The 144179-nt window shown below is 47.3% G+C and overlaps 1 protein-coding gene and 1 pseudogene across 1 annotated transcript; both read right to left on the bottom strand.

Moving 5' to 3' along the window:
- Nucleotides 1-65963: 65963 nt before the first annotated feature.
- Nucleotides 65964-112053, bottom strand: LOC144326340 (mitochondrial import inner membrane translocase subunit Tim8 A-like; annotated as a pseudogene).
- Nucleotides 112054-115976: 3923 nt separating this feature from the next.
- Nucleotides 115977-118000, bottom strand: LOC144326339 (uncharacterized). Its single transcript, XM_077922875.1, has 3 exons — nucleotides 117989-118000; nucleotides 116572-117701; nucleotides 115977-116193 (listed from the first exon to the last, which is right to left on the bottom strand). The coding sequence occupies exons 1-3, from the start codon at nucleotides 117998-118000 to the stop codon at nucleotides 115977-115979; spliced, it is 1359 nt and encodes a 452-aa protein (XP_077779001.1).
- Nucleotides 118001-144179: the final 26179 nt, after the last annotated feature.

Genomic DNA, 144179 nt, shown 5'->3' with positions numbered 1-144179 from the left:
GGATCCGGAGCGAAGTGGGGTGAGCGGCGCGGTGCTTCGAATCATCTGCTTCTTCCACGGAGCGAAGCCGCATAGCTGTTGCCGGAGAGCACTGACTTTTTCCTGTGGACAATTTGACTTCAAAGTAATTACCCGTGAGTAGAGCTGAAGCGGGAGAATTGGACTTTAAACGTTTAATTTGGCATCGAAACGGGGAGGTTCAACACAGGAAGTCCGCCTTCCCCATTTGTAAATAGACTGAAGCAATAAGGCTGCAAGCTGAAGTCTTGGGAAGCCTTTTGTAAAAGACTAAATTTCCATCGGTAAAGAGTATAAAACCCCCCCTTGGTGGCAGGAGAAGAGGGGGGGGAGCTGTGGACTGAGTATGCCTGCAGGAGAGAGTGAAGAGAGTTAAAATACCACCGCTCTGACCCTGGAAACGGGCTGCTAGCAGGACTGACGTTTTGGAATGTTCATTGACAGCGCTTAGAACGTTCTTTGACAGCTAGTAAAATAAGAGAAATACATTGTTTCCACTGTCTCCGGCTGTTTCTAAAAAGGAGTAAGAGTAACTGAAAAATTGAAACTAACTTCGGATTTGTGTTTGAAAGAGGATACTAATTGACTATTATAAATAGAAACTGTTTCCCCCTAGTGGAAGTCTTTGAAATTGGTTGCTTTACAAGAGCTGGGCTAGGGGAATTTCCAGTCACAGGATAAAAAACTGTGAGACTCTGGGACTGACCTTGAATTTATTAAGTGTTATGGCAAATGAAAAGGGAAAAACAGACCAGCCAACAGCTGGGGGAACATTGAGGTCTGGTAAGACTTGCAGCAACCCATGAGAGCTTCAACATCAGGCCCCCCTGCTTCTTCTGCGGCTGCTGTTCCTGCATCAGTACATTCAAAACCAAGAGGACAGAAGAGGCTCTAGCGGTTGCATTAAGTAAGATAAATAATTCACTGGAACAGCTTAACAAGAAAGTGGATGCTGCAACTAATAAAATTGTTTTAAATACAGAAAGTATAAATAACTTGGGGCAAAAGGTGAACACCAATACAGAATCCATCCAGAAATTGATACAGGAATCTCCTTTGACACGGCAGACTGCGGAGGAAGCCAGGGAGAAAGCAGCTGCAGCTGAATGCAAAGTAACTCAATTGGAGAAAGAGATAGTTCCAACCCTACAGAGGCAACTTGACGAACATAAGTTGACGCTTGCTATGATTGAACTTAAAGAAAAACAGACAAATTTGAGGATTAGAGCCATACCTGAATTGGAGAAGGAAAGCTTGATAGATTTTCTTACACAGGAATTTGCTGACTTTTGGGACTTGGACTTGGATCAAGAAGAGTTTAGAATTGTGAGGGCATTTAGACTTGGAAGAGGAGGGGGAAAAGAGAAGAATAGAATAAGAGACTGCTTGATTTCCCTCCGGACCAAAGAAGAGAGAGACAAAATCTTGGGTTGGCGCTACCAGAAGAACCTAGAAATACAACAATCAAGAGTGGAAATTTTTAAAGACGTTCCGAAATACCTTTTGGATCTTAGACCTAACTACGGAGATATTCAAAACAAAAACATTTCCTTCCAGTAGCACCTTAAAGACCAACTGTCAGAGACTGCCTCCAGGTCCCAGCTCACAGAGGACCAACGCTAGCCAGCGGTAATATACAAAAGTCTTTATTAAAGTACATTATCCATTTTCAAACCCTAGCGTGCGTCTCTACGTCTAGACCCTAGACCGGTGAAGCTCCGTCTGAGTCTCCGCCCCCTGTACACCAGCTTAAGACTCTAGCCTTACTCCACCTTTTCCGTCTCTCCTTCCGCCTCTGGGTCCTACCACCCCCCGGGGTCCCTTCCTTCCTGGACGCTTCGGAGGCGGACCCTTCGGACTCTTCCCCCTCCCTTCGGCGGGCTTTAGGACCTGGCTCCCTATCCGGGCTGCTCATTGCGCCACCCTCTTGTACATTTGAACTTGGCGCGCGCGCGCTGCCTCCGACCTTCCTCTTGACCGTTTCCTCGCTCTCTGATGCAGGCGTGGCTAACCCTGACTCATGTCCTTCCGCTGACGGAAAGCTGCCTGCTGCCGATGCCTGGGACTCCTCCCCTCTACTGCTCTCCGGTGGGGAAGCTGGTCCCGATTTCCAGCTGCTGCTCTCGGAGTCCCCTCTGTCACCTCCTTCCTGAGGTGTTCCCTCTGGCAACCCCCTAGCTCTGACCACGGGAGCCCCTTTCTGTGAATCCTCCGATTCGCTGGAGAGACTTAGAGACCTCGGGCGGCTCTCATCGCTCACTTCCCCCTCGGATTCCTCCCCCTCGGTCTCTAATTCCTCCCTTTCCGGTCCCTCTGCTCCTGAGCCCCTGACATCCATCCCCCCCTCGAAGCCCCCCCTTCCCCCCTCCCCTCCTTCCGGTGTGGGTACTGGGTGCTCCGTCGTAGCGGGGGTGAGTGCCGGATACAGTTCGGCCCCCGTGTCGTACATCAAACCGGCTAGGTCCGGCTCGTTCTCCGTGCACTCGTTGACGTCGATCTCCTCTGCTTCCATGTCTCTGCCTCCGTGTTCGAACCCCACGTCCTCCCCCCACACGTCCATGTCCGTCTCGCCCCCGTTCCCCTCTGAGGGTGATGTCTGCCAAGGACCCCCCAGCCACTTCCTGCGCCACTGCTCCTCTGGTCGATCGTCCCACCAATAAGAGCGGTCTGAGGCAGACCCCGAGGGTGAGCCCTCCGGGGAGCGTGTGTCTGGTGCCGGTTCCTCGTCCGAGGCGAACCCCTGGAACGTGCTGGCTGAAAGTGTGGGTGTGAAGAGCCAGTCGTCGAAATACTCGGCTGGCATGGGCCTGTGTGGGAAGAGGGCATGAAATTCTTCCTTGAGCAGAGGCTCCTCCAAGGCATAGTCCGGCACCCAACTGTTGGCACTGGCCGGGGTACCCTCTCTGGCTAGGAGATATTCTACTCCCTCTTCCCCCCATCTCGAGTCTAAAATCTCTGTGACCTCGTTGATGTGCCCCCCTCTTGGCGACCCTCCCTTTCTGGGCCCTTCTCTGAGCGGGTCTGGCGCTGTGCCTGGCTCCTGAAATCTATGAGGTGCTTTGTAGGGCGTGAGCACCGATCTATGGAACACCGGATGCATTCTGGAACCCTCCGGAAGTGCTAACCGGAAGGCCACTGGATTGACCTGTGCCTGGACTTGGTAAGGCCCTAGCTGCTTATGCCCTAGCTTCTTCTTCGCTAACGATCTGGTCGGCACTGCTTGCACTGCTAACCAGACCCAGTCTCCCACCTGTATGTCTTCCCCAACTCTTCTGTGTCTGTCAGCCTGCAGTTTGTATGCGTGCTTTGCTAGTTCTAACTGCCTCCTGAGCTGTTCGTGGACTTCCTGCAACTCCGACGCTAAGGCTTCCGCTGCCTGTGGCTCCCCCTCCCCCACTCTCTCTAAACCCGGGAAGGTTCTTGGATGCCTCCCGTTGTTGGCGAAGAACGGCGTCACCCCTGTCGACACGTGCTTCGTATTGTTGTAAGCGAACTCTGCGAGGGGCAGGTAGTCTACCCATGTCGTATGCTGCTGATTGGCGTAGCATCTCAGGTACTGCTGCATGATGGCGTTGACCCTCTCCACTTGCCCGTTGGTCTGCGGGTGTCTCGCCGACGCTAGGTTGACCTTGACGTTCAGGATGCCCATCAGCTTCTGCCAGAAGTTCGAGATGAACTGTCGCCCCCGGTCGGAGAGAATAGACCGTGGCAGACCGTGGACTTTAAACACGTGGTCTATGAACAGTTTGGCGGTCTGTTCCGCCGTGGCCACCTTCGCACACGGAATGAAGTGTGCCATTTTGGTAAACAGGTCCACCACCACTAGCACTGCTGTCTTTCCCCTCGAACTGGGCAGGTCCGTGACAAAGTCCAGGGCCACCCTCTCCCACGGTTCCGATGGTGTCTGCAGCGGTTCCAGCAGTCCCGCCGGCGGCTTGTGAACTGACTTGGCCCTCTGGCAGGTGTCGCATCTCGAGACGTAATCCGCTACTTCCCCCCGCATCTTGGGCCACCAAAAGTCTCTGGCCACTAATTCTACCGTCTTTTCTTTGCCAAAGTGCCCGGCGGTGGGAGCGTCGTGTAGCTGCTGCAGTACCCTTGCGCGGAGGTCGTCTCCCGGCACGTAGAGCGCTCCCTTGCGGATGAGTAACCCATCTCTTATCTGGAACTCGTCGTCCTTCGCCGTGCCCTTGTGCACCTCCTCCATCTTGGCTCGTGCGAAGGGGTCCTCCTGCAGCGCTTGACGTACGGCGTCCAGGTCCACGGTTGCCGAAGCGCATGCCCACGCTTCCGGTGCGAAAATGTGCTTGGCCGCCGACGGTGCCGCCTCCTCGAGGTATTGCGGCTTTCTGGACAATGCATCCGCCATTACGTTGTTGTCGCCCGGGATGTACTCTATCTTGAAGTCGAAGTCCGCGAAGAACTCCGCCCATCTAATGTGCCTCTGGTTTAGGAACCTCGCCGTGCGCCAGTACTCTAGATTCTTGTGGTCCGTGCGGACCTGCACTGTGTGTCTGGCTCCGATAAGGAAGTGCCGCCATGCCTTGAACGCTGCATGGATGGCTAGCAACTCCCTGTCCCAGATGGTGTAATTCTGCTCCGACTTGCTGAGCTTCCTCGAGTAGAAGGCGCACGGCCTCCAGTCCCCCTGCTGGTCTTGTTGCAACAGGACGGCTCCCACGGCTCTGTCTGAGGCGTCTGTCTCCACCCTCATCGGTCTGCTGGGATTCACATGCAGCAGCTGCTCTTCGGACGCGAAGAGGCGCTTGAGTTTCTGAAAGGACTGCTCCGCTTGCTCCGTCCAGATGAATTTCTTCTTCTTGGAGCTGAGCGTGTCGGTGATGGCCGCCGTCTGCATAGTGAACCCCTTGATGAACTTGCGGTAAAAGTTGGCAAAGCCGACAAACCGCTGGACTTCCGTCCGATTGCGCGGGCTTTTCCAGTCCAATACTGAGCGAACCTTGGCGCTGTCCATGGCGAGCCCCTTGTCCGACAGTTTGTAGCCCAGGAAATCCACCTCCGTCATGTCGAACTGGCACTTCTCCAGCTTGGCGTACAGCCTGTGCTCCTTCAGTCTCTGCAGAACTTCCCTGACATCCCTCTCGTGCGCTTCTCGCGACTCAGAAAATATCAGGATGTCGTCCAGGAAGCATACACACTTCTTGTAAAGGAGTCCCGCCAACACGTGATGCATGAAGGCTTGAAAACAGTGAGAGCCATTTTGTAATCCGAAGGGCATAACTCTGTATTCGTAGGTGCCCAGTGGCGTGAACATGGCCGTCTTCCACTCGTCGCCCTCCCGCATGCGAATCAGGTTGTACGCCCCTCGCAGATCCAACTTGGTAAAAACGCGTCCTTTCCTCACCGTCGCGAGCAGGTCGTCTATCTTGGGCATGGGGAAGGCCGAGGGCTTGGTTTTCGAGTTCAAAATTCTATAGTCCACCACCAGTCTTTTTTGGGGCGTATCCCGCTTCTTCACAAAGAATACTGGGCTGCCTCCCACCGCTTTCGACTCCCGGATGAACCCGCGCTTCAAATTGTGATCTATGAACTCCCTGAGTTCCTGCAGTTCATCCTCAGACATGGAATACAGTTTCCCGGTTGGCAGCGTCGCCCCCGGCAGGAGGTCAATCTTGCAGTCATAGGGTCTGTGCGGAGGTAGCTTGTCCGCCTCCTTCTCACAGAATACCTCCAAAAATTCCGCATACTTGAGAGGCACTGCTTGGAGCGTGCCCAAATGTAGCTGCGGGTCATCCTCTTCCCCTTCTGGGCTAGGTAGGATGCAATGTTCCGCACAGTAGGAGGAGCCAAAAGTCAGTTGGCGTTGGTACCAAGCCAATGCTGGGCTGTGCCTGTGCAGCCAACTCATGCCCAAAACTACGGGTGTGTCCGACAATTGGGTGACATTGAAGCTGATGACTTCCCGGTGATTCCCAATTTGCATCACCATAGGTGGTGTCTGCTGTACCACCTGCCCCCCCCAGCAGTTCCCTGCCATCTACTGTGACCACCTTCAGGGGCAGCGTGGCTGGCAGTAGCGCTATGTTGTGTTGCTGAATAAACTCCAGTCCTATAAAGTCCGCATTACTGCCAGAGTCAATCGTAATAGGCACTTCTAAGGTGAGTCCATTGGGCAGCTGGAGCGATGCGGTGAGCTGCACCACTGGTTTGGGCGGGAGGGGGTCTGTGGGCTGCAAAATCTCTGGGGACTTCTTCACTGACTCGTCTGGCTGGGCCCCAGTGCCTCCGTTTCCAGCCAGACTCCGTCGTTTCCCTGCTGTGGTCCTCTCTGCTGAGTTGCTTCCATTACTGTCAAGGAAGCTGCAGTGTGCTTGTGGAGCCTCTGGGGACACTCTTTCGCCATGTGCTGTCCACTTTCACAGATATAGCACTTCCTGTTCCCTCTAGGCGGCTTCGTTTTGACTGCTCCCGGTGTTAAGGCTCTGGTTGCTGAGTGAGCCCTAGCACCGCCAATCTCCATCGGCTCTTCGCCCCCTCCCTGTGGAGGCGTGGATTGCACACGCGCGACATCCCTGGGCAAGAGGGGGGGCCCTCTCGCTGGTGTGCGTCCCCAACGCCCTTCTTCTTTGCTCCATGGGCGTTCTTCCAGCCGCACCCCCACCGTTAGCGCTCTTTCAACCACTTGCTGAGTGGTTTTGGGTCTCTCCCCCCTTGCGATCTCATCCTTGACCTGCGGGTTCAATCCCTCCCAAAAGAGGTCTCTAACAGGCGGAGAATCCTTATCCCAACCCAGGACGTTGACTAATGCAAAAAAGCGGGAATGAAACTGCCTTACGCTGGCTTTCCCTTGTCTTAGTCCAAATATGTCCTTCCGGGCAATGTCAATGTCAATGTTTGATAAAAAGCAGGAATCCATTGCTTTAATGAATGCATCTGCGCTTCGGAGCGCTGGATCCTTATCTCTCCACAGAATGCGCAGCCATGCTTTCGCGTCCCCTTGCAAATGGGACAAGATAAACCCCACCTTCTCTTGCTCATCTCTAAAGTCTTTTTCCAGCAGTTTCAGCGCAAACTGCACGTCTGCTCGGAAATTGGGGTACTGCTGTAAATTCCCATCGAACTGAGATACAAGGCTGCCTCCTCTCTTCCCCAACCCAATCCCCTCGGATCTGGGTCCCGGTTGCCCCTGCTTCGCAAGCACTTCCAACCTGGCTTGGAGATCTCTGCAGGCAGCAGCCGCTTCGTCTTCTCTCTTCCTGGATGCGATTACCTCCGCGTTGAGTTGTGTCACCGCATTTTGCAAGGCAGCTATTTGCTGTTCGGTAGTCATTTCGCCTGACTCTTGTGAGCTCGCGAGGCACCAGTCTTCTTCCCACGCTGCGTATACTCACGCAGCGACTCCTTCGGTGAAGAAAACTGATGAAATTCGGAGACGGAGCTTACTGTCAGAGACTGCCTCCAGGTCCCAGCTCACAGAGGACCAACGCTAGCCAGCGGTAATATACAAAAGTCTTTATTAAAGTACATTATCCATTTTCAAACCCTAGCGTGCGTCTCTACGTCTGGACACTAGACCGGCGAAGCTCCGTCTGAGTCTCCGCCCCCTATACACCAGCTTAAGACTCTAGCCTTACTCCACCTTTTCCGTCTCTCCTTCCGCCTCTGGGTCCTACCACCCCCCGGGGTCCCTTCCTTCCTGGACGCTTCGGAGGCGGACCCCTCGGACTCTTCCCCCTCCCTTCGGCGGGCTTTAGGACCTGGCTCCCTATCCGGGCTGCTCATTGCGCCACCCTCTTGTACATTTGAACTTGGCGCGCGCGCGCTGCCTCCGACCTTCCTTTTGACCGTTTCCTCGCTCTCTGATGCAGGCGTGGCTAACCCTGACTCATGTCCTTCCTCTGACGGAAGGCTGCCTGATGCCGATGCCTGGGACTCCTCCCCCCTACTGCTCTCCGGTGGGGAAGCTGGTCCCGATTTCCAGCTGCTGCTCTCGGAGTCCCCTCTGGCCCCTCCTTCCTGAGGTGTTCCCTCTGGCAACCCCCTAGCTCTGACCACGGGAGCCCCTTTCTGTGAATCCTCCGATTCGCTGGAGAGACTTAGAGACCTCGGGCGGCTCTCATCGCTCACTTCCCCCTCGGATTCCTCCCCCTCGGTCTCTAATTCCTCCCTTTCCTGTCCCTCTGCTCCTGAGCCCCTGACACCAACTAAGTTAGTTCTTGGTATGAGCTTTCGTGTGCATGCACACTTCTTCAGATACACTGAAACAGAAGTTGCCAGATCCTTCTATATAGTGAGAAGGTGGGGAGGGGTATTACTCAGAAGGGTGGTGGGAATGGGTGGTTGGCAGATAGCTGTGATGAGCCTGTTGACGACTCTTAACGACTGCAATAGGTCTTACAGGAAAAAGCAAGGGGTGAGAAGGTGAAAAATGGCTTTGTCATGTATAATGAGATAAGAATCCAATGTCTTTGCTCAGACCAGGTCTCTCCATGGTTTTAAGTTTGGTAATGAGTTGCAATTCAGCAGCTTCTCTTTCCAGTCTATTTCTGAAATTCCTTTGTAGTAAAACAGCTACTTTGAGATCTTGTATAGAATGTCCTGGGAGATTGAAGTGTTCTCCTACTGGTTTCTCTGTCTTGTGATTCTTGATATCAGATTTATGTCCGTTTATTCTTTGCCGTAAGGTTTGGCCTGTTTGTCCAATATAGAGAGCTGAAGGACACTGTTGGCATTTGATGGCATACACAATGTTAGACGATGAGCAATTAAATAGTCCCGAGATGGTATGTGTGATGTTGTTGGGGCCAGAAATGGTGTTGTCCGGGTGTATGTGGCAGCAAAGTTGGCATCTGGGTTTATTGCAGGCTCTGGTGCCAGTGTCCGTGTTAAGTCTGGTTGTAGTATTATTGTGGGTTAGGAGTTGTTTAAGATTGGGTGGCTGTCTGTAGGCAATGAAAGGTCTTCCTCCCAGAGCTTGAGAAAGAGAACTGTCATTGTCCAGGAGAGGTTGTAGATCTCTGATGATGCGTTGTACTGTTTTAACTTGGGAGCTGTATGTGATGACTAGAGGTGTTCTGTTATTTTCTTTTTTGGGTCTGTCTTGCAGCAAGTTCTTTCTGGGTATCAGTCTGGCTCTGTTGATCTGTTGTCTAACTTCATCTGCTGGGTATTTTAGTTCTAAAAAGGTTTGCTGTAGATCTCTTAGGTGAGAGTCTCTGTCTGTAGAATTGGAATAGATACGGCTGTAACGTAGTGCCTGGCTATATACAATGGACTGTTTGGTATGTTTGGGATGGTAGCTAGAGGCATGTAGATATGTTTGTCGGTCAGTTGGTTTACGGTATAAGGTGGTGTCTATGCGCCCATCCTGTATTTTTATAGTAGTGTCCAAAAAATGTATTTCTTGCATAGATTGATTCATTGTTAGGTTGATTGTGGGGTGAAAATCATTGAATTTCTGGTGGAAGGTGTCCAGGGTCTGTTGACCATGTGTCCAGATGATAAAAATATCGTCAATGTATCGCAGGTACAAGAGAGGTTTGAGTGGGTAGGAGTTTAGGAAACGTTGTTCTAAATCTGCCATGAAGATGTTGGCATACTGTGGGGCCATGCGGGTGCCCATTGCTGTGCCGCTGATCTGAAGGAACAGGTCATCACCGAATTTGAAGTTGTTGTGGGTAAGGACAAATTGGCAGAGTTTGGTGGCAAAGTCCGCTGTGGTTTTATCTGAAATGGTGTTCCTTATAGCTTGTAAACCATCGTTGTGTGGGATGTTGGTATACAGAGATTCCACATCCATAGTAGCTAGTATAGTATTGTTGGGAAGATTATTTAAATATTGTATTTTCCTCAGAAAATCTGTGGTGTCACGTACATAGCTGGGAGCACTGATGGCATATGGTTTCAGAACAGTGTCCATATAACCGGAGACACCCACTGTAATAGTGCCAATACCTGAAATGATGGGGCGTCCTGGATTTCCTGGTTTGTGTATTTTAGGTAGAAGATAGAAAGTTCCTGGTCGAGGTTCTGTAGGTGTGTTGGTGAGGATCTGTTCCTGGATGTGTGGGGGTAGCTCCTTAACAATCTTGTTCAGTTCTTTTTTGTATTCTTGTGTGGGGTCTGAGTCCAATTTTATGTAAAAGGCGGTATTGGAAAGTTGTCTGTGAGCCTCCTGAATGTAGTCAGTTTTGTTCATGATGACGACAGCTCCACCTTTGTCTGCTTCTTTAATTATAATGTCTGGGTTGTTTCTGAGATTATCTATGGCTCTCCTTTCAGCATGGTTTAGATTTTGTTGTAAGCGATGGTGTTTTCTGGTCACATCTGTTTGGATTCTGTGGCGGAAGCAGTCAATGTACAAGTCCAGTGTGGTATTGCGTCCATCAGGACGGGTCCATGTGGAGTCTCTTTTTGTGTAACACTTTTTCGGTGGTAGTTGGTGGTCAGTGTTCTGTTGGGAGGGTGGTTGTTGTTCTCCAGTGGGTTGAGAGGTGTTGTGTTGTGAAGTTGTTGCTTGTTCTGCTTTGTCTTGTTGTTGTGTGTGTTGAAAATACTCCTTCAGGCGTAAACGGCGGAAAAATGCTTCCAAGTCCCCGCAGAACTGAAACATGTGTGGGGATTTGGCAGGGCAGAATGACAGTCCACGTGAAAGGACTGATTCCTCAGCTGGGCTGAGTGCTTGCTGTAATCTTGTTTTGATTAGTAGCCTGTAGGTTGGAAAGGTTAGAGAGTTTCTTGTTTTTCTGTTTTTTCAGTAGCTCCAGTTGAGAGTGGTAAATGTTTTGTTTTTCCTTTTGGAACTCTTGCCAAGCTTGGTGGTTCCTGATAGAGTTGTCCAGTACAAGGAGTTCCTCCTTTATTAGCTTCTGTTTAGAGTAGAGAACGCTGATCAGATGTTTGTGCAGCTTCTTAGAGAAAGTGTTGCATAGTTTTCTTGCATATTCAGTGGGATACGTGGATTGTAGAGGGTTCTTAATTCTAAGACCCTTGGGTATAATGTCCAGGTTCTTGCATTTAGTAAGAAAGAAGATATCAGTCTGTACCTGTGCAAGTTTCTTGGTGAGGTTGATGGACTTCCATTTCATGCGGCTCAATGTGGTGCCTTCCATAGTTCCAGTTACTCTGCTGATATTGTACTCTGTTGCTCTGCTGATATTGTACCTATCTGATATTGTTGCTCTGCTGAGAAGGAATAAAATCATCTTCAGGTGGGAGTTTCCCCAATGTCTATCTTTCAGTTTCAAAGGAAGGAAAATAAAAATAAGATCAGTAGAAGATAAAGTAAAGTTTTTGTTTAAATACGAAGAAGATCTGCAGAAGGGACTTGGAAAAGAGCCAACAGCATTGGATAGAAGATCACCAGATAGAGGACCAGAGCAAAGAGCAGCGGACAGAAGATCACCAAACAGGGGAATACTGGATATATCGGCATTATCCTTTGGATTGGATCTCCCAGTGAACGTGTCATCATCACCACCAACAGAAGAAGAGCAAGCATTGGGTGCAGTTGGGGGGATACCAGAGTAATTACATGATGGCGTTGCAGGTCTTGAGCTGGAATATTCTGGAACAAGATGAAGACAGAATAAAATTGCAGAGCTTTGAAAAATTGAAAAACAAAGTGCGAGATTGGCTCCATTATTACCAAATAATGGAGGCATACAAATTGGACAAAAAAGTGGGTTTCCAGGTGGGAAAAATCAAAATTGGAAACAGAATTGTTAGATCCAAAAACTAAGAATTTGTCAAGAATGTATAACTTGCTATTGAAATGGAACACTCAGGATGAAACGGTGAAATCAGCTATGATTAAATGGGCACAAGATGTTGGACATAACATAACGATGGCTGACTGGGAACAGTTATGGACCACAGGTATGAAATTCACGGCATGTAATGCCCTAAGAGAAAATTTAATGAAAATGATTTATAGGTGGTACATGACACCAGTCAAGCTTGAAAAAATTTACCATTTGCCCGACAATAAATGTTGGAAATGTAATGAGACTGAAGGTACATTATTTCACCTTTGGTGGACGTGCCCAAGGATTAAGGCTTTCTGGGAGATGATTTATAATGAAATGAAAAAGGTATTCAAATATACCTTCCTGAAGAAACCAGAGGCCTTTCTTCTGGGCATGGTCGGCCAATTGGTGTTAAAGTAGGATAGAACCTTTTTTATGTATGCAACAACAGCAGCAAGAATACTCATTGGGAAATATTGGAAGACACAAGATTTACCCACCTGGGAAGAATGGCAGATGAAGTTGATGGACTATATGGAACTGGCGGAAATGACTGGCAGAATCCGAGACCAGGGAGAAGAGTCGGTGGAAGAAGACTGGAAAAAGTTCAAAGACTATTTACAGAAACATTGTAAAATTAATGAATGATAGAAGAACGTTGGAATGAAGTTATATGGCTTTAGTAGAAATGTTATAAGGAATTAAGTATAAATAGATTAATAGAATATTAAAGGAAAAAATAAGGTTAAAATGTGTTAAGATAATTATAGGATAGAAAACAGGGGAAGATGGAAAGGAATTGCTGAAATAATTAATAGAAGTGGAATACAAAAAGGGAGGTGTGAGGAGGTCGTGGAAATATGTGAAAGAAAGATAAGATATTGGTTTTTTTTATGTGTTTTTAAATTGTTTTTGTTTTGTCTTGTTTTGTCTTTGTACTGTATTGTATTGTTGTTGTTTTTTGTTTTTTTTCTGTAGTGTTTAAATTGTCGTAAAAGTAATAAATATTATTAAAAAATAAAAAAGAGATTAAATCACAAAAGAATGAGATCCTCTCGGAAGGTAGCATATTACCGTGATTATCCTACCTTTGCCTCTTAAGATACGCTTCTGTTTTAAATTCTTTCTGCAGAATATTCACTGCAAAAGGGTGTTCTGTTGGGCTGCATTTGAAAGTTGATTGACCTTTTAAATAAACTGTAGGACAGTCCTTCCCAGTTTCCCCCTATTATTATTTATTATTTATCTGCAAATAATTTAATTTTGATATACATATTCATGTACTTAATTGACTTGGGACAGTGATTCAGTTATAATTAGGGCACAACAATAGCTACCTGCTGTATGGCTGAATTTTCTTATAAGAGAACATCTGATAACAGCTTGAAAGGGCGCAACTCAACTTTTAACACCATTTTTTTGTTTTGGCATATCTATTTAATTCAATCCTATATAGAGTAGATGGGGGGGGGGTTGAGAGAGCAGGTACCAAGACACCGTTTAGGGGAAAGGTTCCTGCTTGTTCCTCTTCATAATGTGAGACTAAATATCTGACCTAGAGCACTAGGAACATTTTAGGGAACACCACCATGTTGGAGAAGGCTACGACAGCATATGACATAAGCAGCCCTGATAAGAAGTGCCTGACAACTTCCATATCTGAAACCACAAAGAAAGGCACAAACCATAAACGAATACAGGCAGTGGGGCCTATGGACTTCACTAAACATCTCTCCCCAAAAGCTGAAAAGAAAAAGGGTTCTGGCCCAGGCCCCCCCACCCTCGTTCTTTATGATGTTAGGGTATGCTCAGCACACACAGGTGCACTGGACGCTCAAGGCATTTCCTGAAATGAAAAGGTCAGTCCTCCATTGTGTGGAGCTTCTTTTATTGATCTCAAATTTTCCACAACAAGAATCTGTAAGGCTGCAAGCACACTAATAAGCGAGTAAGTCCTATTGAGCTTACTGGAACAGCCTTCTGAGTAGACATTTACGGGATTGTGCTACAAGCCCAGCTTGTTTTTGTGTTTTTTTAAAATAATATTTATTACTTTTACAACAATTTAAACACTACAAAGAAAAACAAAAAAAACCCAATACATTACAATACAAAGACACTACATAACACTCAAACATTAAACTAACAAGACAAAACAAAAACAATTTAAAAACACATTAAAAAAAACAAAAAAAAGAAAAGAGAAAAAAATTCCAATATCTTATCTTTCTTTCACATATTTCCACGACCTCCTCACACTTCCCTTTTTGTATTCCACTTCTATTAATTATTTCAGAAATTCCTTTCCATCTTCCCCTGTTTTCTATCCTATAATTATCTTAACACATTTTAACCTTATTTTAACCTTATGGAGATTTGCCTAATTGCATATTCTGGATGGCCCCTTCCACCTCCTGATCATCTTGTAATTCAACATTAGCTGTTTTTCCTGAGAGATTTTACGTAGTCCATTTATTTTCAGAAATCGATCAATATCTATTTCTTTTTGCTTCTCCTGTGTATAAAGTTGTTTAAAGTATCTCTGAAAACACTTCCTGATCTCCACTGGGTTCTGTATATTCTTTCCTTCCACTTCCAAGTTTGTAATAGTATTGAGTTTTTGTCTTTTTTTCATCTGCCAGGCCAACAATTTTCCACACTTATTAGCCGATTCAAATGTCTTTTGCCTCATCTGTTTGATCTTCCATTCTATTTCCTGATTCGTAAGCTTCATATATTGTACTTGGTATAACTTTATCTCTTTCAGGATCTCCTGTGACTTTGGTTTTGCTCTCAGTTTTTTCTCTCCTTCCTTTATTTTCCCCAGGATTTTATCCTTTTTTCATTCTGAATTCTCTTCTTAATTACATTCTGTTGTATTAGGAATCCTCTCATAACCGCTTTGCTTGTGTCCCAAATTACTCTTTTTTCCACTGTAGTATTCATATTTATCTCAAAATAATCTCTTAGAGTTTTTTGGGCCTTCTTGGTCACCTCTTCATTCCTGAACAAAGTATCATTCATCCTCCATCTAAAGGAACCAATTGGCGTCAATTTCATTTCCATCTTCACAGCATTATGGTCCAAACAGGTTTTGGGGCAAATCTCCGTTTTGCAGATCTTCGGGACCAGTCCCCTGGTTACCCAGATTTGGTCAATTCTTGTCCAAGTCATTTTAGCCTCAGAGAAGAAAGTTCCCTCTCTTCCTAGAGGGTTCTTCATTCTCCAAATGTCAACTAAGTCCATACTTTCAGTCATGTCAAAAAAAGGTTTTGGTAGTCTACCATCTTTGGTGACTACCTGTCTCTGTGCCTTACCCATATTTGTGGACACCACTCCATTCATGTCTCCCATCAAGATCATATTATAGTCCATATAGTCCATCAGAGTCTCGTGTAGCTTCTTAAAGAACTCCGATTTTCCTTCATTTGGTGCATAAATACCTACAATCAGGAATTTCTCTCCTTGTAATTGAATTTCAATTGCAATAAATCTTCCTTGATCATCTTTAAATATGAATTTTGGTGATAAGCTCTCCTTTGCATAAAGGACCACTCCTCTTTTTTTAACTTTATCTGATGAAATAAATTCTTGGCCCAGTCTTTTATTACTCAATATCTTCCTGTGTAGCCTTATCACATGTGTTTCTTGTAAGCAGATCAAATCCAAATGTTCTTTTTTCAATAAATGAAATACTCTCCGCCTTTTTTCGGGGGAGTTAAGTCCATTCACATTCCAGCTCAAGACCTGCAACGCCATCATGTAATTACTCTGGTATCCCCCCAACTGCACCCAATGCTTGCTCTTCTTCTGTTGGTGGTGATGATGACACGTTCACTGGGAGATCCAATCCAAAGGATAATGCCGATATATCCAGTATTCCCCTGTTTGGTGATCTTCTGTCCGCTGCTCTTTGCTCTGGTCCTCTATCTGGTGATCTTCTATCCAATGCTGTTGGCTCTTTTTCCAAGTCCAGCTTGGGGTGAGTGGAGCAGAAAACCGGTGAGATATTTTCTCTCGGCTCCAGCATCAAATAGATAATACTTTTAATATTTTAATATTGGCAGTGTGCCAGATGGAGTACTTGGAAAGGGAGGCAGGATCACAGATATGCTACTGTGACCTATCCTTTGTCCCAGTTTCCCAATACACACATTTGCTATTCCACCCGAACACTCTTCCTACATGGATTCACACACACACAAACTTCTTATCAAGTAGTTACAGGAATATTACACTGGAGTGTGCCTGAATTTGCGTCAGTGTAACCATGTTTGCACATTTATGTAATTCATACAAATTATACTGCACTTTTGCATTCAGTTGGGCCAGTGTTCACAACATTCTGTTTTACTTAGCATTTTGGTTTGAAAACCCAAGTTCCACTTTCTGTGCACTTCCTGTAAGATTGTATAGTTGAAGGAAAGAGCCTCTAATAGAGCTTTTGCTTTGCTTTTGAAGCTGTAGACATTGTTGTTGTTGTTGTTTAGTCATTTAGTCGTGTCCGACTCTTCGTGAACCCATGGACCAGAGCACGCCAGGCAATTCTGTCTTCCACTGCCTCCCGCAGTTTGGTCAAACTCATGCTGGTAGCTTCGAGAACACTGTCCAACCATCTCGTCCTCTGTCGTCCCCTTCTCCTTCTCTTTCCCAACATCAGGGTCTTTTCCAGGGAGTCTTCTCTTCTCATGAGGTGGCCAAAGTCTTGGAGCCTCAGCTTCAGGATCTGTCCTTCCAGTGAGCACTCAGGGCTGATTTCCTTAAGAATGGATAGGTTTGATCTTCTTGCAGTCCATGGGACTCTCAAGAGTCTCCTCCAGCACCATAATTCAAAAGCATCAATTCTTCAGCGATCAGCCTTCTTTATAGTCCAGCTTTCACTTCCATACATCACTACTGGGAAAACCATAGCTTTTACTATATGGACCTTTGTTGGAAAGGTGATGTCTCTACTTTTTAAGATGCTGTCTAGGTTTGCCATTGCTTTTCTCCCAAGAAGCAGGCGTCTTTTAATTTCGTGGCTGCTGTCACCATCTGCAGTGATCATGGAGCCCAAGAAAGTAAAATCTCTCATTGCCTCCATTTCTTCCCTTTCTATTTGCCAGGAGGTGATGGGACCAGTGGCCATGATCTTCGTTTTTTTGATGTTGAGCTTCAGACCATATTTTGCGCTCTCCTCTTTCACCCTCCATAAAAGGTTCTTTAATTCCTCCTCACTTTCTGCCATCAAGGTTGTGTCATCTGCATACCTGAGGTTGTTGATATTTCTTCCGGTGATCTTAATTCCAGCTAGGGATTCATCCAGCCCAGCCTTTCGCATGATGAATTCTGCATATAAGTTAAATAAGCAACACACATAATCATGTGTCCGAATCCTGTGAGTCAGATTCTCGGAGTGACTTACGTCCGCCCCTTTTCCAGCAGAAGAGGCGAGGCATTCTCATTTGATGTCTCTGCCCCCTCCTCTTTAACACTCTCCTTTCCTGGGCAGATGGAACCGAAGCTGCCTCGCTATCTGTGCCAGAGCTTCCTGTGCGGTGTTGAGGCTCTGCTGCAACATCTGAGAGCCTTCCCTCCTCCTGAGTTTCCCTCCTTTCCTCCACTGTCACTTCCTGCCCCCTTCCTCTGCTTGTCTCCCCTCCTCCCCTACGTTCTCCATCAATACCATGACATCACCCCCCCTTCTAAGACCCCCCTCATCCGTGTCACTCTCGCTTTCTTCTGAGGATTGAAAACCGAAGAAGTCTTCTTCTTCCTCATCAGTTTCCTCAAATATTTCTCTTAATTGCCAATCGTGGGGTCTAGGTTTATGGGGGTATCGTGTATGGAAATCCCTTTGCAATTCCGGCGCGTGAACAGATTCTGCCAGTTCCCAGGAGTTCTCAGTTTCAGGACAACCCTCCCACGCCACCAGGTATTGCAACCTATTTTTATACCACCTAGAATCCAGAATTTCTTCAATCTCTTCCTCCACCCCATTCTCTACCACTGTTGGAGATGGAGGAGTTTCCCTTGCCTCCTGCTGATACCTGTGTGCAGGATTGTATGGCGATAGCAAAGATCTGTGAAACACAGGGTGTAGTTTCATGTTCTCTGGTAAGCGGAGTTGGAAGGACACTGGATTAATCTGCTCTATTACTTCGAATGGTCCCAACTTCCGAGGTTCCAGCTTTTTACACCTACCCTTAAAAGGTAACCCCTTGGACGATAACCAAACCTTATCTCCCACTTGTATCCTCTCTCCCTCTCTCCTTCTGGCATCCGCCATTCTCTTGTATTCTAATTTTGCTCTTTCTAAGTCCTCCTTCAGCATCCTATGTAGAAATTCCATTTCTTCTACAAACTCTTCTGCTGCAGGCACCAACAACCTTTCTCCCCTCCCAGGGAATGCCCGTGGATGCCTTCCATAGTTGGCCATGAATGGCGACACCCCTGTAGAGGTGTGCACCGCATTATTATATGCAAATTCAGCCAAACTTAATTTCTCTGCCCAGTCATTTTGCTGGTGACTCACGTAACACCTCAAGTATTGCTGTAATATAGCATTCACCCTCTCTGACTGTCCATTCGTTTGGGGATGTCTGGCTGAAGTGAAATTTACTTCCACCTCCAGTAACTGCATTAACTTCCTCCAGAAACGTGAAGTAAATTGACTTCCTCTATCTGTAATTAATCTAGAAACCATTCCATGCAACCTGAATACATGGTCTATAAACAGTTTGGCTGTTTCCTGTGCCGAGGGCATCTTGGCACAGGGTATGAAGTGCGCCATTTTTGTCAACATGTCCACTACTACTAGAATCACTGTCTTCCTCTGAGACACCGGCAAGTCTGTGATAAAATCCATAGATACCATCTCCCATGGTCTATCCGGTGTGGGCAAAGGTTGGAGCAAGCCTGCAGGTGCGGCCCTTTCTCCCTTTGCCCTTTGGCAAACCACACAGCCCCTGACGTACTCTGCTACGTCATCCTTGATTTTGGGCCACCAGAATTCCTTAGTAATCAAGTACATAGTCTTATTACGCCCAAAATGCCCCGCTGTCGGATTGTCATGGTGTTGTCTGAGAATTCTTGCCCTCAATTCCCCAGCTGGTACATACAACGCCCCTCTGTAATAAAGTAAACCCTCTCTCTCTTCAAAACACCCACCTCTGCCTTCGTTTTGCCTTACTTCTGACAGTTTTCTTTGTGCATACTCATCCCTTTCTGTGAGTGTTTGCAGTTCTTGCTCTCTTACTATGGTGCCATTGCCATTGTTCAGGTTTAAACACATACCTCTCCGTGGGAGCCTCTTGCCCTTCCATATATTCTGGCTTTCTGGAGAGCGCATCTGCCCTTGCGTTCTGCACCCCTGGCACATACCCTATCTTGAAGTTAAAGCCCGACAGGAATTCCGTTTTCGGATTTTTTATTAGCGTAAATAAATCCTGCGTCCAGTCACTCTTCCCTGCGCGGGCTCTGCTAGGGAGCTGACCTGGCAGGAGAGCAGAGTAGCAAACAGCGGTCCTGCGTCCGTGTGAGAAAAGGGATAAATCAAGTCCAAGAACAGTTCGGTTCTTATCTCTAGAAGCGTTTTATTTACAGAGCAATAAATCCATCGGAAACTTCAGCCATCCTGTGCTTTCCAAAAGCACACATTCGCAGCCTCAAGCTTAGCTGTGTCTCTCAGCAGAATCGAAAGCTGATCTGAGAGCAGACACAGACTGTGACGCACTTCTCTGTGTCAAGCTCCTCCCAGATACAGGACACCACGGAGTTTTAACCCTGTCAGTTCCAAACTCCACACCCCCTCTTGTCCTGCATCTGGGGACAATAGCCAACAATGCTTTCCCCATACACAGACCCTCACAGAACTCCTCATGCTTCTGGAAGGTTAATGGTTTTGTGAAACCATCAGCGAGGTTCTTGGTTGAGGGACAGTATTTCAGAGCAACTAGCCCCTCACGAACGCTCTGACATACATTCCGGAAACGTATGTCCAAATGTTTGGTCCTCGCCTTGAACTGCCCAGTCTCAGCCAATTTGAGGCATGGTTGATTGTCTTCATGCACCACAACGGGCAGACAATTCTCTCCACAGATTTCCTCGACCAAACACACATAGAACTCCAGCTCTCTGCAAACCTCTGATAGCGCACTGAACTCAGCTTCAGTAGATGAAAGCGCTATGAGACTTTGCTTCCGGGACCTCCACCCAACTACTGAGTCCCCAAACTTCACCACTAAGCCTGACACTGATTTGCGATCCTCAGAGTTAGCCCAACTCGAATCCACAAAGCAAGTCAGTTTGACTTCTCCTTGTGCTGGCAACCTAAGACAAAAGTCTTTGGTTTCCTGCAAATACCTCAGAACTCTCTTGATGCCATTCCAGGCTTGTACACTAGGACTTGAAGCCTCTCTACTGAGCAGATTGATAGCAAATGCTATTTCTGGTCTGCTCCACTGGGACAAATACAACAAACTCCCTAGAGCTGATTGAAGCACTTCAGTATTTTCGAACGCAGCGCGTTCTACTTGCTGGCTGTCCTTCACAAAACTAGTCTCCATAGGACTTCTCACTCCTGCACAATCACTCATCCTGAACTTCTCAAGCAACTGTTCAATCTTACCTTTCTGGCGAAGCAAAAAGCTACCATCCTCAGTCCTCGCTATCTGGACGCCTAGGTAAGACTTGACATCTCCAAGCTGCTTCAGCTTGAACCGCTTTCCAAGCTCTTTAGCAAACTACCTCACCTGTTCACCTGTCCGTGCCATGATCAATAAATCATAAACAAACACCTGCACCACTTGCTGTTGCAAGCCTGAATCTCTAATGTAAAGACAACTGTCTGCAAGAGATCTCTTAAAACCTAGCTCTTCTAAGGCTTCATGTAGACACATATTCCAATTCCTGGCAGATTGGCGTAATCCATAGATGGATTTGTGCAACCGCCACACGACGCCTGGCTCACTGACTTCAAACCCTGGAGGAGGAAGCATGTACAACTCCTCCTGGAGATCTGAGTTCAGGTAGGCGACATCTACATCAAAATGGTTCACCTTCCAACTTCTCTGTGCTGCTATTGCCAAAAGCGTTCTCAGAGTCTCTGCTCTCGAGGTCGGCGAATAGACCTCTGTGAAGTGGACACTCTTTTTCTGTGTGAATCCTCGGGCCACTAATCTCGCTTTATACTGTGGTTCTCCCGCTTCTGTGGGTTTAAGTCGGTAAACCCATCTGCAGCTAACAGGTCGCTGGTTGGCTGGCAGCTGTGTGAGTGAGAACACACCAAGAGACTCCATTGAGTTCATCGCCTTCTGCATCACCTCATGCCATTTGCTAGCTTCTTCCTGAGGCAACTTCTGAACATCCTCAAAGGATTCAGGTTCACACCTAGCCACACCAACCCAGACACTAGTGGCTTCATACCTTTCAGGTGGCTTTCCTTTCGTTGATCTTGCTGACCTCCTCAGCGTGAATTCTGGAACTGCGCCTGATTCACCTGGATCAGCCCTACCATCCCCTGTGTCAGAAACCTCCCTCTCTGACCTGCTGCGCCTTTTAGGGCATACAGCTGGCTCTGCTGGTGAGGATGGCTCACTCCTTGGCTCAGACTTGACAGAAACCTGTGGAGGGGTCCTGGGACTCCCTTTTGGAGAGATACGGAGCCTCTCCCTTGGAGAACACGACTCTGGACTCTGTGGCTGTGGACCGTGCACCTCAGCAACAGGTTCAGCCTCGTCCTCCTCCTCTTCCTCACCTGAGTCTGACAGAACATCCGGGTTCCCGTGAAGACGTTTCCACCCACTCTGCTCGCAAAACTCAGCACTGCCGCTAATGAGCAGCTTAGACTGGTTGCCAGTAAGGTATGTGAAACGCCATGCCTTTGAACCCGGCTCATAGCCTACAAAGATCATCTTCCTAGATCTTGGCTCACCCTTTCTGCGCATGGCCTTTGGAACGAGAACCCAAGCCTGACAGCCAAAAAACATGGAAGTAGTGCACCTTCGGCTTCTTCTGATGCAACAAGAAATACGGTGTGTTGCCTACACTGGAATTGTACACCCTGTTTTGCAGAAAGCATGCTGTCTTATAACTTTCAGCCCAAAAGCGCTGCGGCAAACCCGAGTCTGCCAGCATAGTGTTTGCAGATTCCTGTAGTGTGCGAAACTTTCTCTCTGCAATCCCATTCTGTTGCGGAGAGTAGGGGGCAGTCAATCGATGACTGATACCCTTCTGCCTGAAAAACGATTGCAGTGCAGAACCTGTGAACTCCCCCCCCGCGATCAGATTGAAAGGAAATCACCCTGGTAGAGAACCGGAGCTCTACCGCTGTGATCCAATCTCTGATCAGTGCAGCTGCCTCTGATTTATGTTTAAGCGAGAAAACCCAAGAATGCCTAGAAAAATCGTCAATCAGAACCAAAACCCATTTAGACCCAGCTAAAGAAGGTGTTGGCATGGGACCTGACAAATCTGCATGCACAAGTTCAAAGGGTTTGCTGGTTCTCCTCTCTGACCTGGGGTATGTGCATGTTGTGACCTTCAATTGCTTACAGGCTTGACAATCTAGGTATCTGCCACATGCCTTGAACCTACACCCAATTGTGTTCTCTGCGGCTTTTCGCACAAGTGACCACCCAGCGTGTCCGAATTTTCAGTGCCACATGTGTATACAATCATTGTGTGGTGGGACGTTTGCACACTGCACTTGTGCATCTTCAATGGACTCTCCACTAGCCCCATTTTCCACCAGTGTCATTTTTCCACCAACCCCATTTTCAATAGGCATCTCCACCAGAAAGAGCCTGTCTTTCCTCTCAACACTGTAGATCTTCTTCCCATCCCTGTAAAAGGAACACAAATTGTTAGAGAACAAAATATCGAACCCAACAGCCATTAATGCTGACACACTCAAAAGAGAGTGGGCAAGCTCTGGAACCAAATAAGCTTGCACCTCACAATCTATAAAAGAACAATATAAAGACCCAAATTCAGTCAGTGGTCTTTGAGACCCGTCCGCTAAGGTAACATGGCATGCAGTTTTAACTGTCTTGCAGTTCCTCAGGAGCCCTCTAGATGTCACTAGGCAATGAGAAGCTCCAGAGTCTATAACAAAAGATAAAGTGTCTCTTTGGCTGTCTTCCAAAGATGCCATGGCGCCATTTGCACCCCCACTGGGGTCTCTGCCAATGTCTCTCCTGGTTGCCATGGTTGCTGCAAGGCTTTTGCTGGTGTTCTCACGCTCCGCCGTCTTAGAACTGCTGCTTATCTGCCGTTCTTGCAGGTGGCTGACCTTGCATTCCAGCGCCTCTGCAGAACAATGCCCTTCGCTGTTGGACTTTGCCTCAGAGCACAAACAACTCTTGGAGACTCTGGCTTTCTCAGAGCTCTTGGAACGGCTTGCCTGGCCTGCACCCCCTGTCGTGGGTGCCTGTCTGCCTGAGGAACAGCCTGCAACTGCTTTCCTCTTCCCAGCTCTCAGCCTCTCTCCAGCACACAGTCCATCACACAGATGTGTTGAAGCATAGAAACAGCTTTCCAAAACAGCCTCAGCTCCCACTGGGCTTTCTGGGCATCCCTCAGCCCCCCCTGGGCTTCCAGCCCCCTCTGGTCTGGCTCCCACTTCGGCCTGACATGCCGTCTTCAGTGCCTGCCACGCGACCCAGGGCTTCCTCCCTTGGAGCTTTGGCAACAGCCAAGCCTCAACGCTGGCCCTTAAAATGGCTAGCACCCTTTGCTCTCTCTCTAGAGCATCAGCCACGTCTGCTTCACAAGCTTCCACTGCTCCTGCAGACTTCTCAGTGGGCTGGGCAAAGCCTGTTTCAGCCTGTGTACATTCCCATAGCTGCTTTTCTGCCAGCCAGTAGTACATGCGTTTTGACCAGGCTTCCCAATTGGCTCCATGCAGCCTTTCACCGGGGTAGCTCTCATGGCTCTGCTGTGGTTGAGCAGCCATCTTCCTTCCCCCCGGGGCTTTAAGCGTACTCACAAGTTTGCCAGCAAGCTGGACTTCCGAAGCAGCCGTCTCTCTTGGCTCTTGGCTCCGCTCTCCAGCATCTCTCACTGCCCTTCCTGGCAGGGGATCACAGCAACTCAAAGCTGGCAGTCTTCCTCCCTTCTCACACTTGTCAGGAAACACGTAACTGCCATAACCTTTTCGGATTTTTTATTAGCGTAAATAAATCCTGCGTCCAGTCACTCTTCCCTGCGCGGGCTCTGCTAGGGAGCTGACCTGGCAGGAGAGCAGAGTAGCAAACAGCGGTCCTGCGTCCGTGTGAGAAAAGGGATAAATCAAGTCCAAGAACAGTTCGGTTCTTATCTCTAGAAGCGTTTTATTTACAGAGCAATAAATCCATCGGAAACTTCAGCCATCCTGTGCTTTCCAAAAGCACACATTCGCAGCCTCAAGCTTAGCTGTGTCTCTCAGCAGAATCGAAAGCTGATCTGAGAGCAGACACAGACTGTGACGCACTTCTCTGTGTCAAGCTCCTCCCAGATACAGGACACCACAGAGTTTTAACCCTGTCAGTTCCAAACTCCACATTCCGCCCATCTAACCTGTCTCTGATTAAGTAGTCTAGCCTTCCTCCAGTACTCCAGGTTTTTGTAATCTGTATACACCTGCACCTGTTGCTGTGCACCTGCTAGGAAATGCTTCAAAAATTTGAAAGAATCCATCATGGCTAAAAGCTCCTTATCAAAGATCGTGTAATTCTGCTCAGTACGACTTAGCTTCCTGGAGTAAAAGGCACATGGCCTCCAATTCCCTTCTCGATCCTTCTGAAGTAGTATGGCACCAATCGCCCTGTCTGAGGCATCTGTCTCAACCCTCGTGGGTTTCCTTGGCTCTACGTGTATTAAGTACTCTTCTGAGGCAAACACCTTCTTTAATTTTTCAAAGGATGCCTGTGCCTCAGGAGTCCAATAGAAAGCCTTCTTCCCTCTCAGGCAGTCGTTTATAGGGGCTGTGATTTGTGCATAATTGTGTATAAAATTGCTATAATAATTACTGAAGCCTATGAATCTTTGCACATCTTTTCTCGTCTTGGGCGGCTTCCACTCTAGCACACTTTTCACCTTACCCCTTTCCATGTGTATACCCTCTGTTGAGAGGTGGTATCCCAAAAATTCCACTTCTTGCACGTGGAATTGGCACTTCTCTAACTTGGCATACAACTTATGCCTTTGCAACCTCTCCAATACCTCCTTAACGTGCTTCACATGCTCCTCCTCAGTTTCCGAAAAGATTAGCACATCATCCAAATAACACACACAGTTTTTGTACAGCAGTGGCCCCACTGGATAAAGTGTGGTGTAGTGGTTAAGAGCGGTAGTCTCGTAATCTGGGGAACCGGGTTCGCGTCTCCGCTCCTCCACATGCAGCTGCTGGGTGACCTTGGGCCAGTCACACTTCTTTGAAGTCTCTCAGCCCCACTCACCTCACAGAGTGTTTGTTGTGGGGGAGGAAGGGAAAGGAGAATGTTAGCCGCTTTGAGACTCCTGAAGGGGAGTGAAAGGTGGGATATCAAATCCAAACTATTCTTCTTCTTCTTCTTGAAATGTGGGCGTGCCTGCCTGTAAGCCATAGGGCATGACTAAGAACTCATACGACCCAAAAAGGGCGTAAAAGGTGGTTTTCCACTCATCCCCTTCTCGGATTCTGATCAGATTATACGACCCCCTCAAATCCAACTTCATGAAGATTTTCCCAGTCCTAACCCTCTCCAATAAATCTCCTATCCTTGGTAATGGGTAAGCTATGGGTACAGTTACACTGTTCAACCGGCGGTAGTCACACACAAGCCTCATCTTATCTGTGTTTTTCTTGCTTACAAAGAAAACTAGGGAACCTCCTGCTGCAGTGGATTCTCTAATGAAACCCTTTTTCAAGTTCTCATCCAAGAATTCCCTCAGAGCCTGCGTTTCTGCCTCTGACATGGAATAAAGCTTCCCAGGGGGTAGTGTGGCCCCTGGCACCAAGTCTATCTTGCAATCATACTCCCTGTGGGGGGGGGGCAGCTTATCTGCCTCCTTCTCACTAAAAACATCCTTGTAGGCAGCATAGTGATGAGGTATGTTCACTTCTTCCATGTGAACCCCTTCCCTTTCCACATTTGCCCCCCGGTTCACCCCTATATTCCCCCAAACAATTCTGAAGGCAGTGGGCCGAAGCAAACGTGAGCGACCTTTGGTGCCAAGCTATGGCAGGGTCATGCTTGGCCAACCAACTCATCCCCAGTACCACGGGGTGGCCACTCAACTTAGTCACATGGAAAGACAGCGTCTCAGCATGGCGATCCACTTCCATCCTCATTGGCGGGGTCTGGTATGCGACATCTCCAGCCACCAGGGGCCGCCCATCAATCATTTGGACCTGTAAGGGAAAATCTAAAGGAATTAATGCCAGTCTCTGCTCCAGGGCCAAGTCAATGTCAAAAAAAACGGCAGAGGCCCCAGAGTCAATTAACGCGTGAACCGTCAGGTGGCGCCCATTTGGGAGTTGTAGTTTCACTGCCAAAGTGATTCCCGGGACTGGAGCACCGGCTCGGAGACCTCTTAGTTTTTCTTTTCCTGGTTGCAGGCCTCCACTACCAGCCAGGTCTTCTCGTTTCCCTGGTCCTGCCCTTGTGCTCCGTCACCTTCCCTCACTTCGGCGCCTGACAAGGATTCCCAGGCACAACGTTTTGGACAGTTTTTGGCAATATGTCCAGGCTGGTTGCATAGGAAACACTTCCTAGTCTCTTTCCAGCCCCTCCTCTCTTCTTTGGTTGCTGTGCTAACGGTCGAAGGGGTTTTGGCGCGCACAGCTCGCAATTCCATCGCCTCCTCCCCATTCTTTCTGGGCCCGCCTCCAATTTTACGCTCTGGAATCTCTGGAATGCGGCTTTCGCGCCAATTTCTCCCAGTCGCAGTCTTTCTTTCTGCCTCCCTGGTTTCCTCTCTCAATCCAATCTGGAGGCAGATTCTCACAAGTTCATCAAAGTTAGAAGGTTCTGGCATTCTGGCCAGCTGGTCTTGAACCTCAGCGTTCAAACCTGCTCTGAAAATCTCTTCCACCGGTGGAGAGTCCATAGACCACTGGAGTTGGTGTATTAATGTAGCAAACTGAGCCCAGTAAACTCTCACTGGCCTGCTGCCCTGTTTCAAGCTCAGGAGCTGCTGTGATGTGACCTTAGTATGCAAGGCACTTAGGAACACAGCGTCCATCATATCTATAAAGTCCTTTACGCTCCTCAGGGCAGCTTGATTCCCAGCCATCAGCGGAATCACCCAATCTTTCGCATCTTTCTCGAGGTGCGCGATAACAAATCCAACTCTCTCTTGGTCTGATCTAAAGTCATTTTTCCTCAGCTCCAACGTGTATAGCACCTCTGTTCGGAAGCTGGAGTATCTCTGACTGTCCCCATCAAATTTATTGTGGTGTAAGGGTACAACCTTGCTACCCTTGTTTGCTTTCTCAGCCTCCAACAATTGAACTTGTAGGTCCAATTTATTTGCAAGTTGTTCAACCTGCGATTGCAGTAAAACATTTTGCTGCCAGACTGCCTCCACCGATAGCCCTCCTCCGGCTCCCCCAGCCGCTCCCTTGGCGGTTCAGGCATACCTTTCTTGTCTTTCGATGGGTTCTGCATGGCTCCGCTTCCCTTTCCTAGCAAAGAGAACGGTGACTCCAAGAATGCTGTGATGGCTTGTGAATGCTCTCCGCAAAAAATGCCTCTGCTCACTCAGAGATACATATATACATCCTTTATTTTACATATGTACAAGCAACACACATAATCATGTGTCCGAATCCTGTGAGTCAGATTCTCGGAGTGACTATGGGAAATAAACAAGATGAGCTTGAGCTCTTGGTACAGCAAACTAAATATGACATAATAGGCATCACTGAAACCTGGTGGGATAAGTCCCACGATTGGAATGTAATAATGGAGGGATACAATCTATTTCAGAGAAACAGACCAGACAAGAAAGGAGGAGGAGTAGCGTTATATGTCAGGGATGTGTATACCTGTGAAGAGATCCAAGATTTAGAACCTCAAGGCCAAAGTGAGAGCATTTGGGTCAAAATTAAGGGAGAGAAGAATAACAGAGACCTCATTGTGGGAGTTTACTATAGATCCCCAAGCCAAACGGAGGACATAGATGATGCCTTCCTGGAACAGATGGCCAAGCATGCAAAAGGAAGGGAGATAGTAGTAATGGGGGACTTCAATTACCCAGATATTTGTTGGATGTCAAACTCAGCCAAGAGCATAAGGTCAAACAGATTCCTCACTGGCCTTGCAGACAACTTCATTGTCCAGAAAGTGGGAGAAGCAACAAGAGGAACAGCCATTTTAGATCTGGTCCTAACCAATGTTGAGGACCTGGTTAGTGGGGTAGAAGTGGAAGGATCATTAGGCGCGAGTGATCATGCTCTTCTGAAGTTTACTATACAGCGGAAAGGAGCAGCCAAGCATACTAGGACTCAATTTCTTGACTTTAAGAAAGCCGACTTCATAAAACTTAGGGAAGTGCTGGGTGAGATCCCATGGACAGTAATACTAAAAGGAAAGGGAGTTCATGATGGCTGGGAGTTTGTTAAGAGGGAGATAGTAAAAGCACAACTTCAGGCAATACCAATGAGATGGAAACATGGAAGGTGCCTAAAGAAGCCAGGGTGGCTATCTAAAGAACTTTTAACTGAGTTAAGATTAAAAAAGGATGTGTACAAAAAATGGAAAAGGGGGGAAACCACCAAAGAGGAATTCAAACAAAGAGCCAGCACGTGTAGACACAAAGTCAGAAAAGCTAAAGCACAAAATGAACTCAGGCTTGCTAGAGAGGTTAAAAGCAACAAAAAAGGCTTTTATGGGTATGTTCGTAGCAAAAGGAAGAACAAAGAAACAGTGGGGTCACTCAGAGGAGAAGATGGTGAAATGCAAACAGGGGACACAGAAAGGGCTGAACTCCTCAATGCCTTCTTTGCCTCAGTCTTCTCCGATAAAGAAAACAATGCCCGACCTGAAGAATTTGGAGCAAATGATTCAGCAGAGGAAACACAGCCCAGAATAACTAAGGAGATAGTACAAGAATACTTGGCTAGTCTAGATGTATTCAAGTCTCCAGGGCCAGATGAACTGCATCCAAGAGTATTAAAAGAACTGGCAGATGTGATCTCAGAACCACTGGCAGTCATCTTTGAGAATTCCTGGAGAACAGGCGAAGTCCCGGCAGACTGGAGGAGGGCAAATGTTGTCCCTATTTTCAAAAAGAGGAAAAGAGAGGACCCAAATAATTATCGCCCAGTCAGTCTGACATCAATACCAGGGAAGATTCTGGAGCAGATCATTAAGCAAACAGTCTGTGAGCACCTAGAAAGGAATGCTGTGATCACCAATAGTCAGCATGGATTTCTGAAAAATAAGTCATGTCAGACTAACCGGATCTCGTTTTTTGACAGAATTACAAGCCTGGTAGATGAAGGGAACGCAGTGGATGTAGCCTACCTTGATTTCAGCAAGGCATTTGACAAGGTGCCCCATGATATTCTTGTAAAGAAGCTGGTAAAATGCGGTCTTGACTATGCTACCACTCAGTGGATTTGTAACTGGCTGACTGACCGAACCCAAAGGGTGCTCATCAATGGTTCCTCTTCATCCTGGAGAAGAGTGACTAGTGGGGTGCCACAGGGTTCTGTCTTGGGCCCGGTCTTATTCAACATCTTTATCAACGACTTGGATGATGGACTCAAGGGCATCCTGATCAAATTTGCAGATGACACCAAACTGGGTGGGGTGGCTAACACCCCAGAGGACAGGATCACACTTCAAAACGACCTTGACAGATTAGAGAACTGGGCCAAAACAAACAAGATGAACTTTAACAGGGAGAAATGTAAAGTATTGCACTTGGGCAAAAAAAAATGAGAGGCACAAATACAAGATGGGGGACACCTGGCTTGAGAGCAGTACATGTGAAAAGGATCTAGGAGTCTTGGTTGACCACAAACTTGACATGAGCCAACAGTGTGACGCGGCAGCTAAAAAAGCCAATGCAATTCTGGGCTGCATCAATAGGAGTATAGCATCTAGATCAAGGGAAGTAATAGTGCCACTGTATTCTGCTCTGGTCAGACCTCACCTGGAGTACTGTGTCCAGTTCTGGGCACCACAGTTCAAGAAGGACACTGACAAACTGGAACGTGTCCAGAGGAGGGCAACCAAAATGGTCAAAGGTCTGGAAACGATGCCTTATGAGGAACGGCTAAGGGAGCTGGGCATGTTTAGCCTGGAGAAGAGGAGGTTAAGGGGTGATATGATAGCCATGTTCAAATATATAAAAGGATGTCACATAGAGGAGGGAGAAAGGTTGTTTTCTGCTGCTCCAGAGAAGTGGACACGGAGCAATGGATCCAAACTACAAGAAAGAAGATTCCACCTAAACATTAGGAAGAACTTCCTGACAGTAAGAGCTGTTCGACAGTGGAATTTGCTGCCAAGGAGTGTGGTGGAGTCTCCTTCTTTGGAGGTCTTTAAGCAGAGGCTTGACAACCATATGTCAGGAGTGCTCTGATGGTGTTTCCTGCTTGGCAGGGGGTTGGACTCGATGGCCCTTGTGGTCTCTTCCAACTCTATGATTCTATGATTCTATGATTCTATGACTTACGTCCGCCCCTTTTCCAGCAGAAGAGGCGAGGCATTCTCATTTGATGTCTCTGCCCCCTCCTCTTTAACACTCTCCTTTCCTGGGCAGATGGAACCGGCACTGCCTCGCTATCCGTGCCAGAGCTTCCTGTGTGGTGTTGAGGCTCTGCTCCAACATCTGAGAGCCTTCCCTCCTCCTGAGTTTCCCTCCTTTCCTCCACTGTCACTTCCTGCCCCCCTTCCTCTGCTTGTCTCCCCTCCTCCCCTGTGTTCTCTGTCAATACCATGACACAATCAGAACACAAAATTCTTCCTCTTCCAATTATTCACCATGGTTCAGTAGCATACCAGTGATGAGTTCATTGTACATACTTTCTCCATTTACCTTAATACATCAATTTGCATGCAAACATTAAAAATCACTTTTCCTTCAAAGGAACCATACATAAGGTAACTTTGTTCAATATTGCCTTTCACCCAATATTGTTCAATATTGCCTTTCACCCAATATTGCCTTTCACCTAGGAGGAGACACCTACTGTGTCAGGGAACTGGGGGCTGAGAAGGGGGAAATGATGGGAAAATACAGAGATAAGCCTCCGATCGTAAGTAGTTGCACCTCATCAGAGGGGGAGGATGACGAAGGGATGTCAGGAAGCAATGAATCAGGGAGGGGGGAGCAATTTCTGGGGCTCAGCTCTTCACATAAAAGAGGGAGGAAAAGGGGAGGGCTCCGGAAGTGGCTATGCTGGAGAAAACGAAAGGAACATTTAGTCTCTGCATCTGATACCGAATGAGCCGGATGTGCTCTGAGAGCTCTGTGTGTAAATAGGAAAATGGACCTAATAAAACCTGTAAAACTGGCTGGAGGCCCGGACTCTTATCTCTTCTAGCACCCACCAATCATCCTGGACAGCATGGCAAAGACTCATTATCGGGTGCTAGCAAGAAAGGACAGATAAGAACGATGGAGAGGGAATTTGTTGCTTTTAAGGAACGCCATGCTGATCTGGAAAGACGCGCGGAGGAGCTGCGTATTAGACTGGAGGAGAGCCGTTCGCAAATTAAGGAACCGACGGGTGACCTGCTGGGAAGGAAGATGCCTTCGTTGGTGGGTAGGTTTGAAGGGGATCCTCAGGAATACTTAAGCTTTAAAACGGAGTTGAAATATGCATTGGAGCTCCAGGCGAGGGGGTTTGCCAATGATCAGCAGAGAGTGGCTTTTGTAATTAGCCACGTATCTGGGCCAGCTAGAGAGTGGGTGAGGCCACTGATAGCAGCCGGTAATGATGCACTCCGGGATTTGGAAAAATTCTATCAGGCGATGGACAAATGAGAGCCAAGTTGATATGACTCAGCAGGAACTCTTGGTTGTTTTTTTTAAGAGAAAAACAACATAAAGTAAAACAAAACCACGAACATACCAAGAAAAAGAACAAAAGTACATAAATAAACAACAAAGAGAAACATTAATTCATAGCATAACGTTAAATTGACTTCCCTCCACCACGATTTGAGCTATATCCCCACATTATCTTCTGCGGTATCCTTTTACAACCTTTATCTATACCTCACAGGTTTTATGTTACACCTACTGTGATTTTAATGTTTCCTAAATTTGTTTCCATGTATGTAATAAATTTGTTCGTTAATAAATTTTACATTTTTTTGATGCCTGATCTTCTGTGTCATCTTTGATAGTTCTATATATTCAAATAACTTAATTTGCCATTCTCTAATAGTTGGGATATTAGGTGTTTTCCAGTTTTGTGCTAACAATATCCTGGCTGCTACCGTTGCGTATTGGAACATAGTTTGGTCTTCTTTCCTGATCTCGTCTCCAACCATTCCTAGAAGAAAGGCTTCGGGTTTTTTAGGAAAAGTATATTTCAAAATCTTTTTTAGTTCATCATAGATAAGACCCCAAAACCTTTTCACTTCTTCACAGGCCCACCACATGTGATGGAAGTCACCTTCTTTTGTTTTGCATTTCCAGCAAGTTTTGTCCCCGGTCTTATACATTTTCTCCAGTTTCACTGGGGTGATGTACCATCGGTACATCATTTTTTCCATATTTTCTCGGAGTCCAACACAAGCTGTGAATTTCATGTCCTTATTCCAAAGTTTCACCCACCTGTCGTAGTCTAGATTATATCCAAGATCCATGGCCCACTTGATCATAACCTCCTTCAAGGAACTCTTGGCTTTGAAGCAAGGCAATTTGACTGTTCGCAGTTACTGGTCTCAGTTTCCCATGCTGGTCCACAAGCTGTGCTGGGATTTGAGTTCCGAACCAGTGCAGGCCCTGTTTAAGGCAGGGCTAAATTCAGCTGAGAAGTCCTAGACTACCTTGACTACCACAAGGACAAGCAAGTCATTGACTACCTGGAATACGGCCTCCTGGCGCTGGCCCCACACCCAAGGGGCCCATTTGTCCAGGAGTCTGTGTAGGGGCTCCGCTACCGCCGCCTTATGGGGAAGGAAGGCATGGTAAAAGTTCAATAGTCCCAAGAAGGCCTGAAGTTCAGTCTTGCCCTTGGGCACTGGGGCATCACAAATGGCCCGTACCTTGTCCCCAGTCGGGTGGACCCCAGAAGGTCCACCTGAGGCACTCCTAGTAGACATTTTTCCCACTTCACCTTGAGACCCGCCGTCTGAAAACGGTGCAGAACGGTGCGGAGGCGGTCCTCAAACTCCTCTGGCGTGGGCCCAACAATCAACACATCATCGAAGAAGGGGGTGACACCAGGAATCCCTTTAATGAGCGAGTACATTAGATTCTGTAATATGCCTGGTGCCACGCTGACACCGAATTGCATACCTTGAACGCTCCTCTGTGTGTCACAATTGTCTGTGCCTCTGCTGTGGCCTCATCCACCGGCAGCTGTTGACAGGTTTGGGCCAAGTCCAGCTTGCCAAAAATTTTTGACCCAGCCAGGGTGGCAAGGACATGGCTGACCACTGGCACTGGGTATGCGTGGGCCGTGAGGGCCTTGTTTATGGTACATTTGTAGTCTGCGCAGATGCGGACCGAACCATTAGGCTTGACGGGTGTGACGATCGGGGTTTCCCAGGGGGAATTAGGCACAGGCTCCAGCACTCCTTGCTCCACGAACCGGTCCAATTCCTCATCTATACGGGGTTTCAGGGCGAACGGGACCCAGCGGACCCTAAGCCTGACCGGTCGTACTGCGGGGTCAAGCTTTAGGGTAATGGGGGGGCGTATACTGTCCCAATTTCCCATCGAAAACCCCCAGAAATTCCTTGCATATGGCGTCCACGTCAACTTGTAAGCTAGTGCGGTTCACCCCAGTGACGGCTAGCCCCAGTGGTCCAAACCATGCCAAACCCAGTAAGCTAGTGTAGGGGCCCTTGACCACAAGCAAGTCCAGTTGCCATGTACACCCTCGATATTGCACCCTGCAGGTCCCCACCCCCATTGTGGTGAATGGGGTCGGCCTGAGTTTGGAACCCCCACTAGGGCACAGTTTCCTTAAGGTCCTTGCCGAGATTATGGATAGAGTTGAACCCGTGTCAAGCTCCATGCGGCACGGGCCCCCCTCTATCTGTACCTCTACATAAATTTTCTTTATGTTGGGGTGGGGCAATTGGTATACCTGGCAGTCCGTGATCTCCGTCAAGTTGCCTTGGTGTGTTGGGCCCCAGGACCTGGGGCTCTTGGATCGATCATCTGATGCCTGGTGTCGGTCATCTGATGCCTGGCCAATCAGGTTGCAGATTCACTTCCACCTGGAGCTGGATTGGGTGGCTCCTGCGGACCAATCATACTGCTGCATTGTTCTAGGACCAATCAGACTGCTGCATTCTGAATCCTATTGTTCTAGGACCAATCAGACTGCTGCATTTTGGATCCTATTCACTCAGTACATAACAAGAAGCAAGCCACTCCTAGGTACAAGGGGACTGCAGGAAAATAGGTCATTTCTGAATCTCAAGTTTCAGTGTAATGGGAAAAATTAATAACAGTTATATCCAAAACTTAATTGAAATTACCTCAAACTGGAAATCAAGCTCTGTTCTTTATGCAGATTGCCGCCACTGTTGATAGGTAAGCACTTTGTGACTGGTGAATATTAAAGATTAAAATTAGCTTATCTTGGCCAAAAGTATGAAAGCTGGTGTGCTGACTCCATTCTTTCCCCCTTTTTGCAGCTGCTTATACTTCCAAAGCATGCTGCAGTGTTTTTAGATTTTATAGGTCAAGGTGTCTCCCTGCTACATGAACGTTTTGGAAGACAAAGTTGACTTAGCTATTAGCCTTTACAATAGTCATCTTCATCATACAGTGGCAGAGGTCAGTGAAGCAGGTCATTAGTAGCAGTAGCAGGTTCAGATAGAAGCAGTAGCATAATACGTTTATTTAGACCACTTGAAAGTCACAGAAAGTGAGCTATCCGTCAGGTTTCACAGCTCTTCATCAGGCAAGATTTGTATATATATATTTTTAAAAAAGAGGAAAATGTTGCTGATAGAAGGCATGATGAGAGCCAAATTATACATGACTGTAATTGCAATTTGCCGTTGAGTGCAGGTCCACCCCACCACCCACATAAAGTGAAGTTGCAGACCCCCCCCCCACACCTCCAATTCAGATCCGAATTGCAATGGGGGACTTGGGTTAAAACCTACAACTATACTAGGCTTAAATGCTACATTACACTAGAATTCCAACATTGGTGTTCACAGTTGGGGGGGGGGTGCTTCCCATTGAAAATGTTAAATAACAACAGATATTTGAAACTGATTCTATTGCTGATCAGGGCACCTTTGTATTCTTTGAGGAATACCAAATTTATTGTCAAGCAATTATAGAAAAGGAGGAAGTCTACCTTTTACTGCCTAATGCTGTCACTTTTTCTATGTATGAAACAAAATGTCTCAAATAGAAGCCAGAGTGGAAAGTAATACAGTGTGGTTGTACCTATTGCTTTCCACTTTGGTCTCTATTGACTTTGCTTTTAGTAGATACACAAGTTATAATCTCCAGTTTCATTAATCTCCCTCCCCCTTTTTTATTTTACACCCTGCTTGATGGAGAATTCCATGAAACTCACAAGGTATCTATTTATTTTTCCTTTCACCTGGTGCTAAAAAGATCATATGCTGCTGTTTTAATTAATTTCTAAATCAAATGTGGCCAACAGCATTTTTGGGGTCTGTTTTAGCTTCCCCAAACAGGTTATCTATAACTAGGTAAATATGGAATAATGTTTTTAAATGTTTTTAGGCAATGTATGTGTTTTGTTTCCTTCGGGGGTTTTTTCTCCATATTTTTCCTTTGAAATATGTCAGACTACTGATGGCACAGTGTGTAATTGTATTGCTGTTGTAAGCCTTTAGATTTAATATTTAGATTTAGCTGAATTTGCAACTAAGAAGTTGGCAATTGTTTTTGCAGACTTTGCTTTAAAGTAGTCTGTTTCAGTTTCTATGCCAGTCCATTCTTCATAAACAGGAGAGGTGCACTTCTTGGCTCTGTAGCTTTAAAAACTGTAGCTTTTAAAATGATATACAGGTGGTACATGACACCAGTCAAGCTTGCAAAAATCTATCATTTGCCCGATAATAAATGTTGGAAATGTAAAGAAACTGAAGGTACATTCTTTCACCTTTGGTGGATGTGCCCAAGGATTAAGGCTTTCTGGGAGATGATATATAATGAAATGAAAAAGGTATTTAAATATACCTTTCTGAAGAAACCAGAGGCCTTTCTCCTGGGCATTGTCGGCCAATTGGTGCCAAAGAAGGATAGAACTTTCTTTATGTATGCCACAACAGCAGCAAGAATACTTATCGCAAAGTATTGGAAGACGCAAGATCTACCCACCCTGGAAGAATGGCAGATGAAGGTGATGGACTATATGGAACTGGCGGAAATGACCGGCAGAATCCGAGACCAGGGAGAAGAGTCGGTGGAAGAAGATTGGAAGAAATTTAAAGACTATTTACAGAAATACTGCAAAATTAATGAATGTTAGAATGATGTTGGATTGAAGTTAAGTGGTTTTCAGCAGTAATGTTAAAAAGATGTGCAAAAATGGATTGTTAACAGGTGATAATTTAAAGTTATAATATATTAAGACTAAAGATTAGGATAAAAACAAAGAGGGAAAGGATTTGCTGAACCAACTAATTGAACTGGATACAAAAAAGGGAGGTGTGAGGAGGTCCGGGGAACAGGCAAATGAAAGATAAGACACGGAAAGATTGAATTGTTTTGAACTGTTTTTACTCTGTATTTTTTCTTTTTCTTTTTTCTTTTTGTAATATTTTGAAAACCTTAATAAAAATCTTTTTAAAAATATATAAATAAATAAAAACTGTAGCTTTTAAAACATGGGTAGGCAAACTAAGGTCCGCAGGCTGATCAGACCCATTTGCCTTCTGGATCCGGCCCGCGGATGGTCCAGGAATTGCCACGTGGATCGCCAGCGCACACGTTCTTTCCCTCTCCTTCACACGGTGGCGCCTCCTCCTCCTCCCTCCCTCCCTCCCTCCCTCCCTTCTCCTGGCATCTCCCCGCCCTGCCTAGAGGAGGAAGAGGGCTGGGTTTTGTTGGTCCCAGCAGCAGCAGCAGCGCTCAAGCAGCTGCCATTTTAAGCAGCCCCTCTCCGGAGCCCTTTCGCGCACTGCTCATCATCCCACCACCGCCAGCCCCTGCCGCTCGCAAGACACAGGTAAGCAGCTACTGGGGCTTGTGGTGCTCTTGCATCACCCCCCCCCCACCAAAATTTAGTCCGGCCCCTCACAAGGTCTGAGGGACAGTGGACCGGCCCCCTGCTGAAAAAGTTTACTGACCCCTGTTTTAAAACAATGGGAGTGAGGAAGCTAGAGTAGCAGCATAGATACTGTATTTCCTGCCCTATTCATGATGTGGGCCATATTTAGCTGTTTGGCAAGTTATTCCTTATGAATCTGAGCTGCCACCATCCTAATAGCACAATTGAAATCCTACGTCTCGTAGGCTGAGTGTGTTTGCAGTAGGTAGATATTGGGTTGTTCCAGTGCAACCCCCTCATCTCTGGTGAGCAGTTTAGATGCAGTTTATTTTATTTTAATGTGCTTTCCAAATAACCAGTCACACTTTATTGTCAATATATTTTAATTAAACGGTGGCTGCAAATCCTATGCATGCTTACTTGGGAGCAGATTGGAACGTCAGAGAATTTTAGTGGAAGTGGAAATTGCCACTATTTCTATCCAAGGTCCAGAACAGAAATCAATCCAGCAAGTACAATCTTTATTCTCCTGCAATGTTCTTGTTTCAATCAATACATAGTATCTTTTTACCTTGTTTTTACATTTCTTTTATATTGAATTGATTGGTGTGGAAATAATTTTGCCATTGATTGTGTAAGTTACGTGAAATAGCAGACCGTGAGTCAAATAGCGCAGTATTTTGTGGAAACTGAACTGCAGCAGAATGGAAACTGCATTGATTGTGATGAAGACAGGGTGGAATGGAAATTGTAGCCTTAACACCTAGAGGAACAAGCCCCGTTAAACTCAGTGAGACTTAATACCAAGTAAACATGCAGGGGAATAAGTGTTGCAGCCCTGTTTTGAATTGGAACTTGCAAGACTATTTTGCAGACTATGTACATCTTTATACCATAGAATTAAAGTGGTTTAATAGGCATTCAATGCAACTAAGGAACCCTGGGAGTTGTACTTCCTTAAGTGTTCGAGATCTGTAAGACAGAGTACTTAGCACCCTCATAAACTACAGTTCCAGGAGTTCTTTTGAGAAAAGCCAGGACACTTGAGGTGGTATTGTGATAAGAATTTTAACGTCTTAGATATATAATAAATGTTCATAAATGTACCAACCAAGCACGTACATAGATCAGCACAGGAAGACCGACCTGAAAACCATTTTTGATTCCCAGGGAAACTCGGAAAATTAGAATATCATGGAAAAGTTCATTTATTTCAGTAATTCAACTTAAAAGGTGAAACTAATATATGAGATAGACATACAAAGCAAGATATGTCAAGCCTTTATTTGTTATAATTGTGATTATTATGGGGTACAGCTGATAATAATAACAACAATAATAATAATAATAATAATAATAATAATAATAATAATAATAATAATAATAATAATAATTTATTTATACCCCACCCATCTGGCTGAGTTTCCCCAGCCACTCTGGGCGGCTTCCAATCGAGTGTTAAAAATACAGCATTAAATATTTAAAACTTCCCTAAACAGGGCTGCCTTCAGATGTCTTTTAAAAAGAAGATAGCTGCTTATTTCCACAGGGTGGGCGCCACTACCGAGAAGGCCCTCTGTCTGGTTCCCTGTAACCTCACTTCTCGCAATGAGGGAACTGCCAGAAAGCCCTCAGAGCTGGACCTCAGTGTCCGGGCTGAACGATGGGGGTGGAGACGCTCCTTCAGGTATACAGGACCAATGAAAACCCCAAATTAACAATCTCAGAAAATTAGAATATTGTGAAAAGGTGCATTAGCTATTCAGTTCATAACACCTGCAATGGGTTCCTGAGCCTTTAAATGGTCTCTCAGTCTGGTTCAGTAGGAAGCACAATCATGGGGAAGGCTACTAACCTGACAGTTGTGCAGAAAGCCATCATTGAGAGCCTCCATAAGGAGGGAAAGCCTCAAAAGGTAATTGCAGAAGAAGTTGGATGTTCCCAAAGTGCTGTATCAAAGCACATTAATGGAAAGTTATGCGGAAGGGGAAAGTGTGGAAGAAAAAGGTGCACAAGCAGCAGGGATGACCACAGTCTGGAGAGGATTGTCAGGAAAAGACCATTCAAACGTGTTGGGAACTTTCACAAGGAGTGGACTAAGGCTGGAGTTAGTGCATCAAGAGCCACCACACACAGACGGATCCTGGAGATGGGCTTTAAATGTCGTATTCCTCTTGTCAAGCCACTCCTGAACAAGAAACAACGTCAGAAGCGTCTTCCCTGGGCTAAAGAAAAAAAAGAATTGGTCTGTTGCTCAGTGGTCCCAAGTCCTCTTTTCTGATGAGAGCAACTTTTGCATCTCATTTGGAAACCAAGGATCCAGAGTCTGGAGGAAGAATGGGGAGGCACACAATGCCAGATGCTTGAAGTCCAGTGTGAAGTTTCCACAGTCTGTGTTGATTTGAGGAGCCATGCCATCAGCTGGTGTTGGTCCACTGTGCTTCATTTAAGTCCAGGGTCAACGCAGCCGTCTACCAGGAGATTTTTGTTTTTTTCCGCAGTACCCACGTCTCCAACCTCGCTCACTCTCGGGGCTCTAACAGAGCTTACTGGGAAGCGAGGGAGTTGCAATGGGTACCTGCCGGAACACCAGGTCCTCAGAACGCTTGATCTGAGGTTTTTAACGGGGTACTGCAATGCTGTATATTGTCTCCCTGCTTATTTAACTTATATGCAGAATTCATCATGCGAAAGGCTGGGCTGGATGAATCCCAAGCCGGAATTAAGATCTCCGGAAGAAATATCAACAACCTCAGATATGCAGATGACACAACCTTGATGGCAGAAAGTGAGGAGGAATTAAAGAACCTTTTAATGAGGTGAAAGAGGAGAGCGCAAAATATGGTCTGAAGCTCAACATCAAAAAAATGAAGATCATGGCCACTGGTCCCATCACCTCCTGGCAAATAGAAGGGGAAGAAATGGAGGCAGTGAGAGATTTTACTTTCTTGGACTCCATGATCACTGCAGATGGTGACAGCAGTCACGAAATTAAGACGCCTGCTCCTTGGGAGAAAGGCGATGGCAAACCTAGACAGCATCTTAAAAAGCAGAGACATCACCTTGCCAACAAAGGTCCGTATAGTTAAAGCCATGGTTTTCCCAGTAGTGATGTATGGAAGTGAGAGCTGGACCATAAAGAAGGCTGATCGCCGAAGAATTGATGCTTTTGAATTATGGTGCTGGAGGAGACTCTTGAGAGTCCCATGGACTGCAAGAAGATCAAACGCATCCATTCTTAAGGAAATCAGACCTGAGTGCTCACTGGAAGGACAGATCGTGAAGCTGAGGCTCCAATACTTTGGCCACCTCATGAGAAGAGAAGACTCCCTGGAAAAGACCCTGATGTTGGGAAAGAACACAAGGAGAAGGGGACGACCGAGGATGAGATGGTTGGACAGTGTTCTCGAAGCTACAAACATGAGTCTGACCAAACTGCGGGAGGCAGTGGAAGAGAGGAATACCTGGTGTGCTCTGGTCCATGGGGTCGCGAAGAGTCGGACACGACTAAACGACTAAACAACAACATAACAAATAAAGGCTTGACGTATCTCGCTTTGCATGTCATGAGTCTGTCTCATATATTAGTTTCACCTTGCTCTTGCAGTCACCCCCAGCCTCAGTGCACAGAGCTCTTTCAGCTGAAAGAGTTCCTGTCCTCCATAAAAGGGTGACCAACCAGGAAGTCGTCTACCAGGAGATTTTGGAGCACTTCATGCTTCCTTCCACAGAATGGGGATGCTGACTTCATTTTCCAGCAGGACTCTTCGGCACCTGCCCACACTGCCAAAAGTACCAAAACCTGGTTCAATGCCCATGGGATTACTGTGCTTGATTGGCCTGCAAACTCGCCTGACCTGAACCCCATAGAGAATCTATGGGGCATTGCCAAGAGAAAGATGAGAGACATGAGACCGAGCAATGCAGAAGAGCTGAAGGCTGCTATTGAAGCATCCTGGTCTTATAACAGTAGTAGTAGTAGCAGTAGTAGTAGTAGTAGTAGTAGTAATAATAATAATAATAATAATAATAATAATAATAATAATAATTTATTTAAACCCCGCCCATCTGGCTGAGTTTCCCCAGCCACTCTGGGAGGCTCCCAATCAAATGTTAAAAACAATACAGCATTAAATATTTAAAACTTCCCTAAACAGGGCTGCCTTCAGATGTCTTTTAAAAAGAAGATAGCTGCTTACTTCCACAGGGTGGGCGCCACTACCGAGAAGGCCCTCTGTCTGGTTCCCTGTAACCTCACTTCTCGCAATGAGGGAACCGCCAGAAGGCCATCAGCGCTGGACCTCAGTGTCCGGGTTCAATGATGGGGGTGGAGACGCTCCTTCAGGTATACAAGACCGAGGCCGTTTAGGGCTTTAAAGGTCAGCACCAACACTTTGAATTGTGCTCGGAAACGTACTGGGAGCCAATGCAGATCTCTCAGGACCGGTGTTATGTGGTCCCGGCGGCCACTCCCAGTCACCAGTCTAGCTGCCGCATTCTGGATTAATTGCAGTTTCTGGGTCACCTTCAAAAGTAGCCCCACGTAGAGCACATTGCAGTAGTCCAAGTGGGAGATAACCAGAGCATGCACCACTCTGGTGAGACAGTCCGTGGGCAGGAAGGGTCTTAGCCTGCGTACAAGGTGGAGCTGGTAGACAGCCGCCCTGGACACAGAATTAACCTGCGCCTCCATGGACAGCTGTGAGTCCAAAATGACTCCCAGGCTGCGCACCTGGTCCTTTAGGGGCACAGTTACCCCATTCAGGACCAGGGAATCCTCCACACCCGCCCGCCCCCTGTCCCCCCAAAACAGTACTTCTGTCTTGACAGGATTCAACCTCAATCTGTTAGCCGCCATCTATCCTCCAACCGCCTCCAGGCACTCACACAGGACCTTCACCGCCTTCACTGGTTCTGATTTAAAGGAGAGGTAGAGCTGGGTGTCATCTGCATACTGATGAACACCCAGCCCAAACCCCCTGATGATCTCTCCCAGCAGCTTCATATACGGTAGATATTAAAAAGCATGGGGGAGAGGACGGAACCCTGAGGCACCCCACAAGTGAGAGCCCAGGAGTCTGAACACTCATGATGAGGCCTGAATCCCATGATGAGGCCTGAATCCCGATTGGAAGGGATCCAAATGGTCCGCATCCTCCAGGCATGCTTGGAGTTGTTCAGCAACCACCCGCTCAATCACCTTGCCTAAGAATGGTAGATTTGAGACTGGGTGATAGTTGGCCATATTGGCCGGGTCTAAAGAAGTTTTTTAAGAAGCGGTTTAATGACCGCCTCTTTCAGCGGGTCTGGGAAGGCTCCCTCACAGAGGGAAGCATTCACCACCCCGCAGAGCCCATCCCCCAGCCGCATCCTCGGAGGTAACAGATTGGAATTGATCCCATGTAACAAGACTAGACAGAACTCTAGCACTCTCCTGCCCTGGCCCTGCTCCCACGGTGGAGTCTACCTCCTTCTGAATCTGAGCGACTTTATCTGCAAAAAACTTTGCAAAAGCATTGCAGGAGATCTTGGGGTCCCTACCAGGCCCCGGTGGTGCAGGTGGTTCCGATAGATTGCGAACCACCTGAAAAAGTCTCCTGCTGTTGTTTTCTGCAGATGCAATAGAGGTGGCAAAGAAGGCCCTCTTCGCTGTCACCACTTGGTAGGCTCGACGTTGAGCTCTAGCCCGTGTCCGGTCTGATTCAGAATGAGTTTTCCGCCACTGGCGCTCTAGCCGTCTCAGTGATTGTTTCATCGCCCTCAGCTCCGGGAGAAACTACGGGGCTGTCCGGGCTCCATGCAATCGGAGAGGGCGCTTTGGAGCCAAACAGTCAATAGCCCTGGTTAACTCCTGTCAGGGGTTCAGGAGCAGAGGCGAGGGCAAGGGAGGAAACAGAGAGCGAGGGGGAGGAGTCCGAAGAAAGGATGAGTGATGACGACGACCTGAGATCTCCGAGTCTTTCCAGTGAATCGGAAGATTCACAGAAAGGAGCGCCAGTGGCCAGAGCAAAGGGGGGGCCTAGGGGGACACCCCAGGAGGAAGGGACCAGCGGGGGTTCAGAGGGCAGCAGTTGGAAATCGGGGCCAGCGTCCCCACCAGAGCGCAGTGGAGAGGAAGGACGTCAGGGATCGAGCCCTGGCAGCTCGCAGCAGGGAGGAGGGCATGAGTCAGGAGTGACCACACCCCCATCGGGGAGCGAAGAAACGGTCAAGCGGAAAGTGGAAGGCTGGGCGCGCGCGCCAAGTTCAAATGCACGGGAAGGCGGCGCAGTAAGCAGCCCGGAAAGGGAGCCAGGTCCTAAAGCCCGACGCAAGGAGACAGGAGGGTCCGGGGGGTCAGCGTCAGAGGAGTCCCGGAGGGAGGAGACCACGGGGGGCAGAGGGACCCAGAGAAGGACGGTCAGGCGGAAAAGGTGGAGTAAGGCGAGGATATTAAGTTGGTGTACGAGGGGCGGAGATTCAGACGGAGCTTCGCCGGTCTAGCCATAAGACGTAGAGTTGCACGCAGCAGCTTGGAAATGGAAACTGTAACTCAATAAAGACTTTTATAAAGCGAACGCTGGCTAGCGTGATCCTCTGTGAGCTGGGATCGGGGAGCAGCTCTGACAGTAAGCTCCGTCTCCATTCCTGTGGGCATCGAAAGCCTAGCGGAGAGGAGAGAAGGCTGGTGCCTACTCGAGAGCTCACGAACGGCAGACAAGATGACGGCCGAACAACAGATAGAGGATCTCAGAGAAGCAGTGACACAACTGAATGCCGAGGTACTTGCATCCAGGAAGAGAGAGGAGGACGCAGCTGCCGCCTACAGAGATCTCCAGGTCAGATTGGAAATGCTTACGAAGCAAGGGCAACTGACACCCAGACCGGAGGGGATTGGGTTGGGGAGACGAGCAGGCGGTCTAGTCTCTCACTTCGATGGGAATTTGCAACAGTACCCCAACTTTAGAGCAGATGTAAAGTGTGCACTGCAACTGCTGGAAAAGGACTTTAGAGATGAGCAAGAGAAGGTGGGGTTTATCATGTCCCATTTGCATGGAGATGCTAAAGCATGGCTGCGCAATTTGTGGAGAGATAAGGATCCAGCGCTCCAAAATGCGGATGCCTTCATTAAAGCGATGGATGGGTGCTTCTTATCAAGCATAGACGTGGATCTTGCCCGGAAGGAGGTGCATGGACTTAAGCAGGGGAGGGCCAGTGTACGGCAGTATCATGCCCGCTTTTTTGCATTGGTCAGTGCCCTGGAATGGGACAGAGATTCGGCGCCTGTCAGAGACCTGTTTTGGGAAGGCTTGAGCGGCCCGGTTAAGGACGAAATTGCGAGGGGGGAGAGACCCCAGAGCACGCAGATCGTTCAGAGGGCGCTCGCAGTTGGGGTCCGTCTGGAGGAACGTCCTTGGGGCAAGGACGGAGGGTGCGGAGGGCGCGAACCAGCCAGAGGCTACTCCTTCGTTCCCAGAGAAGCAGCGCGTGCGCAATCCACGCCTCCGCCAGGAGGAGGAGCGGAACCTATGGAGGTTGGCGGTGCAAGGGCTCAGTCAGCAACCAGAGCCTAGCACCGGGAGCAGTGAAAGCAAAGCCTCCTAGAGGGAACCGGAAGTGCTACATCTGCGACAATCCCCAGCACATGGCGAAAGAGTGTCCCCAGAGGCTCCACAAGCACACTGCAGCCTCAGCAATGGTAACTGCAGCGACTCAGCAAGGAGAACCACAGCAGGGAAACGAAGGAGTCTGGCTGGAGACAGAGGCACTGGGGCCCAGCCAGACGTGTCAGTGAAGCAGTCCCCAGAGATGTTGCAACCCACGGACCCCCTCCCGCCCAAACCAGTAGTACGGCTCACCGCATCGCTCCAACTACCCAATGGACTCACCATGGACGTGCCAATCACTATTGACTCCGGAAGCAATGCGGACTTTATAGGGCAAGACTTTGTCGAACAGCACGATATACAGTTGCTGCCTGCCACACTGCCCCTGCAGGTAGTCACGGTGGATGGCAGGGAGCTGCTCGGGGGGCAAGTCGTGAAGCAAACGCCACCAATGGTGATGCGACTTGGGAACCACAGGGAAGTCATCAGCTTCAATGTCACTCAATTATCGGACACGCCCATTGTACTGGGCATGAGTTGGCTGGACAAGCACAGCCCGGCGATGGCGTGGAATCAGAGGCAGCTGACTTTCGGCTCTTCCTATTGTGCTGAACACTGCATCCTGCCCCAGCAGGAGGGAGAGGAAGAGGAGTCACAGCTGCAGCTTGGGACGCTGCAAGCTGTTCCCCACAAGTACACAGACTTTTTGGAGGTTTTCTGCGAGAAGGAGGCGGACAAGCTACCCCCCCACAGACCATACGACTGCAAGATCGAGCTCCTACCAGGGGCGGCGTTGCCAAAGGGGAAACTGTACTCCATGTCTGAGGACGAGCTACAGGACCTCAAAGAGTTCATAGATCACAATCTGGAGCGCGGTTTCATCCGAGAGTCCAAGGCAGTGGGGGGCAGTCCGGTATTCTTTGTCAAGAAGAAAAACACGCCCCAAAAAAGGCTCGTGGTGGACTATCGGATTTTGAAAGCTGTGACCAAGCCATCGGACTTCCCCATGCCCAGGATCGACGACCTCCTCGCGACGGTGCGCAAAGGACGCATCTTCACCAAGTTGGACCTCCGAGGGGCGTACAACCTCATTCGTATGCGGGAGGGCGACGAGTGGAAGACGGCCATGTTCACGCCCCTGGGCACCTACGAATACAGAGTTATGCCTTTTGGATTACAAAATGGCTCCCACTGCTTTCAAGCTTTTATGCATCACGTCTTGGCAGGGCTGCTCTACAAGAAGTGTGTCTGTTTCCTGGATGACATACTCATCTTTTCTGAATCGCAGCACGATCACGACAGAGACGTCAAAGAAGTGCTGAGCAGACTACAGCAGCACAGGCTCTACGCCAAGCTGGAAAAATGCCAGTTCGACGTGTCGGAGGTGGACTTCCTGGGCTACAGGTTGTCAGACAAAGGGCTCGCAATGGACAGCGTCAAGGTTCGCGCAGTTTTGGATTGGAAAAGTCCGCGCAACCGGAAGGAGGTCCAGCGGTTTGTGGGCTTTGCGAACTTCTATCGCAAGTTCATCAAGGGGTTCGCGATGCAGACGGCGGCCATCACGGACACGCTCAGCTCCAAGAAGAAGAAATTCATCTGGACGGCGCAAGCAGAGCAGTCCTTTCAGGCACTCAAGCGTCTCTTCGCGTCGGAGGAGCAGCTACTACACGTCAACCCCAGCAGACCAATGAGGGTGGAGACGGACGCTTCAGACAGAGCCGTAGGAGCAGTTCTGTTGCAGCAAGACCCGCAGGGGGCTTGGAGGCCGGGAGCGTTCTACTCCAGGAAGCTCACCAAGTCAGAACAGAACTATACCATCTGGGACAGAGAGTTGTTAGCCATTCATGCAGCCTTCAAGGCGTGGAGGCACTTCCTGATCGGAGCCAAGCATACAGTGCAGGTCCGCACGGACCACAAGAATCTGGAGCACTGGCGCACGGCGAGGTTCCTCAACCAGAGGCAAATACGTTGGGCAGAGTTCTTTGCGGACTTCGACTTCCGTATAGAGTATGTCCCGGGGGACACCAACATCATGGCGGACGCCCTCTCCCGTAAACCGCAGTACCTCGAAGAGGCGACGCCAGCGGCGGCCATGCATATCTTCGCACCAACAGCGTGGGCGTGCGCTTCGGCGACTGTTGACCTGGAGGCGGTACGACGTGCATTGCGGGACGACTCTTTCGCGCGAGCAAAGATGGCAGAGGCGCACAGGGGCACGGCGGCGACCGACGAGTTCCAGGTTCGTGATGGATTACTCCTCCGTAAAGGGGCCATCTACGTGCCAGGGGACGATCTTCGCGCCAAGGTACTGCAGCAGTTGCACGACGCGCCCACTGCCGGGCACTTTGGCACAGAGAAGACGATAGAATTAGTCGCCAGAGACTTCTGGTGGCCCAGAATGAGAGGGGAAGTCGCGGACTACGTGGCGAGGTGCGACACCTGCCAGAGGGCCAAACCAGTACACAGACCGCCGGCGGGACTGCTGGAACCTCTGCAAACCCCGTTCGAACCATGGGAGAGAGTGGCCCTGGACTTTGTCACGGATCTGCCCAGCTCGAGGGGCAAAACGGCAGTGCTAGTGGTGGTGGACTTGTTCTCCAAGATGGCACATTTCATTCCGTGTGCGAAGGTGGCCACGGCGGAACAAACCGCCAAACTGTTCATAGATCACGTGTTCAAGGTTCACGGTCTGCCGCGGTCTATACTGTCTGACAGGGGGCGGCAGTTCATCTCGAACTTCTGGCAGAAACTGATGGGCTTCCTGAACGTCAAGATCAACCTGGCTTCGGCTAGACACCCGCAGACCAACGGGCAAGCGGAGCGGGTCAATGCCATCATGCAGCAGTACCTGAGATGCTACGCAAATCAACAGCCTGCGACGTGGGTGGACTACCTGCCGCTCGCCGAGTTCGCCTACAACAACACGAAACACGTGTCCACAGGGGTGACGCCGTTCTTCGCCAACAACGGAAGGCACCCCAGAACCTTCCCGGGACTGGAAAGAATGGGGGAGGGGGAGCCGCAGACAGCAGACGCGTTCGCGTCAGAGTTGCAAGAGGTCCACGACCAACTTCGGTGGCACCTGGAGCTGGCTAAACATGCATACAAGGTGCAAGCGGACAAACACAGGAGAGTCGGCGAAGAGATCCAGGTGGGAGACTGGGTCTGGTTGGCAGCCCAAGCAGTGCCGGCCAGGTCATTAGCGAAGAAGAAACTAGGGCATAAACAACTAGGGCCCTACCAAGTCGAAGAACAGGTCAACCCGGTGGCTTTCAGGCTGATGCTTCCGGAGGGTTCCAGAATGCATCCGGTGTTCCACAGGTCGGTACTCACTCCCTACAAGACACCTCACAGGTTTCAGGAACCAGGAACGGATCCGAGTACGCTACGAGAGGGAACCGAACAAGGGGGAGTGACACAAGAGGAGTCCATCAACGAGGTCACAGAGATTTTGGACTCTAGATGGGGAGAAGAGGGAGTAGAATACCTCCTCGCCAAGGAGGGCTTCCCGGCCAGTGCCAACAGCTGGGTGCCAGGCTACGCCTTGGAGGAACCTCTGCTCAAGGACGAGTTTCACGCCCTTTTCCCACACAGGCCCATGCCAGCAGACTTTTTCGACGATTGGCTTTTCACACCGACGCTTTCAGCCAGCACTTTCCACGGGTTCGACTCGGACGAGGAACCGACAATGGACACGCGTTCCCCGGAGGGGTCGCCCTCGGGATCTGCCTCAGAGCCCTCGTATTGGTGGGACGATAGACCAGAGGAGCAGTGGCGCAGGAAGTGGCTGGAGGTTCCAGGTCGAGCGACGGACCCGGGAACGACTGAGGCGGAGACGGACGTGGACATGTTCGGGGAGGACCTGGGCTTCGAGCACGGCGGCACAGAGATGGAAGCGGAGGTGACCGCTGTCGACGAGCGCAGGGAGGAAGAATCGGAAGTCTTCAGTTGGAGGCCCGCCAAGGGAAGCGAACTGTATCCGGCATTCGTCCCCATGACTCGGCAGCACCCAGCTCCCGCACCGGAAGGAGGGGAGGGGGGAAAGGGGGGCTTCGAGGGGGGGGATGGATGTCAGGGGTTCAGGAGCAGAGGCGAGGGCAAGGGAGGAAACAGAGAGCGAGGGGGAGGAGTCCGAAGAAAGGATGAGTGATGACGACGACCCGAGATCTCCGAGTCTTTCCAGTGAATCGGAAGATTCACAGAAAGGAGCGCCAGTGGCCAGAGCAAAGGGGGGGCCTAGGGGGACACCCCAGGAGGAAGGGACCAGCGGGGGTTCAGAGGGCAGCAGTTGGAAATCGGGGCCAGCGTCCCCACCAGAGCGCAGTGGAGAGGAAGGACGTCAGGGATCGAGCCCTGGCAGCTCGCAGCAGGGAGGAGGGCATGAGTCAGGAGTGACCACACCCCCATCGGGGAGCGAAGAAACGGTCAAGCGGAAAGTGGAAGGCTGGGCGCGCGCGCCAAGTTCAAATGCACGGGAAGGCGGCGCAGTAAGCAGCCCGGAAAGGGAGCCAGGTCCTAAAGCCCGACGCAAGGAGACAGGAGGGTCCGGGGGGTCAGCGTCAGAGGAGTCCCGGAGGGAGGAGACCACGGGGGGCAGAGGGACCCAGAGAAGGACGGTCAGGCGGAAAAGGTGGAGTAAGGCGAGGATATTAAGTTGGTGTACGAGGGGCGGAGATTCAGACGGAGCTTCGCCGGTCTAGCCATAAGACGTAGAGTTGCACGCAGCAGCTTGGAAATGGAAACTGTAACTCAATAAAGACTTTTATAAAGCGAACGCTGGCTAGCGTGATCCTCTGTGAGCTGGGATCGGGGAGCAGCTCTGACAACTCCACATTCCAGCGGGCCACCAGGGAATCAGCTGAAAGGCCATCAACTTGGGATAAAACATCTACCACTCTCTGGAAGCCAATTAGATCCATTAAGTAGCGGGGGCGGACCATCTGAATTGGTCCCACCTCCCTGCAGAGGGGAAGGGTCGCAGAGAAGTCCAGTTGCACCAGGAAGTGATCTGACCATGGCACTTCTTTTGTTTCACTTTTAGTTAATTTCAGATCACCAACATCAATAGAGGTAAACACCAAGTCTAAGGCATGTCCGCAGCTATGAGTTGGGCCAAACTTATTCAGGGACAGCCCCATGGAGGCCATGCTTTCCACGAAGTCCCGAGCGGCCCCTTGTAAGGTCGTGTCGCCATGGATGTTAAAATCCCCCAGGACAACCAAACTAGGTGTCTCCAGGAGCCTATTTGCCACGACCTGAAGCAGCTTGGGCAGGGAATCCTTGGTGCAGCAGGGAGGTCGGTACACCAATAGGAATCCTGTACTGCCCCTATTGCCCAACTTCCAGAACATGCACTCAGAAAACTGGGTCTTCCCAATAGGACGCCTGGTGCAGACTAATGACTTCCTAAAAATCACTGCAACCCCCCCTCCCCGCCCACATGACCTGGGTTGCTGTGTGTAAGAGAAACCTGGTGGGCAAGCAGCGGCAAGGAGAGGCCCATCTGCTTCATCCAACCAGGTCTCTGTCACACATGCCAGGTCAAATCCTTCATCCACAATCAGGTCGTGGATGGCAGTGGTTTTATTCATCATTGACTTGGCATTGCTCAGCAACACTTTCAGGTCATGTGGGTTTCCCTTGCTGGTTCCAGTATCCTTCCGGTCAGGACCAGACCTGGAGGCAGGGATAGTCCTCAAACAACGACTAAGCCTGCCTCCTCGGTAATGACATTGTCTGGTCTTAGTGTAACTCCTCCTGCTGCCCGTGATCACTGAGATCGGGTGTCCCAATACATCTCCCCCTGTGGAACCTCCCCCAGCCATTCTATTGGCTGAGGCCCACTCCCAGGCAGCCCTGACCCTTCCCCTTAAAAACTAAATACAAACTATATAATAACTTAACAAAATAATAAAAATAAAAACAAAGCAAGTAACTAAATACTTATTGAGGCGTAAAGGAAGGATTGAACTCTGATTAATAAGAATACACACAGAGGCTTGAACCAGCAAGACTCTGGGAGGAGTGCGTATAATAATAATTCCTGTCCACCCTTGGGCCCAGGTCGTTTTATTCACAAAAGAACTATTTACATAGTGTTCGTAAGAACCAATCAGATTTCTTCTGAGCATTTCCACAAACCCCATGTGGGGACAAAGTTAGATAAAAAGAAATTCTTATAATTACAAAGACTACTCTGAGCATGCATACATAATCTGAGAGTAAATAAAAGAGGACTAGAGAAACTCCGGAGATCATAAACAGGAATAAACTGGAGAGGATGGAAGGATGGCAAGGAGGTAGGCATCTTTATCACCTTCCTGTGAAACTATTTCCAGCCCCTAAGATCAACATCCTGAGATTAACATATTGGAAAGGCTACTTAAAAAAAAACCTGCCCACTGTCTTTGATGACCCAGGATGCCTGCCTGGCGAAGCAACTGGCAGCTGGGCTGTGTACGTGACTTGTCAAGCAAGAGAAATGGAACAGGGATGCAGAGGTGTGGATTGATCAAAAATCATATCAAAATAGTTTAAACCCAGTCAACGCAATGCTTTCATTGCTGACACAGATGGCTTACTCTATATTTGTTATAATTCCTCATAGCAATCCCACCTGATCACTACAACTTATCCCACCCCAAGCAGAAATAAAATAATAAAATAATATAATATTATTTTTTAAAAACCCACCATTTAAGGAGCAGCAAATTAAAAGCACTTAAAACATTTAAAACCATTTTTGTCACTTGCTTCAGGGAGCTGCTCAGGCCTCTAAACTGTGGCAGTGAGTGCAGGCCCCGCCCCCTAGGCCCGATGGAGTTGGCAGGAGAGGGAGCAGTCTTCCCAGCACTCACGAGAACAGCAGCAGCAGCAGCAATGTCCCAGAGGTCTTCCATAACACTTCAGCAGTGCCACAGGCTGATAGCATCCATGCCACGCCACATTGAGGCAGTAATTGATGCAAAAGGGGCCCAAACCAAGTACTGAGTACATGTGCATGCTTCTACTTCTCAGAGGTCCAATATTGCTCTATTTGCAGTCCTTGTTTTGCTGATTTCATTTAATATTCTAATTTTCTGAGATTGTTAATTTGGGGTTTTCATCAGCTATACGCCATGATCATCACAATTATAACAAATAAAGGCTTGACATAACTCGCTTTGCATGTCATGAGTCTATCTCATATATTAGTTTCACCTTTTAAGTTGAATTACTGAAATAAATGAACTTTTCCACGATATTCTAATTTTCCAAGTTTCACCTGTATGTGTATGAGCAAGAGGACTAGTATGTGGACAGATAAGAGTGTGCAAGAGAGAGGAGGGTTTCTCCCTGTGTTTTCTTCCTTTGGGTCATTTTAAAGAACACAGATTAAGGGAAGACACATGAGAACACAAGGACAAGCTGGCATGGACAGCAGACCACTTGGGGTATGGGAGAAGCTTGGCTCTATCATGTAAAGTGCCCCACTGATAAAACAAGGATATAAGCAATGAGTTCAGCTCTTGAATGAGCTCTACACTGGTGTACTTCAGAATCAGAATGCACAGAAGTTCTGTAAAACGTAATTGTTTTAACTCAGTATGCAAGTCTCTCATGAGACTGCAGCTGCTACTCTATTTACATGCCTGATCTTAACAATAGCAGTGTTCTACCGCTTTCTGAATGTAAGGACAATGCATTTTAAGTGACTTAAAAATAACTTCTCTTTAAAGTATTATCAGGGGTTGCCAACCTTCTACGTCCTTCTACGTGTGGACTGGACAAGAAATCAGACCAGCTCAAATACATTAGGACAGTAATTTTGGGGGGAAAAATACAGCCAAGAACCAGCATCTGCTACACATCCACATAAAGCAGGTGAAGCAGATATAGTATAGGGCATCTGAGGACTCCAGCTCTTATCAGCCCTAGCCAACATTGCCCAGTGATCAAAATTGTAGAAGTTGTAGTCTAACAATACCTGGAGAGTCACAGGCTTCCCAACCCTGCAATATTGCTTGCAGCTCAGGCATCCACCAAAGCCTTAAAAGTAAAACTTCACCCAATGCAGAAACTGAAGCTTTGATTTCTCACTTCTTCTTCTTTTTTTTTAAAATAATATTTATTAAAGTTTCAAGTAATACAAAAGATAAAAAGAAAAAAAAGAACAAAAAAGAAAATTTCCCCCTTTACAATTCCAAATTTTCAATAACATTTTTTCCAGAACTTCCCCTCACCTCCCCTTCTTGTATTCCACATCCAGATATCTATCCAGCAAGTTCTTATCCCTAACTTTTTAACCTTATTTTATTTATTATGTTTAATTCAATTTACATATCAGCTTTTAACTTATTATACCTTAATCCTTTATACTTAAGATTTCCCTCCTAAGATCAGCCCAGTTTCCCTTCCACGGATTCCCCATCTTTATACTAATAGCAACAGAATTTTTTTTAAAAAAAAAGAGTAAAAGATATCAAACAGCCTTTGGATTTCCAGACCCCACCCTCCCTTCCCCGGCTTCGATCCCAAAACCATTGTCCATTAGTCCATCTACTGTCAGCCGGGCAACCTCACATCTGAGGCTCTTAAATCTCTTTCAGTCCCTCTCTGCCGGTTTCTTTGAAAGTCCTTTGTGTTTGACACCAAGGCTCGGAGGGGCACAATCCCTATAATTTCCATGATCCTTCCAGCCAGACCTCCATGTTTAAAGGTGGAGCTCAAATCTTGTTTCTTAATCTTCTTAAATCCAAATGTCCCAAAAACTCCAGCTTCCACCTTGATCAAATTTGTAGTCTCCATCTTAGCAGGCCTCCGGCTCACCATTGCCTTCTGCAGCGTTGCAGCCCCTCCTTCCTGCTCCTTCTGGTCAGCATCTTCTTCCACTTCTTCCACTTCCTCAATTTTCCCTAAGTTCTTTTTTTGTTCTGCTGCCTGGGTTTTGTACGTCAAGTCCTTTTCCAACTCAGTAGGTGCATTTATTGTTGACTCAAAAGTTGTGGCACTTGTAGACAAAACATGGCCTTGCTCATACATCCTTTGTAACTTTCCCACGAGAAAGGCAACCTCATCCAGGTCAGCTAATATTTTCCGGCCTATTTCCATTCTTGTAATGTCCCTGAATCCCCTCTAGAGGGGTTCTGGTTATTCAGTATTCCTTTCACTTCAAACCCAAAAGCCAAGTTAATTTGTTTCAGTCCTTATTTATTTTCAGCAACTTGTAACTATATTATGTCCAATGTAACCGGCAAGAACGTCAGAAACAAAGTTCTCTATTTTTCCAACTTTGACAACTTTAACTTTTATCCAAAACAAAAGCTCCTCTCTCGATCTTGGTTGTCAAATCCTTGCTTTGAAATGTTTACAATGGGGGGGAGACGGACTTCCTCTTTGCACCTCCCCCCGCTCGTGCCGAATCCAATAAAGAAATTTTTTAATCCAATTTCCCAATTACTCACGGGTTGTTGTTTTTAGTTTAAGTCCAGATTTTCAGAAGAAGAAGTCAGCGCTCTCCGTCGAATGGCATGCGGCTTCGCTCGGCAGGGGAAGCAGAAGACTCGCAGCACCGCGCCGCTCCCCGTCCCCCGCTCCGTAGCCTTTAAAAAGGCTCCTTCGCGGGTCGGGAGGGCGCTATCGGTGCCCGCCGAGTCACCAAGTCCACGGGCATCCGCACCCATGGTTCTTGAGAGTCCCCGCGTCGCCGGCGCGGCAGGACCCGACCCCTGTCGAGCAGACTCCCTCCGGAGCTCGGAGGGAATCCGCCATTCGGCGCTGGCGCCAACCCGGAAGTCCCTTTGATTTCTCACTTCTGGGCAGAACAGCAAACCAGTGTTTGGAAGACGCAAGAGGTTCTGCATTTGCGCAAGTTCTGCAATATGTGGTAGGCTAATAAAACAGGTCTGGTATGTGTAGTGTTATCCTCCTGATCTGAAACATTACAGGGCAGATACCTCTGAGAGACAAGTCGCTGAGTTTGGCTTCATCTATCGTGGTGTTGGACTCATAAGGAACTTTTAAACCAGCAAACTTTGTTAGTAGGCTGCTGTAATGGTTCTAGGGGTTGCTTGTGCGTAAATCGGCGCCACACCTGGCTGGTTGCCTGAGTGAACCCTTTCTGTCTGGACAGCCACTCACCCGTGGCTGTCTCAATCACTGGCAGAATCCGTCAGTGGGCGTTTCTTGAACTTCTTCCAGCAAAGAAGCTCTTTGACGCCTAGTCTCCGTCTACTTTCCCTGCGCAGAAGGCTTCTGCGCAGGGAGGGTGTGGACATCGGAGGACCCGTGCTCTCCCCGCTGGTCCCTGGCGAGGAGTCTTGGAGCCACCTCGCCGATTCCCCCATCTGCCCCCCTTCTCCACTGGTGCTACGCTGATTTCCTTCCCCAGAAGATGTGCTGCTTCTCTCCCTCCCGGGACGCTCTCCGGAATCCCTCTGGAGCCCTCCCTCTCCCTCTGGCTCCGATGGCAGTTCCCTGACATCCACCTCCTCCCCAGGACCCCCTCCACCCCCGGCGCGATTTTATGATACAACCTCGTCTCTTTCCTCGGCCGACAATGCGGGGAATCCCCTGAAGGAGCTGTCACCATCCTCTGAGGATTCAAAACCAGCCTCCCACCCGCTCCGATCTCTCCCCGCAGGGTGGACCTCCCAGTCTGATTCTTCTCCCTCTGACACCTCACCTCCCTCCTCTTCGGAGGCAGGAAAACCCACAAAGTCCCCTTCGTCTGTGGTTCCAAATTCTTCCTCCCAGAATCTCGCTAGTGGTTTTGGCTTATCCGGGAACAAACAGTGGAATTCTTCCACCAGATACCCGTCATTGATTGACTCAGCGGGGACCCACGTGTTTTCTGACCTGGGTTCTCCCTCCCAAGCTACCAAGTACTCCACCTGACGACCTCGCCACCTTGAATCGAGGATTTCCGTGGCTTGGTTGCGGTGTTCTCTCTCCTCTACCTGCGGGTGGGTGGTGACTCCTCCCTCCCGCCCCAGAAACTCTCGCCCCTCCCTGTACGGTGTGAGTAGGGACCTATGGAACACCGGGTGTATCTTCATGCTGTCTGGCAACTTGATTTTTTTTTTTAATAAGATATTTATTAAAATTTTCAAAATATTACAAAAAGAAAAAACAAACAAAATAGAGACAGAAGAGAATACAAAGATTAAAAATAGTTAACAGAGTAAAAAAAGAGAAGAAAACCCCTTCCCCCCGTGTAAAAAGAAAAAAAAATTCAAAATAAGAAAACAATAAAGTGACAAAAATACAAAAATCCTAAACCTTTAAAAACATTTAAAAACAAATTCATTATTTTCAGATCCTTAACTGTCATTACCTTCTTTCTTAGACCTCCTCCTCCTCCCTTTCTTTGTATCCTAGTTATTAATTATCCCAGCAAATCCTTTCCTTTCCATGCTTCATAAAATTCTATCATTACATTACCCTAGACTATTTTAATCTTATCTTTCTATAATAGAATAAACCTTAAAACTTAAAACTTAAAACTTATCCTTACTAGCTTCTTATAATCATAATATTCTTTCATAATTCTTTAAGCATCTTTGCTAAAGCCGAGTAATTTCTTCCAACATTTTTCTATCATTCATCAACTTTATAAAACATTCTAATAATGAAAAAAAGAAAGAAAGATATAAACAAATCCAATCTTTATCCAGCGTCCCTTCCTCCTGGTTCCGGGTTTTGTCAGTCCTTATTCCCATCAATCTAGCCCATTAACCTGGTAACCTTATGTCCGAGGCCCTCAAGTCACTTCCATGGCCCTTCCGCAGCTCTTCTTCATATTTGTAGCTGTAATTTCCCTTATCTCCTGCTCGTGGTAACTCCAGCTTGACAATGTCTCTTGCTCGTGATAACTCCAGCTTGACAATGTTTTTAACCCTTCTCGACAGATCAGACCCTTTTCCGTGTTCACCACTGCATTCCATGTAGTATTTAAAAGCATGTTTCAAGGGCCCTCCAAAATTGAGAGCCCCCACAGTCCCAAACATCTTGCAGCCCATTGCCATATTTGAAAAGTCCAGACATCCGAACATAGGGGGGTCAATCCAGCCCCCCATTTCCAAACCACACCAAACTTTTCCTTTCCAAATCTGGCTCTTTCCAAGTTCAATTGTCAAGTCCGAAAGATCATACTCCTGTTGGGTCTGTTCTGTCAAAACACACTCCTGATTTAATGTCACAAACTCCTGTTCTATCAAAACACACTTCTGGTTTAAATCCTGAGTGGGCTCCACATATTTTCCCACTGTCTGGTCAAAATATCCCACTGCCTGTTCAAAATTTCTAGTCGAAGTCACCATCCAGTTCACCTTTTCATGTAATTCTTCCAGTAGAGCATTTGTTTTGTAAAAAGCACGCAACAAGGCTTCTGAGTACATTGTCCTGCAAGGTCAAATACTTGTTCCCACGGTTAATCTGTAACAGCTATCGGTTCCCTGGAGTTAGTTACAGTTTCACAAACTCCCCCTAGGGGGAGGACTTATATTTATTCTTGCTACAGAATTTCCTTTTTTGAGATACTTTGTCCATATATATTCCTTTAAAATGCGAAAGGGAGCAGTGGAATCGCTAAGTTTCTCTTCTTTTAACTATCTGTCAAAAAGCACTTGTCTTTGGTCAATGAATACGTCAGTCCTGACACCCCGCTCCAGGATCAGGACGGAGGAAAATTACTTCCCTTTAAAGTGACTTCAAACAGTCCAAAAAGAAAAAAATCACAATTTTAAATGTTGAAATCCAATCTTTTAAAGACGATTTTCTGAGCTCTAGTTTAAATTGCCTTTGCTTTATTCTGTTTACAAAAGAACGGAAGGGTGACTTCCTGTTTAGCCCTTCCCGCTCCGTACCAAATTCAAATGAATTTTTTAAAGTCCGGTTCTTTCTTACTCGCAAATCTTTGTTTGATATCCAATTGTTCAAATTCTAAGTACTCACGGGTGCTTATTTTAGAGTCCAAATTGTCCCAGGAAAAAGGCAGCGCTCTCCGGCAACAGCTATGCGGCTTCGCTCCACGGAAATAGCAATTGACTCACAGCACCGCGCCACTTCCCTCTCTTCACTTCGGAGCCCGTTAGTGGGTTCCTTAGCGGGTTGGGGGGGCGCTAAAGGTGCCTGCCGAGTCCCATGGTCACAGTCTTCATCCGCCTGTGATTTTGAGAGGGTCCCCGCTTCGCCGTAGCGGAGAAGACCCGTTTCCCGCAGAGCCAGTCCCTCCATTTCAGAGGGAGTCCGCCATTGCCGGTGGCACCACCCCGGAAGTTCTCTGGCAACTTGAGTTTGAACGCCACTGGGTTCACCTGCTGTGTTACCTCAAAAGGCCCCAGCCGCCTCGGCTGCAACTTCTTGCACCCTCCCTTTAGGGGTAACCCTTGGGTTGACAACCACACCCGGTCTCCTACCCATATGGCTTCCCCCTCCCTACAGTGCTTGTCTGCCTGCCTCTTGTAAACTTCCTTGGCCCGCTCCAAGTTCATCTTGAGTTGTTGGTGCAAGGCCTCCATTTCTTCTACAAACTGCTTGGCCGCGGGTACACTCCATGCTTCCTCCCCCCTCCCCGGGAAGGCCCTGGGGTGACACCCATAATTGGCCATGAACGGGCTCATTCCCGTGGACACGTGTTCAGCGTTATTGTACGCAAATTCAGCCAAAGCTAATTTCTCTACCCAATCGTTCTGTCTCTCGCTGACGTAGCAGCGTAGGTATTGCTGGAGTATACTGTTCGCTCTCTCTGCTTGCCCGTTGGTTTCTGGGTGTCTGGCCGTCGAGAAGCTCACCTCGACCTGTAGCAAGCTCATGAGCTTACTCCAGAACCTGGAAGTAAATTGTTTCCCGCAATCCGAGATTACCCTCGAGGGAGCCCCATGCAGTCTGAAAATGTGATCCACAAACAACCGGGCTGTCTCCTCTGCCGTCACTGCGTGCGAACAAGCTATGAAATGGCACATTTTTGTCAGTAGATCGACTACTACCATGACTGCTGTCTTCCCCCTTGACTTGGGCAAATCTGTCATAAAATCAATGGACACCACCTCCCAGGGCCTTCCCGGTGTAGGTAAGGGTTCCAGTAACCCTGAGGGGGCAGCCCTCTCTCCCTTTGCCCTCTGGCATCGGTCGCACCCCCGTACATATTCCCGTACGTCTTCCCTCACCTTTGGCCACCAGAACTGCCTGGTGACGAGCAGCATGGTCTTGTGCTGTCCAAAGTGCCCAGCTGTTGGGTTGTCATGGAGCTGTTTAAGTACCTTCCCCCTCAAGGTCTCCCCCAGTACATACAGTGCCCCCTTATAGTACAATACCCCTTCCTTTTCCTCAAACCCTCCATGGTCTTCCCTTCCGTCTCGGAGTTCCCTGATTTTTGCTTGAGCGAACGTGTCGTCTCTAGTAAGCCCTGCCAGTTCTCGTTTCCCAACCAATGTTCCCCCCCACACCCACCGGTCCTTGGGAAACACGTGTTGGGTTTCCGGTGATCCCTCTCCCTCCAGGTATTCCGGTTTCCGGGATAGAGCATCTGCTCTTACGTTTTCCTCTCCCGGCACGTATCTGATCTCGAAGGAAAACTTGGCGAACTCCTGGGCCCATCGAACCTGTCTCTGGTTGAGCACTCACGCGGTCCGCCAGTATTCCAAGTTCTTGTGGTCAGTACAAACCTGGATCTTGTGCCGCGCCCCTATCAACAGATGTCTCCATTGCCGAAACGCCGCGAAGATCGCAAGCAGTTCACGGTCATACACCGTGTAGTTTTGCTCTGACTTGCTCAGCTTCCTTGAGAAAAAGGCACACGGCCTCCAGTCCTGCTTAGCCCCGGGCTGCAAAAGGGCCGCTCCCACAGCTCGGTCGGACGCATCCTTCTCCAGTCTCATGGGCTTCTCCAGATCAACGTGCAGGAGCTGCTCTTCCGAAGCGAACGCCTTCTTCAGCCTTTCAAAGGATTGCTGGGCACTTTCTGTCCACGCGAACTTCTTTTTGCTACTGAGACAATCTGTTATGGGCGCTGTCAAGTGAACGAAGTTCTTTATGAACTTCCTGTAGAAGTTGCTGAACCCTAAGAACCTCTGCACATCTTTCCGGGTTTTGGGGGCTTTCCATTCCAGCACTGCCTTCACCTTGCCTGGGTCCATAGCTAGGCCATTGTCTGACAACTTGTACCCCAGAAACTCGACCTCCCTGGCGTGAAATTGGCATTTTTCCAGCTTGACCCACAACTGATGCTTCTGCAGTCTCTGTAGCACTTCCCTGACATCTCTGACGTGTTGCCTCTCATTGTCCGAATAGATTAAGACGTCATCCAAAAAGGCTACGCAATTCTTTTACAGCAGGGGCCCCAACACGTGGTGCATGAATCCTTGAAAGCAGGCAGAGCCCAATTGTAATCCAAATGGCATGACTAAGTACTCGAAGGCCCCCAGGGGGGTGAACATGGTGTTTTCCATTCGTCCCCCTCCCTTATCCTAATTAAATTGTATGCCCCCCTGAGGTCCAGCTTGGTAAAAATATTCCCCTGCCTCACCCGGGTTAAAATGTCGTCAATCCTTGGCATTGGGAAGGTCACGGGTTCTGACACCAGGTTCAAGACCCTATAATCTACGACCAGGTTGATTTGGCAGTCAAAGGGCCTGTGGGGGGGGGGTAGTCTATCTGCCTCCCTCTCGCTGAAGACCTCCTTCAGATCAGCATATTGTGGTGGCACCTCCCCTTTTTGTTCCACGGCCAGCCCAGCCACCCTGGCTACCGTCATTCTTGGGTTCTCCCCTCCCAGACAGTGCCCAAAGCAGTAAGCTGACCCAAAGGTGACTGACCGCTGATGCCATGACACTACTGGATCATGCAGTGCCAGCCAGCTCATTCCCAGTATTATTGGGGGTCCTGCCAGTGTGGTCACGTGAAAGGCAATGGTCTCCGTGTGCCTGGAAACCCTCATTCGCATTGGTGGGGTCTGGTGTGTCACTTCCCCTCCCAGAAGTTCCCTGCCATCGATGGTTGTCACCTGCAAGGAAAAATCCAGCGGCAACAGGTGGAGTTGGTGCTCCAGAGCGAAGTCTCTGCTGAAGAAATTACACGAGCTGCCCGAATCCAGCAGTCCCTTAACTTTGACAGGGTGCCCATTCGGGAGTTCTAGCACCACTTCTATGGCTATAGCTGCCTTGGGGGGGTGTCAGGCTGGGGCACTTCTATTGGTTGCTGGCCTGGCTGCTGCCCCTGCTGGTTGGCAGCCAGGCATTGTCGTTTCCCTGCGCCTGCCCTTCCTCCCCCTTCTCGTCATGGCCTGCAGCCCCCACCATCCCTTGCCAGGCTTTTCGTTGAGGGCAGACCTTAGCAAAATGTCCTGGTCGTTCACAGAGGAAACACTTCTTGGTAGTTTTCCACTCCTTTCCCTCCCGTTTACGACCTTCACCAGAGTTTGAAACCTCGCGCGCGCGCGCGCCATCAATTTCCATTGGCTCTGACGCCTGGGGAGGCTCCCTCGGTATCTCAGGAATGCGGTAGTCATGGAAACGTTCCCCTCTCATTTCCCGCTTCTCCTGAGCCCGTGCTTCTTGGCGTACGCCTATCGCGAGCACAGCCTTTGTGAGCTCATCCATCGACCGTGGCCAGGGCACTCGGGACAACTCGTCTTTCACTTCGGGGGAAAGACCCGCCTCAAACAACATTTGTATCGGTTCAGAGTCCAGATCCCACCTGAGCCGGTGTACTAACATTGCAAAACGCGACCAGTAGCTTCTGACGGACTGGCTCCCCTGCTTGCACCCCATCAGTTCCCGCGGTGTCACGCTTTGCTCCACCTCTCTGGAGAACATTGCGTCCATTCCCTGAAGGAATTTCTTAAGGTCCTTCAAGGCATCATTTTGCGTCGCCATTAGGGGCCTGATCCATTCGCGCACCCCATCCTGCAGATGCCCCACAATGTAAGCCACCCTCTCCCCGTCATCAGCAAAGTCATTTTTCTGCAGCTCCAAAGCGTACTGCACTTCCGTTCGGAAAGCATTGTAGTCTTGGGGCTTTCCACCAAATTTGTGTACCAGCCCCGGTACCTTCCTTGCGATGGGGGTGGCTCTGACCTGTGCATCCTGAGCCCGTCTTTCCTCCAGCCGCGCCGTCAGGATAGCTACGTGCGTCTCCAAGTCTCGGTTCCTCTCGACCAGACTCCGCACCGCAGCTGGTTACTCCGTCTCTCCGGCTGTTCCTGTTTGGCTCATCTTGCTGCCTCTCTGGGGCTGCGCACAAGCAACGTCAGGGACTGACGGATTGCTGTCATGGTTCTAGGGGTTGCTTGTGCGTAAATCGGCGCCACACCTGGCTGGTTGCCTGAGTGAACCCTTTCTGTCTGGACAGCCACTCGCCCGTGGCTGTCTCAATCCCTGGCAGAATCCGTCAGTGGGCGTTTCTTGAACTTCTTCCAGCAAAGAAGCTCTTTGACGCCTAGTCTCCGCCTACTTTCCCTTTTTTTTTAATATCATATTTATTAAAATTTCCAGAAAATTCAAAAAAGAAAAAAGAAAAAGAAAAAAGAAAAGATTTACATTTAAACCTTACTTTCAATAACATCTTTCCAAGACTTCCCCACCCCTCCCCTTCTTGTATTCCATTTCCATTTGTTTAGTTCAACAAGTTCTTATCCCAAATTTTTGATCTTATTGTATTTAGCCCATTATTCAATTTAGTTCATTTTATCTAGCCACTTTCCCTTTATAGTCCACAGTCTTTAGTCCTTAAAATCTTTTTCTAAGGTCGACCCCACTTCCCTTCCACGAATTCCCCTTTTTTATACTCATAACAAAACAAAATAAAGAAAGAAGAAAAGTTCAGAATATAAATGTATGCCCTTTGGATTCCCAAACTCCAGCCCCCCTTTCCCGGTTTCGATCCCCAATGTCCATCAGTCTATCTGCTATCAGCCTGGAGACCTCACATCCGAGGCCCTTAATTCTCTCTCAGTTCCTCTTTGCCGGTTTTTTTTTGGTAGTCCTTTATATCCAACACCAGATCTCGGAGCAGCTCTATCTCGAAAATATCCATTTTTCTTCCATCCAGACCTCTATATTTAAAAGTGGAACTCAAATCTTGTTTCTTAATCCTTTTAAGTCTGAATGTCCCATCATTATCCAAGTCAAACCAAATTTTTCTGATCCGATTCTTGTTTTCCTTCCTGTCTTTCCTAACAGGCCTTTGGCCTTCCTTGATCTTCTGTGGCAATGTAACTCCTCCTTCATTCTCTTCCAAATCCTCATATATCTCTTGTTCCCCTTCATCACGTTTCTCAGGTTTCTTTTCTTGCTCAGCTGCAAAAACTTCTAGTTCCACTACAGGGGCCTTTGGTTCAGAAACAAAGACTTGAGTCAAGTCCTTTCCTTTGTTTATTGTCTCCTTCAGTATAGAAACCCCTGTAGTCAAAATATTGCTCTGCTGTTGAAGCTTTCCCAGGAGATAAAAAGTCCTGTTCAACTCAGTGAGTATTTTTCCACTTACAGCCATTCTTGTAATATCCCAAAACCCCCTCTAGAGGGATTATGGTTACTTAGTATCCTTCCAGTTCCAGCCCAAAAGTCAAAATATCTTAATCTTCCTTATTTCCAACAATTTGTATCCAAATTGTAACAAATCTAACCAGCAAAGTCACAGAAACAAAGTTCTCTTTTTATTCTCCAACTTTGACAGCTGTCAAAATCTCTGTATCTCTTCACCAGGCTCTCTTGCGGATCGCTCCCGGTTCCCGGGGGGGTTACACTTTAACTCTCAAAGTCAACTCTTATCCTCCAGCAAAATTACTTGTAGTTTCCAATTGTGAAATTAATAACTTTTATCCAATTAAGAAAAGAATGTTCTCTCAACCTTAGTTATCTAGTCCTTGCTTTAAATTGTTTACAATACGGGGAGACGGACTTCCTCTTTGCGTCTTCCCCGGTCGTGCTAAATCCAAAAAAAAGAGAAAAATTCCCTTTTTAAGTCCAATTTCCGTATTACTCACGGGTTGTTGTTTTTAATCCAAATGTTCAGAAGAAGAAGTCAGCGCTCTCCGTCAAATGGCATGCGGCTTCGCTCGGCAGGGGAAGCAGAGGACTCACAGCACCGCGCCACTCCCCGTCCCCCGTTCCGTAGCCTTTAAAAAGGCTCCTTCGCGGGTCGGGGGCGCAAACGGTGCCCGCCGAGTCACCAAGTCCACGGGCTTCCGCGCCCGTGGTTTTTGAGGGTCCCCGCGTCGCCGGCGCGGCAGGACCCGACCCCTGCCGAGCAGATTCCCTCCGGAGCTCAGAGGGAATCCGCCATTTGGCGATGGCGCTAACCCGGAAGTCCCCTCCGCCTACTTTCCCTGCGCGGAAGCCTTCTGCGCAGGGAGGGTGTGGGCATCGGAGGACCCATGCTCTCCCCGCTGGTCCCCGGCGAGGAGTCTTGGAGCCACCTCGCCGATTCCCCCATCTGCCCCCCTTCTCCACTGGTGCTACGCTGATTTCTTTCCCCAGAAGATGTGCTGCTTCTCTCCCTCCCGGGACGCTCTCCGGAATCCCTCTGGAGCCCTCCCTCTCCCTCTGGCTCCGATGGCAGTTCCCTGGCAGCTGCCTTTGCCTTTCTATATTAAGCAATCTTTCAAAGACAAGCCACCTGTTTCCTGGTGCATTTACAGCAGCCTCATATTTAAACTGCAGTCCGGTAACCTTAAGCAACAAGGAATTCAAGGCACATTATAGTTACAGATAGGTAGCCGTGTTGGTCTGCCATAGTCAAAACAAAAAAAAAATTCCTTCCAGTAGCACCTTAAAGACCAACTAAGTTAGTTCTTGGTATGAGCGTATCTGAAGAAGTGTGCATGCACACGAAAGCTCATACCAAGAACTAACTTAGTTGGTCTTTAAGGTGCTACTGGAAGGCACATTATAGTCATTAAACTGAGTGAGGAGGCATGGAGTACACTCTCTCTGCTCAACTTAGAAAATAAGTGGGCTGTCCCTCCTCTCTGGCCAGCATACATATGCAACATAAAGAACTGTAGCTCATGGGAACAGCCTCTGTGCTGCCCACTGAAGGCCTCAAGCTCAATCCCCATCATCTCCGGGTAAGGCTGGGAGACACCCTGTTGAAAACCCTGCTGCCAGTCAGTGTGGTCAATACTCTCCTATGCATTAATTGATTAATGGCTTAGCCAGTATCTATGCAACTATTGAAGTGGTCACTTGTGGCAAGTAAAGATCTATTTAGACCAGACAGAAGAGAAGCTATCCAAACATGGGGTTTTTTTGTGAGGGGAAACACACATTTGTAATATACATCAGTGGATAGCTAGTTATAAAAACTGTTTGAGGTGAGGACTAATAACTTGTGTAGACTTACCAGCAATTGATGTATCTCTTAGTATGCTTAACTCAGAGACTGCTTCTCTAACAGACAGTGAGAAGAGAATTTCAAACTATCTTTTAACAGCACAGCATTCTCATATTCCAGAACACCATAACTGCTAGCAACAGCATTCCTATTTCTAAATCCCTAGCAATCAAAGCAGAAGGAATCACCACCGACTCAACAGGCAGTTTAAAATGAATCTATTTGATGTTTATTCCACTGATCAGCAGGAAAGGAATTAATGGAGAAAGTTAAAACTGACTTTTGTACTTGGTAAGTGAAACATTTACATGACCAGATGAATGGTATTCAGTTCCCATGTCCTCTGGGGTTACTTCTTCCTAGCTATGTAAAGGAGGGCTTGAATATGCACCTTAAATGGCACATGACAGCAAGCAAAGTCAGCCTCCCTCTGTTCAACTGCAACACTAGTTGCGATTTACAAAAGGGTCAGCTCAGCCACATGTTCAAGCTGCAGGTGAGCAATTTATATCAGTCGTGCTAAAACACAATACCATTTTAAAAAGTCACCTTTGCTTTTCCCAGGAACAACATTCATGTCTGAAACTTCCCAGCTCCCTTCATTTCAAAATGGAGGAAATGATTGAATATTGATAGGTGTGCTTCCCTGGTCACACCACTGGGAAAGCAAGTTGTTTGATGCTACAGTTCTGCTATGAAGCTCTTGTTATCCAACAGCAAAATTTTAAAAACCTGGGCAGCACAAGCCCACGCGAATCAGCAAGGCTTCACTTGTCTGACTGCTAAATGTTCACAAGATGGGAATTTTAAACCAGAACTGCTCACGTTGGCCAGAAAACCCAGAAGTCTGTCCTGAATGTGGAGGCCAACGTCCTTCACAACTTTTGATCCTTTCTTCTGCTTGTTCTCCTTGTTCTCCACCTCCTCCTCTTCTCTCGTTCAGTAGGTTGGTTTCTCATTAAGGAAGGAAACTGAGGCACTGCAGCACCCAAATCAGTCAGAGAGGTTTTCGGAGAAGGGTGACTTGGATTTGTGTGTATGCTCCAGTCAGTTGAGAATGAACTGGCTGGTGTCAATGAAGTGCTCCACACAGTTCACAAAGCATGTGTCCGCGCGGCTGTCCAATTTGGGGCCGGGCTTGTCCATGCATTTCTCCTATTCAAGATATGGAAGAGTAAGCATTGTTTAGGAAGACAGGAAGCTGCCTTATACTGACTCTGACTACTGGTCCATGTAGCTTGGTACTATCTGCTCTGACTGACAGTGATTTCCAACGAGGAACATTCCCAGCCCTACCTGGAGATGCCAGGAATTGAAGTTAGTGCCTTTTGCACACACAAGTTATACAACTGAGTTATACCCCTTCTCTTCCTAGTATATAGGGTTTAGGAGCATTCAAGAGACACCAGCAGTTCAGAATTTTGAACCACAGAACCAGTCCCAAAACACACACACACACACACACACACACACACACCCTTTTTGCAATATACAAGAGGGACATGCCTGGAATTCCTGTCCTGTAACTCTAAACAGAACAGCTGGCTCAGAACACAAAACACCCAGGTGGCCTCTCCATCCTCACTGCCTTCCACTGTGCCACCACCACAGCTGTTTCAACTATGAGAAGGCTAACATCAAAAAATAAACTGCAATATCCCCTGCAGTTTCCTGATTCATGGCCTGTCTCCACCTGGGAGCTATATCTTAGTTGTACAGCACACTCTTTCATGAAGAAGGGTTCATATTCAATCGCTTTGCATGCCTAGGTAAAACAGGACTGAGGAATCTATGCCCTCCCCATGCCCAGTGTTGTTGGGACTATTATTCCAGTCATCCATCACCATCTGTCATTCTTTGCTTGTATGCATTATCAGCAGCAGTACCAGCAATTTCAATAGGTGTATATGTCCTCACCAGTATATCCCCATGCCAACACCACTTACTACACTTCCTACATTACAGCTATTAAAGATGTTGGACCTCTGCTATGTTGGTGAGTGTAAGCAGCAGTGAATTTGCACCCACTCACCACAGGCCACCAATACAAACATAAAGAGAGCCATGGCTGGATCAGATCCACGGTCCATCAAGTCCACCATCAAGTTTCTCACAGTGGCTTCTTTCCAGGAACTGAATTCCCAGTAGCCACATGAACAGCCACTGGTTGTTTCCAGCAACACAGAATTGAAAAGCCTCAGAATCTAGAGGTTTTATTTAGCCAATCAATAGACCTCTCCTCCTCCAGGACTTCATCCAATTATCTTTTAAAGCCACCTAAACCAGGGGCCACCAGTTGTTACGATATAGAAGCAACGCAGCTGCAAACTGGTAGCTTGAAAACATCACATGATGGGAATGATGGGACTGACTGTGGGAAAGAATGTTACAGTCAGTTCACAGGGCGATGCACCGGAATTTGCTCAGAGTGTAATTTGAGACCTTCCTCTTGCGTTTGTACAGGAAGTCTTTGCCACTTGCTGGAAGGAGTTTGAAGTAAACGGACATGTTTTCTGTAGTGCTGAAAAGTCAAAATAAAAGCATGTAAATAGATGTTTCTGTCTATCTCCTTTCCCTGCTAGGGAAGCAGGAGGGAGTGGGTGTGTACTTCCCACGCTGGGAAGTATCGCCTATCGAGACCTAGCCTGGATCCTGCGGGGATTGCAGCCAGGGAGGTCACCGGAGACCAAGCCGGGAGTCTGGGAGAGTTGCCAGCTTCTCCCAAAGAAGGCTTGTTTTCCGACATCTGCTAGCAGATCGGAGGTCGATGGACCGTAAAAACATCCTCTGAAAAGGGAATGGTAGCGAGCGGATGGAAGCTACAAAGGACGGCTGAGCACCGGTGGAGACGTATGGCTGATAAGGTATGAAGATTTATGGCTAAAAAGTGAACGCAGATTGATTCTTCTCTGGTTCACAGTAGCTGTTTTTTGGATTGAAACAGCACGGAGAGAGCCACATACTTCGCATTCCAGGGAAAACTGATAAGGTCTGCCGTCGCCTGCCAAGTTCCGTTGCCTAGCGACAAGACGTGAGTACTTTTTGAGCTTATTTGTGAGCTAGAAAGCTTCCGAAGAGTGAGACAAAAGCAAGCCGAAGCGAAAGCTAAGCTGAAAGGCTGCAATTTCTGTTGGGATTTCTCACAGACTGGGAAAGAAGGGACTTTCCAAGCAGCAAAGAGCTGTTGGAATAACAGCGAAGGCTTGTTGTTTACAGACTCTTAGAAAAGGGACTTTCCAAGCTGGGCTGACTGCCAGGTGCACGCAGCTTGTAAACAGCCCAATAAACCTTTGGAGTTTTCAGCTCACTGCTAAAAGCTGAAGCTTGAGATTGAGATGGCTTTGGGGGGCCACCAGGTGGCGCGTTGGAAGATGGTCGACAATTACATCTCTCTGACCCATACGAGGTAATTAAGGGGCTGCTATGGGAAGTATGCAGTCTTCCTACCCCCCCCCCAGGAGACGGGGGGGGCTGCCTTGCCAGCGGTGTTCACAATGCACCCCCTGATCCGAGAGATGGGGGTGCCGAACACTTGGCACGAGCCCTTGGTGAAGTCAGATCTTCCTGACGCCAATTCCAATTAGCGCGTGCTGGTTAGCTTCAGCTCGGAATTATAATTGGAAACATACGATTGGAATGAAGCTGAAGCACATACATCGAGTAACGTTCGAGAGATAAGACTGCTGATTAATGGATCTCTGTGATCGGGAGTGACAGATGGATAAGTAAATCTTCTGATGAATCACCACTAGGAGACTGTATGTTTGGAATGAAGGGGGGGTGGAGGAAAAAACTTTTTTTTCTTTGCACGATGTGATATTAATAACCCTTCACCCCAGATAGAAATAAGATCGTTGCGTTTTTACTAATCACAAGCAGGAATTCAAGAACTGTGTGGGATGGATTATAACAGGAGAGAGGATTGGTGAAGAGTGAGAAAGAGGGAAATTGTTATGACGCAGTTAAAAAATGGCGTCTCGCCAAGACAGGCTTGCCGGAGAAAGAAGGACAGGGGGAGGAGAATCAGGACCATTCGAAAGAGAAGGAATGTTGGAACGCAATCTTGACCTGACAGAGCCTCCTGATTCGTTTGATTTATTTGGCAAGCCTGAGAAAAGTAAAGGACAGACCGAAGATTATTTTTTTTTATGGAAGCGTTGAACAGAGGCTGTCCCTGAGCGATATGATCTTTGGAGAGTACAAAACCCACACAGAGGATGCCTGTTTTCAATCTGCTTGTGAAAATTATCAGAGATCGTAAAGAAAGGAATATACGATAACAACAAGAAGAGAAAGAAAGTAATAAAGGACTATCTGGATTGAACTGGATAGAACTGTCTAATTAAAGCAGTAATATAAGTGATGTTTGGACTCGTTCGGAGTTTTGGACTCGTGCGGAGCTTGATGTATGGGTACCCCCAACAAAATTTAAAATTTGGCTGTATAATTTGGAACTAATGTGATTTGGATAATGTGATGTGATTGGCCTGTTAATAAAAATTATTTTAAAAAAAGAGAGATTAAGATGGCTTTGTTCTCTCAGAAGCTCTGAAAAGCTTGTGAAGCTGGAGTGAGAAGCAAGAGCCGAAAGTCGACTACCCCAGAAGGGGAGAGCCAAGATGGCGTTGGCCAGATTCTTGAGAGCTTATCTAAAGCTGGGAGGAGCTTCGAGCCCCGAAGGGGGAGTGAAGGAACTGTTGCTGTTCCTGTTTTTGCTGCAATGGATGTTGCTGACAGGGGGAGTGATGCTCGGAGTTATAGCGCCCCCACTGCTATTGCAAGGAAAGAGCAAACTGAAACTCTGAACACTGTTTGTTGTTACAATTATGGCAAGCCTGGGCATGTTCAGAGGGACTGTAAGAAGCCACGTCAACAGAAAGGAGCTAGAGGGAGCTCTGGAAAGCCTGAGGCTTCAAGAAAAGGTCGTACTAAGACCCAGGTGAAACCAGCTAAAGCTTTGCTGTCGACAAAGGCCACATTTTCCGTGGAAAACGCGTTTGTTTTGGACACAGGCTGCACGCAGCACATGGCATCACGCCGGGAACTGTTTTCTACATTTAAGGAGCAACGCTTCAGGCCAGGAGATCAGAGCGACTGTTGGGATACTGCCAGGGAGACAAAGTCCATCATGGCCCCACGTCTCCATTCGGAGGTCCATCGATCTCCCGTAGACACGCAGTATCAGCAATTAGCGACACGCGCTCCAGAACGCTTGCCACATTCCAGGGCTGGTGCACACTCTTATCAGCAGATAATGCACAGCGAAAGATGCACGCAGGAGAGCATATTTACAAGTTTATTCAGCGTTGGTCAGAACAAAGAAAAAAACATGACCGCCTGCTTCAGCGTTCAGGCACCAAGAGAGAAAACGAAAGCAACAGAAAACATAAACATCCTGTGAACAGGAAATGCGCAGACTCTGTGACTCACAAAAGCCTGCTCCCTTTTAAGGTGGAACGGAAATATCCCAATAGCGACAGGGTTCGGAACTGTTTACCTGAAAAGCCTGAACTTAACAATTAACAATGTGTATTTTGTTCCTGATTTAAAGTTTAATCTGCTGAGTGTTTCGCAGATCACAAAAAAAGGACTGGTGTTGTCCTATGATAAGGAAAGCTGCAAAATCTTCAAAGATGGACAGCTGTATCTTTCTGCCAGAGAGAAAGATGGACTGTATCTGTTGGCATTTGTAGAATCTGATTACAATAATTGTAATGCAAATGATTCTAACATGATTTATCTTGCAGGTGTGTTGAAAAACGTCGAGGATAAGAAGACAAAGAAGATTACCAGTGTCTTTCAGCGAGTGTATGCTGATGTGATTGGTCCTCTAGCACCATCTAGAGGCAATGCTAAATACTATCTTATATGTGTTGATAATTTCTCTCATTATGTATGGATATACATTTTGCAGAGTCCCAAAGAAGCCTTAACAAGGTTTAAAGAGTTTTGTGACAAGATTAAGGATGTTCATAATGCTAACATTGATTGTCTTTTCACAATTTCAGGATTTCCTGGAGAAACAAGGGATAAAGCACAAAGTTGCTGTTTCTCAAGCTGCATGGAACAAAAGTATTTGTGTAAAAGTGAACAAGGAATTGCAGAATGGCATGAAGGCACAATTGCTGAGTTCACATTTGCCACATGAGTTTTGGGCTGAATCTTTATCTTGTTATTGTTACACTTGGTTGAGAAAGGTTTCAAAAGGTATGGAATGATCTCCTTTTGAAAGGTTATTCCACAGAAAACCTTCTGTAGCACATTTTAAGGTTTTTGGATCTCACGTAAAGACACAAACTCCAGATGGGGTGAGAAATGCCAAAGGCATTTTTGTGGGTTATGAAAAAGGTCTCTACAGAGTAATTTTGTCTGAATCTGGTCAGGTGGTTCTCACAAAATTTCTAGAGAGTGCTCCTGGACAGGAAAGAGTAGTTTTTCACACATTTCCCACTGAGGACAATTCAGATGATGATTATGATGATTCTGGTTTTGCAGATTATAGTGGTACTGAAAGTGACACAGAAAGCTCAGAGAGCTCTGTTGACACAGTCATTGAAAGAGGGTCACACACAGTTGCTATGAGGCAAGGAAAGAAGGGCTACCCTTATGCTATTCATATAATCAGTTATCAGTAATCAATATATTCATATATGCTCACACATAATCAGGGCTTACAGTATTTTTATAATCCATTTTGAATCAAAGGAAGCTGTGCCTTAGCTAACTGCAAACTGCTTGGAACAGCAAATTAGAAGCCGACCTTTCTCCTAGAAACATCCGTGTACCCTGAACAAGGGGAAGACGTGAATCAGAGATACTGGTACAAAATCCCCTCAAATACAGGTTAAATTAATCCACAGAATAGGAAGAGCAAACCACAAAAACTCCAAAACTCCCTGTCCTGTCATAACTAGGGGAGAGGTTAGACAGAGCGTCACTGCAGGCAACGGAAAGCAGAAGTAGAACTCTGTGCTTGACCAGGAGATGGAAGCATGGCAAGAAGCTCGCTAATTGGTTTAATTTTGCTGGCGATTTGTGACTACCTCATGGTTGTCTCATGATCTGTGATTTGCTGTGATCTGCTCGGGTATAAAGACCTCTGGATTTCTGTCAATCGGGGTCCCAGTTTTTTGGAAGAGATTTCAACTGGGTCCTTATTGCTTGGCAATAAACTTGACCTTCTTTTTCTCCATTGCTGCGTTTGCCTGATCCTTATTAACGCTAAGTGGGTACCTGCTATACCTTCACGTGCTACATTTGGTGCCGTGACTCGGATCATACAGGCCAGTAGGGTATCTTTTTTACCCAAAAAGAGCCTTGCTCAAGCCAGGCGGGGGGAGACGTCATGGATCTTGTTTCACCTCCCGGCGCCAATCGGACATCATTTCTGACGGAGAGAGGCAACCGCCGTCGGCGTGGACTCCCGTCAGGCAAAAGGCAACGCGACCGAGGGAGAATTTGAATGTGAGCCAACAGGAAAAGCGCGCCAGGAAAGGAACTCACGGTGAGTTGAGATAATAACGAGTGATTGATCACCACTCTGAGCTGTCCATCAGTATTCTCCCGTTAAAAAGGGAAAAGGGGAGAGAAGCTGGGCAAGCCAAGGGAGGAGGAATAAGGTTTTTGCAGTAAGAGGTTTGGGAGAAAAAACAGCTGTGGGGGTGTGTGTGATATTTTTAAAAAGCGCTGTGAGTGATTCTCTGCCAAGTTGTTTTCGCCGCAGGCAAAGGGGGGCGAAAGGGCTGTGTGTGTGTGTGGTTGAATGAAAGAGCATCCCGGGACCATGTGGTTTGAATGAGCAAGGACTGTGTTGAAAAGGAAGAGTGTTTTGAGAAAGGCAGACTGTGAGTAAGCTAAGAAGGGCTTCAGTAAAAGCGAGGAGGAAGTGTGCTGTGGTTTTTTCCTTGTTTCTATTTTTGAAAGCTGCCTGTCTGAAAAGCGTTTTGCCTTGTGAAAAGGGAAAGCTTTTTGCAAAAGACAATGGGGGAAAAATGTTCAAAAAAAGTTCAAGCCTGTACACCACTAGAATGTATGATAGAGAATTTTTAAAAAGCCTTCCCGGAAGAAGCAGGAGAGGTCAGACCTAGTAAGGAGATTTTAAAGAAATATTGCCAACTAGACTGGCCCCGCCAGGTTAAAAAATGGCCACCTGGAGGAAGTTTTAATATAGAATTATGTCGGGCAGTTTTGGATTCAATAATGCGAGAACCGGATCTATATAAGGAGCAGTATTTTTATATCAATAAATGGATTACAATATGTTTAAAAAATCCAGACTGGCTCAGAATGCATAGAGGAAGTGGTAACAGCTGTGAGATTTTCGCTGTAAGGCAGGGGGCCAGGAAAACCACAAATTCTTCTGCAACTGACAGGAAAATTTATGTTGCTCCTCTGGAGGAAGAGGGACTTCCCCCCCTCCATATAACTATACCAACAGAAATCCAGCGATACTGCCGCCTCCTGGACCAGTACCGGCAGCTCAAAATATACCGGCAGGACAATCCCAACAGATCCCTATGCCCAGCCGATCTCAGCCAGCTATAAATAACTCTCTGCAAGCCACAAATAGTACCTTACTGGCTGCCCCACCTTCTCAAGCATTGCTGGATGTGCCTAGCCTTCCAGATTTGCCTTCCCAGCCAAAACAAACTGCGGCTTTTGATCAAAGCATGCAACCCTCCCCTCCCGAAGAAAAGTTCAACCAGGACATGTCAGCCTGGCAGACACAGACAGAGGGAGGGGAAGGAGGAACCAGCACATTTCAAATGTCTGGAGCATGGGGAGAACAAATTAATTCATTGAAAACCCCAGAAAGCCATGGAAGTTCTAATTTATGGAAATTGATGGATGCTATTACAGATTCTGGGCAGAAATTGGTCCTAAAAATGAGAGAAACTGATTTGCCTAGCACATCTCAAAGCCCGGCCTCGCCTGGTTTTCCTAAGGGAGGTTACTACTTACGAAATAACAAGGGGGCTCCTGCCCCAATGCTTCCCCTGAGGGCAATCCTAGGGCCCCAAGACCCACGTCCTGTGGATGGGCAGGGCAGACCAAACCAACTGGACCCTGGCCTGCAAGAACTGTTACTCTTCAATACGTTCCTTTTACAACAACAGACTTATTGAATTGGAAAACACATACGGTACCCTTTTCTGAGAAACCCCAGGCCATGCTAGATTTGGTTTCTTCCATTATGGTAACCCATCTGCCTACATGGCAGGATTGTAGACAACTTTTAATGACCCTTTTTACCTCTGAGGAAAGGAGAAGAAAATAACCCGGATGCTTGGGTTCGTGCCAGATATCCACTTTCAGATCCAGGTTGGGATCCTGATAGGGACAAGGACGCTTTGGACAATTATCGGCAGGAAGCTTTAAAAGCTATAAAGGGTGCTGCCAGGAAGCCTACAAATATCTCTAAGGTCTCTGAAGTTGTTCAACATAGTGATGAATCTCCCTCCAACTTTTTGGAACGCTTAATGGAGGCATATAGGATTTATACCCCTTTTGACCCAGAAGCCCCAGCAAGTAAGCAAATGGTAAATGCGGCATTTGTGGCTCAGAGCGCTAAGGACATAAGAAAAAAATTACAAAAATTAGACGCCTTTAAAACATTGCAAATGGAACAGCTCCTAGCAATCGCCCAAAAGGTTTTCTTAAACAGGGAAAATGAGGTTAAGAAGGACAGAGTTCGGGAATTGAAGCAAAAGGCAGTGTTTTTGGCTGCAGCCATCAGCCAAGGCTCAGCATTTGATGCAGGTGCCCAAGGGAGAGGTTCAAATAGGGCACGTGGAAGAGGAAGGGGACTGCCATTAGGAAGAAATCAGTGTGCAATTTGCAGGAAGGAAGGTCATTGGAAACAGGAGTGCCCTGACGCAGGGGAAACAGAGGGAGAAGATGGATTCAGGGAACAGAGGGGACGTGGACGTGGATGGGGATCGCAGCGTGGAAGGATGCAAGCAGGAAGATATGTGAGGAACAGAGGAAGTAGCAGAGATTTTGTTGGATTAGCGCAATTGGAAGAATATGAGAATGAGAATGCATAGGACAGACCGGGCTCAACTCTTTCTTTAGGCTCCCAAGAGCCCATGGTCTCGGTCAAACTGGGGAGCCGCTTAGTAAATTTCATGATAGACACAGGAGCCCAATTTTTGGTGCTGACGAAGCCATTAAAAGCAAAAAGCAACCAAGCAGTAACAATTGTGGGGGCCACTGGCAATAGGGTCCTTAAACCGTTTTTACAACCTCAAGAATGCCAGATTGGAGGGAAAACCCTTACACATCAATTTCTGTATGTGCCTGAATGCCCCATTCCCTTGCTGGGATGTGACTTTCTGTCAAAAATTCAAGCCCAAATTACCTTCCCACCAAAAGGGGCAGAAATGAAATTACCCCAGGCTGCTACAGGGATTGTTACAGTAGAGGTCCCTAGAGAACAGGCCTGGAAAATGATGATGGCTTTATCAAATAAGGACCCCCAAAGGGAAATATCACAGATTCCTAAAAATACTGTAAGCCCTGATTATGTGTGAGCATATATGAATATATTGATTACTGATAACTGATTATATGAATAGCATAAGGGTAGCCCTTCTTTCCTTGCCTCATAAAAATCTGAGAGCCCCACCTGGAGTATGGGCAGAGGACAACCCACCAGGCATGGCAAAGAACATAGCACCATTCATAATAACCCTAAAGCCAATAGCAACTCGGCAGTACCCTACCTCAAAACAAGCAGCAGAGGGAATGCAGATGCACATAGACAAGTTTTTGCAATATGGACTTTTGGTAAAGTGCCAGTCCAGCTGGAATTCTCCACTTTTTCCAGTGCGTAAGCCTAATTCTGATCAGTTTTGCCCAGTCCAAGATCTGAAAAGGATAAATAATTTAATTCAGCCTCTGCATCCCTGTTTGCCCAATCCTTATAATCTCCTAGGATTAATTCCATCAGAGGCAACAGTGTTTACAGTGTTGGACTTAAAAGATGCATTTTTCTGTTGCCGCGTTGCATCTCAGAGCCAGGCAATTTTTGCATTTCAATGGGAGGATCCTTACAAGGGGACAAAAACCCAGTTAACATGGACCAGATTGCCTCAGGGATTTAAGAATTCGCCAACACTTTTTGGAACAGCCCTAGCCCAGGATTTGTCTAAATTCCCATCAGTACCTGGGAAAACGATTCTTCTTCAATTCCTGGATGATTTATTACTTGGATGTGATAGCTATGAGACTTGTAAAAAGGCCACAGAGGATTTGCTTTATCTCCTTTGGGAGGCAGGATACAAGGTGTCTCGGAAAAAGGCTCAAATTTGCCAAGAGACAGTGAAATATTTGGGTTTTCACATTTCTCACCAGCAGAGGGCGTTGGGATCTGAAAGAAAGGAAGCCATATGTATCATTAAGGAACCCACAAGCCGCCGGCAATTGCGAGGTTTTTGGGGGGCAGCAAGCTTTTGCCGTATTTGGATCCCAGATTTTAGCACCCTAGCAAAGCCTCTTTATGAAAGCACAAAGGGCAGAGAGAATGCTCATTTTGAGTGGCATACAGAGCAAAGGAAAGCTTTCAATACGTTAAAATCTAAACTGATGCAGGCACCAGCCTTAGCCTTGCCCAATCCGGATAAAGCCTTCTATCTCTTTGTTCATGAAAGAAGTGGAGTGGCAGCAGGGGTCTTGACTCGGGTATTGGGAAGTTGAAAGAGACCTGCAGCTTATTTGTCAGAACAGCTGGACGCAGTGGCAAAAGGATGGCCACCTTGTATGAGATCAGTAGCTGCAACAGCCTTGTTGGTCAAAAAGGCATTTAAATTCACCTTTGGACAGGAAATTTATGTGAATGTGCCTCATGCTGTTTTAACATTAATGGAATACAAAGGAAGTTAATGGCTTTCCAAGGAGCGCATGGCAAAATACCAAGGGCTTTTATGTGGTAACCCACAAGTACATTTGCAAGTTGTAAACACCCTGAACCCCGCTTCTTTGCTACCCCTTCCCGAGTCAGTGGACCATGAGCCTCATGATTGCATTCAAGTAATGGACGCAATTTACTCTAGCCGTCCAGATTTGCAGGATGAGCCTTTAAAAGACCCAGATGGGAGAGAAGAATAACAGAGACCTCATTGTGGGTATAGATCCCCAAGCCAAACGGAGGACATAGATGATGCCTTCCTGGAACAGATGGCCAAGCATGCAAAAGGAAGGGAGATTGTAGTAATGGGGGACTTCAATTACCCGGATATTTGTTGGATATCAAACTCAGCCAAGAGCATAAGGTCAAACAGATTCCTCACTGGCCTTGCAGACAACTTCATTGTCCAGAAAGTGGGAGAAGCAACAAGAGGAACAGCCATTTTAGATCTGGTCCTAACCAATGTTGATGACCTGGTTAGTGGGGTAGAAGTGGAAGGATCATTAGGCGCGAGTGATCATGCTCTTCTGAAGTTTACTATACAGCGGAAAGGAGCAGCCAAGCATACACGGACTCAATTTCTTTACTTTAAGAAAGCCGACTTCATAAAACTTAGGGAAGTGCTGGGTGAGATCCCATGGACAGTAATACTAAAAGGAAAGGGAGTTCATGATTGCTGGGAGTTTGTTAAGAGGGAGAGAGTAAAAGCACAACTTCAGGCAATACCAATGAGACGGAATCATGGAAGGTGTCTAAAGAAGCCAGGGTGGCTATCTAAAGAACTTTTAACTGTGTTAAGATTAAAAAAAGATGTGTACAAAAAATGGAAAAGGGGGGAAACCACCAAAGAGGAATTCAAACAAAGAGCCAGCACATGTAGACACAAAGTCAGAAAAGCTAAAGCACAAAATGAACTCAGGCTTGCTAGAGAGGTTAAAAGCAACAAAAAAGGCTTTTATGGGTATGTCCATAGCAAAAGGAAGAACAAAGAAACAGTGGGGTCACTCAGAGGAGAAGATGGTGAAATGCAAACAGGGGACACAGAAAGGGCTGAACTCCTCAATGCCTTCTTTGCCTCAGTCTTCTCCGATAAAGAAAACAATGCCCGACCTGAAGAATTTGGAGCAAATGATTCAGCAGAGGAAACACAGCCCAGAATAACTAAGGAGATAGTACAAGAATACTTGGCTAGTTTAGATGTATTCAAGTCTTCAGGGCCAGATGAACTGCATCCAAGAGTATTAAAAGAACTGGCAGATGTGATCTCAGAACCACTGGCAGTCAGCTTTGAGAATTCCTGGAGAACAGGAGAAGTCCTGGCAGACTGGAGGAGGGCAAATGTTGTCCCTATTTTCAAAAAGGGGAAAAGAGAGGACCCAAATAATTATCGCCCAGTCAGTCTGACATCAATACCAGGGAAGATTCTGGAGCAGATCATTAAGCAAACAGTCTGTGAGCACCTAGAAAGGAATGCTGTGATCACCAATAGTCAGCATGGATTTCTGAAAAATACCGAAAATTTCGCTCCATAACACGCAGATTTTTCCTCCTAGAAAGTAAGGGGAAATGTCTGTGCGTGTTATGGAGCGAATGCCTACAGATGGCGGGGGAATCTGCTGCAGTTGTGAGCAGTCCGTGGCTTGCTTTGAAACAGCAAAGCGGGTGTAAGCGGCTCCTGTCAGCTAGCAGAGCCGGGGAGGAGGGAGAGAAGCAGAGCGGGAGTTGGCTGCTTTAAAACAACCCCGTCCTCTATGTCCCTCTCTCCTCCCCACTGAGCTGCTAAGTAGTATCAAAGCTTTTCAGCCAGCCTAGCCGGGAGGAGGGAGAGAAGCAGAGCGGGGTTGGCTGCTTTAAAACAACCCCGTGCTCTCTGTCCCTGCCTGCAGTTTTTTGCTGTCCGATTTTGGATTAGCCACTGTAGGGGCTGTGTCTGTGTGTGCTTGAGCTAATGTTCTCCTCCTCCTGCTTCCCGTTCACTCTCCCAGCGCCCCTGCGCTCTCCTCCGACTTTAGAATTGACACTCTGTGTGTCTGTGAGGGCTCCTTCTCCTGCTTCTGTTCACTCTCCCTGCGCCCCTGCGCTCTCCCTGCGCCCCTGTGACTTTAGAATTGACACTCTGTGTGTCTCTGTGTGTGTGAGGGCTCCTTCTCCTTCTCTTGCTTCCCATTCACTCTCCCTCCGACTTTAGAATTGACACTCTGTGTGTCTCTGTGTGTGTGAGGGCTCCTTCTCCTTCTCTTGCTTCCCATTCACTCTCCCTCCGACTTTAGAATTGACACTCTGTGTGTCTGTGTGTGTGAGAGGGCTCCTTCTCCTTGTCTTGCTTCTGTTCACTCTCCCTGCACCCCTGCGCTCTCCCTGCGCCCCTGCGACTTTAGAATTGACACTCTGTGTGTCTCTGTGTGTGTGAGGGCTCCTTCTCCTTCTCTTGCTTCCCGTTCACTCCCCCAGCGCCCCTGCGACTTCCAGCGCCCTGCGACTTTAGGGCCAGTTCTCTCTCTGCGTGTGTGTGTGTGTTTTGACCTCACTGCGCTTGTTGGGGGAGAGTTTTGGTCGCAATTTTTCTTGATTTTCGTGCCACTGTATTCTGCTCTGGTCAGACCTCACCTGGAGTACTGTGTCCAGTTCTGGGCACCACAGTTCAAGAAGGACACTGACAAACTGGAACGTGTCCAGAGGAGGGCAACCAAAATGGTCAAAGGCCTGGAAACGATGCCTTATGAGGAACGGCTAAGGGAGCTGGGCATGTTTAGCCTGGAGAAGAGGAGGTTAAGGGGTGATATGATAGCCATGTTCAAATATATAAAAGGATGTCACATAGAGGAGGGAGAAAGGTTGTTTTCTGCTGCTCCAGAGAAGCGGACACGGAGCAATGGGTCCAAACTACAAGAAAGAAGATTCCACCTAAACATTAGGAAGAACTTCCTGACAATAAGAGCTGTTCGACAGTGGAATTTGCTGCCAAGGAGTGCGGTGGAGTCTCCTTCTTTGGAGGTCTTTAAGCAGAGGCTTGACAACCATATGTCAGGAGTGCTCTGATGGTGTTTCCTGCTTGGCAGGGGGTTGGACTCGATGGCCCTTGTGGTCTATTCCAATTCTATGATTCTATGATTCTATGATTCTATGATTCTATGATTCTATGATTCTATGATTCTATGATTCTATGATTCTATGATTCTATGATTCTATGATTCTATGATTCTATGATTCATAAAGGAAGGGCAAAGGAGGGCTGGATATTCTGTGGTTACTCAAACTGACGTCATTGAAGCACGGCCTCTGCCAATTTCATCCTCAGCGCAGAAAGCAGAACTTGTGGCTTTAACCAGAGCTCTTCAGCTAGCAGCTGGCTGTCGCGCAAACATCTACACAGACTCAAAGTTTGCTTTTTTAACCTTACATGCCCACGGAGCCTTGTGGAGGGAAAGGGGGCTCGTTGGAGCAAAGGGAAAAGCTCGGAAACATGGCTCGGAATTAGAGGCTCTTTTGGAAGCTCTATGGGCTCCGAGAAAGGTTGCGGTCATACATTGCCGAGGCCACAGCAAGTAAACCACAAAAACAGCAAAGGGAAATCAATTTGCAGATTTAGCTGCAAAACGGGCTGCTCTATTACCACCGCCACCTGCCTCTATAACCGCTTCTCTTTTTCCTACAGCAGTTGATGTAGAGCAAATAAAACCCATTTACACAGAGGCAGAAGCAAAATGGGCCCTACAAGAAGGGGGGTACAGAATCCCACCACAAGAGCTTTAGGGCAGCGGCGCGCGCCTAGCGGCGTGCGCAGTTTGATCCATATTTTAGATTTAGGGGAGCTAGTCTCAAACATTTGTTGGGGGAGACCTAGGTTTTTTGGGAGGGATTTATTTGTCCTGTCTCCACACTTTTTATGATAGAGGACCACTGTAGTCACCCCCAACGACACGTTCTCAAGATGGAGGGTGAGGGAACAGCTGCAGTCGCCTGTGGTTCCTGCGCAATGTTTGCCATCTTGCCAAAGGTTGCAGGCAGCTTTACCTGCAGCAATTGCATGTTGATTGCCCTCTTAAAAGACAAAGTCCAGCAACTGGAGGAACGTGTAGCTACGCTCCAAAGAATTAGAGAGCTGGAACTCTTCTTGGAAGCAACAGAGCACACCGTCTCCACCAAGGAAGAGACAGGGGACTCCCCTGAGAAGGTGGCTAGTTCACCAACACAGGAGCCAGATATATGGAGAAACGTGACTCAAAGAAGTAGGAGGCCCAGGGTTCGCTCTGATTGTTTAGAAATACGCAATCGCTTTGAGGTCCTTTCCCCTAGCATGGAAGACGAAGAGCAGACTCCATTTGAGGATCTCTCCCTCATTACAGTCGATCAGGTATATGAAGACGAGGAGCAAAGGCAGTCCTCTGGGAATGTCCAGGCGACCTTGGAACCGACAGCTCACAGAAGAACCCCGACCAGACCTAAGAGGAGGCGTGTAGTGGTGATAGGGGATTCCCTACTGAGGGGAACAGAAGCAGTGATCTGTGGGCCTGACAAGATGTCTCGGGAAGTGTGCTGTCTCCCCGGGGCTAAGATCCAAGATGTAACTGAACGACTGCAAGGAATCATAAAACCCACTGATAAATACCCCTTCCTCTTGGTTCATGTGGGAACCAATGACACTGCAAGCAATAGCCTCCAGAAGATCAAAAGAGATTACGAGGCTCTGGGCAGGAAATTGAAGCAATTAAATGCACAAATTGTCATCTCATCTGTCCTCCCAGTTGAACGACGTGGCCCAGGGAGAGAGGGAAAAATAGTGGAAGTGAACAACTGGCTTCGCAAATGGTGCAAACAGGAACGGTTTGGATTCTTAGATCACGGAATGCAGTTTCTTGAAGATGGACTTCTGGCAAGCGATGGGCTGCACCTCACAACGGTTGGGAGGAATGTTTTTGCAAAAAATCTCAGAAACCTCATCAGGAGGGCTTTAAACTGACTAATGTGGGGGAGGGAGACAGTGCTCCTGAAGGTAGGAGTCTATCAATTGATGAAGATGATCATCCAAATGTCATAGACCGAATGGAGCAAAGAGCATGCAGACCTAGTGGTGGGAGGAGAAAATCCTTAAATAAGAGACACGGGGGAATGATTAATGGACTTCAATGTCTGTACACTAATGCGCAAAGCATGGGAAATAAACAAGATGAGCTTGAGCTCCTGGTACAGCAAACTAAATATGACATAATAGGAATCACTGAAACCTGGTGGGATAAATCCCACGATTGGAATGTAATAATGGAGGGATACAATCTATTTCAAAGAAACAGACCAGACAAGAAAGGAGGAGGAGTGGCGTTATATGTCAGGGATGTGTATACCTGTGAAGAGATCCAAGATTTAGAACCTCAAAGCCAAAGTGAGAGCATTTGGGTCAAAATTAAGGGAGAGAAGAATAACAGTGACCTCATTGTGGGAGTTTACTATAGATCCCCAAGCCAAACGGAGGACATAGATGATGCCTTCCTGGAACAGATGGCCAAGCATGCAAAAGGAAGGGAGATAGTAGTAATGGGGGACTTCAATTACCCGGATATTTGTTGGATGTCAAACTCAGCCAAGAGCATAAGGTCAAACAGATTCCTCACTGCCCTTGCAGACAACTTCATTGTCCAGAAAGTGGGAGAAGCAACAAGAGGAACAGCCATTTTAGATCTGGTCCTAACCAATGTTGATGACCTGGTTAGTGGGGTAGAAGTGGAAGGATCATTAGGCGCGAGTGATCATGCTCTTCTGAAGTTTACTATACAGCGGAAAGGAGCAGCCAAGCATACTAGGACTCAATTTCTCGACTTTAAGAAAGCCGACTTCATAAAGCTTAGGGAAGTGCTGGGTGAGATCCCATGGACAGTAATACTAAAAGGAAAGGGAGTTCAAGATGGCTGGGAGTTTGTTAAGAGGGAGATAGTAAAAGCACAACTTCAGGCAATACCAATGAGACGGAAACATGGAAGGTGCCTAAAGAAGCCAGGGTGGCTATCTAAAGAACTTTTAACTGAGTTAAGATTAAAAAAGGATGTGTACAAAAAATGGAAAAGGGGGGAAACCACCAAAGAGGAATTCAAACAAATAGCCAGCACGTGTAGACACAAAGTCAGAAAAGCTAAAGCACAAAATGAACTCAGGCTTGCTAGAGAGGTTAAAAGCAACAAAAAAGGCTTTTATGGGTATGTTCGTAGCAAAAGGAAGAACAAAGAAACCGTGGGGTCACTCAGAGGAGAAGATGGTGAAATGCAAACAGGGGACACAGAAAGGGCTGAACTCCTCAATGCCTTCTTTGCCTCAGTCTTCTCCGATAAAGAAAACAATGCCCGACCTGAAGAATTTGGAGCAAATGATTCAGCAGAGGAAACACAGCCCAGAATAACTAAGGAGATAGTACAAGAATACTTGGCTAGTCTAGATGTATTCAAGTCTCCAGGGCCAGATGAACTGCATCCAAGAGTATTAAAAGAACTGGCAGATGTGATCTCAGAACCACTGGCAGTCATCTCTGAGAATTCCTGGAGAACAGGCGAAGTCCCAGCAGACTGGAGGAGGGCAAATGTTGTACCTATTTTCAAAAAGGGGAAAAGAGAGGACCCAAATAATTACCGCCCAGTCAGTCTGACATCAATACCAGGGAAGATTCTGGAGCAGATCATTAAGCAAACAGTCTGTGAGCACCTAGAAAGGAATGCTGTGATCACCAATAGTCAGCATGGATTTCTGAAAAATAAGTCATGTCAGACTAACCTGATCTCGTTTTTTGACAGAATTACAAGCCTGGTAGATGAAGGGAACGCAGTGGATGTAGTCTACCTTGATTTCAGCAAGGCATTTGACAAGGTGCCCCATGATATTCTTGTAAAGAAGCTGGTAAAATGCGGTCTTGACTATGCTACCACTCAGTGGATTTGTAACTGGCTGACTGACCGAACCCAAAGGGTGCTCATCAATGGTTCCTCTTCATCCTGGAGAAGAGTGACTAGTGGGGTGCCACAGGGTTCTGTCTTGGGCCCGGTCTTATTCAACATCTTTATCAACGACTTGGATGATGGACTCAAGGGCATCCTGATCAAATTTGCAGATGACACCAAACTGGGAGGGGTGGCTAACACCCCAGAGGACAGGATCACACTTCAAAACGACCTTGACAGATTAGAGAACTGGGCCAAAACAAACAAGATGAATTTTAACAGGGAGAAATGTAAAGTATTGCACTTGGGCAGAAAAAATGAGAGGCACAAATACAAGATGGGTGACACCTGGCTTGAGAGCAGTACATGTGAAAAGGATCTAGGAGTCTTGGTTGACCACAAACTTGACATGAGCCAACAGTGTGACGCGGCAGCTAAAAAAGCCAATGCAATTCTGGGCCTCATCAATAGGAGTATAGCATCTAGATCAAGGGAAGTAATAGTGCCACTGTATTCTGCTCTGGTCAGACCTCACCTGGAGTACTGTGTCCAGTTCTGGGCACCACAGTTCAAGAAGGACACTGACAAACTGGAATGTGTCCAGAGGAGGGCAACCAAAATGGTCAAAGGCCTGGAAATGATGCCTTATGAGGAACGGCTAAGGGAGCTGGGCATGTTTAGCCTGGAGAAGAGGAGGTTAAGGGGTGATATGATAGCCATGTTCAAATATATAAAAGGATGTCACATAGAGGAGGGAGAAAGGCTGTTTTCTGCTGCTCCAGAGAAGCGGACACGGAGCAATGGATCCAAACTACAAGAAAGAAGATTCCACCTAAACATTAGGAAGAACTTCCTGACAGTAAGAGCTGTTCGACAGTGGAATTTGCTGCCAAGGAGTGTGGTGGAGTCTCCTTCTTTGGAGGTCTTTAAGCAGAGGCTTGACAACCATATGTCAGGAGTGCTCTGATGGTGTTTCCTGCTTGGCAGGGGGTTGGACTCGATGGCCCTTGTGGTCTCTTCCAACTCTATGATTCTATGATTCTATGATTCTATGATTCTATGATTCTATGATTCTATGATTCTAGGATGGATGGTTTATCCTACCAGACCAGCGAGTATTTGTCCCAGAAGCCTTAGGCAGGGACATAGTAAAACAATATCATGAGTCCACTCACTATGGGGCCACAGCATTGCGGGAAAGCCTGAATAGACAATTTTATATAACTAGGATATCCCAGCTGGCCGAAGCAGTGTCACGTGCATGCCTTCTGTGTGCAAAAAACAACCCCAAGCAAGGCCCATTACCTCCACCAGTATAATGGGAATTGGGGTTGCTTGTGTGTAAACCACCAACTGCTCCAAGCTGTTTGGGGTGGTTGCGCCTTTCCCTGGCTGAGCAGCCCTTAGGCACGGCTGCTTCAGTCGCTGGCAGAATCCGTCAGTGGGTGTTTCCTAAACTTCTTCCAACATAAAAATTCCTTGACGCCCAGTCTCCGCCTAGATTCTCTGCGCGGAAGCCTTCTGCGCAGAGTGGGCGTGCCAAGCGGGGGTCCGGTGCTCTCCCCACTGATCTCACTTGAAGAGTCTCGGAGCCCTCCCTCCGAAGTGCTCTCAGCCTCTCCTTTCTTCCTGGTGTCCCCTTGATTGCCTTCCCCAGCGAAAGCTCTCTCTCTCTCCTTGCTGGTCCCCTCCCCTGCATCATTGGGGCGACCTCCCTCTCCTCTGGTCTCTGATGGCAGTTCCCTGACAACCAGGAATACAGCAAACAGGCTTAATGCCAATGGAGCATTTAATAGTGGATTTCACGGAAATGCCCAAGGCAAAAGGTTTTAAAGCGCTTTTGGTCTTTACATGTTCTCTCACGGGCTGGCCAGAAATTTATCCCGCTAGAACAGAAAAGGCCCAGGAAGTCGTAAAACGCCTCCTAACAGAAATCATCCCAAGGTTTGGTCTACCAAGATGTATAGGCAGTGACAATGGTCCAGCTTTCATTGCATCAATAGTGGATGGTGTATGCAAAGCCTTACAAATACAATGGAAACTACACGCGGCCTATAGACCTCAAAGCTCAGGAAAAACAGAAAGGATGAATCGGACTCTCAAAGCACAGTTAGCAAAATTGTGCCAGGAAACTCATTGTAAATGGGTAGACTGGTTGCCTATAGCTTTGTTTAGGATCAGATGTTCACCAACAAAGAGACTGAAACTTTCCCCTTTCGAACTTTTGTATGGGAGACCCCCTCCAATAGCCACAGGAATTACAGCAGACTTAACTCAGGTGGGGGGGCAGATAACAGCAGAGCAAATCCAGGCTCTTTGTCGTATTTCTCTTGATTTAAACAGGTGGTGTCTTGAACGCACGCCCATCAGCCTGGCCGATCCAGTCCATCCTTTCCGCCCGGGAGACCAGGTTTGGGTACGAGAGTGGAAAAGCGAACCACTGACGGCTCGGTGGAGAGGTACCTACACAGTGCTGCTGGCCACGCCTACAGCGGTAAAGGTAGCGGAAGTAACCCCGTGGATTCATCATTCTCGTCTGAAGAGGTCTGAGGGTCATTGGAACTGTGAGCTGAACCCGTCTGACCCTCTGAAGTTGAAGCTCACCAGGAACCCCTGCACCTAGCCCCTCCGGAGGCGGGCAGGAGCACGAGCAACGGGACTACAGGTCTGCTCTCACTGCACCCGGAAGCCAGTGAGTCTACGCACACCGGAAGATTTGGGAGCTGCACCAGCGTATGGGAGGACCCCTACCAGTTAAAATATCAGTCAATCCCAGATTTCAGCCAGACTTTGCATATAAACCCTTAGTACAAATAGCAATAACAAGGGCAGATAAAAGGTGGGACATTTGTGATAAGTGGGTGGATTGGGTAACTGCATACGGTTGTTACTGTGAGGAGAATCAGAACTTACAGGGTTAAACAGTTCTGTGTGACGTCTCACATTCTGAGGCGTGGTTATGTTCACATACGGGAATCTTTCTCTGTGTGTGAGTTCTCTTTCATTTTTGGCTGAGAGACGAGAAGGATGTCTGCTCTCTCGCCGGGCTGATTTATGATGTTTTTCTTCTCATTAAAGACTGTTGGAGATTAGCAAGAAGCCTGCTTTCAGTCTGATTTATTACCCACACACGGCAACAGTTTCTCCCGCTGCTGAACTCTGCTAGGACTATGCTAAGAGAGCTAAAGAGAGCTCGGCACAGAAGCACAGTGGCGCAGCAGAAACGTGCCGGACGCCATCTTATCTTCACAGGTTATGGGAAGCCAGCCAAGCTTCGGAAGCTGTTGCCACGTCGTGCCTGTGTGTGTGGGAGAAGCCTGCTAGAGCCAGCTGGACCCCTGCCTAACATTTGAGGCAGCGAAGCTCGCTGGGGAGGATCTCATCTTCAGGACCGGGTGCCAGGAGGAGCTGCTGTTACGTGAGTAGGCTCAGCCCCGGGGGAGAAGATGGCAGACGGCCAGGAGTCATATTCCGTCCCTTTTGAAAAATTAAATGGCAGAAATTGGGAGGAGTGGTCCAGGAAGCTGAAGGCCTGGCTGGTAGCCAAGGGTCTGTGGGGGGCAGTCCAAGAGCTCCCACAGCAAGCTGCAGCCGGAGCTGGAGCAGCGGTTGTTGCAGCTGCCCAAGCCTCACAGAGGAAAAACCAGGAAGCCCTGGGAGCTATCGTGCTCAGTTTGGAGGGCTCACAGCTACCTTTGGTGGAGAGTCTTGACAGTGCCCAGGCTGTTTGGCAGGAGCTGGAGAGGGTTTGCCGAGAAACCACAGCGGAAGCCAAAAGCCACGTCCCCAGATGCAGTATAGCCTCAAGGAGAGCTGCTAGCGAGGTTGGGGGGGCAGAGAAGACCAAAGGCAAGTTTGCAAATAATAATAATAATAATAATAATAATAATAATAATAATAATAATAATAATAATAATAATAATAATTTATTATTTGTACCCCGCCCATCTGGCTGGGTTTCCCCAGCCACTCTGGGCGGCTTCCATAAAAACCAAAGATACAGTAAAATATCACAGATTAAAAACTTCCCTGAACAGGGCTGCCTTAAGATGCCTTCTGAATGTCAGGTAGTTATTTATCGCTTTGACATCTGATGGGAGGGCGTTCCACAGGGCGGGCGCCACTACCGAGAAGGCCCTCTGCCTGGTTCCCTGTAACTTGGCTTCTCGCAATGAGGGAACCGCCAGAAGGCCCTCGGTGCTGGACCTCCGGGCAGAACGATGGAGGTGGGGACGCTCCTTCAGGTATACTGGGCTGAGGCCGTTTAGGGCTTTAAAGGTCAACACCAGCACTTTGAATTGTGCTCGGAAACGTACTGGGAGCCAATGTAGGTCTTTCAAGACCGGTGTTATGTGGTCCCGGCGGCCGCCCCCAGTCACCAGTCTAGCTGCCGCATTCTGGATTAGTTGTAGTTTCCGAGTCACCTTCAAAGGTAGCCCACTGGTCGTTTGTGTGACGAAGAGGAACGCCGTGTCAGAGAGGGCTGAGCTGGCGCAGAGAGCCCTGCCGGATGCAGAGGGGGGGCCATGCCAGCAGAAGGCACAGTTCTGGCTTTTTCCACTCGTCGCTGTTTTATCTGTGGGTCTGTTGACCATCTGCGTCGATCTTGTCCGCGGAGAGCCAGAGAGGCCGGGCAGGATGTCTCTAAGGTCGCTTCCCATGGCAGTCAGCCAGGTTTCCATGGCAGCCAGTCTAGGAGAGGAGGCCAGTGTGGGAATGCGAAGGGACGACGTGACACAGGAAGTGAGAAGGACGGTTCTTCTTATCACCTTGCTGCTGCCTCCATGGCAACGCTGAAGGACAACTCCAGTGAGGGCAGCATGCTGCGTTGGGTCATCGACTCAGGAGCCAGCCATCACCTGATGCCATCGCCACCTAGTGGTGAAATGTGGAACTGCAGGGCTGTTTCAACTGGGAAAACAGTCGTTCTTGCTGATGGCTCACAGAGACATTTAACCTCTGTTGGAAATGTGTTTGTTTCTTTTTTACAGGCAGAGCTGGAGGTCTACGTTGTGCCAGAAATGCATTGTTGTCTTTTATCTGTACCTGCTCTTGTAAAGGAGGGTTATAAGGTTTGCTTTGAAAATGATGTCTGTTCCATTTCCAGGGGTGGTGAACAACTGGTCAGTGTTGCATGTCAGAACAACCTCTTTGTTCTAGAGACACCTCTGGAGGGTAAGGGGGACACCGAGACAGCACAGGCGAAGTGTGCAAATGTTCCCACTCATGATTCGTGTGCTCACTTGTGGCACAGGAGAATGTCGCATAGCTGTTGGAAATATATCCAGAAGTTGCCCAAATGCACTGAAGGTTGCAAGATGAAAGCATGTGATAAATTTTTGGATTGTAGGGCATGCAAAAGAGCAAAGGTAAAAAGGTGCAGTTATCCCAGATCGGAGAGGGTAACCACAAGGCCTTTTGAGCTTGTGCACACAGACCTTTGTGGACCCATGCCAAAGAGTCTGGGCGGGGCCAGATTTGCGCTCACGCTAACAGATGATTTTACTAGGACCGGGTGGGTCTTCTCGCTGAAACAAAAAAGTGAGGCAGCGCAACTGATCAAAGACTGGGTTGCGGCAGTGGAACTACAGTTTTCCACCAAGGTGCAGAGCTTTCAGAGTGACCGAGGCGGGGAGTTCACTGCGTCTGCTCTGCAGAGTTTCTTCCGCCGGAAGGGAATACGTCACAGGTTGACGGTTGCTGCTTCTCCTCAGGAGAATGGCGTAGCAGAGCGCAGGAACAGAACGCTAGCTGAGGCAGCTGACGCTTTACTGTTTGACTCTGGTTTGCCTCAGAGTTTTTGGGGGGAGGCTTGGAAGACGGCCAACTTCACGTTGAACAGGTCATTCAATTCAGTGGTAGGTGACACCCCGTATTTTCTACTGCACCGGAAGAAGCCTAAGGTGCATTTCTTCCGTGTGTTTGGTTGCGAAGCTTGGGTGCTTGTGCCAAAGGCTCAACGAAAGAAAGGTGACTCAAGGTCCCGGAAAATGATCTTTTGTGGGTACGAGCCTGCGACAAAAGGGTGGAGGTTTGCCTGTCCAGAAGGTGATCAGTCCAGGATTCTAGTCAGCAGAAGTGCTGAGTTCTGCGAGCAGAATGGTTGGTCAAGGTTACATGCGAATCCTGTCGTTCTCTCAGAATGTCTGTCTGACTCTGGTGGGGAGGGAGAGTTAGAAGCTGAACCTGTTGATGAGGGCCAGGTCTCTGACCAGGGTCAAGAACACGGTTGGGCATCTCCACAGGTTGTTAAAAGAGAGCCCAAGAGTGAACCTTCGTCTCCCAATAGAAAAGTGCAAAAGGCCCGAAGACACAGTAAGTCAGAGGGGGAGTCTTCTGATGTCAGAGACACACTTGCTGGCCCCAGAGGGCCAGAAGGAGCACCTGAGACAGTGCTCAGACGTTCCGCACGCACCACAAAGGGGGTACCACCTGAGAGGTTTGAGGTGACCAGTGTGTGGGTTGGTTTCGCGCAGTGCGAACCTGAGAGTTTTGAGGAGGTTCAACAGTTGCCTGAGACAGACGCCAGGAAGTGGCAAGAGGCAATGAGAAAGGAGTTGAACTCAATGAAGTCTATAGATGTGTGCTCGACCACGAAGCTGCCAGAGGGCAGGCAGGCCGAGAGCTGCGCACAGACAGATAAACAGGTGCAAGGTTTTGCCGAAGAGCTTGGTGAGAAGTTCCGGATGTTTGACTGTGCAGGGGTCAGAACGCCCATGGAGTCCGACTCTGTGAAGGGTTGTGTTTGGGGTGAGTTGTACTCACAGTTTCCCTCAGGATGCGAGACGAGAGGGGGTGTGAGGAGAATCAGAACTTACAGGGTTAAACAGTTCTGTGTGACGTCTCACATTCTGAGGCGTGGTTATGTTCACATACGGGAATCTTTCTCTGTGTGTGAGTTCTCTTTCGTTTTTGGCTGAGAGACGAGAAGGATGTCTGCTCTCTCGCCGGGCTGATTTATGATGTTTTTCTTCTCATTAAAGACTGTTGGAGATTAGCAAGAAGCCTGCTTTCAGTCTGAATTTATTACCCACACACGGCAACAGTTTCTCCCGCTGCTGAACTCTGCTAGGACTATGCTAAGAGAGCTAAAGAGAGCTCGGCACAGAAGCACAGTGGCGCAGCAGAAACGTGCCGGACGCCATCTTATCTTCACAGTTACATCCCTTTCTTTTTTTGGGAATTCTACATACCAGATTGGGCACAAGCAGGTCCAAGACAATAGTTTCACATACAAGGGAAAGAGTACATGCCAGGGGAACCAAGGAGAGCCGTACGCAGCTTCTCCTACCCACCTCCCCAAGGGGCATTTCCCCGCGCCATACTGGTCACTGTAGCTTTTTTCCCTCCACCGCCCACAGGTCCCTTCAAGGTAGCAGTTGCAGAGTGTATACAGTGTGAGTTGACCCCACCAGCCCGACCAGAACCCGGGGACCACTAATAAGTCCACTGGGTGCGGCCGAGCGGGGGGCTAATCTCACCTAAAGGTATGTTCTGGTACCTGCTACCTTATATAATTGTTGCAACTTCACTCCTTCTGGTCCTGATCATTCTATTCTGCATATGCAAGAAGGATCACAGTAGTGACACCAACCCAGAGCCAGAACTGATAAGGTTCAACCCTGAAGGCCTACAGGGGGAAAATGGGAATGAAGCTCCTGTTGATCTTGATGTGTTTGTGGCTCCAGAGAGGCCCAATGGTAGTGGGTAATGCCTTTATAAAGCATGCTGAACACATGTTCCAAATATATGGGGAGAATGCTACCTTATATTATGAACACCCAAGGAAGGTAGCAGACATGTCCCTTATACCAGGATTAATCAAGGATCCTGATGTTGTTTTGACAGGCCTACTGTACAATCAGAGTGGCCTCTTTGCAGCCCCACCTTCTGAAATGAATGACACCCCCTACCAATACATCCGATACACCAGAACCACAAAAGGCCTATGTTTTTGTTGTCATTCCATGGGAGTATGGAATTCCAAATGGAAGTATTGGCCCCAAGTTAAGTACCACATTGACAAAGGATGACTGGGAAACTATACCCAGTGCACTGATAAATTTTGGCTTTGGGGTTCCTACAATGCCTCCTACCAGGGCAATACTACCTCTTCAGATTTGTACCCATACTTTCCTCAGTATTCGGTTAATTTCACTGGACAAGGGTCCATTTGTTCTGGCTAGATGATTAAAGATCCTAACCTTTGGTTTCTATATGATGGATTGGCAACAAATTTCCACCCAGGAAATTTCCAGTGTGTCTGCGTGGGCGCATTTACCTTTCCGGTTGCGGTGGAGGTCAATCACCAGGTACCCCACCTTGGAAGCAGACGGAAAAGGGCAGCCCTAGGCGAGCACTGTGAAGATGAAATTTTTCTGTCAAATTCTGTGGGGAGCGTTGGGGGAGGATTTATAGGATTCCTCTCAATGGGCATTTACCCAGGAATAGTTTCTGAGCAAAATAGAGTGGCGCTGTTTGCTCTTACATGCAGGCTGGAGAAAACTATCAATGCCACCACCCGTGTCTTGCGCTCCCTGCAGGCAGATGTTGAGGATTTGAACCAATTGATGATGACCTATAGATTAGTTCTGGACTACCTCCTTGCACGTTTGGGCGGTTTTTGCAAAATTGTCCCAAAAGATCAATGCCAGGTTAAATTCCATGACCTTAACAAGACAATCGAGGACCAACTGCAAAAACTGCAGTCTCTGGTAGTTGACAACACACCCACTCAGAATTCCTGGGAAAAGATGTGGTCGTGGATCCCAGGAGAGGGGTGGGTGCATGGCATTCTGACTGCCTTAACCGTAGGAGGATTTATTTTTCTGTTGCTTCTTTCTGTAATCCCTTGCTGCCTGTCCTTGCTTAGGGGAATGATAGCCCGCAATATTAAGCATCTCACTGACCCCAGATTCTGGCAATATATCGAGCTCTGCCCCCAGTGCCAGAGGAGCCAGAGGAAGACCAGGAAGACGATGGTTAGGAACGAATGCATCGGGAACCAGTTCCGGTGCAGGAACAGGTCCCCTTGCAGGAAAAAGTGGTTTATTCTGATGTCCAGAGTGGTGTTCAAGCTCAGGAGTCAGATGAATCTTCTTTCTGAGCTTGAAAAGGGGGGGAATGAGGCAAGGAAAGAAGGGCTACCCTTATGCTATTCATATAATCAGTTATCAGTAATCAATATTGTCAGAGCTGCCCTAGGTCCCAGCTCACAAAGGACCAACGCCAGTTCGTTGTTATATAAAACAGTCTTTATTGAAGCTCAGTTTCGCTTTCACAGCCACGGCGCGCAGCTCTACGTCTCAAACTCTAGACCGCCGAAGCTCCGTTTGAGTCTCCTCCCCCCAGACACCAGTTTAAGACTCTAGCCTTGCTCCACCTCTTCCTTTGCTCGTTCCTCCTCTGGTTCCGCCTGTCCGCTGGGGTCTCGCCTCTCCTAGACTCTTCTGACGCTGAGTCCCCTGAGTCTTCCCCCTGCCTCCGGCGGGCTTTAGGACCTGGTTCCCAATCCGGGTTTCCTGCTGTGCCGTGTGCCTGTACATTCGAACTTGGCGCGCGCGCCCAGCCGGCCACCTTCCTCCTGACCGTTACACTGCTCCTGTCACTGCTTCCCCCTTCGGGGAGGCTAGCTGCACCTAACTCTCCCTCCGTTCCCTCACTCTGCGATGGAGGCGTGGCCACCCCTGACTCATCCTCTCTCCCTGCTGGAGGAGAAGCTGGCCCTGATACATGTGACTCTTCCCCCTCACTACGCTCTGGTGGAGGAGCTGGTCCTGCTCTCCCGCTGCTGCTTTGGGAGTCCCCGCTGGCCCCTTGCTTCTGGTGTGTCCCCCCTGGGACCCCCCTTGCCCTGGCCATCGGCGCCCCCCTCTGGGAATCTTCTGATTCGCTGGAGAGACTCATGGAATCTCTCGGGCCACTTTCATACTCCCCTACGCTGCCCTCAGATTCTTCCCCTTCGCTCTCCATTTCCTCTCTCCCCTGTGCCTCTGCTCCTGAGCCCCTGACAAATATATTCATATATGCTCACACATAATCAGGGCTTACAGTATTTTTATAATCCATTTTGAATCAAAGGAAGCTGTGCCTTAGCTAACTGCAAACTGCTTGGAACAGCAAATTAGAAGCCGACCTTTCCCCTAGAAACATCCGTGTACCCTGAACAAGGGGAAGACGTGAATCAGAGATACTGGTACAAAATCCCCTCAAATACAGGTTAAATTAATCCACAGAACAGGAAGAGCAAACCACAAAAACTCCAAAACTCCCTGTCCTGTCATAACTAGGGGAGAGGTTAGACAGAGCGTCACTGCAGGCAACGGAAAGCAGAAGTAGAACTCTGCTTGACCAGGAGCCGTAAGCATGGCAAGAAGCTCGCTAATTGGTTAAATTTTGCTGGCGATTCGTGACTGCCTCATGGTTGTCTCATGATCTGTGATTTGCTGTGATCTGCTCAGGTATAAAGACCTCTGGTTTTCTGTCAATCGGGGTCCCAGTTCTTTGGAAGAGATTCCAACTGGGTCCTTATTGCTTGGCAATAAACTTCACCTTCTTTTTCTCCATTGCTGCATCTGCCTGATCCTTATTAACGCTAAGTGGGTACCTGCTATACCTTCACGTGCTACAGCTAGACCTTCACAGGTTAAGGATGAACCACTGTTTACTATTGGAACTGGTTCTCCAAAGAGTCCAAAGGATGAGCCAGTCAGCAAAGAAGATCAGCACCTTATACGCTGAGAGATATGAGAGAATCACAAAGGGCGTACCACCCAAGAGGTATTCTCAAGAGTTTGCTAACTCAGCTATTGCATGTGTTACTATTGTTGACAACTCTAGACAAGTTAAAGCTGTGTCTAAGTCAGAGACAGAGACACAACTGGGAGTTGCTAAGCGTAACACTACATTCCCTAGCCAAGGTAATGCAGAAGCACTCATTCCTTGGAAAACAGACAACCAGAGAGTTACATTGGGGAAACCAGTGGCGGGTAGTTCCAAGGGTGGAACTAAAACAACAGGGGATTGTTATATGTATAACAACTGTTTGTTTTCTTCTCTGGATCAAGCTTTGTTCGCAGCTCACATTGATTCATATGGGGGAGTATGTTACGATATAGAAGCAACGCAGCTGCAAACTGGTAGCTTGAAAACATCACATGATGGGAATGATGGGACTGACTGTGGGAAAGAATGTTACAGTCAGTTCACAGGGCGATGCACCGGAATTTGCTCAGAGTGTAATTTGAGACCTTCCTCTTGTGTTTGTACAGGAAGTCTTTGCCACTTGCTGGAAGGAGTTTGAAGTAAACGGACATGTTTTCTGTAGTGCTGAAAAGTCAAAATAAAAGCATGTAAATAGACGTTTCTGTCTATCTCCTTTCCCTGCTAGGGAAGCAGGAGGGAGTGGGTGTGTACTTCCCACGCTGGGAAGTATCGCCTATCGAGACCTAGCCTGGATCCTGCGGGGATTGCAGCCAGGGAGGTCACCGGAGACCAAGCCGGGAGTCTGGGAGAGTTGCCAGCTTCTCCCAAAGAAGGCTTGTTTTCTGACATCAGTATCCACAATTTCTGTATTATTTCAGAAAATTTATGCACTGCTTGGGGGGGGGGGGGGACACCCTTAAAGCAGTTAAGTATGCGTAGGCTGAAAGACTTTGCTCCCAGGGCCTTCAGTCCTCCTTGCTCTCTGTGACTTCGTTTGATCTCCTGTTAAAGCCACCCAAGACAAGGACCATCATCACAGCTTGCAGCAGTAATCCATCCCGGCTGGAGAGGTTGTGTGTGGCTAAAGAGGAAGCCAAGACAGCCAGTGGGCTGGATCCCACTGGCTGTCTTGGCTTCTTTGCTCTTTGGGGCTGGGTGGGGGATATTTTTTTTCTTTATTCCCCCCCCAAAAAAAAAAACTAGGTGCGCCCTATGGCCCAGTGCACCCTATAGAGTGAAAAATACAGTAACCCCTATAGGAGCACCAGTCCTTTGCATGACCTACTTTTAAAGCCTCTGTCCATCGCCACAGAGACAGAATCATAGAGTTGGCAGGGGCCCTGAGGATCACCTTGAAGTGGGGGGAAATTAATTTAAATTGAGCAACCACATCACAACCAAACTTCACCCCAGAGGCACAAGTCCTCCTCCTAGATGTTGCTAGACCACCGTCTAAAGCACATTTCTGGTCTCACCACAGGCAAATCCACATTCAACACACATTTAAACAACATGGCTTCCCCCAAAGAATATTGGGCTCCGTTGTTTAAAGGGTCCGAGAACTGTGCCTCTGAAGGGGAAACTTTATTTCCCATGATTCTTGGGGGGGGGGTGGAAATCATGTGTGTCAGGGGTTCAGGAGCAGAGGGACAGGAAAGGGAGGAATTAGAGACCGAGGGAGAGGAATCCGAGGGAGAGGTCAGCGATGATAGCCGTCCGAGGTCTCTAAGTCTCTCCAGCGAATCAGAGGATTCACAGAAAGGGGCTCCCGTGGTCAGAGCTAGGGGGTTGCCAGAGGGAACACCACAGGCAGGAGGGGCCAGAGGGGACTCAGAAAGCAGCAGTTGGAAATCGGGACCAGCTTCCCCACCGGAGAGCAGTAAGGGGGAGGAGTCCCAAGCATCGGCAGCAGGCAGCTTTCCGTCAGCGGAAGGACATGAGTCAGGGTTAGCCACGCCTGCATCAGAGAGCGAGGAAACGGTCAAAAGGAAGGTCAGAGGCAGCGCGCGCGCGCCAAGTTCAAATGTGCAAGAGGGTGGCGCAATGAGCAGCCCGGAGAGGGAGCCAGGTCCCAAAGCCCGCCGAAGAGAGGGGGAAGAGTCCGAGGGGTCCGCCTCCGAGGCGTCCAGGAAGGAAGGCACCCCGGGGGGTAGTAGGACCCAGAGGCGGAAGGAGAAACGAAGAAGGTGGAGTAAGGCTAGAGTCTTAAACTGGTGTACAGGGGGCGGAGACTCAGACGGGGCTTCGCTGGTCTAGGGTCTAGACGTAGAGACGCACGCTAGGGCTTGAAAATGGAAACTAAACTTCAATAAAGACTTTTGTACAGTTCTACTGGCTAGCGTTGGTCCTCTGTGAGCTGGGACCGGGAGGCAGTCTCTGACAGTAAGCCTCGTCTCACATTTCATCGGTTTTCTTCGCCTCAAGCATCGCTACGGGAGCGAGGCAGGGAGGGAAGAAGACTGGTGCCTTGCGAGCTCACAAAAGTCAGGCGAGATGACTACAGAACAGCAAATAGCTTCCCTGCAAAAAGCGGTGACACAACTCAGCGCTGAAATAATTGCATCCAGGAAGAGAGAAGAAGAAGCGGCGGCTGCCTGCAAAGGTCTTCAAGCCAGGTTGGAAGGGCTTGTGAAGCAGGGGCTACCGGGACCCAGATCCGAGGGGATTGGGTTGGGGAAGAGAGGAGGCAGCATTGTATCTCATTTTGATGGGAATTTACAGCAGTACCCCAATTTCCGAGCAGACGTGCTGTTTGCGCTGCAGCTGCTGGATAAAGACTTTAGAGATGAGCAAGAGAAAGTGGGGTTTATCTTGTCCCATTTGCATGGGGACGCGAAAGCATGGCTGCGCAATCTGTGGAGGGATAAGGATCCAGCGCTCCAAAGCGCAAATGCATTCATTAAGGCAATGGATTCCTGTTTCTTATCAAACATAGACATTGACATTGCCCGGAAGGACATACATGGGCTACGACAGGGGAAAGCAAGTGTAAGGCAGTATCATTCCCGGTTTTTTGCATTGGTCAACGCGCTGAATTGGGATAAGGATTCTCCGCCAGTTAGAGACCTTTTTTGGGAGGGATTGAGCCCACAGATCAAGGATGAGATGGCACGGGGAGAGAGACCCACAACCACTCAGCAAGTGGTTGAAAGAGCGCTATCGATTGGGGTGAGGCAGGAAGAACGCCCATGGAGCAAAGAAGAAGGGCGTTGGGGATGCACACCAGCGAGAGTGCCCCCCCTCTTGCCCAGGGATGCAGCGCGTGCGCAGTCCACGCCTCCACAGGGAGGGGGCGAAGAGCCGATGGAAATTGGCGGTGCTAGGGCTCACTCAGCTACCAGAGCCTTAACACCGGGAGCAGTCAAACCGAAGCTGCCTAGAGGGAACAGGAAGTGCTATTTATGCGATAGTGGACAGCACATGGCGAAAGAGTGTCCCCAGAGGCTCCACAAGCACACTGCAGCTTCATTGACAGTAATGGAAGCAACTCAGCAGAGAGAACCACAGCAGGGAAACGACGGAGTCTGGCTGGAAACGGAGGCACTGGGGCCCAGCCAGACGAGTCAGTGAAGAAGTCCCCAGAGATTTTGCAGCCCACAGACCCCCTCCCGCCCAAACCAGTGGTGCAGCTCACCGCATCGCTCCAGCTGCCCAATGGACTCACCTTAGAAGTGCCTATTACGATTGACTCTGGCAGTAATGCAGACTTTATAGGACTGGAGTTCGTTCAACAACACAACATAGCGCTACTGCCAGCCACGTTGCCCCTGAAGGTTGTCACGGTGGATGGCAGGGAACTGCTGGGGGGGCAGGTGGTACAGCAGACGCCGCCGATGGTGATGCAAATTGGGAATCACGGGAAGTCATCAGCTTCAATGTCACCCAACTGTCGGACACGCCTGTAGTATTAGGCATGAGTTGGCTGCACAGGCACAGCCCAGCATTGGCTTGGTACCAGCGCCAACTGACTTTTGGCTCCTCCTACTGTGCGGAACATTGCATTATACCTAGCCCTGAAGGGGAAGAGGAAGACCCGCAGTTACAGTTGGGCACGCTGCAAGCAGTACCCCTCAAGTATGCGGAGTTTTTGGAGGTATTCTGCGAGAAGGAGGCGGACAAGCTACCTCCGCACAGACCCTATGACTGCAAGATTGACCTCCTGCCGGGGGCGACGCTGCCAACTGGGAAACTGTATTCCATGTCTGAGGATGAACTGCAGGAACTCAGGGAGTTCATAGATCACAATTTGAAGCGCGGGTTCATCCGGGAGTCAAAAGCTGTGGGAGGCAGTCCAGTATTCTTTGTGAAGAAGCGGGACACGCCCCAAAAGAGGCTGGTGGTGGACTATCGAATTTTAAACTCGAAAACCAAGCCCTCAGCCTTCCCCATGCCCAAGATAGACGACCTGCTCGCGACGGTGAGGAAAGGACGCGTTTTCACCAAGTTGGATCTACGAGGGGCGTACAACCTGATTCGCATGCGCGAAGGCGACGAGTGGAAGACGGCCATGTTCACGCCACTGGGCACCTACGAATACAGAGTTATGCCCTTCGGATTACAAAATGGCTCTCACTGTTTTCAAGCCTTTATGCATCATGTGCTGGCGGGACTCCTTTACAAGAAGTGCGTATGCTTCCTGGACGACATCCTGATTTTTTCAGAATCGCGAGAGGCGCACGAGAGGGATGTCAGGGAAGTTATGCAGAGACTGAAGGAGCACAGGCTGTACGCCAAGCTGGAGAAGTGCCAGTTCGACATGACGGAGGTGGATTTCCTGGGCTACAAGTTGTCGGACAAGGGGCTCGCCATGGACAGTGCCAAGGTTCGCGCAGTTTTAGACTGGAAAAGCCCACGCAATCGGAAGGAAGTCCAGCGGTTTGTCGGCTTTGCCAACTTTTACCGCAAGTTCATCAAGGGATTTGCCATGCAGACAGCGGCCATCACCGACACGCTCAGCTCCAAGAAGAAGAAATTCATCTGGACGGAGCAAGCGGAGCAGTCCTTTCAGAAACTCAAGCGTCTCTTCGCGTCCGAAGAGCAGCTGCTGCATGTGAATCCCAGCAGACCCATGAGGGTGGAGACAGACGCCTCAGACAGAGCCGTGGGAGCCGTCCTGTTGCAACAAGACCAGCAGGGGGACTGGAGGCCGTGAGCCTTCTACTCGAGGAAGCTCAGCAAGTCGGAGCAGAATTATACCATCTGGGACAGGGAGTTGCTAGCCATCCATGCAGCGTTCAAGGCATGGCGGCACTTCCTTATCGGAGCCAGACACACAGTGCAGGTCCACACGGACCACAAGAATCTGGAGTACTGGCGCACGGCTAGGTTCCTCAACCAGAGACACATTAGATGGGCAGAGTTCTTCGCGGACTTCGACTTCAAGATAGAGTACATTCCAGGCGACAACAACGTGATGGCGGATGCATTGTCCAGAAAGCCGCAATACCTTGAGGAGGCGGCACCGTCGGCGGCCAAGCACATTTTCGCACCGGAAGCGTGGGCATGCGCGTCGGCAACCGTGGACCTGGACGCCGTACGTCGCGCGCTGCGGGAAGACCCCTTCGCACAGGCCAAGATGGAGGAGGTGCACAGGGGCACAGCGAAGGCCGACGAGTTCCAGATACGCGATGGGTTGCTCCTCCACAAGGGAGCACTCTACGTGCCGGGAGACGACCTCCGCGCAAGGGTACTGCAGCAGCTACACGACGCTCCCACCGCCGGGCACTTTGGCAAAGAAAAGACTGTCGAACTAGTAGCCAGAGACTTTTGGTGGCCCAAGATGCGGGGGGAAGTAGCGGATTACGTCTCGAGATGTGACACCTGCCAAAGGGCCAAGTCAGTTCACAAACCGCCGGCGGGACTGCTGGAACCGCTGCAGACACCGTCTGAACCGTGGGAGAGGGTGGCCCTGGACTTCGTCACGGATCTGCCCAGTTCGAGGGGAAAGACAGCAGTGCTAGTGGTGGTGGACATGTTTACCAAAATGGCACACTTCATTCCGTGTGCGAAGGTGGCCACGGCAGAGCAGACCGCCAAACTGTTCATAGACCACGTGTTCAAAGTCCACGGTCTACCACGGTCCATTCTGTCCGACCGGGGGCGACAGTTCATCTCGAACTTCTGGCAGAAGCTGATGGGCATTCTGAACGTCAAGGTCAATTTAGCGTCGGCGAGACACCCACAGACCAACGGACAAGCGGAGAGGGTCAACGCCATCATGCAGCAGTACCTGAGATGCTACGCCAATCAGCAGCCCACGACATGGGTGGACTACCTGCCACTCGCCGAGTTCGCTTACAACAATACGAAGCACGTGTCGACGGGGGTGACGCCGTTCTTCGCCAACAACGGGAGGCATCCCAGAACCTTCCCGGGTTTAGAGAGAGTGGGGGAGGGGGAGCCACAGGCAGCGGAAGCCTTAGCGTCGGAGTTGCAGGAAGTTCACGAACAGCTTAGGAGGCAGTTAGAACTAGCAAAGCACGCATACAAAGTGCAGGCCGACAGACACAGAAGAGTTGGAGAAGACATACAGGTGGGAGACTGGGTCTGGTTAGCAGCGCAAGCAGTGCCGACCAGATCGTTAGCGAAGAAGAAGCTAGGACATAAGCAGCTAGGACCTTACCAAGTCCAGGCACAGGTCAATCCAGTGGCTTTCCGGTTGGCTCTTCCGGAGGGTTCCAGAATGCATCCGGTGTTCCATAGATCGGTGCTCACGCCCTACAAAGCACCTCATAGATTTCAGGAGCCAGACACAGCACCAGACCCGCTCAGAGAAGGGCCCAGAAAGGGGGGGTCGCCAAGAAGGGGGCACATCAACGAGGTCACAGAGATTTTAGACTCGAGATGGGGGGAAGAGGGAGTAGAATATCTCCTAGCCAGAAAGGGTACCCCGGCCAGTGCCAACAGTTGGGTGCCGGACTATGCCTTGGAGGAGCCTCTGCTCAAAGAGGAGTTTCATGCCCTCTTCCCACACAGGCCCATGCCAGCCGAGTATTTCGACGACTGGCTCTTCACACCCACACTTTCAGCCAGCACGTTCCAGGGGTTCGCATCGGACGAGGAACAGGCACCAGTCACAAGCTCCCCGGAGGGTTCGCCACCGGGGTCTGCCTCAGACCGCTCTTATTGGTGGGACGATCGACCAGAGGAGCAGTGGCGCAGGAAGTGGCTGGGGGGTCCTTGGCAGGCATCACCCGCAGAGGGGAACGGAGGCGAGACGGACATGGACGTGTTGGGGGAAGACGTGGGGTTCGAGCAAGGAGGCAGAGAGATGGAAGCAGAGGAGAGCGACGTCGACGAGTACATGGGGGATGAACTGTATCCTGCACGCACCCCCGCTACGACGGAGCACCCAGTACCCACACCGGAAGAAGGGGAGGGGGGAAGGGGGGGCTTCGAGGGGGGGATGGATGTCAGGGGTTCAGGAGCAGAGGGACAGGAAAGGGAGGAATTAGAGACCGAGGGAGAGGAATCCGAGGGAGAGGTCAGCGATGATAGCCGTCCGAGGTCTCTAAGTCTCTCCAGCGAATCAGAGGATTCACAGAAAGGGGCTCCCGTGGTCAGAGCTAGGGGGTTGCCAGAGGGAACACCACAGGCAGGAGGGGCCAGAGGGGACTCAGAAAGCAGCAGTTGGAAATCGGGACCAGCTTCCCCACCGGAGAGCAGTAAGGGGGAGGAGTCCCAAGCATCGGCAGCAGGCAGCTTTCCGTCAGCGGAAGGACATGAGTCAGGGTTAGCCACGCCTGCATCAGAGAGCGAGGAAACGGTCAAAAGGAAGGTCAGAGGCAGCGCGCGCGCGCCAAGTTCAAATGTGCAAGAGGGTGGCGCAATGAGCAGCCCGGAGAGGGAGCCAGGTCCCAAAGCCCGCCGAAGAGAGGGGGAAGAGTCCGAGGGGTCCGCCTCCGAGGCGTCCAGGAAGGAAGGCACCCCGGGGGGTAGTAGGACCCAGAGGCGGAAGGAGAAACGAAGAAGGTGGAGTAAGGCTAGAGTCTTAAACTGGTGTACAGGGGGCGGAGACTCAGACGAGGCTTCGCTGGTCTAGGGTCTAGACGTAGAGACGCACGCTAGGACTTGAAAATGGAAACTAAACTTCAATAAAGACTTTTGTACAGTTCTACTGGCTAGCGTTGGTCCTCTGTGAGCTGGGACCGGGAGGCAGTCTCTGACAATGTGTTTTAAATGTACGGTGCGGATCTGCTCCCCATCTTACGGCAGCACGTTCCGCAAGTTAATTGCACGTAACATGAAAGAGTGAGGGTGGGCTTTTGTCCCGTAGCCCTCGGCCCTCTTCCTCCTCCATCATGATTTCCATCTGAGCCGCCGCCGCCTCTTTCAGACACTCTGCCCGATCCTCTAAGCCTGGTGCAGCGCATCTTGTGGCAGAGAGTTCCGAAGGTCAGCCGTGAGCAGCATGAAGGAGGCCTTCGCCTACGCCCCGGGCTATCTTTTTTTTTTTTAATAAATTTTTATTGGTTTTCCATAAAACAAAACAAAAACATAAGCATAAACAAACAAAAACACGACTTCCCCATACCACCCCTTTTCTGCATTCTTGTTTCAAGATTTTTCAGCAACCCTCTGGTCATAACTTAAATATATTTCATATATTTAACTTCAGTTAGTTATTAATGCAACTGTAGTTCTTTATCTCTTATAACTCTGAGCCCCTAATTTTCCAAATTACAGCAGTTTTTAAGATAAACTTTAAATTTATTCCAATCTTCATCCACCGCCTCTTTCCCCCGGTCTCGAATTCTGCCAGTCATCTCTGCCAGTCCCATATAGTCGATCACCTTCGTCTGCCATTCTTCCAACGTGGGTAAATCTTGCGTCTTCCAATACTTTGCTAGAAGAATTCTTGCTGCTGTAGTGGCGTACATAAAAAATGTCCTATCCTTCTTTGGCACCATTTGGCCCACCATACCCAAGAGAAAGGCCTCTGGTTTTTTAACAAACGTTCTCTTCAGAACTTTTTTTATTTCATTATAGATCATTTCCCAGAAAGCCTTAATCTTCGGGCAGGTCCACCAAAGGTGATAGAAGGTTCCCTCCTTTTCACTGCACTTCCAACACTTGTTGTTGGGCAAGTGATAGATCTTTGCTAACTTAGCAGGAGTCATGTACCACCTGTAGATCATTTTCATAATGTTTTCTTTTAAGGCATTACATGCCGTAAATTTAACACCAGTGGTCCATAACTGCTCCCAGTCAGCAAGTTCAATGTCATGCCCAATATCCTGTGCCCATTTAATCATATTAGATTTCACCATTTCATCTTGAGTATTCCATTTCAACAGCAAGTTGTACATTCTTGACAAATTTTTAGTATTGGGTTCTAACAGTTCTGTTTCTAATTTTGACTTTTCCACTTGGAAGCCTTTCTTTCTGTCCTGCTTGAATACTTCATTTATCTGTCGATAATGTAACCAATCTCTCACCTTAAACTTCAGTTTCTCAAAACTCTGCAATTTTACATTTTCGCCATCTTGTTCTATAATTTCACAATATTTAGGCCAATTAGAACCCATATTCAATTTTTTCACCTCTTTTGCTTCCATTGGTGACAGCCACCTGGGGGTTCTACTTTCAAACAAGTCTTTATACTTAATCCAAACATTATACAGAGCTTTCCTCACGATATGGTTCTTAAAACCTTTATGCAATTTTACCTTGTCATACCATATATATGCATGCCAACCAAATCTGTTATCAAATCCTTCCAGATCCAAAATGTCTGTATTCTTGAGGAGCAGCCAATCTTTCAACCAGCAAAACGCTGCTGATTCGTAGTAGAGTCTTAAGTCCGGCAGGGCAAAACCCCCTCTATCTTTCGCATCTGTTAATGTCTTAAATTTTATTCTTGGCTTTTTGCCCTGCCAAACAAATTTCGATATGTCTTTCTGCCACCTCTTGAAACAGTCCATCTTGTCTATTATTTGTAATGTCTGAAACAGAAATAACATTCTAGGCAATACATTCATTTTGATAACAGCAATTCTGCCTAACAAGGAAAGTTTCAGCCTTGACCATATGTCTAAATCTTTCTTAACTTCTGTCCAACATTTATCATAATTGTCTTTAAAAAGATTCACATTTTTCGATGTCAAATTCACCCCCAGGTACTTCACTTTTTTTGCTATCTCCAAACCTGTTTCATTCTGGAATGTCTCTTTTTCTTCATTTGTTAAGTTTTTTTCCAAGACTTTAGTTTTTTGTTTGTTCAACTTAAATCCTGCAACTTGACCAAATATCTCGATCAGTTCTAAAACTCTTTTTGTGCTAGTGATTGGCTGTTGCAAAGTCAAAACTAGGTCATCTGCAAATGCCCTTAATTTATACTCTCTCACTCCGACCTGAATTCCTTTAACCAACTGGTCCTTTCTAATCATGTTTAGCAAAACCTCCAGAACCAGTATAAAAAGTAGGGGAGAAATAGGGCATCCCTGTCGTGTTCCTTTCTCTATAGCTATCTCTTCCGTTACCACATTATTTACAATTAGCTTTGCCTTCTGCTCAGAATAAATTGCACCTATACCGTTTTCAAAACCTTGGCCTACCCCCATCCCTTGGAGATTCTTTTTCATAAAACTCCAACTAATATTGTCAAAGGCTTTCTCCGCGTCCACAAAAATCAAAACCGCTTTTCTGTTAATGTTCATCTCCAACAGTTCCACAATGTCTATTATGTTCCTCACATTGTCAGACATGTGTCTTCCCGGGAGAAAGCCAGATTGATCTTTATGAATCTCGCCTGTCAATACTTTCTTCAGTCTTTTTGCTAAAATGTCTGCAAAAATTTTGTAATCCACATTTAATAATGATATCGGGCGGTAGTTCTTAACCTGGTTCTTTTCAGTCTCGGTCTTTGGTATAAGTGAGATAAAGGCCTCTTTCCACGTTTCAGGTGCCTTTTTCCCCTCCAATATTTCATTGCAAACTTCTTTCAGTGGTTGCACTAAACCTTCTCTCAAAGCTTTATAGTATCTAGCCGTCAGTCCATCTGGTCCTGGAGACTTTCCCAGTTGTGCCTTTTGAATGGCCTCCTCTATTTCCTGTTCTGTAATTTTCTCATTCAAAATCAACTTGCCCTGTTCTGGAATTTTCGGTAGTCCATAATTTTTAAGAAATTCTTCTATTTCTTGTTCGTTTACTGGCCCTTGTGTGTATAATTTCCTAAAAAAACTTTGAAAACAGTTACTTATCTCATTTGGCTTATGAACATTCTTTCCCTCTATCTCCAAACAAGTAACTGTATTCAATTTTTGCCTCTTTTTCAGTTGCCATGCAAGGAGCTTCCCACACTTGTCTGCAGACTCAAAAGTCCTTTGTCTCATTTGTTTAATTTTCCATTCTATCTCTTGATTTGTCAGTTCCATATATTGCGTCTGATAATATTTTATCTCTCTCAAAATTTCTTGAGACTTTGGTTTTGACCTCAGTTTCTTTTCTCCTTCCTTCATTTTTTCTAAAATTCTTTCTTTCCTTTCATTTTGCTTTTTCCTCTTGATTGAATTCTGTTGTATCAGGAAGCCTCTCATCACGGCTTTACTCGCGTCCCAAATTGTTCTTTTTTCCACATCTGTTCTCAAATTTATCTCGAAGTAATCTTTCAATGTCTTTAGGGCCTTTATACAAAATTGTTCATCTCTAAATAGGGAGTCATTCATTCTCCATCTAAAGGATCCAGTTGTTGTCATTTTCATTTCCATCTTTACGGCATTATGGTCGGAGCAGGTTTTTGGGCAGATTACTACTTTTTTAATCTTTGTAGCCATCACACTAGATACCCAGATTTGGTCGATTCTCGTCCATGTCATTTTAGATTCCGAGAAAAAAGTTCCCTCTCTCTCGAGAGGATTCTTTGTTCTCCAGATGTCAATCAAGTCCATGTTTTCCGTCATCTCGAAGAAAGTCTTTGGTAATCTTCCTTCTTTAGATATTGTCTGTCTTTGTGCCTTGTCCATATTTGTAGAAACCACTCCATTCATGTCCCCCATCATTATTATTTTGCAGTCGAGATAATCTAGTAAGGTCTCATGCAACTTCTTAAAAAATTCTGCCTTCCCATCATTTGGTGCATATACTCCAATTATCAAATATTTTTCCCCCTGGATCTGTACTTCAATTGCCAGGTATCTTCCTTCTTCATCCTTAAATTTTAATTTTGGGTCCAATTTTTCCTTTGCATAAATCACTACTCCTCTCTTTTTTACTTTATCGGAAGATATAAATTCTTGTCCCAATCTTTTGTTCACCAACAATTTCCTGTGTGCTCTAGTTATATGAGTTTCCTGTAGACATATCAGATCCAGTTGTTCCCTTTTCAAAATGTGGAAAACCTGTCGTTTTTTTCTGGGATGGTTCAAACCGTTGCAGTTCCAGCTTAGAAGTTGCAGAGACATTTTGTTTGTTAGATGTTTGATCCTCCGACTGCTCCAAGTTTTTCTTCCTCTTCAGTTGGCGGTTGTGGTAGTCCAAATGATAGATTTGCAATGTCCGTCAGCCCTCCTCCTTCTGATGTTAATCCTTGTCCTTCTCTTCCCGGATCCACCGTACCTTTCTGTAGGTCCTCTAGGTTTCTCTCCAAAAAGTACTCTTTCTCCTGTACTGTTCTTATTCTTACTTTCTTCCCTTTGTAGTTAAAGGACAACCCCTGTGGGAATTCCCACCTGAAGGGTATGAAGTTCTTCCTCAGCAAATTGGCAAGATCTCTATAAAAAGTCCTCACTTCCAAGATGTATTTAGGGATGTCCTTAAAGATTTGGACTTGAATGTTTCCAATCACCAAAGCTTTTTGATAGTGAAGGTTGAGTATCTTGTCTCTTTCCTCTTTGGTTCTAAAGGTGATCAGACAATCCCTTGACTTCTTGCTTTGCTTTCTACCAAGTCTGAAAGCAGTTGTTATCCCTACTTCATCTTCCTCCAGATCTCCTTGCCAATTTTCCAGAATTGCCTCTGTGAGAAATTCCGCCAGATTGTCCTCTTCTTTCTCTGGAACCTGTCTAAATTTCAGATTTCGTTCTTTCCGTTGTAATTCCAGTAAGGAGAGGGCCGCTTCATGCTCATTCACCTTTTTCTCAATCGGCACAAGTCTTTCCTGCGTCTCACCTGCAACAGATTTTGCACTCTCTGCAATTTTCCTTGTTTCTGAAGATTCCTGAATCAGTCTATTTATAGATTCTGTATTTGTTGCCACTGATGTGGTATTCAGATCCAATCTTGCTGTAAGTTCTGTCAATTTCTTTGAATTTTCTGTAGATTGCTTTGTTAAGGCCTCAAGGGATTGATTTATTTTAAGCAGTGCCTGTGTCATAGATTCCATTGATGCTGCTGTCACACTGTCCGGTGCAGGCACTGTGTTGCCAGAGATTGAACCTCTTTTCTTTTGTGTTAGTTTAGCTTTAGATCTGGTTCTTATCTCCTCTGCTGTGCCACTCATATCCCAAGGCCGTTCTCACAGGAAAAACTTGCAATGGAAAATCCCACTATTAGTCAGTTACTTTGCAATTTTTCCCTCTTAGCCCTCAAGAGGGAGCAGTTAAAAGTTTCCAAGTTAGAAACAACAAAGAGACAGAAAGCCGGATGTAGAAAATCTCAAATCCGCCATTAAAGTTGTAAAACTTTTTCTCCAATTTAAATTTGGTTAGTCCAATGTCAGTAACAAAGTCCCATTCAAATCCTAAATGTCTTAAAATTTTTTCACCATTTAAGGTATAGTCTATATCCACTTCAAAGCTATTTTTAAAGAACAGTTTTCCCGGTGTTAAGTCCTGGCAGGTCGTCCCGGGGATCAGAGCAGTGAAAAACTTTGTTTCCCTTTAAATTAAAAGTATCTTCACAAGACTGTCTTTTTTCCCCCTTCTCCTGCCAATCTGGAGGGGAGAGATACTTTTGACAGCTCAGGTTTGACAGTTCGCAACTAAGTTTCTAATAACTGCAGCGAGGTCTTTCGTTGCTTTAAATTCCTGCAGTCCGGGGGGGGCAGACTTCCTTATTTTTTGCCCTCCCGTTTTCAGCCAAATTTTCTATTTTTAAAGGTTCCTGATTTTTTTCCCTTCTTACGGGAATCCAGTCCAGATTTTCTTTTCAGGAAGGAATCGGCGCTCTCCGCTAATGGCGACGCGGCTTCACTCCGCAGGCTGGGTAGCGACTCTCAGCACCGCGCTCACTCCCGATGCCGCTCCGGAGCCTTTAAAAAGGCTCTTTCACAGTACCGGGGGGCGCAAAGGTGCCCACCGAGTCTCCTTGCTCTCAGGCTTCCGCGCCTGAGATTTTAGGGGTCCCCCACTCGCCGTAGCGGGTAAGACCCGAACTTGCGGAGCAGTCCTTCTCCGGAGCTCGGAGGTAGGACCGCCATTAAGCGCTGGCACCGACCGGAAGTCCCGCCCCGGGCTATCAGCTCCTTCCTACCCAGCAGAGCTCCGTCATCTGGTGTACGAGCTGCTGGAAGCGCTGCTTCTGCGTCTCCACTTCAATGAAGTGTTGCAGCTGCGGGTCGTTGACGATTGCCCCCAGGTTTCCCGCGGCAGACGAAGGGTCCCGATCTGTGAGCCGACAGATACCGATCGAAGGTAGGACGGCGGTCTGGCAGGCGACCTTCACCAGCTACACCACCTGAAGTATCTGAAGAAGTGTGCATGCACACGAATGCTCATACCAATAACAAACTTTCCTTAAATCTACTGCCATAGAAAGTTCATCCTCTGGCTATTCCAGGTTCTACATCAGTGGCACACACTTTCAGCTCACCAAAAGCCCAAATGTCTGATTTGCTGCTGAATTTGCTGTACAAAAGAACCTCTGGAGGGGACCACCAGACTGGAAATTTGGATCCCATGGAGCTAATGTAGTCATCATCCAAGATGTACCTGTGTAGACAGATTTTGGTTGTGCTAGTTTATATGTTGCCTTACAGGATCTTGTGCTTCCTAAAAGCCTAAGAGCTCCTCAAGATGAACATTCATTCCAATTTGTGTGCACAAAGCTTCTGTGGAGATTAAACAATGTTTGCTCTTTACTGAGCAATGCACATCCATTCTTACTTGTTTGCAGGAAGGTTATACAAGAACGCGCATTCATCCTGATTTGTTTGCATGGAAATTATATGTATATTCCCATCAGTCAATCATTATCCTATCCCTTTAAGTGCCTTCCCCCAAGACTCTTAAGCAGAAAAGGTTGCCTTCAGATTATCAGTATGTTGTTGGACACATTCACTCACATAGAGGAAATTTAAGTTTGTATAACAGAAGTGTTCTGTCACTCTGGTACAACACATCCACTTTGAAAAAAGAAACTGACTTCTGTGGCTAGGAGACTCCAAGAAGGCTGGCCAGTAGGAAATGTGACCTTTGGGTTGAAAAGGATTGCCCTTCCCTGCTATACACTTGCCTAGGAGTAAGCGCTACTAAGCTCAAATGCAGCTTCTGAGTTAATGGGATTGCACTGCAAACCATTCCAAATGCTTCCTTGAAAAGACATATCTGTGCTTTCTGTCAAAACCATTAGAACTGTTGTGTTTTCTCATATGCAAGTTTGTGCACTTAAACAAACAACTAAGGCTCCTATGAGGTAGGTGGGCACCTCCTGCTTCTCAGTAAGCCTTCTTCATGGCTGGCGAGAGACCAGCCTGCCCTCCCTCCCACCATTGTCCAGAGAAGGAGCAGCAGCTCCAATGCTAGCTTCCCTCTTCCCTCCTCATTTATTTTTCCTTTGTATCGTGTCAGATTGGGAGTCTCTGGGCAGGGCTGTCTTCTATTTTAATGTATGTGCCATGCTTAGGAAACATTAAGCACTTTATGTCTTAAATAATAATAACCGACTGAGAGTTGTTTAATCAGGTAACAAACCTAGAATAAAAAGAGGTAGTCCGAAATGGTAGCTGCAGTGAAGGATGCAAACAAAGAGGCTGAGGAGGAACAATAGAATGGCAGTCATAATGAGAAAGACAGCAAAGGAAATAAGAAAAAAGGCATATACAAAGTTAAACAGAGAAAAAGCTAAGCAACCTCAGCTCCCTACACAAGCGTATGCACACAAACTGACCTGGAGAGACTTTGACAACACCTCGTTCACTGATCAAACAGTTGCGAGCAGCCTGTGGCAGAGATATAAGAGAATATGGTCTCAACATACTTTAGCTGGGTGGCTACCAGAGCAGGAATAAAATACAACAACAGTAACTTATAAAATACAGTTCTTACAAATGCAATAAGAAAACAAAATGCAGCAGGAAGACCTCCTTTCTAGCAGAGAAAAAGCACAAAACCCAGGGCCATTGCTCAGTGGTAGAGCATCTGCTTTGTATGCAGAAGGACTCAGGATCAGTCCCCAGCACCTCCAGGTAGAGCAGGGCATGTCCCCCACCTGAAACACTGGAGAGCTGCTGCCAATCAGTGTAGATAACATAGAGCTGCATGGACCAGTGGTCTGAGTGGGTAAAATGAAGTTTCCTATGTTCCACTTTTCCTTTTTTTTTTTTTTTGCAAATTAAATTTTTATTGATTTTCAGTACACATACATACATTCATAAATTACACATATATAGGTTACATATTTAACTTAGGCTCTATCATGCCTCTGACTTCCCTCCATTTCTTTGGTAAGTATCAAATAAAGTTCTAATATCACGTACTCTATATATCTTATTATCAACTACAAGCTGTAAGAGTTATTCCAACCCTACCAGTGTCTTCAAAGATTTACAATTGTTTCTTATATACATCAAATATTTACTCCAATTTTCTTGAAACTTCTGCTCGTCCTGATCTCTTAATTTTCCTGATAGTCTGGCCAGTTCTGCGTAGTCCATCATTTTAACCTGCCAGTCCATTATATTCGGTATTATGTCTGTTTTCCAATTCTGAGCTAACATATTTCTGGCTGCTGTAGTGGCATATAAAAAGAGGTTTTTATCTTTTTTTTCAATTTCCTTTCCAATCAATCCCAGTAGAAAAGCTTCAGGTCTTTTTGGGAAAGTATATTTAAAGATTTTTTTAAGTTCGTTATAGATTAGTTCCCAAAAGCCCTTCACTTTACTACAGGTGCACCACATATGGTAGAGGTCACCCTCTACCTCTCCACACTTCCAACATTTCTTATTTTTTGTTCTATACATCCTTGCTAGCTTTACCGGCGTTAGATGCAATCTGTAGATCATTTTCCACAAATTCTCTTTTAAAGCAGTACAAGCCGTAAATTTCATGTTTACATTCCATAGTTCTTGCCACGCATCAAAATCGATATTATGGCCGAAATCAATAGCCCATTTAACCATAGCTTCCTTTATCACTTTGTCTTTCGTATACCAATCCAATAATAAATCGTATGTTTTTGATAATAGTTTATTTTTACCTTCTAGAATATCAATATTAAATTTAGATTTCTTATCCTCGAATCCTTTTTTCCTTTTATCTTCTTTTAGTAGATCATTAACTTGGTGATACTGTAACCACCCTGTATATAAATTCTCTACCTCTTTATACGGTTTGAGTTTTATATCTTCATCTGTCTTTTTGATTAGTTCTTCATAAGTAGCTTTTTTCCCTTCCATATTAACTTTTTTGATAGTTAAAACTTCTATTGGTGAAATCCACCAAGGGGTTTTCCTTTCCAATAGGTCTTTGTTTCTTTCCCAAACTTGAAATATTGATCCTCTGATTATATGGTTTAGAAAACCCTTGTGAACTTTCACCTTCTCATACGATAGGTACGAGTGCCACCCGTACCTATTATCAAAACCTTCTAAGTCTAAGAGATCGGTGTTTTCTAATTTTATCCAGTCTTTCACCCGTGTTAAACAAGCCGCTTTGTAGTATAGACTCAGTTCTCGCAGGGAAAAACCTCCTCTTTCTTTTTTATCCACCAAGATTTTCATTTTTATTCTCGGTTTTTTTCCCTGCCAGACGAATCTTACTAATGTTTTTTGCCATTCTTTAAGTTGTTTTAGCCCTTTAATTACTGGAATAGTTTGGAATAGAAATAACATTCTGGGCAAAACATTCATTTTAATCACGGATATTCTCCCCAAGAATGACAACTTTAATCTATCCCATATTTCTAGGTTCTTTTTAATACCCCTCCATATTGCCTCATAATTGTCTTTGTATAAGTTTATATTTTTTGCTGTAATCCATACTCCTAAGTATTTAACTTTCTTAACTGCTGTAATTCCAGATCTTTGTTGTAGTTCCTCTATCTCTTCCTTGGTCATGTTCTTTGTCAGCATTTTGGTCTTATTCTTGTTAAGTTTGAGTCCCGCCACCTTGCCGAATTCTTCTAGTCTCTGTAAGGCTTCTTGTAAACTCTTCTTCGGCCCTTCTAATGTTAACACTAGATCATCCGCGAATGCTTTAATTTTGTACTCTTTACTTCCTACCTTGATCCCTTTCACTTCTGATGCTTCTCTTAGCCTCTTGTTAAAAACCTCTAATACTGTTATGAATAACAGGGGAGACAGGGGGCAACCCTGTCTAGTCCCTTTAGCGATATCAAAAGATTCCAATATATTGCTATTTATTATGAGTTTGGCTTTTTGATCTTGATATATGGCTTCAATTCCTTTTCCAAACCCTTCTCCAACTCCCATTGCTTTTAGATTTCCTTTCACAAATCTCCAGGAAATGTTATCGAATGCTTTTTCGGCATCGATAAATATCAATGCCGCTTGCTTGTCTATCCTATTCTCTAAATATTCAATAATGTCTATGACATTTCTTACATTATCTTTCAGTTGTCTTCCCGGAAGAAAGCCTGCTTGATCTTTGTGAATTTTCCCATTTAAAAGTCTTTTTAATCTTTCCGCCAATACATCAGCAAATATTTTGTAGTCGTTATTTAACAAGGAGATGGGTCTGTAGTTTTTAACTTCTAAGCCATCTGCATCTTTTTTTGGGATCAAGGTAATGTAAGCTTCCTTCCACATGGCTGGGATTTTCCCTTCTTTTAAGATGTTATTCATGACCTCGCATAACACTGGGACTATTTGGTCACATAATGTTTTATAATATTTAGATGAAATGCCATCTGGCCCCGGAGCCTTTCCCATTTTCATTTTTTTTATTGTTTTCCAAATTTCTTGTTCTGTAATTGTCTGATTTAATTGTTCTCTTTCATCTTCCGTAATCTGTTGCAATTGGTATTTTTCCAAATATTCTTCTATTCTATTATCTGTCTCTTTCTCTTTTCTATATAATTCTTTATAATATTTCTGAAACATCTTTTGTAGCCTTAATGGAGTTCACCGATTGGGTCTGCGTTGCTCTGTGATGGGAGGAAGGAAGTCAAAATGACACCGAGTTGGTTCAAAGAAAGAGTTTATTCTGCTCTCCGGATAGCAGAAGGCACTTGCGTGGTGGGTCCACAGCAAAGTCCAAAGAAATGACAGGTTTCATGCAGTTTATATACCCTCCAGGCATCCTCTCCCCCTTCCCAGCCACGTCAACTTGTATACGGACGTTGACATCACATATGTTCCTGCTCTGGTACTCTCAACCATAAAAGGATCTTCCTTCCTGTACTTTTGACCATAAAAGGATCGTCCTCTTCCTACTCTTATCTGGGGGTACATCATAATCTCCGGGAACACGCTTTTGGTGTTTTTCCCGGACATTGGTTTTGTGCGTATTTTGTGGTCGGCACATAAGATAAAGTTTTGACGTGTTTTCATTGTTCCCTGGGGAGCCAAGGCCATGCCTTGCCTGTCCTGATAAAGGACAGAACTGTTTATGCAGTTGTGTCCTTTATTATGGTTTTTGCTCAACAGTTCAAGTTTTACGCATTTAAAAGTGCTCTCTTTTGAAAGAACAAAAAGGGGGGGGGGGGTTGAGTCAGTTTTTAAACTTACTACACAGAAACCCATTCCTTCATTCCCTCCTCTTCTTTTGGACAGCCTTACGGCTCGTCCCAAGGCACTGGCTGGTATTCTCGTGTCAGTGCTATAATCTGGGGCCGAATCATTCGTGACATCATTTTACGCATCATATTTTGCAAGCATTGCATTAAGCAGGGTATACAGGAGCAGAAAAGAAGCAAGATTAGCAAGGGGCCTATCAACATCATAAAAAGTCCTCTAAGCCATCCCAGGTTCGGAAGCCACTCAGTCAACCAAGACATGTCCCATCCATTCCAGGTTGGGACAGGAACATGGGCCACTTTTTCTATTTCTGCTGCCAGGTGTCGAATAGCTGCACCATGGTCAGAGATGCTAAAGCAACAGGCTCCTCCCGTCAATTTTAACGCGGCACAAAACCCGCCCTGTTTCGCCAGGAGAAAGTCCATCCCTAAGCGGAGTTGGAGAACCGCCGTGCGTGTCTCATCTAATTGGGTGGCGATTAACCGGAGGGCTGTGGCTGTGGCATTGGCAACAATCTCCACTACAGCTTGGAGTCTAATAATGCGGTTCAAATTATAAATTGGCTCTCTTGCCCCTGTTATTAGTTCTCCTTGATTCCAAGAAGCCGGATCGTAATGGGCCACTATCCTTTCAGGGGGCCACTGATCTTTTCCCCAGGTCTGAGCGCTGCCTCCTGCAATAGCTGCTATGTCAACTGAGTGCTTTTCCCGATGGGGTGCAGCGGCCACCGGCTCATAAATCCACATGGGAGGAATTAAGGATGCCGGGAAGCACACTCCATACCACCCCTTTGGGAGGAAACGATAAGCCTGTTTTCCACATACCCAATAAACATCATGTCCTTGAGTGGAGGCACTACTTCCTTCTGAAGCCCTTGCCAAGTGTGTAAGGCCGTTAGTCAGATTACAGCGAGCTCCTGATGCATCGGAGTCAACTGTGATGGGCTGGGCTGGGAAGGTGCGATTACAACGGGAGGTCCCCACATATGTCAGATTGCTACTGCCACTCTTGGACTGGTTCACACAGAGCCATCCAGTAACTCGGTGAACCCGGAAGGGGATAGAATGATTCCATAGAGAGGGGTTGTTTCCTAGGGTGCGGGACCCCAAAATCGGGGCCATAACTGAGGACTCATTCCAATGCACAGGGAGGAGGGGTATTCCTCCCAAAGCATCTGTAGGTCCCAGAGTGCAGACCGTGCAATTGGTTCGGTTTGCAGAATAGGCTACCATTTCTGCCATTTGCAGCCATTTATTGTGCGTATTGCGGGCACCCCACTCTTTCATTAATTGCTTGGTTACCTTAAGTGGTGTGGGCGTGCTGATGGCCAGAAGTAAGAAGAATACCATCCCGGCCAAAACCATGGTCCCCCGCAGCCCTATCTGCATCATTTGGGCGCAGGGATATACCTATCTTCTAATACCTGAGGTACCTCCCCTCTCTATATATTCAAGAGGGAAAGAAAAGAAATGGAAAGAGAAGAAAATGTCCTCTTTTAGTCCACGTGGGATTCTTCTGCCGTGCGCAGGGATGCCAGCTTCCTGGGGGTGGCACCCGCAGGGCGGTCGTCTGGTGGGCGTCGCGAAATGGTGAGTCGAAGGGGCTGGTGTAGATCAGTCGTATCAGTCTGATACTGCCTTCTTCACACGATTATGGTGGACCCAAGGGGTGATACCGGTGACTTTAACAGCTGTAGGAGTGGATAGCAAAATGGTATAGGGTCCCTTCCAACACGGCTTCAACGGGGTCTGGGCCCAATCTTTTATCCACACCTCATCACCTGGTTCATAGGGATGCAGTGGCTCGACCAAGACACAAGGGGTTCGAGCCTGGGTCCACCTGTTAAGAGAGGAGAAAACTCGGGAGAGTGACTGTACATAATTTTCAACGTCCATATCATAACTCGAGATTGGGGATATCATCCATACGTAAGGTACTGGCCTACCAAACATTAATTCAAATGGGGACAGACGGGTGTGTTTGGCAGGAAGACTTCGTACGCGCAGTAGAGCAAGAGGTAACATGGCAACCCAATTTGACCCTGTCTCTTGGGTTAGTTTTGCCAGCTGATTTTTCAAAGTTCTGTTCATACGCTCTACTTTACCAGAGCTTTGTGGCCTATAAGCCGTGTGTAATTTCCAATCTATCTGCAAAGTTACTGCTAGTTCTTGCAGGACTTTATGCACGAATGCGGGGCCATTATCAGATCCTATTGACCTGGGCAGGCCGTAACGGGGGATAATTTCTCGTAACAGACACCTGGTGACTTCAGATGATTTTTCAGATCTGGTGGGCCATGCCTCTGTCCATCCTGTGTAGGTGCACACAGCCACCAAGAGGTAGTGGTACAACCCACACTTAGGCAGTTGAGTGAAATCCACAACTAAGTCTTCCATAGGAGCAGTCCCTTGGTGCTGAATCCCGGGAGGAGGTAAGGGTCCAGTCCTGGGATTATTTTTCTGGCAGAGGATACATCGTCTCGAGATTTGGGAGGCCAACTGATACACCTTGGATATATAGTAACAGCTCCCGAGTTGTTTGGCAAGAGCATCTGGTCCCACATGGCAGGAGTCATGATACCACCGCACGACCTGTGGGCCTAGAGATTCTGGCACCCACAATCGGTTGTCAGGAGTAAGATACCATCCTTCTTCAGTGACCACCAACTTCTCTGCCTCTGCCATCAGTCGCTCTTGTATTGTGTACGGTGGTTTGAGACTAGTGTCCACAATCTTTTCCGGTAGCAGAGATCCCACGAAGAAAGCAGGTGCCGGTTGTCTCGCTGCCTGTTTAGCTGTTTTATCGGCTAGGCGGTTCCCTCTAGCTGTATCACTTGGTCCAGTCCGATGTCCATAGCAATGTATCACGGCTACTTGGTTGGGCGACCATACTGCGGTCAAAAGATCCATGAGGGCTTGGGGGTGTTGCACTTGGCTTCCTTTCGATGTGAGCATGCCACGTTCCTTCCAGAGTACTCCGTGGGCATGCAAGGTGAGGAAGGCATATTTTGAATCTGTATATATATTGATGTCAGTGCCTTCAGCCAGTTGTAGGGCACGGGTGAGAGCCACAATCTCAGCTAGTTGTGCCGATGTCCCAGGCGGGAGCGGGGGGGCTTCTATGATTATTTCCTCTAGGGCCACCACGGCGCATCCCTTCCGTTGTCCATCCTCTATAAAGCTGCTACCATCCACGAACCAAGAGAACCAGTTGGGATTTGCTTCATCCTTCAAATCAGGCCTGCTGGAATATACTTCATCCATCACTTGTATGCAGTCATGTGTTGGGGGCCTACCTTCTCCCATAGGTAGTAGCGTAGCCGGGTTAAGTGCCTCAGTGACTCGAAACTGCAATCACGGGTGCATGAGCAGTGCTTGGCACTTCATCATCTTTGCCTGGGATAGAAAATAAGTTCCTTTCATGTCCAACAAAGCTGGTACAGCATGAGGAGTGACACACGTGGTTTCCTGTCCAAAAGTGAACTTGTCAGCTTTTGTAATCAGAGTGGCAGCAGCCACTACTGCTCGCATGCAGGGAGGCAAACCTCGTTCTGTAGTGGTTAACTTTTCAGACAAGTAGGCTATGGGTTGTTGCCAGCTACCTAGCTTTTGGCAAAGCACACCCTTAGCTATACCTTGCTCTTCATCCACGAACAGGGTGAACGGCTTTTCTGGGTTGGGAATTCCCAGCGCTGGTGCTCGCTGTAAGGCTTCTTTGAGCTCCTGGAATGCCTGTTGTTGTTCTGGCCCCCACACGAAAGGGTCCTTTTCCGTCCCACAGGTGGAGTCGTGTAGAGGTTGGGTGATGGCACTGTAGTTTGGTATCCATATTCTACAAAATCCCGCAGGAAGCCTGATTTAATAATATCACTGCAAGGGAAGGCAGTGGCAGAGGACTATAGCCCTGCAGAAGCCTCACAGGAGTGGACTGAAGTTGGTGGGGACACTGCCCCATTTGTCCTAGTATTCCACACTGGGTGCTGGGGGCTCTGAACTAGCATGGCAAAAATCTAAAAGCTCTCTCAGGCCTGATCTGAGAGATGTTTCTGCTTGGTTTCAAGATGGCGTCATCGGTGGAAGCACTGATTTGAGCTCCGCAGCAGTTGTGCGGTTTTTATTAGTTTTTATTAGTTTTATCAGTTTTTTATTCAGCTCTTATCAGCCTCAGTATTTCATCTACAACATTTGGCAGCTGCTTTTTAACTAATATACTCACAAGGCTTGCGTTAAAAGCTCAAGTTAAAAGTCCCAGAAAAAGGAAGAGGGGGAGGAAAAACGCCGAGAAACAACATCCTACGGAGTTAATGAACCAAGACGAGATTTACTGTGGACAGCTTTATGACCTGCTAAATGGTAGGAAGAGGTGCTTAAAACCCAAGCTTCTTCTGTCAGGGTGAAGATTAAAGTAAAGATCTGACTCTTGCTAAGTCTGACTTTTAAGACATTGAACCGAAATGACTAAGAATTGTAAGTAAGCAACGAACTTTACTTTTCTTTCTTCTTCGCTCTCCACTCCCCTGCTTCCTACAATACTCTCTAAGGTGTATTAGGATACTTCCAATTATTGTGGATATTGCTTCTAATCTCCACTATGGGCCATGGCAAGCGGCCAAGGGACTTGGATGAGGCAATGCCTCCCCCGAGGCCCAAACAGTCCAAGATTGATACTTTTTTTCTTAACTGTAACAGAAATAACGAGGAAGTTAGCTACACGGTTGAAACTCACAATCGTTTTAATCCTTTAATTGACCTCGCAGCCGATATAGAAGTGGAGGGGGTGAACTCGAAGACAACGAATAATGCTAACGATAATGACAAAGAAGTGAGAGTCACCTCGAAGGGGGAGCCCGAGTTGGCCCTGGGCGATGGCATGGGACTCGATCATTTCCAATTAATAACCAGGACCCTGCGCTGCATCTTTAAGAGCATAAATGGGATCTCCATGCAGGTGGATAATCTCCACCAAAAGCTTGAGGCCCATTTGCTAGAGCTCCAGCACAACCACACTCTGCCTCCGAGGGATTTAAAGGGACAGAGGTGTACCTCCCTTATTAGACATGAAAGTGGTACTGGTGGTCACCTCCTAAAAACTCAATTGGACTTTCAATCTCTGATTTTACAACCAAACAAAATATGTCTAACTATACACAGTAGGGACCTCAGGTCCCCAAGGTGGAATAATCCGAGAGATGTCAAAGATCATCTGAGGCAACTCCTTCAGATTTGGCCTCCGCTAATAGACCTCAGTACAGTGAAACTTTTAAACTACCACCATCGGCTCCAAAAAGTATTGCTCTCCTTCCAGTCTCCAAAAATTCCCTCCATACTGGTTAGGCGTAAAGCGTTTTTGGCCACCTGGGGCATCTTCCCAACAAGAGTCTTTAATGACACCAGGATTAAACCTCTCTTCCGCAGCACCGTACAAAAAGGTAGCCGCCCGCCAGACAGGCGCGACTCAGTCTTGAAACTCAAGTTGTCCACCCGGGAACCTCACCCTCCCTCTCAGCCCAAGCTTCCTGGTTTATCTACTCCAGCAACAAAGAAGCATGACCAAAGCGGGCCCAGCCATCTGGATGCCTCAGAGGAGAGGGACCTCATTTCATCCTATGGCGAGTTGCCATTAGTAGAACAGCAGGAAGTTATAAACAGGCTTGATACACTCAAGCAGCAACTTACACATGTACTTCAAGAGAAAATCTCCTCAAATCCTGGACATAGCAACCTATTAAATCAAAGGAACGCAGTTATGAAGGGGCTAACACCCCAGAAACCCCCGCCAAATACTGGGACTCCAATAACGGATGATTTGGCAGTCTGCCTGGCGGAAGCTCCTCATACACCGTCGCAACGCAGACCCCCTTCACCTCTACTAATAGATCTGCAATCAACTACCTCGTCCTCCGCCTTAAAGAGCAACGCACCAAACACACCTCATCCTGGTAATCTGTCAATGTCCTATTCTTCTATGCCTGACCTGGAGTCTTCAATCAGTGCGGTCCAGTCAAATGACTGTATATCCTCGTCCTTTGCCAGTCAACCTCTTTTGGTAGAACCTCATTTATCCAGGCAAGCCTTTTTAACGTGTTCTCAAAGCAATAAATGGTCCAAGGCCATGGTGACTATTACTGCACGCTACTCTCTCCCAGATCTTGACTCGCTGTCCTCTTGGGACAAACATAAAATCCGGGCCTGGATTCTTACAAGAGACGAGGCCATGGACCGGGCACAGTCCACCTCAGCTCGCCTCTCCATGTGGCTCCCTAAAGTGAAAGTGGTAAGATCACTTGCCAACTACTTGATAGACCTGACGGAGCCCAATTTGAGAAGAGCGTTTACTATGGCCCGCTTCCATTCTATACCCACGGCCTTCCTGCAGGGGATTTACTCTAAGACCCCTATTACCCAGCGTCTATGTCCATGCACAATGAATGAAGTAGAGGACTTCATACATTTCTTTTTCTACTGCCCTATTTATGAGCCAATAAGATCTAAGCTCCTCCTTTTGATCCCATCCACCATTACATCTAAGGAAGACTGTTTGAAATCGCTTCTTGTGGAAGCAAATCCCCAAATTTCACGTGGGGTGGCAATCTTCATAGTGCAGGCTCTGAAACTCAGGGCTACTCTGACAGGGTAGCGTGCCCTAGACCTGGACCTGTTTTAATAATTCTTTTATTACTTTTAACTCAATGTGCTGAGTCTGTTCTGGGGCCATTTTGCGCTTTATATATATCCGCATATTAGTTTTTGGCGCTGGCTACTATATCTTTGCATTATTGTCTTCGGGTAACTTAAATGTCACTACGCCAGCCAAATCGCCTGAATTTTGCTTGGTTGCTTGTCTCTAGTTTGTCTTTTTTTTTTTTTTTTTTGTATTGTCTTATTTTGCTATGGCTGTTTGCTAATGCAATAAAGGTTTGATTTTGATTTGATGGCACTGTAGTTTGGTATCCATATTCTACAAAATCCCGCTGAGCCTAAGAACCCCCTTAGTTCTTTCCTGTTTCTTGGCTCCGGAATTTGGATGATTGCCTGTCTTCGCTCGCTCCGTAGGGTACGCTGCTGGTGGGAGATATCAAATCCAAGGTACTTGACAGTTGGCCAGCAGATTTGGGCCTTGGCCTTAGACACCCGGTAGCCAGCTGCTGCCAGGTGATTCAGGAGATCTTTGGTCGCTTGCAGACACGTGTCTTCATCTTTACATGCAATTAGTAGGTCATCTACGTACTGAAGAAGAACGCGGTCGGGGGAGGTGGGGAAGCTAGCTAGGTCAGTGGCTAAAGCTACCCCGAAAAGTGTGGGTGAATTTTTAAACCCTTGCGGGAGTCGTGTCCACGCGTACTGTGTTTTAGTCCCAGTCTCTGGATCCATCCACTGAAAGGCGAATAATTTTTGGCTTTCCTCAGCTAGCCGGCAGCAAAAGAAGGCGTCTTTCAAGTCCAATACAGTGAATTGTGTTGCGTTTGGTGGAATCAAACTTAACAGGGTATATGGGTTGGGGACATTCGGATGGAGGGTCTCCACGGCCTCATTTACAAGGCGCAGATCTTGCACCAGACGATATCCTCCCCCCTCCTTCTTTACAGGAAGCAGTGGGGTGTTCCACTGTGACTGGCACGGTTTTAAAATCCCGTGTTGGAGTAGCCTTTTAAGATGGACCCATACCCCTTCGGCCGCTTGGCGTGGGATGGGATACTGTCTGGCAGCTACAGGATTAGCAAATGGTTTGGGCTTCACGATTATGGGGGGTATATTTCTAGCCATGCCCGGGGGAATGTCTTCAGCCCATACCTCCGGGTTCACACTTTCCAAGATACAGGGAGGAATAGGTTCTCCTTTTTCCTGTACCATCATGAGGCACCAGTGTTCCCTTAAAGGGGCCTCCACTATCAGTTCTCCGGATATCCCGGCAGTAGACATTGTAACCTCTCCTGACGGTTTGAAGGTGATTTGTGCCTGTAGTTTGGCCAGTAAATCCCTGCCCATTAATGGAATGGGGCAATCGGGTACGTAGATAAATTTATGTTGGACTGTTTGCCCCCCTAGTTTACAGGTCACAGGGAGCAGGACTGGCGCTTGCTGTGATTTTCCGGTGGCCCCAATAATGCTGATTGATTCAGCCGTTGGTTTGGTAACGGGATTCGGTACTACGGAGTAGGCTGCTCCAGTGTCTATCATAAATGGTATAATTTGGTTCCCTGTTACAATGTTGACCATGGGCTCATGGGAACCTGTTTTTGTTGGGCCCGGTCTGTCCTAGTAGTAAGTCTCTTCCTCCCCTCTCAGGGCCATTGCCCCATATGCTCCCGGCTGGTGAGGTGGGGTCCATGCGGGTCCCTGTCCACGCCCTCTGCCTTGATTTCCTGGAGTCCATGGTCGGGCCTGTGGCTGTAATGCAGAGGCCCATGGCTGGGCTCGTGGCATTGGTCCTTGGTTACTATTGCCAGCTAGTGGGGTGTGGGGTCCCTGGCGCTGTGGGCATTCCATTTTCCAATGACCCTCCTGCTTGCAGATGGCGCACTGGTTCCTTCCTAGGCGTGCTCTGCCCCTCCTGCGGGCACCCTCGCTCGTACCAGGATTATGTTTCTGGCCCTCTGGCTGCTGGCTGGCTCTAAGTGCCATCAATTTTTTGATCTGGTATTTCTCCTTTTGCTTCTGTGCCTCCTTCTCTCTCTGATTATAAGTGCTCTGTGCAAGAGTCAACATCCATTCTAGCCTGTGGCCCAGGAAGCCCTCCTGCTTCTGTATTTTGCGTCTAATATCGGGGGCTGCTTGTGCCACAAAAGCGGCTTTTACAATCATCTCCTGAGCCCCATCATCAGGGTCTATGGGGGTGTGCCTGCGGTATGCTTCCTTCAATCTCTCCAAGAATGCACCCGGGGACTCATCAGCTGTCTGAACTACTTCTGCTACCTTTGCCATATTAATTGGCTTCTTGGCCGCTCTTCTCATGCCTTCCAACACAGTTTTATGATATGTTTCTAAGGCTTTTCTCCCATCAGCGGAATTATAGTCCCAATTAGGGGTTTGTCTAGGATAAGCTATTTCAATTGCGGCATCATTATTGCCCGCTGCTCTCAAATGTTCTCTAGCTCCGGTATTTACCTTCCGGATCTCCTCAGTAGTGAGTATTGTATCCATAAGTTGGCTTACATCGTCATAAGTAGGCATGTCAGTTTTAAACACACCTTCAAATAGTCTAATTATTTTGGCAGGATCCTCTTCAAAAGAAGGATTCTGGTTTTTCCAATTGCAAACATCCGCACTTGTAAATGGCACATGTTGCATAGTAAAGGTACGTTTGGGCGGGTTGCCGTGTGTGTCGGGCGGCCCTGGGGGGTCATACACCTGGCGGAGCGGTGCCACCAGATTGGGGCCAGACAGGGGTATGGGGCCTGAGCCTTTTTCATACATCTCTTTACGTTTAGCGAATGCGCGCCATTTGGCTGCCATGTCCCATGCATCTTTTAATGCCTTCTGTTTCTTCGGCCAATTCCTATCCCCGTATTCTGCTGCCTTCAAGATCAAAGGCGCAATACAAATTGTATAGCTATATGGTTCTATATACTGAGCTACCTTATCGTACTGCCATTTTGTCCACCTTCCCTCCTTTTCTAATTCCTTTCTAAATTCTTCAAAATAAAAATCATTTTCCTTCTCGCTGTTCACCTCCTCCTCCTCATCCTCTTTAGGGGCCAGATGAGAGGTAGTGGGGGCCTCATTTGAAAGATGAGAGGTATTGGGAGCCTTATTTGAATCCTTAACCTGGTCGCGGGGTGGGATACCAGACCCCGATGCCCCATCCACTCCCAGATCTGGCAACTCTGGTGCGGTTGGTAGGTAGGGTGGAGGGGGCCAAATTACTCCTCCCTCCTCTTCTTCTGGGGCGGGCAAAACTGGCAGCAGCGGGGGTTTTATAGCTGGTTTTCCTGCTTGCTGCCGGATTGAGCACAATTTGGTTTGGGGGGGCATATTTCTACACTTCCTCAGCCATAGGGGATTTCGGTCCACATTAGTTTTCCAGGTGGAAATATAAGGAATTTGATCTGCATGGACTTTTAGGATGTTGCGCCATAGGGGGTCAACTAGACTTTCATCAAAAGCCCCTTCACTGGGCCACCCTGTCCCTTGGGCCGGCCAATCAACCTCACATAGGGCTCGAAGTCTTTCTTTCTTCAATTTAAACCCCCAATCATATCCCTTCGTGGCGTCTTTCCAGTTGTCTAGAAAGCACTGCAAGGGGGTCAATTTACTGCTTGCTCCCCCCATGATTTTGGGACACTCCAACCACCTAATTATTCACTCAGTCACCTTTCTCCGCGTCCTGTCAGTGGCCTAGACGGACTCGCGTCGCTAGGAACCGCACTTTACAAGGACCACACTTCGCTTCGTCAGCGGCTCTGAGCCCCAACGTCTCATGCACTCAAAGCATTCACTGGAGTGTCCCCATACACAAATAAATACACATACATACGAATCCCCAATACACATACAAACCCCATGCACCTCCCCAATCCCCTTTACCCACAAACTTCCCAAGACCGGTGGCACTTACTGCTCTTCTACCGGCAAACCAGCGGCACTCTGCTCTCTACTGGTTAAACCCAGTGGCACTTTACTGCTTCTACTGGGCAGAGCTGGTCAAACCCCTGACTCCCACAAAACAAGCTGTGGAGCCTACCTTTCCCCTGGGTACCCTTCTCCCGTGCAGCTGCTGTCTGTCTTTCTTCCGTCTCTGCTGCGTCTCCACTCAGGTACGGGGTGGGGGGCTCCCCCTAGAAATGGCAGGGTGCGCGCTTGGAGCCACCAACGCCGACCCAGCTGTTCGCTTAGCAGTGACGTCTCGGTCCTTCGTCCTTGTCCTCGGAGAACGCGGATTCCCGGCCAACACACCAAGAAATGTAGCCTTAATGGAGTTCACCGATTGGGTCTGCGTTGCTCCGTGACGGGAGGAAGGAAGTCAAAATGACACCGAGTTGGTTCAAAGAAAGAGTTTATTCTGCTCTCCGGATAGCAGAAGGCACTTGCGTGGTGGGTCCACAGCAAAGTCCAAAGAAATGACAGGTTTCATGCAGTTTATATACTCTCCAGGCATCCTCTCCCCCTTCCCAGCCACGTCAACTTGTATACGGACGTTGACATCACATATGTTCCTGCTCTGGTACTCTCAACCATAAAAGGATCTTCCTTCCTGTACTTTTGACCATAAAAGGATCTTCCTCTTCCTACTCTTATCTGGGGGTACGTCATAATCTCCGGGAACACGCTTTTGGTGTTTTTCCCGGACATTGGTTTTGTGCGTATTTTGTGGTCGGCACATAAGATAAAGTTTTGACGTGTTTTCATTGTTCCCTGGGGAGCCAAGGCCATGCCTTGCCTGTCCTGATAAAGGACAGAACTGTTTATGCAGTTGTGTCCTTTATTATGGTTTTTGCTCAACAGTTCAAGTTTTACGCATTTTAAAGTGCTCTCTTTTGAAATAACAAAGGGGGGGGGGAGGTTGAGTCAGTTTTTAAACTTACTACACAGAAACCCATTCCTTCACTTTCTTATCTCTTTGGGGTCTTCCACTATCTTTTCTCCATCCCTTATTCTACCTATTATATTTTGTTTTTTCCTTTCCTTTAATTGCCAAGCCAAATACTTCCCAATTTTGTTAGCTGATTCGAAATTTTTTTGCCTCATCATTTTAATTATCCATTCTACTTCTTGATTCACCACCATGGAAAATTGGGCCTGTAGCATCTTTATGTTTTGTTTTATTGTTTCATCTTCTGGTTTAATTGTTAACTGTCTCTCACTCTCCATGAGATGTATCAAGATTTCTTCTTTCTTTTTCTCTCTTCCCTTTCTTAAGTGGCTGTTTTTCTGAATTAAAAAACCCCTCATAACTGCTTTACTTGCGTCCCAGACTATTTCTATGGGTGTTCCTTTATTCAAATTATATTTAAAGTATTCCTCAATTGTCTCTTTCGCCCTGCTTATTATCTTCTGATCATTGAACAAGTTCTCATTCATTCTCCATCTGAAGGTTGCGGGGTCTTTTCCTCTTAACTCCATATAGACCGGGTTGTGATCAGATAATGTTTGTGGAAGAATTTCCGCTTTCTTAGCTCTCATAATTAATTCTTTCGAGATCCAAATGCGATCTATTCTTCCCCAACTTTGATTTGGGTTTGAGAAAAAGGTGAACTGTTTTGTTGTAGGATTTTTGAATCTCCATATGTCAATTAGTCCCATATTATCCACCAATTCAAAAAAGGTTTTAGGTAGTTTGCCTTCGTTCGTTTCTTTTTTCCTTGTTGATCTGTCCAAGTCCGATATAGTCACTCCGTTGAAATCCCCCATCAGTATCAGATGTTGGTCCATCAATTCTAACAACTTGTCTCCCAATGTTGAGTAAAAGGTTGATTTGTTATCATTAGGAGCATAGATTCCAACAATATTTATTTTCTCCCCTTGGAAAGTGATTTGTACTATTATCACTCTCCCCTCTTCATCTTTATAAATTAATTTTGGGTCATATTTTTCTTTTATATATATTACCACTCCTCTTTTTTTGTTCTTATCTGAGGCAACGAAATCCATTCCTAATCTTTTATTACTTAGAACTCTTTTATGTTTTCTTGCAACGTGTGTTTCTTGCAAACATGTTATGTCAAGATTTTTTTTAATCAACACCTGTGCAATTTGATTTCTCTTATTTTTATTGTTAAGTCCATTCACATTCCATGACAGTATTCTCAAAGCCATTGTTAATTAGTTGTCAGGTCTAAATTTACTTTTAAAGTCTTTGTTGCTAGACTCTTCTTCTTTGTCTGCTTCCTTTTCTTCCTCCTCTTATCCTCCTCTTGTCTCCGTCTCCTCCCATCTGTCCCCCCATAACTCCCCCCCCCTGTCCTTCCCAATTCTTTGTCATACCTTCTGGCAAATTTCTCTAGTTCCTGAGGACTAGATAGTTTGAATCTCTTGTCTTTGTAATAGAATGATACCCCTTCTGGGAATTCCCATCTGTACTGGATTCCATTTTTCTTTAGCTGGTTTACTAACTGCTTATAAATGTCTCTCCTTCGAAGAAACCTCGATGGAATCTCTTTGAATACGATAATTGCTCTCCCACCTATACACAGCTTTTTGTTGTAGTTTAACCTCAATATTTCGTTCCTCATAGCCAAAGAGTTAAACATCACTAACACATCCCCTGGGAGCTTTTTCCCTCTAGCTTTGGTGGATTTTACTTTTATTCGAAAGACATTTGCTATGGTAAATCCTATATCCTCCTCCCTCACATCCATCCAATTCGCTAGTTCCTTAATCAGTTTAATTCTTATGTTCTCATTTGCCTCCTCAGGGATCCCCCTAAATTTCAAATTGGCCTGTTTCATTTTCATTTCCATCATCCCCATACTATCCAGTATCTCTTCCTGTGATTTATTTATCTCCTTTACCTCTACTCTAATCCTATTCGTTTCCCTCTTAGTCTCCTTCAATTCTTTCTGCACTTTCTTCATTGAGTCCTCAAGAGCTTTAGATTTTACTGTTAGATCTTTTACTTTCCCTGTCAGCTCTCCTACCACCCCCTCCAATTTCTTGTCCAAAGTATCCTGTACTTCCATTAATTTTTTCTCAATATACTCTTCGTTGTGTTTAAATTCCTTCCTTATTTCAGCCATTAATGTATCATAGTCCTTAATCTCCTTCCCCTCCTTTCCATTTTCCTGTCTGGATGGCCTTCTCTCCGCCGGTGTTCCCACTCCTTTCTTCATTTTTGTATTTTTACTTGAATCAATTTAACAGATAATGCAATTTAGCTTTCCACCCCTAGAGGACGCAGAATTGAAAAATTAACAACAGCTGATGTAATTCCACTTTCCGCCCCTAGAGTTCACAAAATTAGTAATAGAAGTTTCTAGTTTGTTCCAGTATATTTCCCCTCACTCCCTCTTCCCCCCTCCCCAATAAACTAACAAAATAAACAATCAGTTTTCTTAAAGAGATGTAGGAATGAAAAATCACAGGAGACGAGAGAGGCAGGTGTAACATGAGGCGTCTGGCCAGGGCGGGCCCTGGGAGCCTCCTTTATTGAATATTACAAACATTGCCACAGGTGGGCCTGTGGTTGATTGGTTGATACACAAAGAAACTTGTTGCTGATTGGTTAACATAAGTACTAAGGCGGGAATTACATGTGAGAGGTGGGGATTACATGTGATCATTTATCATCGATGGATTAACGGCTGGGAATCGAAGCTAGAACTAGACAGGCATGAAGCCTCCTAATTAAATTGTAACTAGAGATTAATATGGCACAAACAATTACTAATGATGGATCATAACATGAAACAATATAACAATCAAGTTCTGTAGATGTGGTCAGCTAGGCATGAAGAGCAGGTCATGTTGTTTTCCATGAGCTTAGGATGACTGAACAAGGAAAAGAATGTCCTGGTGTTTGGAACAGTTTTGTACAGTTTGTGCAGAAGCAGATTGCAAGAGAATGCAAGAGAAAAGGAGCAAGGCTTCTCCAAAATGCAGCAGGTATGGGCAGAAGGAAAACTTCCCTTTATCTCCCCCTTTCTTTTCTTGTTTGCGAGGCATTCTGGGTAAATAAAGCAAAAATATTTCGGGATTAGTGGTGTGCCAGCAAATGCCCAAAATAAGTTCGCCAGGGTCGATGGGACAAAAATATTTCGGGATACGTGGTTTGCCAGCGCATGCCCAAAATAAGCCCGTCCACATCTCACCTTAGGTTTACTGTTGGTGTTGCCATTTCGCAAAGTAGGCAGCAAGGAGTTTATTAGGTGGTTGAGGGGGAGAGAGAAGCCGGGAGAAAAGACTTATGAGGCCAGGAACGCATTGGAGGAAGCAACATAACAAAATTAAGATGCATATAATGACAAGGGCATATTGAAAGAGATTACGAAGCCAAGTAAGATTAGGTAGCCAAGCAGTAAGCCACTGGGTGAAAGAACCCCAGAGGCCAGAAAAGCCAACATCTTGTGTAATGTGGTGTGTAAGATTTTGCAAATGAGAAATCTGGCTTTGAATGGCTTTAGAATTATCTGTAATATTAAAACAACACATGTTGTCCACTTGTTCACAGCCGTAGTGATGAAACATGAACAAATAATCGATAGCACGATTTTGTAAAAGTCCATTATATAGTCCACTTTGTTCTTTATTCAAAAGGTGAAGAACTTGTGAAGTAAAATTCAGGGCTTTTTCTGCAGAATAAGCTAAAGAATTAATGTTCATACGATTCCGTACAGCCAATCCAGGGACTCCTAAGAGAGAGACAGCTAAAAAGATATATTCAGACCTACTGAGAAGAGAAACAAAAGCATCACAATCGTTAGTCAATTTTTCAGAGCGGCGATATCGAGAGCGGGATAAATGATGCTTCTTGGGTAAAATGATGGACAAACGGCTTAAACAGCAAGGTGTGCCATGGCTGATGTATGCTGGAATGTAATTAAACGTATAGCCAGGACACAACCAGAAGATTTCCAGTTGAGGGGAAGTGCAAGCTTACTCATTAAATTGAATGGTAGCTTGTAATTGTTGCAATAAATCTCTTCCCCACAGATTGAGGTGGATTTTCAACACACAGGGTTGGATGTATGCAATGGTTTCAGAGCTATCAGGCAGAGAAACAGGCAGCCACTGTACGCTTTTGGAAGAGGTTTGGGGGCCGCCCACACCCCAAACTGCAGGAGCAGACTCAAGGGGCCACATGGGGTCCCAGCAATCACTGGAAATTACAGAAATGTCTGCGCCCGTGTCAATCAAGCCTTCCAGCACAATACCATTGATTCTATACTTACGAAGAAGTTTCTTCTCACCAATCCTCTGGACTACAGTTAAAAGCTGTGGAGGGAAAAAAGAGAGCTCGTGCAAATTAATATCCATAATGGAAGCAGTAGGATGAGAAGGAAGCACCACCAAATGCGCCCAAGACTCACTCTTTTTTAATTGCATGGGCATATGGCTCCAAAACTGAACCATTATTGTGCCCACATAGTCAGGATCCAGAACGCCAGGAATAACCTGGATTCCTTCTTTTGCAGCAGAAAATTTGGGTAAAATTAAACCTGCGACTTTAGGAGGTAGGGGGGCTTTCAATTGGGAAGGCATGAGCACGATTTCACCAGGTAAAACAGTGTCTTTGGTTTCCTGATTAATTAAATCAATGGTAAAATCAGAGGGTTTATTTTTAGAATATTTTTCAGCAGTGGAAACCAAAGGTGGAAAACTCTCTAATTGTCCGGGCCCGAGAGTGGGGCCGGAATGGAGTTTCCCGGACCCCTGCATTGATTTGCCCAATGATAGCCTTTATTGCATTTTGGGCATTTTTTGGAAGGTCTGGCTCTGTTGGTAGCAGTGTCCTTGTTTGCGCCCCCACCGGGGGCTCTGCATTGCTTAGCAAAATGGCCTGGGCGCTTACAGTTGAAGCAATTGCCTGTTGGCTTGTTGCCGGCTTGGATGGCGCCAGCGAGCAAGGACATCGCATGACTCTGGCTTCCAACATCCGCACATGCTTTTATCATATCCGCCAGGTCATATTTAACACGTTGGATGACGGACTGTAAAGCTTTTTTGCAATCTGTGTTAGCATTCTCAAAAGCCAATTTTTTCATCAACTCATTCTGAGCTGTGGTGTTATCAATCTGCCAAGTAACTGCTTCTTTTAATCTATCTATAAATTGATGGTAAGGCTCTGAATGCTGTTGCTTAATATTGACAAAGGAGCTCAGTGGTTGCCCTGAGACAGGGACTTTCCGAAAGGCACGCTGTACGCAGGTCGCGGTGCGACTAAAATGTGCAGGTGTCAGCGTCGCCTGGGCTGTTATATTGTCAAACGGACCAGCACCATAAAGTTCATTGGCTGTATGCTGTGGGTCAGACAGGGCTGAGGCATTATGTTTAAATTCACTGTCAAAAACCACATACTGTGCCGGGGACAGAAGCATACGCATAAGAGCCTTCCAATCCTGCGGTAGCATTGTATAACCATTTGCTATTCCCTCCAGCATTCCTGTTACATAGGAAGATTTTAAACCGGAATCAGCAATGGCTCTCCTTAATTCTCGCATTACCGAGTAAGGAAGGGTTTCGTACAACACCTGTTGTTGCACAGTGCCTGGGTTTGTGTAGGAAATGGGGAAAGCTGATGGGGTTGAGCTGGAGACAGGGAAAGCTGATGGCATTTCACCAGCCCACTCAGATTCTTCCTCTAAGGAAAGGAGACCTTTCTGCCTAGCTTGAGAAAGTGCAGCATGGACAGCTCCTGTAAAACATGCAGGAGCTGAGGCAGGCAAGGGAGGGGTGGAAGGAGGGAGGGAAGAAAGAGGGGGGGAGTGGATGTGGGCTGAGACACAGCTTCTGAAGAAGCAGATGCAGGCAAAGGAGACACAGGAGGGAGGGAGGGGGGTGTTGGGGGTGGATGTGGGCTGAGGCACAGGTTGTGAAGGCAGCAGTTTGGGATAAGGAGGAGGGTTGTCTCCAACAGACAGAAATGCAGGGGCCGGGGGAGACGCCTGGGACGCTTGAGGTCCTAATTTAGCCACGGCATCTGCACATTTCTGCCAAGTAAGCAGACAATGAATAGGAGCCCTGGGTTCTGCAAAAAAGGTTTTTCCAATCTTTTGCCAAGCCTCTACCCCCAAGGAGCCCGCCTCAGGGTACCAGGGACATTGGAATGCGATCTCACCTAGCAATTGTTCAATCTCTTTTAAAGAAATATGTACACCCACCCCTCTTTGCCTAACCAGCTGCAGTAATTCCCTAGCATGCAGTTTTTGAAGCTTACTCAATTCCCCTCCCATACTCACGAAACAGCGCGCTGAGACTTCTCCAGTCGAAGTGAAGTATGAGGGCTGGCTGGCTGCTCGGCTGCGCAAGGGATCTGGCACGTCGGGGTCACCAGATGTAGGAATGAATAATCTAACTAACAAACACACCAAAAACAAAAGTAAAGAAGAAGAAAAAGAAGAAAAAGAAAGAGGAAATTAAAATATATATATATTAAAAGGTAAGGGAGTGGAGGGGCGGGGGAGTAAAGAAAGAAGGGGAGGAAGGTACCACACCAGGCGGAAAGGAAGGGTGGGCACTGTATGCGGGGATGGGGAGATAAGAGACAATAGTGAAAATCCGCCAAGATTCACAAATAAAACAAGCAAAAGCCAGCGAGTAGAACAGAGGGAGAATGGGAAGAAGTAAATCCAAAATGTTGTATCCTTGTTTTATTTGTTGTATCCTTATGTTGCTTTTTCTTTCTTCCGTTGACTCTCCCCGCGAGGTCAGCAATCCAAGTAATCTAAGGCGCAGGATCCATTTTCTCTTAGTCCATATGAGAAGCCAAGGATGTAGAGGGAGGCAAAATGGAGGACGTAAGTTCCGCTTGTTGTTGTTTAGTCGTTTAGTCGTGTCCGACTCTTCGTGACCCCATGGACCAGAGCACGCCAGGCACTCCTGTCTTCCACTGCCTCCCGCAGTTTGGTCAGGCTCATGTTTGTAGCTTCGAGAACACTATCCAACCATCTCATCCTCTGTCGTCCCCTTCTCCTAGTGCCCTCCATCTTTCCCAACATCAGGGTCTTTTCCAGGGAGTCTTCTCTTCTCATGAGGTGGCCAAAGTATTGGAGCCTCAACTTCACGATCTGTCCTTCCAGTGAGCACTCAGGTCTGATTTCCTTAAGAATGGATGCGTTTGATCTTCTTGCAGTCCATGGGACTCTCAAGAGTCTCCTCCAGCACCATAATTCAAAAGCATCAATTCTTCGGCGATCAGCCTTCTTTATGGTCCAGCTCTCACTTCCATACATCACTACTGGGAAAACCATGGCTTTAACTATACGGACCTTTGTTGGTAAGGTGATGTCTCTACTTTTTAAGATGTTGTCTAGATTTGCCATCGCCTTTCTCCCAAGGAGCAGGCGTCTTTTAATTTCGTGACTGCTGTCACCATCTGCAGTGATCATGGAGCCCAAGAAAATAAAATCTCTCACTGCCTCCATTTCTTCCCCTCCTATTTGCCAGGAGGTGATGGGACCAGTGGCCATGATCTTCGTTTTTTTGATGTTGAGCTTCAGACCATATTTTGCGCTCTCCTCTTTCACCCTCATTAAAAGGTTCTTTAATTCCTCCTCACTTTCTGCCATCAAGGTTGTGTCATCTGCATATCTGAGGTTGTTGATATTTCAAGTTCCGCTAGATTCAGCCAATGCTTCTGAAGCAGTCCGAAGAAAAGTTCAAAGAGCACCTCTTAAACAGTTCTAATTCTCCCCCAAAACTCTCAGCAGAGCCACACTATTTAGTACTTCCACTTCTTTCAATATCAGTCCATGTTCTTTTTATTTAAACACGTCCAAAATAAAGTCCGAAGAGTCTCATTTGTAAATATAACCAAGCAGGCAAAAGGAATGATGAAAAGAGGAACAGCTCCTTCCCGTCGCTGGCACAAAGCACTCCGACCGGGATGTTGCAGCAAGGTTTCAAATCAGTTTTTGCTTTATCTTATCTTCCAAGCAATGTTTTGCCTCGAAACAAAATTACTTTGTATCTGAGGACTTTCCGCTACACCCACTTGGCAGCTACTTTATTGCTCATTTTCCTCTCCCAGCCTTTCGTTAAACCTATGTTCCACTTTTCCAATCAGCACCAGAGATGATAAAATAAGACTTGGTTCACAGCACTGAGAGGCCAGATTTTTCTTAAAAAGCAACAACATTCTGTTCAAAATGTGAGGAAAAGAGCTCAAGCAACAAACAAGGCGCTCTTCTCTGGGGAAGCTATTCCATATCCAAGGTGCTACTAACAAGGAGGTCGTCTCCCTATTAGGCACCCCCCCCCCCCAATTTACTTCACATGGCAGGAGTATATGGAGCAGTTGAAAAGCAATCACCTACCAGGTCTCTGTGCAGGAACTGCTTGGATTCCAAATACCCCATGGCCTCGCAGACATCCTTGCCCTGGAGGGACCGCCGAGTGTCCCGCAGGTAAGTCAAGAGGCAACCTTTGGAGAGGTGCTCGGTGATGATCAGTATTGGCCTCTCCTTCGTGCAGACTCCAAATAGCTGCACTAGCTTCTCGTGTGAGAGGTTCCTGGAGTGAGAAAACATCACAAGAACATAAGAAGAGGCTTGCTGGATTGGGCCAAAGGCTCATCTAGTCCAGCATCCTGACCAGCAGGATATCTCTGGGAAGCCCTAAAAGCAGGATTTGACTACAACAGCACTCTTCCCACTTGTGATTCCCAGTAACTTGGTGGTAGAATGGAGAGCTGCCTTTTGAGATTCTCCACAGTACTCTAGCGGAAGAAAATTCATCATTGGTCCATTTATACCTCAGAATTGACTACAAAGACTGGCAGTGGCTCTAAATAATTTGAGACAGGTATCTCTGTTAGCTCTGCTTGGGAGTTGCCAAGGGGGTCTTCTGCCATGAAAGCAAATATTCTGTCACTGGGCTATGGACCTTCCCATTTTCCATTATTATTATTCTCCACAAGAGAATATATTCTCCAGTCCGTGTTGAATCCACTCCCATATGCAAGTCCTTTGTGGTCCTGATGGTCTTCTGTCTGAGACCATCAAGGTTGTCATGCCAACTGGGTACGACTCCCGAGTATGTGTTGGTACACTTAAGGGATTATGGCCGTCCTGTATCAAACCACCCCCCTTTGATAGTCCTTCCCTCATGGAGCAGAATAAAAGTGGTCCCGTGCAAATGTAATGTACGGTTGATTTACTATGATTTTATAACAAAAACCCTTCAGAAGTTTAAAGCACTTTCACTTGTCGGAAGCACCTTGATACATTTTGATTGGATTAGTCACAGTCAATTAAATCCGGAAACATTGTATTAACAGCTGTCAAAACCATTGAGAAATAGGTGCAGTCCCTGCAGTACCTGCATAGCTGCCACAAGGGGCGCTATTCAGTAATGCTAATTGGCTGAAGCAGTAGCCCATTCACCTAAGTTCAGGGAACCGGTCATCCCAGTCAAAGTATAGGAAAGGGGGTTTTATAGAAGCGAGTTGTCAATTCAAGCGCTTCCTTATTTACAGAAGACTTTTCGAGGATGCCTCTCTAAAAGGGACATCCCCGGGGTCGGGAGTGGGGGAGAGGGGTGTGTGTTGTGCTTGTGCAGAACTGGATGGGGGGGTGTTCCTGCTACACTTTGATGTAGTTTAATCTTTAGATAGATCTTAGGGGCCATGAAGAGAGTTCACAAAGAAATGGTAAATACTCTTTCCTTGCCATCCTTCCGTCCTCTCCTGTTTACTCCTGTTTATGACCTTCCTAAAAGCTTTCCTTTTCCCTTCCTCTTTTATTTACTCTGAATTGCATATGCATGCTCAAGTAGGAAATTAGCTCTTTGTAGTTTTAACTTTAACTTTGTTAAAGTTTTTTTTTTAAATGCTCAGAGGAAATCTGATTGGTTCTTACGAACACTGTGTAAAAAGTTCTTTTGTGAATAAAACGACCTGGGCCGGAGGGTGGACAGGAATTCACTGGGCAACAATTTTTTACTTTTTGAATGTTGTCTAGATTTCTACAATTGATTTAGGGTATTTTTGCACTGCTGAATCAGGAAATGGCATCCGTTTCTCTCCATCAGGTCAGGTTTTTGTGCTATGTTGATTTGAAAAAAATCAGATCTTGTGACAAAATCGATTACATTTTTGTGGCATTATCAGCTGATTTTTGTCAACGCATATCATCCTAAATATGTTTTTAAGAGAAAAAAATGTTTTTCCAACAACATATATTGATTACCTGATAGAAACATCGATTACTGTAAACTGAATGGTGGGAATGGATAAAGGTAAGTACACGTAAATTGCATGTTGCTTCACCATTTTTCAAACTTCAGGGCTTGAAATCCATTTCTTGGAACTCCTGGAATGCTCAGCTGCAGGGAGATCTCTCTTCAGAGTCCAACAGTAGTCAGCCATCATGACTGTGTCCCAGCGACCCTGATACCTGGTCTCCATCTCTTTCATGTCCTGATGGAATCTCTCCCCCTGCTCGTCACTCATTAAACCCAGGTTCTCAGGAAACTGGTCCAGATGTGAAAATAGGTAGTGCATCTTGATGCTCATGTTGCAGCCCAGGTTTCTGAAAGCAGTCAGCATGTTGTTGACAAGTTCTGCATAGTTTCTGGCCTTATTGTTGCCAAGAAAGTTCTTCACTACCAGAACAAATGCCTTCCATGCTTCCAGTTCCACTTCGTTCATTGAGCTTCCGAACTCTGGATCTCTGATGAGCTGACGGATCTGAGGACCGTCAAAGATGCCAGCTTTCAACTTCTCCATGGTCAATCCTGGAAAAGCCTGGCACAAGTAAGTGAAGCAGTCACCATCCTTGTCCAGTGCCTTGGTGAACTGCTTGATTAAGCCGAGCTTGATGTGCAGCGGTGGGAAGAGTATTCTGTCTCTGTCTACCAGAGGGTCGTTGATGACGTTCCTTTCTTTGCAAGGCACCAACTCCTCCCGCACAGGCCAGTCCTTCTTCGTGTAATGCTGAGCACAGTCGCTACTATCCCACATGCACAGAAAACATGGGTACTTGGTGAAGCCAGACTGTTGTCCCAACAAAAAGTTCACCATCTTCAGGTCAACACAAATAAGCCACTTATGCTGATCATAACCAATTTTCTCCAGCACATACTTCACCGCTTCATAGTTCTCCTTCAGTGTAGTCGAGTGAGCCAGGGGTATAGAGGCAAACTGGTTGTCGTTGTGTAGCAGAACACATTTCAGTGATCGCTTGCTGCTGTCAATGAACAGTCTCCAATCTTTGGGTTCGTACTGTGGCACTCCAAGCTTGAGCAGAAGCTGCGCAATATCTGCACAGTACACCAAGTCCTTCTCTTCCAAGAAGAAACGGAGGTACTCTTGATGCCTGTTGAGGAAGAAGCTGATGCGAGCACTGTCAGAGAGGAGGTTTTTTCCTTCAATCTGGATGCCAACAGTTCGGCAGAGTCCTTTGACAAGCTGAGGTCGCGAACTAGAACATTCAACTCCTTTTTGGAAAATGGATGTGGAGCATCATCTTCAAGAACCACTTCTTCTTCATGTCCTTCAACACTGGAGGCATCTTCGTCACTAATGTCAGGAAGTTCTCCGAAGATAGGCACTGGAATTTCATCACAATGAGCTACAGGACGACATGCTGATTGAAGATCAGGATACTTGAGGCTGCTACGGTTCTTTCTGTTGATCCCAGTCACATCAACAGCGCAGAAGTAGCAGTCAGTGACATGGTTTGTCGGCTCTCTCCAAACCATGGGAATTCCAACGTTCAGACTCCTCTTGCCATTGGTCCACCCACGTAGAGTCTCGGTGCATGCCTTGCACACCATGTGTGGTGCCCAAGCTTTATCCTGGTCACTAAGTTTAATACCAAAATAACTTTATGCTTTGCCGCACCAATTTATGGAAGATTTCGAGGTTTTATGACTTCAAACTGATCATTTGTCAGCATCGCCCTTGAGCCAGTGCCACCAACTGGACTCATACACTTCAGCCCCGACTGGGCTAGGCGAGATGGGTAGCACTTCCAGAGACCACCTTCTGCACAGGAACAGGTCAAAGTGCTGTGGACTCACAGCTTAGAGTTGTGAGCACCGGATTCACACCAACAATAAGACAGTCGTCGCACAGCAGAGTACAGCAGAGTAAAGGTAAAGGTAAAGGTACCCCTGCCCGTACGGGCCAGTCTTGACAGACTCTAGGGTTGTGCGCCCATCTCACTCAAGAGGCCGAGGGCCAGTGCTGTCCGGAGACACTTCCGGGTCACGTGGCCAGCGTGACAAAGCTGCATCTGGCGAGCCAGCGCAGCACACGGAACACCGTTTACCTTCCCACCAGTAAGCGGTCCCTATTTATCTACTTGCACTTTGACGTGCTTTCAAACTGCTAGGTTGGCAGGCGCTGGGACCGAGCAGCGGGAGCGCACCCCGCCACGGGGATTCGAACCGCCAACCTTTCAATCGGCAAGACCTAGGCGCTGAGGCTTTTACCCACAGCATATAAACGACTCGGAGAGCAGCTCTGTAGAATATCTTCTTTTATTCTATCTACAACTATAATACACAACTATGTACAGAGCTAAATGAGGTCTAAACGAAAATGCTGAATTGCACTGAGTGTCTGCAGCTGCTCTTAGCTGCAACCTTATCTATACACACGATCTCTCTCTAACACTCAGTCTCTCTCTCTCTGATGTGAGGCTGGAGCGGAATAAGTAGAGAGCAGAAACCGCCCCCTCCTCTCTAGAGAATCAGCAGAGAACATCAGCAGATTCTTGGATATGGGAGGGGTGAAATCTCCTCCCCCTCCCCCATTTCATCCGACCATTCAAGAATCTAAACATAACTGCAATCTACACACACACTCCAAAAGTTGTTCTCTGCTTACAACCTTGGTAACATATCTGTAGGTACCTCTCTCCCCCTTTATCTAAGACACTTTAACAATACCATTAAACAATCACTGTAACCACTCTGTGTCCATTAGGAAAGAGTTAAGGCATAAACCTCAATCTGCAGTTTACACAAAATACACACTGTGAATACACAAATGAATAAGCAGCTTCTAGAAAAATCTTCATACACGTTTCTTCCTCTCAGATACAAAATGACATTGCTAATTAAACAGATTTGAACAAACCACTTTTTGTATTTAAACACACGCTTGCTCCTTCAATCCAGATCCTTCTAACATATTATCCATGAGCCACTCTAGGTCAGGTAAGGAAATAAATGCAGCATTTTGTGCTATTACTGTCAGCACACTTCATGCCTGATTTAAAAACCCCACCAGAGTTGCTCGTGACTGCAGTCTTGGCGAACTCTTCAAAAAACCTTCTTGGTGGTACACCCTTGGTTGTTCTCTCGGATCTGCGCAAAACTCTCTGATCCTCTTGTTCTGGTGCTTCCTCCTCTTTGGGAGAACGGGGAGCTAAAGTATATGAATCTGCTAAGTCTGAGTCAGCGTCAGACTCTTCTGAGGCTTTTGGGCTCTGATAATCTGTGCCATCATCCGGATCTACACCGGCACCAGAATTATCAATCACATCAGAACTTGCCTCCCTCTTAACTGTCTTTGCCCCTTTTGCACCATTATCACAAATGGGATGGCACTGAAAAACACCAATTCTGTCCTATTTTGGATTGTCATCAATACTCCTGGTCAGCCTTATGGTTTTCGTGTCTGTAATCAGGACATGATAAGACCCTTTCTCGTACCCTAGGAAAACACCATGTTCTCCACGCTTGCTCAGTTTGTCACCCTGCGAGGTGTGCACCCAAACCTCCGACCCAAAAATTTTAAAATGCTTTATACGTGGCTTTCTTTTGTGAAGCATCTCGTATGGGGTGCAATTTACAGCAGACTGGTACCTCCTGTTATACATGTGACAGAAAAATGAAAGAGCTTCGGCCCAAAAGGGATTGGGCAGCCCCAAATCATGTAACAGTGTTCTGATTCCTTGCTGCAGGGTCTGGTTTATTCTCTCACATAAACCATTCTGCCAGGGTGACCTGGGCATGGCAACCCTATGCTCAATCCCTTGTTCAGAAAGAAAAGCCTCAAACTCCTCTGAACAAAACTCACCACCCTTGTCACTGAAAAAATAACGTACATTCTCATTGTGTACATTCCTGAGCCATTTACAAAACTGGCGAAACTTGGTAAAGGCTTCAGACTTTTTCTGCAACATATAGACCCAAACATATCTTGAATAGGCATCTATCAAAACCATGAAAAACCTCGAATTGCCTCTAGAGAGAGCTAGAGGCCCCACTAAGTCTGCATGAATGACTTTGTATGGTTTCTTGGCCTCTCTCCCAGACTCTGTACCTTTGGGAGCTTGCCTTGCCTTACTCTCAGCACAAGAAACACATTTCATGTGGTAGGGACACTCTTTCAACTTCATACCCTCAACCATATTTGGCATTTTTGCCACAGCCTGGAAATTCAAATGACCATAAGCACGGTGGTAATAATGAATACATTGGTCATGCAACTTCTCATTCTTATCAACAGATAAATTGCAGCACTCTTTCTCAGTTGCTTCTGCAGTTGTACCTGTAACAAAAGGCAGTTGGTACAAACCATTAACACACTTGGCATACAGAATGAGCTTGCCATCTCGACGAATTTCACAGCGAGATTTAGCAAACACCACCTTAAACCCTTGTCGATCAAGCTGGGAAACGCTCAACAGATTGTCCTGAATATCAGGCGCATACAGGACATTCTTAATTGTTGCATTCAGGCTCTTTAAAAACACAGTTCCCTGAGCCAAGCTCCTGAGAACAGTCCCATCTGCTTGATGAATTTCTTTCTCTTGCTTCTCAAGCTGAACAAAGAGATCCTTATCTTTGGCTACGTGGTTGGTACAGCCAGAGTCGATCACGAAGAAACTCCGCCCACGTTGATTGGAGCAGCGAGAGATCAAAGCCTTTGAAGTAGCAGGTGCTTGGGGATTTCGTCCTCCTCCCCCTCTGCCTCTGAAGTTTCCCTTCTTCTTTGAAGTTTTCTTGCTGCACCGGAAACTCAAATGGCCTTGTGCTCCACACGAAAAGCACCGCCGCAACTTTAGTGCTTTAACAGCAGCAGTTTCACTTTCCCCTGCTGCTGGAGACTCAGGCACATTTTCAAGCACATTTTTAACAGCACAGTCCCAGCTTTCTCTAACAGCCTGTCTGTGATCCCACTCATTCAAGAGCACGCTAGACACATAATCTTCTGTTAGCCAGTCAGCAGGCATCGTAGAAATCTGGGCAGCTACTCCGTCATAGGAATCGTCTAGGCTATTTATCATCAGCATTTCAAACACAGCCTCTGAAATAGCCAGGTCTCGCTGAACAAGGTCCTGTCTGAGACGCTTTAACTGAGATAGATGGCTAGGCAAATCACCACCTTTCTCTAACTGCAACCTGTACAGCTTCTTGAAGAAAATCACACTGGAACCGGCATTTTGCCTCAAATGCATATCTCTCAGTTTATGCCAAACAGCTCGTGCAGTCTCTTGACCCTCTAAATTCACCAACAAGTTGTCTGAAACACTCAAAACAATTGTCCCCCGGGCTCTCATGTGTGTAGCATGCCACTCAGGCCATTCATCTGCATCCTCATCGGGAGGGTCATCTTCTATAGTGTGGAATAGCTTCTCCCTCTGCAAAAGCGCTTTCATCTTGACCTGCCATACTGCATAGGTCTCAGGCGTGAGGAGAGGAAAGGACAGAGCCATCTGGCCAGAACGTGCACAGGCCATGTCTGCTATCAATTAAAGCAAGACACTTCCCTCGTGCAACACAGATAAAGCCTTGGACTCCTTCAGCCACTCTCTCTCCCACTCAGAGTGCAATTAACAGGCAAACAGGGATGCTATCTTCTTTCCTTTGCAGTCAGCAACATACCTCCATAAGTCAAGCAGCAGCAACAGCAACAGCGGCAGCTTGAACACTCTGCTCCAAAACAGCTCTGCTTCTGGGCACCGCAAATCAGTCCAGCATGCAGCGTCCGTTCCGCCGTCCAGCAATCAGCAACAGAACCCTCTGGCGACTGGGATGACTGGTACAACTGGAACAACGACAGGTCAGACGACTGGAACAACGACTGGGCCCATAACCGATGTCAGCATCGCCCTTGAGCCAGTGCCACCAACTGGACTCATACACTTCAGCCCCAACTGGGCTAGGCGAGATGGGTAGCACTTCCAGAGACCACCTTCTGCACAGGAACAGGTCAAAGTGCTGTGGACTCACAGCTTAGAGTTGTGAGCACCGGATTCACTCCAACAAGAAGACAGTCGTCGCACAGCAGAGTACAGCAGAGTATAGCAGAGCATAAACTACTCGGAGAGCAGCTCTGTAGAATATCTTCTTTTATTCTATCTACAACTATAATACACAACTATGTACAGAGCTAAATGAGGTCTAAATGAAAATGCTGAACTGCACTGAGTGTCTGCAGCCGCTCTTAGCAGCAACCTTATCTATACACACGATCTCTCTCTAACACTCAGTCTCTCTCTCTCTCTGTGATGTGAGGCTGGAACGGAATAAGTAGAGAGCAGAAACTGCCCCTCCTCTCTGGAGAATCAGCAGAGAACATCAGCAGATTCTTGGATATGGGAGGGGTGAAATCCCCTCACCCTTTTCGACATAATCACCCAGAACTATCGGACCTGAATACTTCTTGTCATTAAAATAATCATTTCCAATTAAAACAATTATTCGACATGGCATTTTACCCCCACCAACTTCTTCTAAAATGCTCCACACAAGCGTACATGTGAGCAAAAACGTAAAAAAACGACATGTGACCATAGCTCAAAAACTTGACTTGATTGAGCAAAACCAATGTGATTTTTGGATTCAGCGCATCAGATTCGTCCTAAATCAACTGAAAAAATGCTATCAAAGGGGGGTGACTTGACACAAGGCAGCCATAATTCCCCAAGCCCGCAGCGAGCCCTACCCAGTTGGCATGCCAACCTTGATGGTTCTGGACAGAAGATCATTACACTCACAAAGGACCTGCATATGGAAGTGGATTCAGTACGAACTGAAACAAAGGACAGTGATCAGCCCTTCCCTCTGGGGGCAGGAAACTGTGAATTCCCCTTTGTCCTCTGGAAAGTACTTATGGGGAGGGGGAAAGGAGGAACCAGCCAGGTGACCAGACACTCAGGTTACCACCACAACTCCTCCCTCAACCCCTCCTCTTTGTGATGTGTCAATGATGTAGTCATGATGTAATCTTAGGGGTGTAGCTGTTATTCTAAAGCACCAATGCTGCAGCAAGCAAAGGCTCCAGCAGCTCAGTCTGCTGCTTGTGGCTGGAAAGCCAGACAGGATGTTTGTGACTGTTGCCATGGGAACAAAGGGGCAGTCCATTCAGTACTGAGCACCGGATGTTAGCTCAGTGTGTGTGTCATATGACCCGTACTGGAAGTACTTGGGTGGAGTTTCTTCTTGCTATTGTTGAGTGCAGACATGTTTCTCTGTACTGATATAGGAGACAGAAATAAAGGATGTAAATAGTTTTCTGTCTGCTTCTTTCCCCTCCCTGGGGAACACCAAAGGGGAGAGAGGAAGAACGGTGTGTTCCTCTCACACATCTGAGAAGAATCGCCGGGACCTCGCCTGCTTATCAGCAGAGGGAAACGCGGGGAGGTCGACAGGAATATCTGCCGGTGCCTACGCTATGGCACATTCCTCTGACCGGGCAGAATTCCAACAGTGGCAGCCTTCGGATGGTTGCGATTCATCGGACATCTGCATGAGAGGCTGGTGAATCCTCCTCTGCTCCATGGAAGCCTGTTGTGAGAGGCTGATCCTCTGCAGCCAGAAGCTGACCAGAAGAAGCTGACAGCCAAGCCGATGCCCAAGGTATGAGATTTTAAGGGCTTAAAAGAGTGAATGCAGATTGATTCATTCTCTGCTTCACGGAGAGCGTGTGTGGGAAAGCAGCTCCAACTTAGAAGAGGCCTGCATTCCAGGCATTCTTGTGGTTTCCTGTCCGAGGAGAAATATGCGCTGTTGCTAAGCAACGTCCTTCAGTGAAGGAGGACTGGAAAGTTACTCGAGAGGGCTGGACAGTCAGTCTATGCCTCAGAGAGGCGTAAACAAAGGTTTTGTTATGACTAGGTCCTCACGAACTGCTGGAAGGGACTTTCCAACGCAGCCAGAGTCAGAACTGCCAGGTGTCAAGAGTGTAAACAAGCCAGCTATTGGATTTTAGAGGCTTGTGTTTCAGAGTCAATGCAAGGTCTCAAAATGGATGCTAAGAAGGGGGGAGGCTTGCCT

The sequence above is a fragment of the Podarcis muralis genome, chromosome W (assembly GCF_964188315.1).
Source record: "Podarcis muralis chromosome W, rPodMur119.hap1.1, whole genome shotgun sequence".
NCBI lineage: Eukaryota > Metazoa > Chordata > Lepidosauria > Squamata > Lacertidae > Podarcis > Podarcis muralis.
The sequence above is the reverse complement of the archived record's forward strand: the minus strand, read 5'-3'. Positions and strand labels throughout refer to the sequence as shown.

Excerpts from the sequence above, each read along its gene's own strand:
- LOC144326339 (XM_077922875.1), bottom strand. Across the intron at positions 116,194-116,571 it reads CCCCGTTACGGCCTGCCCAG|GTGGACCCAGGCTCGAACCC; the intron begins GTCAATAGGATC and ends CTCTCTTAACAG.